Here is a 144,179-nt window from a genome sequence, read left to right as displayed (position 1 = left end):
AGGAAAATGTGTTTTTTTAGCCAAATTGTGAGGTTTGCAAAGGATTCTGGGTAACAGAACCTGGTCAGTGCCCCAAAGTCACCCCATCTTGGATTCCCCTGGGTTTCTAGTTTTCAAAAATGCGCTGGTTTGGTGGGCTTCCCCAGGTGCCGGCTGAGTTAGAGGCCAAACTCCACAGGTAGGTACTGTTTTCTATGAAAAAATGTGATGTGTCCACGTTGTGTTTTGGGCCATTTCCTGTCGCGGGCGCTATGCCTACCCCCACAAGTGAGGTATCATTTTCATCGGGAGACTTGGGGGAACGCTGGGTGGAAGGAAATTTGTGGCTCCTCTCAGATTCCAGAACTTTCTGTCACCGAAATGTGAGAAAATTTGTTTTTTTAGCCAAATTTTGAGGTTTGCAAAGGATTCTGGGTAACAGAACCTGGTCAGAGCCCCACAAGTCACCCCATCTTGGATTCCCCTAGGTCTCTAGTTTTCAAAAATGCACAAGTTTGGTAGGTTTCCCTAGGTGCCGGCTGAGCTAGAGGCCAAAATCTACAGGTAGGCAGTTTGTAAAAAATACCTCTGTTTTATTTAAAAAAATGTGATGTGTCCACGTTGTGTTTTGGGGCATTTCCTGTCACGGGCGCTACGCCTACCCCCACAAGTGAGGTATCATTTTTATCGGGAGACTTGGGGGAACGCTGGGTGGAAGGAAATTTGTGGCTCCTCTCAGATTCCAGAACTTTCTGTCATCGAAATGTGAGAAAATGAGTTTTTTTACCCAATTTTGAGGTTTGCAAAGGATTCTGGGTAACAGAACATGGTCAGAGCCCCACAAGTCACCCCATCTTGGATTCCCCTAGGTCTATAGTTTTAAAAAATGCACAGGTTTGGTAGGTTTCCCTAGGTGCCGGCTGAGCTAGAGGCCAAAATCTACAGGTAGGCACTTTGCAAAAAACACCTCTGTTTTCTTTAAAAAAATGTGATGTGTCCACGTTGCCTTTTGGGGCATTTCCTGTCACGGGCGCTAGGCCTACCCACACAAGTGAGGTATCATTTTTATCAGGAGACTTGGGGAACGCTGGGTGGAAGGAAATTTGTGGCTCCTCTCTGATTCCAGAACTTTCTGTCACCGAAATGTGAGGAAAACGTGTTTTCTAACCAAGTTTTGAGGTTTGCAAAGGATTCTGGGTAACAGAACCTGTTCAGAGCCCCACAAGTCACCAAATCTTGGATTCCCCTAGGTCTCTAGTTTTAAAAAATGCACAGGTTTGGTAGGTTTCCCTTGGTACCGGCTAAGCTAGAGGCCAAAATCTACAGGTAGGCACTTTGCAAAAAACACCTCTGTTTTCTTTAAAAAAATGTGATGTGTCTACGTTGCGTTTTGGGGCATTTCCTGTCGCGGGCGCTAGGCCTACCCACACAAGTGAGGTATAATTTTTATCAGGAGACTTGGGGGAACGCTGGGTGGAAGGAAATTCGTGGCTCCTCTCAGATTCCAAAACTTTCTGTCACCGAAATGTGAGGAAAATGTGTTTTTTTAGCCAAATTGTGAGGTTTGCAAAGGATTCTGGGTAACAGAACATGGTCAGAGCCCCACAAGTCACCCCATCTTGGATTCCCCTAGGTCTCTAGTTTTCAAAAATGCACAGGTTTTGTAAGTTTCCCTAGGTGCCGTCTGAGCTACAGGCCAAAATCTACAGGTAGGCACTTTGCAAAAAACACCTATGTTTTCTTTCAAAAAATTTGATGTGTCTACGTTGCATTTTGGGGCATTTCCTGTCGCGGGCGCTAGGCCTACCCCCACAAGTGAGGTATCATTTTTATGAGGAGACTTGGGGGAACGCTGGGTGGAAGGAAATTTGCGGCTCCTCTCTGATTCCAGAACTTTCTGTCAACGAAATGTGAGGAAAACGTGTTTTTTTTGGCCACATTTTGAGGTTTGCAAAGGATTCTGGGTAACAGAACCTGGTCAGAGCCCCACAAGTCACCCCATCTTGGATTCCCCTAGGTCTCTACTTTTAAAAAATGCACAGGTTTGGTAGGTTTCCCTAGGTGCCGGCTGAGCTAGAGGCCAAAATCTACAGGTAGGCACTTTGCAAAAAACACCTCTGTTTTCTTTCAAAAAATGTGATGTGTCCACGTTGCCTTTTGGGGCATTTCCTGTCACGGGCGCTAGGCCTACCCACACAAGTGAGGTATCATTTTTATCAGGAGACTTGGGGAACGCTGGGTGGAAGGAAATTTGTGGCTCTTCTCTGATTCCAGAACTTTCTGTCACCGAAATGTGAGGAAAACGTGTTTTCTAACCAAGTTTTGAGGTTTGCAAAGGATTCTGCGTAACAGAACCTGTTCAGAGCCCCACAAGTCACCAAATCTTGGATTCCCCTAGGTCTCTAGTTTTAAAAAATGCACAGGTTTGGTAGGTTTCCCTTGGTACCGGCTAAGCTAGAGGCCAAAATCTACAGGTAGGCACTTTGCAAAAAACACCTCTGTTTTCTTTCCAAAAATGTGATGTGTCTACGTTGAGTTTTGGGGCATTTCCTGTCGCGGGCGCTAGGCCTACCCACACAAGTGAGGTATCATTTTTATCAGGAGACTTGGGGGAACGCTGGGTGGAAGGAAATTCGTGGCTCCTCTCAGATTCCAAAACTTTCTGTCACCGAAATGTGAGGAAAATGTGTTTTTTTAGCCAAATTGTGAGGTTTGCAAAGGATTCTGGGTAACAGAACCTGGTCAGTGCCCCAAAGTCACCCCATCTTGGATTCCCCTGGGTTTCTAGTTTTCAAAAATGCGCTGGTTTGGTGGGCTTCCCCAGGTGCCGGCTGAGTTAGAGGCCAAACTCCACAGGTAGGTACTGTTTTCTATGAAAAAATGTGATGTGTCCACGTTGTGTTTTGGGCCATTTCCTGTCGCGGGCGCTATGCCTACCCCCACAAGTGAGGTATCATTTTCATCGGGAGACTTGGGGGAACGCTGGGTGGAAGGAAATTTGTGGCTCCTCTCAGATTCCAGAACTTTCTGTCACCGAAATGTGAGAAAATTTGTTTTTTTAGCCAAATTTTGAGGTTTGCAAAGGATTCTGGGTAACAGAACCTGGTCAGAGCCCCACAAGTCACCCCATCTTGGATTCCCCTAGGTCTCTAGTTTTCAAAAATGCACAAGTTTGGTAGGTTTCCCTAGGTGCCGGCTGAGCTAGAGGCCAAAATCTACAGGTAGGCAGTTTGTAAAAAATACCTCTGTTTTATTTAAAAAAATGTGATGTGTCCACATTGTGTTTTGGGGCATTTCCTGTCACGGGCGCTACGCCTACCCCCACAAGTGAGGTATCATTTTTATCGGGAGACTTGGGGGAACGCTGGGTGGAAGGAAATTTGTGGCTCCTCTCAGATTCCAGAACTTTCTGTCATCGAAATGTGAGAAAATGAGTTTTTTACCCAATTTTGAGGTTTGCAAAGGATTCTGGGTAACAGAACATGGTCAGAGCCCCACAAGTCACCCCATCTTGGATTCCCCTAGGTCTCTAGTTTTTAAAAATGCACAGGTTTGGTAGGTTTCCCTAGGTTCCGGCTGAGCTAGAGGCCAAAATCTACAGGTAGGCACTTTGCAAAAAACACCTCTGTTTTCTTTCAAAAAATGTGATGTGTCTACGTTGCGTTTTGGGGCATTTCCTGTCGCAGGCGCTAGGCCTACCCACACAAGTGAGGTATCATTTTTATGAGGAGACTTGGGGGAACGCTGGGTGGAAGGAAATTTGCGGCTCCTCTCTGATTCCAGAACTTTCTGTCAACGAAATGTGAGGAAAACGTGTTTTTTTAGCCACATTTTGAGGTTTGCAAAGGATTCTGGGTAACAGAACCTGGTCAGAGCCCCACAAGTCACCCCATCTTGGATTCCCCTAGGTCTCTAGTTTTAAAAAATGCACAGGTTTGGTAGGTTTCCCTAGGTGCCGGCTGAGCTAGAGGCCAAAATCTACAGGTAGGCACTTTGCAAAAAACACCTCTGTTTTCTTTAAAAAAATGTGATGTGTCCGCGTTGCGTTTTGGGGCATTTCCTGTCACGGGCGCTAGGCCTACCCACACAAGTGAGGTATCATTTTTATCAGGAGACTTGGGGGAACGCTGGGTGGAAGGAAATTTGTGGCTCCTCTCTGATTCCAGAACTTTCTGTCACCGAAATGTGAGGAAAACGTGTTTTCTAACCAAGTTTTGAGGTTTGCAAAGGATTCTGGGTAACAGAACCTGTTCAGAGCCCCACAAGTCACCAAATCTTGGATTCCCCTAGGTCTCTAGTGTTAAAAAATGCACAGGTTTGGTAGGTTTCCCTTGGTACCGGCTAAGCTAGAGGCCAAAATCTACAGGTAGGCACTTTGCAAAAAACACCTCTGTTTTCTTTCCAAAAATGTGATGTGTCTACGTTGAGTTTTGGGGCATTTCCTGTCGCGGGCGCTAGGCCTACCCACACAAGTGAGGTATCATTTTTATCAGGAGACTTGGGGGAACGCTGGGTGGAAGGAAATTCGTGGCTCCTCTCAGATTCCAAAACTTTCTGTCACCGAAATGTGAGGAAAATTAGTTTTTTTAGCCAAATTGTGTGGTTTGCAAAGGATTCTGGGTAACAGAACATGGTCAGAGCCCCACAAGTCACCCCATCTTGGATTCCCCTAGGTCTCTAGTTTTCAAAAATGCACAGGTTTTGTAAGTTTCCCTAGGTGCCGTCTGAGCTAGAGGCCAAAATCTACAGGTAGGCACTTTGCAAAAAACACCTCTGTTTTCTTTCAAAAAATTTGATGTGTCTACGTTGCGTTTTGGGGCATTTCCTGTCGCGGGCGCTAGGCCTACCCCCACAAGTGAGGTATCATTTTTATGAGGAGACTTGGGGGAACGCTGGGTGGAAGGAAATTTGCGGCTCCTCTCTGATTCCAGATCTTTCTGTCAACGAAATGTGAGGAAAACGTGTTTTTTTAGCCACATTTTGAGGTTTGCAAAGGATTCTGGGTAACAGTACCTGGTCAGAGCCCCACAAGTCACCCCATCTTGGATTCCCCTAGGTCTCTATTTTTAAAAAATGCACAGGTTTGGTAGGTTTCCCTAAGTGCCGGCTGAGCTAGAGGCCAAAATCTACAGGTAGGCACTTTGCAAAAAACACCTCTGTTTTCTTTCAAAAAATGTGATGTGTCCACGTTGCGTTTTGGGGCATTTCCTGTCACGGGCGCTAGGCCTACCCACACAAGTGAGGTATCATTTTTATCAGGAGACTTGGGGGAACGCTGGGTGGAAGGAAATTTGTGGCTCCTCTCTGATTCCAGAACTTTCTGTCACCGAAATGTGAGGAAAACGTGTTTTCTAACCAAGTTTTGAGGTTTGCAAAGGATTCTGGGTAACAGAACCTGTTCAGAGCCCCACAAGTCACCAAATCTTGGATTCCCCTAGGTCTCTAGTTTTAAAAAATGCACAGGTTTGGTAGGTTTCCCTTGGTACCGGCTAAGCTAGAGGCCAAAATCTACAGGTAGGCAGTTTGTAAAAAATACCTCTGTTTTATTTAAAAAAATGTGATGAGTCCACGTTGTGTTTTGGGGCATTTCCTGTCACGGGCGCTACGCCTACCCCCACAAGTGAGGTATCATTTTTATCGGGAGACTTGGGGGAACGCTGGGTGGAAGGAAATTTGTGGCTCCTCTCAGATTCCAGAACTTTCTGTCATCGAAATGTGAGAAAATGAGTTTTTTTACCCAATTTTGAGGTTTGCAAAGGATTCTGGGTAACAGAACATGGTCAGAGCCCCACAAGTCACCCCATCTTGGATTCCCCTAGGTCTCTAGTTTTTAAAAATGCACAGGTTTGGTAGGTTTCCCTAGGTTCCGGCTGAGCTAGAGGCCAAAATCTACAGGTAGGCACTTTGCAAAAAACACCTCTGTTTTCTTTAAAAAAATTTGATGTGTCTACGTTGCGTTTTGGGGCATTTCCTGTCGCGGGCGCTAGGCCTACCCCCACAAGTGAGGTATCATTTTTATGAGGAGACTTGGGGGAACGCTGGGTGGAAGGAAATTTGCGGCTCCTCTCTGATTCCAGAACTTTCTGTCAACGAAATGTGAGGAAAACGTGTTTTTTTAGCCACATTTTGAGGTTTGCAAAGGATTCTGGGTAACAGAACCTGGTCAGAGCCCCACAAGTCACCCCATCTTGGATTCCCCTAGGTCTATAGTTTTAAAAAATGCACAGGTTTGGTAGGTTTCCCTAGGTGCCGGCTGAGCTAGAGGCCAAAATCTACAGGTAGGCACTTTGCAAAAAACACCTCTGTTTTCTTTAAAAAAATGTGATGTGTCCACGTTGCCTTTTGGGGCATTTCCTGTCACGGGGGCTAGGCCTACCCACACAAGTGAGGTATCATTTTTATCAGGAGACTTGGGGAACGCTGGGTGGAAGGAAATTTGTGGCTCCTCTCTGATTCCAGAACTTTCTGTCACCGAAATGTGAGGAAAACGTGTTTTCTAACCAAGTTTTGAGGTTTGCAAAGGATTCTGGGTAACAGAACCTGTTCAGAGCCCCACAAGTCACCAAATCTTGGATTCCCCTAGGTCTCTAGTTTTAAAAAATGCACAGGTTTGGTAGGTTTCCCTTGGTACCGGCTAAGCTAGAGGCCAAAATCTACAGTTAGGCACTTTGCAAAAAACACCTCTGTTTTCTTTAAAAAAATGTGATGTGTCTACGTTGCGTTTTGGGGCATTTCCTGTCGCGGGCGCTAGGCCTACCCACACAAGTGAGGTATAATTTTTATCAGGAGACTTGGGGGAACGCTGGGTGGAAGGAAATTCGTGGCTCCTCTCAGATTCCAAAACTTTCTGTCACCGAAATGTGAGGAAAATGTGTTTTTTTAGCCAAATTGTGAGGTTTGCAAAGGATTCTGGGTAACAGAACATGGTCAGAGCCCCACAAGTCACCCCATCTTGGATTCCCCTAGGTCTCTAGTTTTCAAAAATGCACAGGTTTTGTAAGTTTCCCTAGGTGCCGTCTGAGCTACAGGCCAAAATCTACAGGTAGGCACTTTGCAAAAAACACCTATGTTTTCTTTCAAAAAATTTGATGTGTCTACGTTGCGTTTTGGGGCATTTCCTGTCGCGGGCGCTAGGCCTACCCCCACAAGTGAGGTATCATTTTTATGAGGAGACTTGGGGGAACGCTGGGTGGAAGGAAATTTGCGGCTCCTCTCTGATTCCAGAACTTTCTGTCAACGAAATGTGAGGAAAACGTGTTTTTTTTGGCCACATTTTGAGGTTTGCAAAGGATTCTGGGTAACAGAACCTGGTCAGAGCCCCACAAGTCACCCCATCTTGGATTCCCCTAGGTCTCTACTTTTAAAAAATGCACAGGTTTGGTAGGTTTCCCTAGGTGCCGGCTGAGCTAGAGGCCAAAATCTACAGGTAGGCACTTTGCAAAAAACACCTCTGTTTTCTTTCAAAAAATGTGATGTGTCCACGTTGCCTTTTGGGGCATTTCCTGTCACGGGCGCTAGGCCTACCCACACAAGTGAGGTATCATTTTTATCAGGAGACTTGGGGAACGCTGGGTGGAAGGAAATTTGTGGCTCTTCTCTGATTCCAGAACTTTCTGTCACCGAAATGTGAGGAAAACGTGTTTTCTAACCAAGTTTTGAGGTTTGCAAAGGATTCTGCGTAACAGAACCTGTTCAGAGCCCCACAAGTCACCAAATCTTGGATTCCCCTAGGTCTCTAGTTTTAAAAAATGCACAGGTTTGGTAGGTTTCCCTTGGTACCGGCTAAGCTAGAGGCCAAAATCTACAGGTAGGCACTTTGCAAAAAACACCTCTGTTTTCTTTCCAAAAATGTGATGTGTCTACGTTGAGTTTTGGGGCATTTCCTGTCGCGGGCGCTAGGCCTACCCACACAAGTGAGGTATCATTTTTATCAGGAGACTTGGGGGAACGCTGGGTGGAAGGAAATTCGTGGCTCCTCTCAGATTCCAAAACTTTCTGTCACCGAAATGTGAGGAAAATGTGTTTTTTTAGCCAAATTGTGAGGTTTGCAAAGGATTCTGGGTAACAGAACCTGGTCAGTGCCCCAAAGTCACCCCATCTTGGATTCCCCTGGGTTTCTAGTTTTCAAAAATGCGCTGGTTTGGTGGGCTTCCCCAGGTGCCGGCTGAGTTAGAGGCCAAACTCCACAGGTAGGTACTGTTTTCTATGAAAAAATGTGATGTGTCCACGTTGTGTTTTGGGCCATTTCCTGTCGCGGGCGCTATGCCTACCCCCACAAGTGAGGTATCATTTTCATCGGGAGACTTGGGGGAACGCTGGGTGGAAGGAAATTTGTGGCTCCTCTCAGATTCCAGAACTTTCTGTCACCGAAATGTGAGAAAATTTGTTTTTTTAGCCAAATTTTGAGGTTTGCAAAGGATTCTGGGTAACAGAACCTGGTCAGAGCCCCACAAGTCACCCCATCTTGGATTCCCCTAGGTCTCTAGTTTTCAAAAATGCACAAGTTTGGTAGGTTTCCCTAGGTGCCGGCTGAGCTAGAGGCCAAAATCTACAGGTAGGCAGTTTGTAAAAAATACCTCTGTTTTATTTAAAAAAATGTGATGTGTCCACGTTGTGTTTTGGGGCATTTCCTGTCACGGGCGCTACGCCTACCCCCACAAGTGAGGTATCATTTTTATCGGGAGACTTGGGGGAACGCTGGGTGGAAGGAAATTTGTGGCTCCTCTCAGATTCCAGAACTTTCTGTCATCGAAATGTGAGAAAATGAGTTTTTTACCCAATTTTGAGGTTTGCAAAGGATTCTGGGTAACAGAACATGGTCAGAGCCCCACAAGTCACCCCATCTTGGATTCCCCTAGGTCTCTAGTTTTTAAAAATGCACAGGTTTGGTAGGTTTCCCTAGGTTCCGGCTGAGCTAGAGGCCAAAATCTACAGGTAGGCACTTTGCAAAAAACACCTCTGTTTTCTTTCAAAAAATGTGATGTGTCTACGTTGCGTTTTGGGGCATTTCCTGTCGCGGGCGCTAGGCCTACCCCCACAAGTGAGGTATCATTTTTATGAGGAGACTTGGGGGAACGCTGGGTGGAAGGAAATTTGCGGCTCCTCTCTGATTCCAGAACTTTCTGTCAACGAAATGTGAGGAAAACGTGTTTTTTTAGCCACATTTTGAGGTTTGCAAAGGATTCTGGGTAACAGAACCTGGTCAGAGCCCCACAAGTCACCCCATCTTGGATTCCCCTAGGTCTCTAGTTTTAAAAAATGCACAGGTTTGGTAGGTTTCCCTAGGTGCCGGCTGAGCTAGAGGCCAAAATCTACAGGTAGGCACTTTGCAAAAAACACCTCTGTTTTCTTTAAAAAAATGTGATGTGTCCGCGTTGCGTTTTGGGGCATTTCCTGTCACGGGCGCTAGGCCTACCCACACAAGTGAGGTATCATTTTTATCAGGAGACTTGGGGGAACGCTGGGTGGAAGGAAATTTGTGGCTCCTCTCTGATTCCAGAACTTTCTGTCACCGAAATGTGAGGAAAACGTGTTTTCTAACCAAGTTTTGAGGTTTGCAAAGGATTCTGGGTAACAGAACCTGTTCAGAGCCCCACAAGTCACCAAATCTTGGATTCCCCTAGGTCTCTAGTGTTAAAAAATGCACAGGTTTGGTAGGTTTCCCTTGGTACCGGCTAAGCTAGAGGCCAAAATCTACAGGTAGGCACTTTGCAAAAAACACCTCTGTTTTCTTTCCAAAAATGTGATGTGTCTACGTTGAGTTTTGGGGCATTTCCTGTCGCGGGCGCTAGGCCTACCCACACAAGTGAGGTATCATTTTTATCAGGAGACTTGGGGGAACGCTGGGTGGAAGGAAATTCGTGGCTCCTCTCAGATTCCAAAACTTTCTGTCACCGAAATGTGAGGAAAATTAGTTTTTTTAGCCAAATTGTGTGGTTTGCAAAGGATTCTGGGTAACAGAACATGGTCAGAGCCCCACAAGTCACCCCATCTTGGATTCCCCTAGGTCTCTAGTTTTCAAAAATGCACAGGTTTTGTAAGTTTCCCTAGGTGCCGTCTGAGCTAGAGGCCAAAATCTACAGGTAGGCACTTTGCAAAAAACACCTCTGTTTTCTTTCAAAAAATTTGATGTGTCTACGTTGCGTTTTGGGGCATTTCCTGTCGCGGGCGCTAGGCCTACCCCCACAAGTGAGGTATCATTTTTATGAGGAGACTTGGGGGAACGCTGGGTGGAAGGAAATTTGCGGCTCCTCTCTGATTCCAGAACTTTCTGTCAACGAAATGTGAGGAAAACGTGTTTTTTTAGCCACATTTTGAGGTTTGCAAAGGATTCTGGGTAACAGTACCTGGTCAGAGCCCCACAAGTCACCCCATCTTGGATTCCCCTAGGTCTCTATTTTTAAAAAATGCACAGGTTTGGTAGGTTTCCCTAAGTGCCGGCTGAGCTAGAGGCCAAAATCTACAGGTAGGCACTTTGCAAAAAACACCTCTGTTTTCTTTCAAAAAATGTGATGTGTCCACGTTGCGTTTTGGGGCATTTCCTGTCACGGGCGCTAGGCCTACCCACACAAGTGAGGTATCATTTTTATCAGGAGACTTGGGGGAACGCTGGGTGGAAGGAAATTTGTGGCTCCTCTCTGATTCCAGAACTTTCTGTCACCGAAATGTGAGGAAAACGTGTTTTCTAACCAAGTTTTGAGGTTTGCAAAGGATTCTGGGTAACAGAACCTGTTCAGAGCCCCACAAGTCACCAAATCTTGGATTCCCCTAGGTCTCTAGTTTTAAAAAATGCACAGGTTTGGTAGGTTTCCCTTGGTACCGGCTAAGCTAGAGGCCAAAATCTACAGGTAGGCAGTTTGTAAAAAATACCTTTGTTTTATTTAAAAAAATGTGATGAGTCCACGTTGTGTTTTGGGGCATTTCCTGTCACGGGCGCTACGCCTACCCCCACAAGTGAGGTATCATTTTTATCGGGAGACTTGGGGGAACGCTGGGTGGAAGGAAATTTGTGGCTCCTCTCAGATTCCAGAACTTTCTGTCATCGAAATGTGAGAAAATGAGTTTTTTTACCCAATTTTGAGGTTTGCAAAGGATTCTGGGTAACAGAACATGGTCAGAGCCCCACAAGTCACCCCATCTTGGATTCCCCTAGGTCTCTAGTTTTTAAAAATGCACAGGTTTGGTAGGTTTCCCTAGGTTCCGGCTGAGCTAGAGGCCAAAATCTACAGGTAGGCACTTTGCAAAAAACACCTCTGTTTTCTTTCAAAAAATTTGATGTGTCTACGTTGCGTTTTGGGGCATTTCCTGTCGCGGGCGCTAGGCCTACCCCCACAAGTGAGGTATCATTTTTATGAGGAGACTTGGGGGAACGCTGGGTGGAAGGAAATTTGCGGCTCCTCTCTGATTCCAGAACTTTCTGTCAACGAAATGTGAGGAAAACGTGTTTTCTTAGCCACATTTGGAGGTTTGCAAAGGATTCTGGGTAACAGAACCTGGTCAGAGCCCCACAAGTCACCCCATCTTGGATTCCCCTAGGTCTCTAGTTTTAAAAAATGCACAGGTTTGGTAGGTTTCCCTAGGTGCCGGCTGAGCTAGAGGCCAAAATCTACAGGTAGGCACTTTGCAAAAAACACCTCTGTTTTCTTTCAAAAAATGTGATGTGTCCGCGTTGCGTTTTGGGGCATTTCCTGTCACGGGCGCTAGGCCTACCCACACAAGTGAGGTATCATTTTTATCAGGAGACTTGGGGGAACGCTGGGTGGAAGGAAATTTGTGGCTCCTCTCTGATTCCAGAACTTTCTGTCACCGAAATGTGAGGAAAACGTGTTTTCTAACCAAGTTTTGAGGTTTGCAAAGGATTCTGGGTAACAGAACCTGTTCAGAGCCCCACAAGTCACCAAATCTTGGATTCCCCTAGGTCTCTAGTTTTAAAAAATGCACAGGTTTGGTAGGTTTCCCTTGGTACCGGCTAAGCTAGAGGCCAAAATCTACAGGTAGGCACTTTGCAAAAAACACCTCTGTTTTCTTTCCAAAAATGTGATGTGTCTACGTTGAGTTTTGGGGCATTTCCTGTCGCGGGCGCTAGGCCTACCCACACAAGTGAGGTATCATTTTTTATCAGGAGACTTGGGGGAACGCTGGGTGGAAGGAAATTCGTGGCTCCTCTCAGATTCCAAAACTTTCTGTCACCGAAATGTGAGGAAAATTAGTTTTTTTAGCCAAATTGTGTGGTTTGCAAAGGATTCCGGGTAACAGAACATGGTCAGAGCCCCACAAGTCACCCCATCTTGGATTCCCCTAGGTCTCTAGTTTTCAAAAATGCACAGGTTTTGTAAGTTTCCCTAGGTGCCGTCTGAGCTAGAGGCCAAAATCTACAGGTAGGCACTTTGCAAAAAACACCTCTGTTTTCTTTAAAAAAATTTGATGTGTCTACGTTGCGTTTTGGGGCATTTCCTGTCGCGGGCGCTAGGCCTACCCCCACAAGTGAGGTATCATTTTTATGAGGAGACTTGGGGGAACGCTGGGTGGAAGGAAATTTGCGGCTCCTCTCTGATTCCAGAACTTTCTGTCAACGAAATGTGAGGAAAACGTGTTTTTTTAGCCACATTTTGAGGTTTGCAAAGGATTCTGGGTAACAGTACCTGGTCAGAGCCCCACAAGTCACCCCATCTTGGATTCCCCTAGGTCTCTATTTTTAAAAAATGCACAGGTTTGGTAGGTTTCCCTAAGTGCCGGCTGAGCTAGAGGCCAAAATCTACAGGTAGGCACTTTGCAAAAAACACCTCTGTTTTCTTTAAAAAAATGTGATGTGTCCACGTTGCGTTTTGGGGCATTTCCTGTCACGGGCGCTAGGCCTACCCACACAAGTGAGGTATCATTTTTATCAGGAGACTTGGGGGAACGCTGGGTGGAAGGAAATTTGTGGCTCCTCTCTGATTCCAGAACTTTCTGTCACCGAAATGTGAGGAAAACGTGTTTTCTAACCAAGTTTTGAGGTTTGCAAAGGATTCTGGGTAACAGAACCTGTTCAGAGCCCCACAAGTCACCAAATCTTGGATTCCCCTAGGTCTCTAGTTTTAAAAAATGCACAGGTTTGGTAGGTTTCCCTTGGTACCGGCTAAGCTAGAGGCCAAAATCTACAGGTAGGCACTTTGCAAAAAACACCTCTGTTTTCTTTCAAAAAATGTGATGTGTCTACGTTGCGTTTTGGGGCATTTCCTGTCGCGGGCGCTAGGCCTACCCACACAAGTGAGGTATCATTTTTATCAGTAGACTTGGGGGAACGCTGGGTGGAAGGAAATTTGTGGTTCCTCTCTGATTCCAGAACTTTCTGTCACCAAAATTTGATGAAAATTTGTTTTTTTAGCCAAATTTGAGGTTTGCAAAGGATTTTGGGTAACAGAACCTGGTCAGAGCCCCACAAGTCACCCCATCCTGGATTCCCCTAGGTCTCTAGTTTTTAAAAATGCACAGGTTTGGTAGGTATCCCTAGGTTCCGGCTGAGCTAGAGGCCAAAATCTACAGGTAGGCACTTTGCAAAAAACACCTCTGTTTTCTTTCCAAAAATGTGATGTGTCTACGTTGAGTTTTGGGGCATTTCCTGTCGCGGGCGCTAGGCCTACCCACACAAGTGAGGTATCATTTTTATCAGGAGACTTGGGGGAACGCTGGGTGGAAGGAAATTCGTGGCTCCTCTCAGATTCCAAAACTTTCTGTCACTCCTCTCAGATTCCAAAACTTTCTGTCACCGAAATGTGAGGAAAATGTGTTTTTTTAGCCACATTTTGAGGTTTGCAAAGGATTCTGGGTAACAGAACCTGGTCAGTGCCCCAAAAGTCACCCCATCTTGGATTCCCCTGGGTTTCTAGTTTTCAAAAATGCGCTGGTTTGGTGGGCTTCCCCAGGTGCCGGCTGAGCTAGAGGCCAAACTCCACAGGTAGGTACTGTTTTCTATGAAAAAATGTGATGTGTCCACGTTGTGTTTTGGGCCATTTCCTGTCGCGGGCGCTATGCCTACCCCCACAAGTGAGGTATCATTTTAATCGGGAGACTTGGGGGAACGCTGGGTGGAAGGAAATTTGTGGCTCCTCTCAGATTCCAGAACTTTCTGTCAACGAAATGTGAGAAAATGTGTTTTTTTAGCCAAATTTTGAGGTTTGCAAAGGATTCTGGGTAACAGAACCTGGTCACAGCCCCACAAGTCACCCCATCTTGGATTCCCCTAGGTCTCTAGTTTTAAAAAATGCACAGGTTTGGTAGGTTTCCCTAGGTGCCGGCTGAGCTAGAGGGCAAAATCTACAGGTAGGCACTTTGCAAAAAACACCTCTGTTTTCTTTCAAAAAATGTGATGTGTCCACGTTGCGTTTTGGGGCATTTCCTGTCACGGGCGCTAGGCCTACCCACACAAGTGAGGTATCATTTTTATCAGGAGACTTGGGGGAACGCTGGGTGGAAGGAAATTTGTGGCTCCTCTCTGATTCCAGAACTTTCTGTCACCGAAATGTGAGGAAAACGTGTTTTCTAACCAAGTTTTGAGGTTTGCAAAGGATTCTGGGTAACAGAACCTGTTCAGAGCCCCACAAGTCAACAAATCTTGGATTCCCCTAGGTCTCTAGTTTTAAAAAATGCACAGGTTTGGTAGGTTTCCCTTGGTACCGGCTAAGCTAGAGGCCAAAATCCACAGGTAGGCACTTTGCAAAAAACACCTCTGTTTTCTTTAAAAAAATGTAATGTGTCTACGTTGTGTTTTGGGGCATTTCCTGTCGCGGGCGCTAGGCCTACCCACACAAGTGAGGTATCATTTTTATCAGTAGACTTGGGGGAACGCTGGGTGGAAGGAAATTTGTGGTTCCTCTCTGATTCCAGAACTTTCTGTCACCAAAATTTGATGAAAATGTGTTTTTTTAGCCAAATTTGAGGTTTGCAAAGGATTTTGGGTAACAGAACCTGGTCAGAGCCCCACAAGTCACCCCATCCTGGATTCCCCTAGGTCTCTAGTTTTTAAAAATGCACAGGTTTGGTAGGTTTCCCTAGGTTCCGGCTGAGCTAGAGGCCAAAATCTACAGGTAGGCACTTTGCAAAAAACACCTCTGTTTTCTTTCCAAAAATGTGATGTGTCTACTTTGAGTTTTGGGGCATTTCCTGTCGCGGGCGCTAGGCCTACCCCCACAAGTGAGGTATCATTTTTATGAGGAGACTTGGGGGAACGCTGGGTGGAAGGAAATTCGTGGCTCCTCTCAGATTCCAAAACTTTCTGTCACCGAAATGTGAGGAAAATGTGTTTTTTTAGCCAAATTGTGAGGTTTGCAAAGGATTCTGGGTAACAGAACCTGGTCAGTGCCCCAAAAGTCACCCCATCTTGGATTCCCCTGGGTTTCTAGTTTTCAAAAATGCGCTGGTTTGGTGGGCTTCCCGAGGTGCCGGCTGAGCTAGAGGCCAAACTCCACAGGTAGGTACTGTTTTCTATGAAAAAATGTGATGTGTCCACGTTGTGTTACTGGCCATTTCCTGTCGCGGGCGCTATGCCTACCCCCACAAGTGAGGTATCATTTTCATCGGGAGACTTGGGGGAACGCTGGGTGGAAGGAAATTTGTGGCTCCTCTCAGATTCCAGAACTTTCTGTCACCGAAATGTGAGAAAATGTGTTTTTTTAGCCAAATTTTGAGGTTTGCAAAGGATTCTGGGTAACAGAACCTGGTCAGAGCCCCACAAGTCACCCCATCTTGGATTCCCCTTGGTCTCTAGTTTTCAAAAATGCACAAGTTTGGTAGGTTTCCCTAGGTGCCGGCTGAGCTAGAGGCCAAAATCTACAGGTAGGCAGTTTGTAAAAAATACCTCTGTTTTATTTAAAAAAATGTGATGTGTCCACGTTGTGTTTTGGGGCATTTCCTGTCACGGGCGCTACGCCTACCCCCACAAGTGAGGTATCATTTTTATCGGGAGACTTGGGGGAAAGCTGGGTGGAAGGAAATTTGTGGCTCCTCTCAGATTCCAGAACTTTCTGTCATCGAAATGTAAGAAAATGAGTTTTTTTACCCAATTTTGAGGTTTGCAAAGGATTCTGGGTAACAGAACATGGTCAGAGCCCCACAAGTCACCCCATCTTGGATTCCCCTAGGTCTCTAGTTTTCAAAAATGCACAGGTTTTGTAGGTTTCCCTAGGTGCCGTCTGAGCTAGAGGCCAAAATCTACAGGTAGGCACTTTGCAAAAAACACCTCTGTTTTCTTTAAAAAAAATTTGATGTGTCTACGTTGCGTTTTGGGGCATTTCCTGTCGCGGGCGCTAGGCCTACCCACACAAGTGAGGTATCATTTTTATCAGGAGACTTGGGGGAACGCTGGGTGGAAGGAAATTTGTGGCTCCTCTCTGATTCCAGAACTTTCTGTCACCGAAATGTGAGGAAAATGTGTTTTCTAACCAAGTTTTGAGGTTTGCAAAGGATTCTGGGTAACAGAACCTGTTCAGAGCCCCACAAGTCACCAAATCTTGGATTCCCCTAGGTCTCTAGTTTTAAAAAATGCACAGGTTTGGCAGGTTTCCCTAGGTGCCGGCTGAGCTAGAGGCCAAAATCTACAGGTAGGCACTTTGCAAAAAACACCTCTGTTTTCTTTCAAAAAATGTGATGTGTCCACGTTGCGTTTTGGGGCATTTCCTGTCACGGGCGCTAGGCCTACCCACACAAGTGAGGTATCATTTTTATCAGGAGACTTGGGGGAACGCTGGGTGGAAGGAAATTTGTGGCTCCTCTCAGATTCCAGAACTTTCTGTCACCGAAATGTGAGAAAATGTGTTTTTTTAGCCAAATTTTGAGGTTTGCAAAGGATTCTGGGTACCAGAACCTGGTCAGAGCCCCACAAGTCACCCCATCTTGGATTCCCCTAGGTCTCTAGTTTTCAAAAATGCACAAGTTTGGTAGGTTTCCCTAGGTGCCGGCTGAGCTAGAGGCCAAAATCTACAGGTAGGCAGTTTGTAAAAAATACCTCTATTTTATTTAAAAAAATGTGATGTGTGCACACTGTGTTTTGGGGCATTTCCTGTCACGGGCGCTACGCCTACCCCCACAAGTGAGGTATCATTTTTATCGGGAGACTTGGGGGAACGCTGGGTGGAAGGAAATTTGTGGCTCTTGTCAGATTCCAGAACTTTCTGTCATCGAAATGTATGAAAATGTGTTTTTTTACCCAATTTTGAGGTTTGCAAAGGATTCTGGGTAACAGAACATGGTCAGAGCCCCACAAGTCACCCCATCTTGGATTCCCCTAGGTCCCTAGTTTTCAAAAATGCACAGGTTTTGTAGGTTTCCCTAGGTGCCGTCTGAGCTAGAGGCCAAAATCTACAGGTAGGCACTTTGCAAAAAACACCTCGGTTTTCTTTCAAAAAATTTGATGTGTCTACGTTGAGTTTTGGGGCATTTCCTGTTGCGGGCGCTAGGCCTAACCTCACAAGTGAGGTATCATTTTTATCAGGAGACTTGGGGGAACGCTGGGTGGAAGGAAATTCGTGGCTCCTCTCTGATTTCAAAACTTTCTGTCACCGAAATGTGAGGAAAATGTGTTTTTTTATCTAAATTGTGAGGTCTGCAAAGGATTCTGGGTTACAGAACCTGGTCAGTGCCCCAAAAGTCACCCCATCTTGGATTCCCCTAGGTCTCTAGTTTTAAAAAATGCACAGGTTTGGTAGGTTTCCCTAGGTGCCGGCTGAGCTAGAGGCCAAAACCTACAGGTAGGCACTTTGCAAAAAACACCTCTGTTTTCTTTCAAAAAATGTGATGTGTCTACGTTGCGTTTTGGGGCATTTCCTGTCGCGGGCGCTAGGCCTACCCACACAAGTGAGGTATCATTTTTATCAGTAGACTTGGGGGAACGCTGGGTGGAAGGAAATTTGTGGTTCCTCTCTGATTCCAGAACTTTCTGTCACCAAAATTTGAGGAACATTTATTTTTTTAGCCAAATTTGAGGTTTGCAAAGGATTTTGGGTAACAGAACCTGGTCAGAGCCCCACAAGTCACCCCATCCTGGATTCCCCTAGGTCTCTAGTTTTTAAAAATGCACAGGTTTGGTAGGTTTCCCTAGGTTCCGGCTGAGCTAGAGGCCAAAATCTACAGGTAGGCACTTTGCAAAAAACACCTCTGTTTTCTTTCCAAAAATGTGATGTGTCTACGTTGAGTTTTGGGGCATTTCCTGTCGCGGGCGCTAGGCCTACCCACACAAGTGAGGTATCATTTTTATCAGGAGACTTGGGGGAACGCTGGGTGGAAGGAAATTCGTGGCTCCTCTCAGATTCCAAAACTTTCTGTCACCGGAATGTGAGGAAAATGTGTTTTTTTAGCCAAATTGAGAGGTTTGCAAAGGATTCTGGGTAACAGAACCTGGTCAGTGCCCCAAAAGTCACCCCATCTTGGATTCCCCTGGGTTTCTAGTTTTCAAAAATGCGCTGGTTTGGTGGGCTTTCCCCAGGTGCCGGCTGAGCTAGAGGCCAAACCCCACAGGTAGGTACAGTTTTCTATGAAAAAATGTGATGTGTCCACGTTGTGTTTTGGGCCATTTCCTGTCGCGGGCGCTACGCCTACCCCCACAAGTGAGGTATCATTTTCATCGGGAGACTTGGGGGAACGCTGGGTGGATGGAAATTTGTGGCTCCTCTCAGATTCCAGAACTTTCTGTCACCGAAATGTGAGAAAATGTGTTTTTTTTAGCCAAATTTTGAGGTTTGCAAAGGATTCTGGGTAACAGAACCTGGTCAGAGCCCCACAAGTCACCCCATCTTGGATTCCCCTAGGTCTCTAGTTTTCAAAAATGCACAAGTTTGGTAGGTTTCCCTAGGTGCCGGCTGAGCTAGAGGCCAAAATCTACAGGTAGGCAGTTTGTAAAAAATACCTCTGTTTTATTTAAAAAAATGTGATGTGTCCACGTTGTGTTTTGGGGGCATTTCCTGTCACGGGCGCTAGGCCTACCCGCACAAGTGAGGTATCATTTTTATGAGGAGACTTGGGGGAACGCTGGGTGGAAGGAAATTTGCGGCTCCTCTCTGATTCCAGATCTTCGTGTCAACGAAATGTGAGGAAAACGTGTTTTTTTAGCCACATTTTGAGGTTTGCAAAGAATTCTGGGGAACAGAACCTGGTCAGAGCCCCACAAGTCACCCCATCTTGGATTCCCCTAGGTCTCTAATTTTAAAAAATGCACAGGTTTGGTTAGTTTCCCTAGGTTCCGGCTGAGCTAGAGGCCAAAATCTACAGGTAGGCACTTTGCAAAAAACACCTCTGTTTTCTTTCAAAAATGTGATGTGTCCACGTTGCGTTTTGGGGCGTTTCCTCTCGCGGGAGCTAGGCCTACCCACACAAGTGAGGTATCATTTTTATTGGGAGACTTGGGGGAACGCTGGGTGGAAGGAAATGTGTGGCTCCTCTCTGATTCCAGAACTTTCTGTCACCAAAATTTGAGTAAAATTAAAATGTGTTTTTTTAGCCAAAGTTTGAGGTTTGCAAAGAATTCTGGGGAACAGAACCTGGTCAGAGCCCCACAAGTCACCCCATCTTGGATTCCCCTAGGGTCTCTAATTTTAAAAAATGCACAGGTTTGGTTAGTTTCCCTAGGTTCCGGCTGAGCTAGAGGCCAAAATCTACAGGTAGGCACTTTGCAAAAAACACCTCTGTTTTCTTTCAAAAAATGTGATGTGTCCACGTTGCGTTTTGGGGCATTTCCTGTCACGGGCGCTAGGCCTACCCACACAAGTGAGGTATCATTTTATCAGGAGACTTGGGGGAACGCTGGGTGGAAGGAAATTTGTGGCTCCCTCTCAGATTCCAGAACTTTATGTCACCGAAAATGTGAGAAAATGTGTTTTTTTAGCCAATTTTGAGGTTTGCAAAGGATTCTGGGGTAACAGAACCTGGTCAGAGCCCCACAAGGCACCCCATCTTGGATTCCCCTAGGTCTCTAGTTTTCAAAAATGCACAAGTTTGGTAGGTGTCCCTAGGTGCCGGCTGAGCTAGAGGCCAAAATCTACAGGTAGGCAGTTTGTAAAAAATACCTCTATTTTATTAAAAAAATGTGATGTGTCCCACATTGTGTTTTGGGGCATTTCCTGTCACGGGCGCTACGCCTACCCCCACAAGTGAGGTATCATTTTTATCGGGAGACTTGGGGGAACGCTGGGTGGAAGGAAAATTGTGGCTCCTGTCAGATTCCAGAACTTTCTGTCATCGAAATGTATGAAAATGTGTTTTTTTACCCATTTTGAGGTTTGCAAAGGATTCTGGGTAACAGAACATGGTCAGAGCCCCACAAGTCACCCCATCTTGGATTCCCCTAGGTCCCTAGTTTTCAAAAATGCACAGGTTTTGTAGGTTTCCCTAGGTGCCGTCTGAGCTAGAGGCCAAAATCTACAGGTAGGCACTTTGCAAAAAACACCTCGGTTTTCTTTCAAAAAATTTGATGTGTCTACGTTGAGTTTTGGGGCATTTCCTGTTGCGGGCGCTAGGCCTAACCTCACAAGTGAGGTATCATTTTTATCAGGAGACTTGGGGAACGCTGGGTGGAAGGAAATTCGTGGCTCCTCTCAGATTCCAGAACTTTCTGTCACCGAAATGTGAGAAAATGTGTTTTTTTAGCCAAATTTTGAGGTTTGCAAAGGATTCTGGGTAACAGAACCTGGTCAGAGCCCCACAAGGTCACCCCATCTTGGATTCCCCTAGGTCTCTAGTTTTTAAAAATGCACAAGTTTGGTAGGTTTCCCTAGGTGCCGGCTGAGCTAGAGGCCAAAATCTACAGGTAGGCACTTTGCAAAAAACACCTCTGTTTCTTTCCAAAAATGTGATGTGTCTACGTTGAGTTTTGGGGCATTTCCTGTCGCGGGCGCTAGGCCTACCCACACAAGTGAGGTATCATTTTTATCAGGAGACTTGGGGGAACGCTGGGTGGAAGGAAATTCGTGGCTCCTCTCAGATTCCAAAACTTTCTGTCACCGAAATGTGAGGAAAATGTGTTTTTTTAGCCAAATTGTGAGGTTTGCAAAGGATTCTGGGTAACAGAACCTGGTCAGTGCCCCAAAAGTCACCCCATCTTGGATTCCCCTGGGTTTCTAGTTTTCAAAAATGCGCTGGTTTGGTGGGCTTCCCCAGGTGCCGGCTGAGCTAGAGGCCAAACCCCACAGGTAGGTACAGTTTTCTATGAAAAAATGTGATGTGTCCACGTTGTGTTTGGGCCATTTCCTGTCGCGGGCGCTACGCCTACCCCCACAAGTGAGGTATCATTTTCATCGGGAGACTTGGGGGAACGCTGGGTGGAAGGAAATTTGTGGCTCCTCTCAGATTCCAGAACTTTCTGTCACCGAAATGTGAGAAAATGTGTTTTTTTAGCCAAATTTTGAGGTTTGCAAAGGATTCTGGGTAACAGAACCTCGTCAGAGCCCCACAAGTCACCCCATCTTGGATTCCCCTAGGTCTCTAGTTTTCAAAAATGCACAAGTTTGGTAGGTTTCCCTAGGTGCCGGCTGAGCTAGAGGCCAAAATCTACAGGTAGGCAGTTTGTAAAAAATACCTCTGTTTTATTTAAAAAAATGTGATGTGTCCACGTTGTGTTTTGGGGGCATTTCCTGTCACGAGCGCTAGGCCTACCCGCACAAGTGAGGTATCATTTTTATGAGGAGACTTGGGGGAACGCTGGGTGGAAGGAAATTTGCGGCTCCTCTCTGATTCCAGATCTTCGTGTCAACGAAATGTGAGGAAAACGTGTTTTTTTAGCCACATTTTGAGGTTTGCAAAGAATTCTGGGGAACAGAACCTGGTCAGAGCCCCACAAGTCACCCCATCTTGGATTCCCCTAGGTCTCTAATTTTAAAAAATGCACAGGTTTGGTTAGTTTCCCTAGGTTCCGGCTGAGCTAGAGGCCAAAATCTACAGGTAGGCACTTTGCAAAAAACACCTCTGTTTTCTTTCAAAAAATGTGATGTGTCCACGTTGCGTTTTGGGGCGTTTCCTCTCGCGGGAGCTAGGCCTACCCACACAAGTGAGGTATCATTTTTATTGGGAGACTTGGGGGAACGCTGGGTGGAAGGAAATGTGTGGCTCCTCTCTGATTCCAGAACTTTCTGTCACCAAAATTTGAGTAAAATTAAAATGTGTTTTTTTAGCCAAAGTTTGAGGTTTGCAAAGAATTCTGGGGAACAGAACCTGGTCAGAGCCCCACAAGTCACCCCATCTTGGATTCCCCTAGGTCTCTAATTTTAAAAAATGCACAGGTTTGGTTAGTTTCCCTAGGTTCCGGCTGAGCTAGAGGCCAAAATCTACAGGTAGGCACTTTGCAAAAAACACCTCTGTTTTCTTTCAAAAAATGTGATGTGTCCACGTTGCGTTTTGGGGCATTTCCTGTCACGGGCGCTAGGCCTACCCACACAAGTGAGGTATCATTTTTATCAGGAGACTTGGGGGAACGCTGGGTGGAAGGAAATTTGTGGCTCCTCTCAGATTCCTGAACTTTATGTCACCGAAATGTGAGAAAATGTGTTTTTTTAGCCAAATTTTGAGGTTTGCAAAGGATTCTGGGTAACAGAACCTGGTCAGAGCCCCACAAGGCACCCCATCTTGGATTCCCCTAGGTCTCTAGTTTTCAAAAATGCACAAGTTTGGTAGGTTTCCCTAGGTGCCGGCTGAGCTAGAGGCCAAAATCTACAGGTAGGCAGTTTGTAAAAAATACCTCTATTTTATTTTAAAAAATGTGATGTGTCCACATTGTGTTTTGGGGCATTTCCTGTCACGGGCGCTACGCCTACCCCCACAAGTGAGGTATCATTTTTATCGGGAGACTTGGGGGAACGCTGGGTGGAAGGAAATTTGTGGCTCCTGTCAGATTCCAGAACTTTCTGTCATCGAAATGTATGAAAATGTGTTTTTTTACCCAATTTTGAGGTTTGCAAAGGATTCTGGGTAACAGAACATGGTCAGAGCCCCACAAGTCACCCCATCTTGGATTCCCCTAGGTCCCTAGTTTTCAAAAATGCACAGGTTTTGTAGGTTTCCCTAGGTGCCGTCTGAGCTAGAGGCCAAAATCTACAGGTAGGCACTTTGCAAAAAACACCTCGGTTTTCTTTCAAAAAATTTGATGTGTCTACGTTGAGTTTTGGGGCATTTACTGTTGCGGGCGCTAGTCCTAACCTCACAAGTGAGGTATCATTTTTATCAGGAGACTTGGGGGAACGCTGGGTGGAAGGAAATTCGTGGCTCCTCTCAGATTCCAAAACTTTCTGTCACCGAAATGTGAGGAAAATGTGTTTTTTTAGCCAAATTGTGAGGTCTGCAAAGGATTCTGGGTTACAGAACCTGGCCAGTGCCCCAAAAGTCACCCCATCTTGGATTCCCCTAGGTCTCTAGTTTTAAAAAATGCACAGGTTTGGTAGGTTTCCCTAGGTGCCGGCTGAGCTAGAGGCCAAAATCTACAGGTAGGCACTTTGCAAAAAACACCTCTGTTTTCTTTCAAAAAATGTGATGTGTCCACGTTGCGTTTTGGGGCATTTCCTGTCACGGGCGCTAGGCCTACCCACACAAGTGAGGTATCATTTTTATCAGGAGACTTGGGGGAACGCTGGGTGGAAGGAAATTTGTGGCTCCTCTCTGATTCCAGAACTTTCTGTCACCGAAATGTGAGGTAAATGTGTTTTCTAACCAAGTTTTGAGGTTTGCAAAGGATTCTGGGTAACAGAACCTGTTCAGAGCCCCACAAGTCACCAAATCTTGGATTCCCCTAGGTCTCTAGTTTTAAAAAATGCACAGGTTTGGTAGGTTTCCCTTGGTACCGGCTAAGCTAGAGGCCAAAACCTACAGGTAGGCACTTTGCAAAAAACACCTCTGTTTTCTTTCAAAAAATGTGATGTGTCTACGTTGTGTTTTGGGGCATTTCCTGTCGCGGGCGCTAGGCCTACCCACACAAGTGAGGTATCATTTTTATCAGTAGACTTGGGGGAACGCTGGGTGGAAGGAAATTTGTGGTTCTCTGATTCCAGAACTTTCTGTCACCAAAATTTGAGGAACATTTATTTTTTTAGCCAATATTTGAGGTTTGCAAAGGATTTTGGGTAACAGAACCTGGACAGAGCCCCACAAGGCACCCCATCTTGGATTCCCCTAGGTCTCTAGTTTTCAAAAATGCACAAGTTTGGTAGGTTTCCCTAGGTGCCGGCTGAGCTAGAGGCCAAAATCTACAGGTAGGCAGTTTGTAAAAAATACCTCGGTTTTCTTTCAAAAAATTTGATGTGTCTACGTTGAGTTTTGGGGCATTTCCTGTTGCGGGCGCTAGGCCTAACCTCACAAGTGAGGTATCATTTTTATCAGGAGACTTGGGGGAACGCTGGGTGGAAGGAAATTCGTGGCTCCTCTCAGATTCCAAAACTTTCTGTCACCGAAATGTGAGGAAAATGTGTTTTTTTAGCCAAATTGTGAGGTCTGCAAAGGATTCTGGGTTACAGAACCTGGCCAGTGCCCCAAAAGTCACCCCATCTTGGATTCCCCTAGGTCTCTAGTTTTAAAAAATGCACAGGTTTGGTAGGTTTCCCTAGGTGCCGGCTGAGCTAGAGGCCAAAATCTACAGGTAGGCAGTTTGTAAAAAATACCTCTGTTTTATTTAAAAAAATGTGATGTGTCCACGTTGTGTTTTGGGGGCATTTCCTGTCACGAGCGCTAGGCCTACCCGCACAAGTGAGGTATCATTTTTATGAGGAGACTTGGGGGAACGCTGGGTGGAAGGAAATTTGCGGCTCCTCTCTGATTCCAGATCTTCGTGTCAACGAAATGTGAGGAAAACGTGTTTTTTTAGCCACATTTTGAGGTTTGCAAAGAATTCTGGGGAACAGAACCTGGTCAGAGCCCCACAAGTCACCCCATCTTGGATTCCCCTAGGTCTCTAATTTTAAAAAATGCACAGGTTTGGTTAGTTTCCCTAGGTTCCGGCTGAGCTAGAGGCCAAAATCTACAGGTAGGCACTTTGCAAAAAACACCTCTGTTTTCTTTCAAAAAATGTGATGTGTCCACGTTGCGTTTTGGGGCGTTTCCTCTCGCGGGAGCTAGGCCTACCCACACAAGTGAGGTATCATTTTTATTGGGAGACTTGGGGGAACGCTGGGTGGAAGGAAATGTGTGGCTCCTCTCTGATTCCAGAACTTTCTGTCACCAAAATTTGAGTAAAATTAAAATGTGTTTTTTTAGCCAAAGTTTGAGGTTTGCAAAGAATTCTGGGGAACAGAACCTGGTCAGAGCCCCACAAGTCACCCCATCTTGGATTCCCCTAGGTCTCTAATTTTAAAAAATGCACAGGTTTGGTTAGTTTCCCTAGGTTCCGGCTGAGCTAGAGGCCAAAATCTACAGGTAGGCACTTTGCAAAAAACACCTCTGTTTTCTTTCAAAAAATGTGATGTGTCCACGTTGCGTTTTGGGGCATTTCCTGTCACGGGCGCTAGGCCTACCCACACAAGTGAGGTATCATTTTTATCAGGAGACTTGGGGGAACGCTGGGTGGAAGGAAATTTGTGGCTCCTCTCAGATTCCTGAACTTTATGTCACCGAAATGTGAGAAAATGTGTTTTTTTAGCCAAATTTTGAGGTTTGCAAAGGATTCTGGGTAACAGAACCTGGTCAGAGCCCCACAAGGCACCCCATCTTGGATTCCCCTAGGTCTCTAGTTTTCAAAAATGCACAAGTTTGGTAGGTTTCCCTAGGTGCCGGCTGAGCTAGAGGCCAAAATCTACAGGTAGGCAGTTTGTAAAAAATACCTCTATTTTATTTTAAAAAATGTGATGTGTCCACATTGTGTTTTGGGGCATTTCCTGTCACGGGCGCTACGCCTACCCCCACAAGTGAGGTATCATTTTTATCGGGAGACTTGGGGGAACGCTGGGTGGAAGGAAATTTGTGGCTCCTGTCAGATTCCAGAACTTTCTGTCATCGAAATATATGAAAATGTGTTTTTTTACCCAATTTTGAGGTTTGCAAAGGATTCTGGGTAACAGAACATGGTCAGAGCCCCACAAGTCACCCCATCTTGGATTCCCCTAGGTCCCTAGTTTTCAAAAATGCACAGGTTTTGTAGGTTTCCCTAGGTGCCGTCTGAGCTAGAGGCCAAAATCTACAGGTAGGCACTTTGCAAAAAACACCTCGGTTTTCTTTCAAAAAATTTGATGTGTCTACGTTGAGTTTTGGGGCATTTACTGTTGCGGGCGCTAGTCCTAACCTCACAAGTGAGGTATCATTTTTATCAGGAGACTTGGGGGAACGCTGGGTGGAAGGAAATTCGTGGCTCCTCTCAGATTCCAAAACTTTCTGTCACCGAAATGTGAGGAAAATGTGTTTTTTTAGCCAAATTGTGAGGTCTGCAAAGGATTCTGGGTTACAGAACCTGGCCAGTGCCCCAAAAGTCACCCCATCTTGGATTCCCCTAGGTCTCTAGTTTTAAAAAATGCACAGGTTTGGTAGGTTTCCCTAGGTGCCGGCTGAGCTAGAGGCCAAAATCTACAGGTAGGCACTTTGCAAAAAACACCTCTGTTTTCTTTCAAAAAATGTGATGTGTCCACGTTGCGTTTTGGGGCATTTCCTGTCACGGGCGCTAGGCCTACCCACACAAGTGAGGTATCATTTTTATCAGGAGACTTGGGGGAACGCTGGGTGGAAGGAAATTTGTGGCTCCTCTCTGATTCCAGAACTTTCTGTCACCGAAATGTGAGGTAAATGTGTTTTCTAACCAAGTTTTGAGGTTTGCAAAGGATTCTGGGTAACAGAACCTGTTCAGAGCCCCACAAGTCACCAAATCTTGGATTCCCCTAGGTCTCTAGTTTTAAAAAATGCACAGGTTTGGTAGGTTTCCCTTGGTACCGGCTAAGCTAGAGGCCAAAACCTACAGGTAGGCACTTTGCAAAAAACACCTCTGTTTTCTTTCAAAAAATGTGATGTGTCTACGTTGCGTTTTGGGGCATTTCCTGTCGCGGGCGCTAGGCCTACCCACACAAGTGAGGTATCATTTTTATCAGTAGACTTGGGGGAACGCTGGGTGGAAGGAAATTTGTGGTTCCTCTCTGATTCCAGAACTTTCTGTCACCAAAATTTGAGGAACATTTATTTTTTTAGCCAAATTTGAGGTTTGCAAAGGATTTTGGGTAACAGAACCTGGACAGAGCCCCACAAGGCACCCCATCTTGGATTCCCCTAGGTCTCTAGTTTTCAAAAATGCACAAGTTTGGTAGGTTTCCCTAGGTGCCGGCTGAGCTAGAGGCCAAAATCTACAGGTAGGCAGTTTGTAAAAAATACCTCGGTTTTCTTTCAAAAAATTTGATGTGTCTACGTTGAGTTTTGGGGCATTTCCTGTTGCGGGCGCTAGGCCTAACCTCACAAGTGAGGTATCATTTTTATCAGGAGACTTGGGGGAACGCTGGGTGGAAGGAAATTCGTGGCTCCTCTCAGATTCCAAAACTTTCTGTCACCGAAATGTGAGGAAAATGTGTTTTTTTAGCCAAATTGTGAGGTCTGCAAAGGATTCTGGGTTACAGAACCTGGCCAGTGCCCCAAAAGTCACCCCATCTTGGATTCCCCTAGGTCTCTAGTTTTAAAAAATGCACAGGTTTGGTAGGTTTCCCTAGGTGCCGGCTGAGCTAGAGGCCAAAATCTACAGGTAGGCACTTTGCAAAAAACACCTCTGTTTTCTTTCAAAAAATGTGATGTGTCCACGTTGCGTTTTGGGGCATTTCCTGTCACGGGCGCTAGGCCTACCCACACAAGTGAGGTATCATTTTTATCAGGAGACTTGGGGGAACGCTGGGTGGAAGGAAATTTGTGGCTCCTCTCTGATTCCAGAACTTTCTGTCACCGAAATGTGAGGTAAATGTGTTTTCTAACCAAGTTTTGAGGTTTGCAAAGGATTCTGGGTAACAGAACCTGTTCAGAGCCCCACAAGTCACCAAATCTTGGATTCCCCTAGGTCTCTAGTTTTAAAAAATGCACAGGTTTGGTAGGTTTCCCTTGGTACCGGCTAAGCTAGAGGCCAAAACCTACAGGTAGGCACTTTGCAAAAAACACCTCTGTTTTCTTTCAAAAAATGTGATGTGTCTACGTTGCGTTTTGGGGCATTTCCTGTCGCGGGCGCTAGGCCTACCCACACAAGTGAGGTATCATTTTTATCAGTAGACTTGGGGGAACGCTGGGTGGAAGGAAATTTGTGGTTCCTCTCTGATTCCAGAACTTTCTGTCACAGAAATGTGAGGAAAATGTGTTTTCTAACCAAGTTTTGAGGTTTGCAAAGGATTCTGGGTAACAGAACCTGTTCAGAGCCCCACAAGTCACCAAATCTTGGATTCCCCTAGGTCTCTAGTTTTAAAAAATGCACAGGTTTGGTAGGTTTCCCTTGGTACCGGCTAAGCTAGAGGCCAAAACCTACAGGTAGGCACTTTGCAAAAAACACCTCTGTTTTCTTTCAAAAAATGTGATGTGTCTACGTTGCGTTTTGGGGCATTTTCTGTCGCGGGCGCTAGGCCTACCCACACAAGTGAGGTATCATTTTTATCAGTAGACTTGGGGGAACGCTGGGTGGAAGGAAATTTGTGGTTCCTCTCTGATTCCAGAACTTTCTGTCACCAAAATTTGAGGAACATTTATTTTTTTAGCCAAATTTGAGGTTTGCAAAGGATTTTGGGTAACAGAACCTGGTCAGAGCCCCACAAGTCACCCCATCCTGGATTCCCCTAGGTCTCTAGTTTTTAAAAATGCACAGGTTTGGTAGGTTTCCCTAGGTTCCGGCTGAGCTAGAGGCCAAAATCTACAGGTAGGCACTTTGCAAAAAACACCTCTGTTTTCTTTCCAAAAATGTGATGTGTCTACGTTGAGTTTTGGGGCATTTCCTGTCGCGGGCGCTAGGCCTACCCACACAAGTGAGGTATCATTTTTATCAGGAGACTTGGGGGAACGCTGGGTGGAAGGAAATTCGTGGCTCCTCTCAGATTCCAAAACTTTCTGTCACCGAAATGTGAGGAAAATGTGTTTTTTTAGCCAAATTGTGAGGTTTGCAAAGGATTCTGGGTAACAGAACCTGGTCAGTGCCCCAAAAGTCACCCCATCTTGGATTCCCCTGGGTTTCTAGTTTTCAAAAATGCGCTGGTTTGGTGGGCTTCCCCAGGTGCCGGCTGAGCTAGAGGCCAAACCCCACAGGTAGGTACAGTTTTCTATGAAAAAATGTGATGTGTCCACGTTGTGTTTTGGGCCATTTCCTGTCGCGGGCGCTACGCCTACCCCCACAAGTGAGGTATCATTTTCATCGGGAGACTTGGGGGAACGCTGGGTGGAAGGAAATTTGTGGCTCCTCTCAGATTCCAGAACTTTCTGTCACCGAAATGTGAGAAAATGTGTTTTTTTAGCCAAATTTTGAGGTTTGCAAAGGATTCTGGGTAACAGAACCTGGTCAGAGCCCCACAAGTCACCCCATCTTGGATTCCCCTAGGTCTCTAGTTTTCAAAAATGCACAAGTTTGGTAGGTTTCCCTAGGTGCCGGCTGAGCTAGAGGCCAAAATCTACAGGTAGGCAGTGTGTAAAAAATACCTCTGTTTTATTTAAAAAAATGTGATGTGTCCACGTTGTGTTTTGGGGGCATTTCCTGTCACGGGCGCTAGGCCTACCCGCACAAGTGAGGTATCATTTTTATGAGGAGACTTGGGGGAACGCTGGGTGGAAGGAAATTTGCGGCTCCTCTCTGATTCCAGATCTTCGTGTCAACGAAATGTGAGGAAAACGTGTTTTTTTAGCCACATTTTGAGGTTTGCAAAGAATTCTGGGGAACAGAACCTGGTCAGAGCCCCACAAGTCACCCCATCTTGGATTCCCCTAGGTCTCTAATTTTAAAAAATGCACAGGTTTGGTTAGTTTCCCTAGGTTCCGGCTGAGCTAGAGGCCAAAATCTACAGGTAGGCACTTTGCAAAAAACACCTCTGTTTTCTTTCAAAAAATGTGATGTGTCCACGTTGCGTTTTGGGGCGTTTCCTCTCACGGGAGCTAGGCCTACCCACACAAGTGAGGTATCATTTTTATTGGGAGACTTGGGGGAACGCTGGGTGGAAGGAAATGTGTGGCTCCTCTCTGATTCCAGAACTTTCTGTCACCAAAATTTGAGTAAAATTAAAATGTGTTTTTTTAGCCAAAGTTTGAGGTTTGCAAAGGATTCTGGGTAACAGAACCTGGTCAGAGCCCCACAAGTCACCCCATCTTGGATTCCCCTAGGTCTCTAGTTTTAAAAAATGCACAGGTTTGGTAGGTTTCCCTAGTTGCCGGCTGAGCTAGAGGCCAAAATCTACAGGTAGGCACTTTGCAAAAAACACCTCTGTTTTCTTTCAAAAAATGTGATGTGTCCACGTTGCGTTTTGGGGCGTTTCCTCTCACGGGAGCTAGGCCTACCCACACAAGTGAGGTATCATTTTTATTGGGAGACTTGGGGGAACGCTGGGTGGAAGGAAATGTGTGGCTCCTCTCTGATTCCAGAACTTTCTGTCACCAAAATTTGAGTAAAATTAAAATGTGTTTTTTTAGCCAAAGTTTGAGGTTTGCAAAGGATTCTGGGTAACAGAACCTGGTCAGAGCCCCACAAGTCACCCCATCTTGGATTCCCCTAGGTCTCTAGTTTTAAAAAATGCACAGGTTTGGTAGGTTTCCCTAGTTGCCGGCTGAGCTAGAGGCCAAAATCTACAGGTAGGCACTTTGCAAAAAACACCTCTGTTTTCTTTGAAAAAATTTGATGTGTCCACGTTGCGTTTTGGGGTGTTTTCTGTCGCGGGCGCTAGGCCTACCCACACAAGTGAGGTATCATTTTTATTGGGAGACTTGGGGGAACATAGATTAGCAAAACAAGTGTTATTGACCCTTGTCTTTCGCTACATTTTTTCCTTCCAAATAAAAGAGAGTGTGTAAAAAAGACATCTATTTGAGAAATGCCCTGTAATTCACATGCTAGTATGGTCACCCCGAAATTCAGAGATGTGCAAATAACCACTGCTCCTCAACACCTTATCTTGTGCCCTTTTTGGAAATACAAACGTTTTCTTGATAGCTATTTTTCACTCTTTATATTTCAGCAAATGAATTGCTGCATACCCGGTATAGAATGAAAACGTTCTGCAGGGTGCAGCTCATTTATTGGCTCTGGGTACCTAGGGTTCTTGATGAACCTACAAGCCTTATATATCCCCGCAACCACAGGAGTCCAGCAGACGTAACGGTATATTGCTTTCGAAAATCTGACATTGCAGGAAAAAGTTACAGAGTAAAACGTAGAGAACAATTTACGTTTTTTTCACCTCAATTTCAATATTTTTCTTTTTCAGTTGTTATTTTCTGTAGGAAACCCTTGTGGGATTTACACAAATGACCCCTTGCTGAATTCAGATTTATGTCTACTTTTCAGAAATGTTTAGGTTTCTGGGATCCAGCATTGGTTTCATGCCCATTTTTGTCACTGACTGGAAGGAGGCTGAAAGCACAAAAAATTGTAAAAATGGGGTATGTCCCAGTAAAATGCCAAATTTGTGTTGAAAAATAGGGTTTTCTGATTCAAGTCTGCCTGTTCCTGAAGGCTGGGAAGCTGGTGATTTTAGCACCACAAACTTTTTGTTGATGCCGTTTTCAGGGAAAAAACCACAAGCCTTCTTCTGCAGCCACTTTTTCTCATTTTTTTGAAAAAAAAAAGAATTTCACTGTATTTTGGCTAAATTCTTGGCCTCCTTCAAGGGAACCCGCAAAGTCTGGTTACCTCTAGAATCCCTAGATTGTTGGAAAATAAGGATGCAAATTTGGCTTGGCTAGCTTATGTGGACAAAAAGTTATGAGGGCCTAAGCGCCAACTGCCCCAAGTAGCCAAAAAAAGGCTAGGCACAGGAGGGGGAAAAGGCCTGGCAGCGTAGGGGTTAACAAACAATTGAAAACAATTGTACCGCTGCACTGCAGGAAAGTTCATATGCTTTTAATTGAATTGTGTAGACCACCAAACGTCACCTCCAATGCGTTTCGACCTCCCGGTCTTGCTCACAGTTTGTGAGTACTTTTTCAATGTCTCTTTCTTATAGTCTGTTGGCTCTACCATCCAAGTGCATTACGGGACATGTAGTGAAAATTAAAATTAATCCTAAGAAAAAAGTGAAACATCTGATACTACTAAATAAAACGAATAAAATATGAATCCAAAATTTGTGCATAAACTAATGGAATATATTCCTGCTAATAAATATAAATATAAATGAGAGTGGGAGGGGAATCCTCATGAAAGACGCCAATGTTAATATTCTTGGCAATTATGCTCATATGGGGAGTTCTTTCATTAACTTACATTTACTTATCATTGATATCGAAATTATATCACTGAATGTAGCTCTTATTGACATTCCCAATTGTCTTTTTTCAATATCAATTACACATAATGTGATATATTCTGAATATCAACCAACATATTAGTTGATATTCTTCTCTATTATACATCAACGTCTCATGTGATGACCTATAGACTTCTAATTGTCCTTTTATAAATGATAGTGAAGTTCCTCATCCCCATTAAGACTCCGCAGGGTCTTAGTTTTAAGCTGTATTATAGACTGTGATTCCAAACATCTTAATTTCATCTCTCGGTCTCCTCCTCTCTCAGTAGAGTCAATACATGTGATACCAAAGAATTTCATGTTTGTCCAGTTTTTTCCACCATGTATTTTCAAATGTTTCGCCATGGCATAGTTCAAATCCTTGTTTTGTACAGCTCTTATATGTTCTAAAATACTTTTCTTCAGGGGACAGATCGTACTCTTCACATAACGTAATCCACTCAATTATGTATACCACATAAGTGGTATTACAAGTGATCCTTTTGTTGATCGTCATCCTATTTCCTTCGTGGTCTGGATATTCTTTCGTGTTTATCACTATGCGGCATGCTTTGCATTTGCCACAACATACAAAGCCATTTGTTTGGGCTGTTAGCCAATTTGGCGATTTCTTCATCTGGAAGTGGCTTTTTACTAATAAATCTTGTAGAGATGGTACCTTTTTATACTTTGTCATCGGTCTTTCTCCAACCATTTTCCCAACATCTGGATCCTTCTTTATGACATCCCAATATTTATTGAGAGCATTCAGAATTAGATGATTCTCTTTGCTGTATGTCTTTATCAGTCTTATATTGGACTCGTTCTTTGTTATATTCATCATTGGTTTGTTTAATATCTCCACTCTTGTTCGAGACCTTGCTTTTTGTTCTCCAGATCTTATAACTTTATATTTGTATTATCTCTGAATGAATCTTTGCCTTTGTCTCATCTACCAGGAATACGAAAGGCAGCGACGACAACCAAGGTGAGTACTGCACCTAGTACACAGGGGAGGGGGGGAGTAAAAGAGAGTGACACACACACGCAACACCCCCACCCCCACCCTCACCCACAACACCATACACACAAACACATGCATCAACATTACATTTACACCCCATAACCCCCTGGAAGAACGCAAGGACAAAAGGAATTGAGTTAAACCAGTGATATTTGCGAAATAGGCAGATATACGTAACAATTTGAGAAACAGTAGTTAAAAAAATATACATTATGTACATAAGGCCATACATTGTCCATTCAAAATGCCCGTGGACCACTTGGCCAAAAATCATGGGCCAAGCCCACACTTGACTCCTGCTTCAATACGGAGAGAACACTGCAGGGCATCAGGTAGAAAACACACAGGCACCTCAGTGTGATGGGGAAGGGGGGGGGGCACCTCAGCCGGAAGATGGAATAACGCCACTGCTCCTCGAGGTGGCTCCATGCCCACAGCGATGTCCTGGAGAGTGCAAGGCCACAGTCTCTCAAGTAGGTGCTCTGCCGACTGCTTGGTACTGGGGAGTGCAAAGCCACAGTCTCTCAAGTCTCTCTAGTGGGTGCTCTGCCCACTGCTTAGTCCTTAGGAGTGCAAAGGCACAGTCTCTCAAGTCTCTAGTGGATGGCTTCTCCACTGGTTCTGGAAGGGGCCTTGTTCCCTAAGTGCTTCATCCTGTCAAGGATAGGGTGAGTGGATGCATATCTCCACTGGTTCTGGAGGGAGCCTTGTGCCCAGTGTGCTTCAACCTGCCAAGGATAGGGTGAGTGGATGCATATCTCCACTGGTTCTGGAGGGGGCCTTGTGCCCAGTGAAGCAACACTTGGGGTGTGGCAGTTCATATTCCCTCAAATGGGTGTCTGAGGCATGAGATTTGCAGGGCTAGACTCCATCCTGCGGCGGCTAAGACTGCAAACTGGTGGTAGTGCCGGTGCTGGTGGGGGTGCTGCCAGTGGTGGTGGGAGGCTCCAGCCTTTCTCCTGTAGCCTCGGATTGCTGCCCACTGAGGTTGCTGCTGGTGGTAGTGATCCTACTTTCAGCGGTACAGGTGGCGGTACTCGCAGCAGTGCATATGGCGGGGCTGGCCGTGGTGCAGGTGCCGGTGCTGCCAGTGGTGGAACAGCTGCCCACTGGGGCTGCTGTTGCTGGCAGTAGTGGTGCTAGCCCCGTGGCAGGTGGCGGTGCTTGCAGCGGTACAGGTGACGGGGCTTGCGGCAGTGCTTGCGGCAGGGCTGCTGGCGGTGCTGGCTGCAGTGCAGGTGGCAGGGATGGCTGTTGTGCTGTAGCCACCAGGCCTTCACCTGCGGCCTCTGACTGATGAAGTGCCTTGCCTGGTTTTTTCTGCCCCTTCCTCACCTTGGCAGATGGTGGTGTGACCTTGGGTCGGGCAGCTGGAGTTTTTAAGGAGTCCTTGCTGGGTGGTTTGTGCTCATTGCCCTTTCTGCATACTGTCCCGGTTTTGTCCTTTGCAGGGGTTGGTGGCACACTGGCTGGGCTGAAGGGTGCCCCCTTTGAGCCTCTGTGAGTTGCAGGTACCACACAGGATGGCGACTCAGTGGCTGATGTGCTGACCTGGGTTTGGGATGCCCCAGCCCAAAGGGAAGGACGGGGGGAGGGGTAGGGAAGAGGTCAATGTTTGCCAGGAAAATGTTCTTAGACACACTGGTACGGGAAGAGGGAGAGGGTTTGGGAGTGGAGGAGGAGGGAGTGGTTGTAGGAGGTGTCTGTCTGCTGACTGGGTGCTGTTGCATGGGATGGATGCTGTTGTGAGGTGGATGGCTGTTGGGTGGGAGGGTGCTCTGCGTTTGTGTACTTTGGGAGGAGGGGTCACAGACACAGTGGGAGAGGACACCGGGGATGTGTGCATGGATGTGTGGGTGGTGACTGCTCGTGAGGGGTGTGTTGTGATGGGCGTGCTGGTGATGGAGGTAGTGGATGAGGGTGTAGTGCATGCAGGTGTGAGTGGAGACGCACTGGGAGGGATGTGGACGAGGAGGAGGAGGGGGATACAGTGGAGGCAGTGGATGTTGGTGTGTCTGCATGGGGATGGTGCTTGTGTGAGTGCCTGTGAGATGAAGTGTGGTGCTTGTGTTTGCCTGAGCCACTTCTGCGTGGTGATTTGAGTGAATGCTGGTCTGAAGGTGTGCTTGGGATAGGCTGGGGTTGAGGGGATTGGGACTGAGTAGAGGAAATTGGAGGGGGGAGGCTAGAGACAGGGACAAGGGCTGCCATCAGTGTTGAGGGAAGAACCTGAAATGCTCTCTGTTGGGCCGCCTTGCCAGAGTGAATGCCCTCCAGGTATGCATTTGTTTGTTGCAAATGCCTCTTGACACCCTGGATGGCATTCAATATGGTTGACTGCCCAACAGTGTGGGATCTCAGGAGGTCAATAGCCTCCTCACTGAGGAGAGCAGGTAAGTCTGGGGCAGGGTCTGAGGTGCCTGGGGCGAAGGAGATGCCCACCCTTCTGGGTGAGCGGGCACGGGAAACACTCTGAGGGGCTTCTGGGAGGGAGGTGCTGGTAGGGGGGGGGGTGGCTTTACCTGTTGTTGGGGTGGGCACAGAGTTGTCCGCCACTGCCAGGGAGCTTCCATCGGAGGAGAAGTTGCTGTCTGTGGTCTCCCCTCCTGTCCCCGTCATGGTGCTCCCCTTGTCCTCCGCCTCCAGGCCCATGTGGGATGCAGCTCCCTCCGTCACCGGTGCCTCTGCTCCTTCGCCCAGAGGATGCTAATGCACACAAGGACAGGGTGACAAAACAAAAATGGAAGGGATAGACAGAGGATACACTTGGTCAATGCCAGCAACACCACCACCGTTGACGTACACAACACACAGGGAGCAGCCCTGTGCACTAGGCCATGCACTACCAGTTACTAAGATAGTCACCAACCCATGGAGTACAATGCCTCCTGCCATTAGCTGCACACCTGTAACCCATAGGACCCTGCCCAGTAGTAGATGCTGACGAACACTATTGGGGTGGGAGTGCTTCAGACCCTGCCCACCAAGGGACTTACCCTGCCATCTTCGCCCTGGCCTAGGGGCACCCATAGCCCACATCTCCCACCCAGGTACTCTTAATGCGCACAAAATCAGGATTTAGAACCTGTACTCCCCCCCTTGTGGCTGCTGTGATGCCTTCAAGCGCCCATCCAACTCCAGATAGGCCACCGCCAGGATGCAGAACATCAGGGGGGTCATAGTGCGACGAGCACCCCTTCCTCATTGGGAGGCCAGCCCCAGCTGGGCCTCCGCCGTCTTCTTTGCCCAGCGGCGCAGGTCCTCCCAACTTTTGTGGCAGTGGGTGCTCCACTTGTCAAAGACCCCCAGGGTCCGCACCTCCTTGGCGATGGCACACCAAATACCCTTTTTCTGGTGGGAGCTGACCTGCATGGAAAAGACAGCAGAAAATTGAATTAGTCAACCATTCGGACTGTCACACTCATGGCCCACCAGATCCCTCCCATCCCCTGACGTACATTTATTGACCACATTACATGTAGCACTCTGGCCACGACGCTTCTGTCCCCCCCACATGTGGCTTACACACACAGCACTCCATACATTCATGGCCCATGCACCATGCTCATAGTGTACTCACCTGTTTGTCCGGAGGACCGTAGAGTAACGTGTACTGGGGTAGGATCCCATCCACCAGTTTCTCCAACTCCTCCGCAGTGAAGGCAGGGGCCCTTTCCCCAGACACATTAGCCATTGTCGCTTCCAGACACAGGTCACAGCAGCACTTGCAGTATAGGTCCTCTCCTGTTGAAGGTCAGGTAGCAAGTGAGTGAACAGATAGAAAATGGTGGTCACGTCCATGGTGGTGCATACAGTCACCGCCGGCGTACATCACCATTGGTTCATGGACCCATAGGGCCCAATGATAACCAATGCAAAGTTGCGCGGCGGTCTTTGACCGGCTACCGCGATGGTGCACAACGCCAGCAGAATTACCTAATTTGTAAATTCTTCCTCCTCACAGGTCAGGCAGCCGCCATTTCAGGGGGGCACAGGCCATGGCACCTAACTGCATAACAGCAGACATTGGCACAGTGACTGATTGTCAGATTCACATCTTGGCTCTATAAAGGAAAAAAATCATAATTAGTGCAATATATGTGTGAATATGACCCTCTGCTCACCGTTTTCTTCCATAGGCTTCAACCGCTGAGGCTGAATATGAGATGGCGGCATCCTCCGGTGTACAGACCCCTGGTGGACCTTGCGACAATGGAGTACAGTCACATCATCATAATCTACAGACTTGATCGTGCCACAATCCAAGAGCTATGTGCCCAATTGGAGCCAGACGTGATTTCAGCTATCCGCCAGCCCACAGGTATCCCCCCTCTAGTGCAGGTCCTGTCGGTGCCCCATTTCCTGGCAAGTGGTTCCTTCCAAACAACAGTGGCCATGGCATCAGGGATGTCTCAGCCAATGTTCTCCAACGTGTTGACCAGAGTGTTGTCAGCCCTGCTGAAACACAAGCGCAGCTACATCGCATTCCCCAGGTGGAGGATTTGGCCACAGTGAAAGCAGACTTTTATGCCCTGGGACATATCCCCAACATCATTGGTACATATGTGGCATTTGTCCCCCCCATGAGAAATGAACAAGTTTTCAGGAATAGAAAAAGCTATCACTCTATGAATGTGCAGATGGTGTGTTTGGCGGACCAATACATCTCCCATGTGAATGCCAAGTATCCTGACTCTGTGCATGACACCATTATCTTGAGGAATAGCAGCATCCCATATATGATGGGCCAACTCCAGAGGCACCAGGTGTGGCTAATAGGTGAACCCAAGGTCCCGGCACAGTATAAGTAGGTGTCTGGGTATGGGGTTGTCCCTAAGGGTTAGTGTGTGTTCTAACAGTTGTCCCTCAATATTGCAGGCGACTCTGGTTACCCCAACTCTCATGGCTACTGACCCCAGTGAGGAATGCCAGGACCAGGGCAGCGGAATGTTACAATGAGGCACATGGACGTACCAAGAGGATTATTGAAAGGACCTTCAGCCTCCTGAAGGCCAGGTTCCTGTGCCTCCATATGACAGGTGGATCCCTGTACTACTCCCCCAAGAAGGTGCGCCAGATCATCGTTGCATGTTGCACAACCTGGCCTTGAGATGCCAGGTGCCTTTTCTGCAGGAGGATGTACCTGGAGATGGTCTTGTGGCAGCGGTGGAGTCTGTGGACAGTGAGGAAGAGAAGGCAGAGGAAGAAGATGTTGACAACAGAAGCAATATTATACAGCAGTACTTTCAGTGTCACACAGGGAAGACACTGTAACTTCACTTAACTTTTCACTTTTCTGTTGGACATTGTACATAGCAGCCTGTTTCCCTATGTCTATGGCCACTGACTGTACCCTTTGGCATCTCTATTTTCAGATCTTTGTGCCCCACTCTAGCTTCTGCTATGTGTGCTCCTGCCCACCAAAGGTCATTACAAAGTATATTTAACTGTACATTTGACTTGCAATGCTTTGATATTTGATAATGTTGAACTAATACATATTTAAATCATTTGCCAGCTTAGTATTTGTTCCAAGGGTGTTAATTTAGGTGCTCATAAGAAGAGGGGGATGTGCAATGGGCTGGGCTGATGGTGGAGGAAAGTCCAGAGTAGAACCCAGTCTCTTGGTATCCCAGGTGCATTTTCCAATGGGACATTGGAAGGGGAGTAATGGCAGTTCAAGGTGGACAGGGTGACAGAGTAGGACAGAAGGTTGACAATCAAGAGAGTCTTATTTCGTGCGGTGGCCTGTTGTTCCTATGGTGGGGCCTCCTGTCAACTAGCACTGGCGGAGGTGGAAGGCTGTTCATCAGTTTGGCTAGTGTGAGGGGCCCATTGTTGTGCCACTGCCTCACTCATGGTGTTGGCCATGTTAGCCAGCACCCCTGCACTGGTAACAAGGATGGTGTAGATGTGTTTGAGGTCCTCCCTGATCCTCAGGTGCTGTCCCTACTGCAGCCGCTTGGTCTCCTGCAACTTGGCCAGTATCTGGCACATGGGCTTCTGGGAATGGTGGTATGCTCCCAGGATGTTGGTGAGTGCCTCCTGGAGAGTGGGTTCCCTGGGCCGTCCTCCCCCTGTCGCACAGCAGTCCTCCCAGCTTCCCTGTTGTCCTGTGCCTCTGTCACCTGAACCGTGTGCCCACTGCCACTGACCCCAGGTCCCCGATCGTCCTGTGTTTGTGGGGTTGCCTGGGGTCCCTGTAGTGGTGGACACACTGCTGATTGACGTGTCCTGGGGACCAGTGGCATGGGCCCGCTGGGTGGGTGCTGTGCAGGTGTTTCCTGAGGAGGGGGGAGGCTCTTTGGTGGGTTGGGACTGTGGAAAGGGAACTGACTGACCAGAGGTCAGGGGATGGGCCAGGTTAGTCATCCTGATCCAGGCGTGCAGAGCTGATGTTGTCACTGTGGGCCTCTTATGGGGGGGACTGGATGTAGGTGGCACCTAATCTCCGGTGACTTTGTGTAGGGGTCCTGTGGGGATGCAAATGCAATATTAGTGTATCTGCGTGTGCCATCTTGTGCATGGGTATGTTTCCCTGTATGATTGTGATTTCCCTGTCAGCTTTGCCTTGTGTTCGTGGTGATTTTGTGGGCTGGGTGAGTCTCTCTACTAGGCATGCTGTGGTGATGGGTGTCCATCCAGGTCTGTGATGGGTGTCCATGCATTGGTATTACATGCAGGGCTTGGTTTTGGGATGGGTGGGTTGTGATGGTGGGGTATGTGTGAGGTGGTTGAGTAATGGGGTGAGGGTAGGAGTTTGTGATGGCATGCAGGTGGGGGGATAAAGTAGTAAAGATTTGGATTACCAGAATCCAGTCATCCTGCTAAACCTGCGTAGCCCTCAGGATGCATTATTGCCAACACTTGCTCCTCCCATGTTGTAAGTTGTGGGGGAGGAGGTGGGGGTCCACCACCAGGCCTCTGTACGGCTACCTGGTGTCTTGCAAACATGGAACACACCTTCCCTCGTAGGCCGTTCCACCTCTTCCTGATGTCATCCCTAGTTCTTGAGTGCTGTCCCACGGCGTTGACCCTGTCCACGATCCTCCACCATAGCTCCATCTACCATGCAATAAACGTCTGCTGCACCTGTGATCCAAATAGCTGTGACTCTACCCGGATGACTTCCTCCACCATGACCCTTAGCTCCTCCTCTGAAAACCTGGGGTGTCTTTAGGTTGCCATGGATGTGGTGTGAGTGATATGTGTGATTATGTGTGGGGTGATGTGTGGGATGATGTGTTGTGGTGTGTGGTGTGAGGTGCGTGGATGGTGTATGGGTGATGGTGTTCTGTGGCTCAGGTTGAGTGGGTGCTCCTTGCTTGGGTCTCTCTCGGTTGGCAATATTGTTTTCATTGGAAGGGTTGTGGGTAATGTGGGTGTGTGTTTTATAGTGGTGTGAGTGTGTGGGTGTGGTGTGTGTATGTGTGTCTGGTGTGTGTAGCTTGAATTGTCCAATGTGGTGGTGTTTTGTAAATGTGTGTGTATTTTGAGCGCAGCGGTGTGTACCGCCAATGGTTTACCATGGTTGAAAGACCGCCACGATGATTCGTGGGTCGTGATACTGTGGGTGTATTCATGTTGGCGTAACGGTGTGGGTTTCGCTATCGCCACTTTATCACTGACCTTTGGTCTGGCGGACTTTTGTGGGTGTCTGTATAGTGGCGGATTTCTCTATGTGGGTCATAATACCCGTATCGGAATACGGCCACGGCCACGGTATGTTGGTGGCCGTCAGCACGGCGGTAGGCGGCATTTACCACTTTGGTTGTAATGAGGTCCTATATGTCATCACATGAGACGTTGATGTATAATAGATCAGATAAGAATAGTAACGAATATGTTGGTTGATATTCAGAATATATCAAGATGTGTGTAATTGATATTGAAAAAAGACAATTGGGAATGTCAATAAGAGCTACATTCAGTCATATAATTTTGATATCAATCATAAGTAAATATAAGTTAATGAATGAACTCCCCATATAAGCATAATTGGCAAGAATCTTAACATTGGTGTCTTTCATGAGGATTCCCCACCCCCTCTCATTTATATTTATATTTATTAGCAGGAATATATTCCATTAGTTCATGCACAAATTTAGGATTAATATTTTAATCGTTTTTTTTTAGTAGTATTAGATCTTTCACTTTTTTCTTCTGATTAATTTTAATTTTGACTACATGTCCCATAATGCACTTGGATGGTAGAGCCAACAGACTACAAAATAGAGTCATTGAAAAAGTACTCACAAACTGTGAGCAAGACATAGAGGTCGAAACGCGTTGGTGGTGATGTTTGGTGGTGTACACGATTGAATTAAAAGCATATGAACTTTCCTGGAGTGCAGCTGTACAATTTTTTTCAATTGTTTGTTAAAAAAAAATGAAAGAGGAAAGGTCCATTCCTCACGCTTGCAACAGCATGGAATGCCGGCTGCAATGAGGACCGTTTTGTTGGAATATATATATATATATATATATATATATATATATATATATATATATATATATATATATATAGAGCGAGAGAGATAGATAGGTATATATATTATATATATTTCTTTTTTTAAACAGATATTACCCCAACATTACCCTCCATCCATCCACCCACAAAGTAACATGTAAAAAGTAGAAAACCCAACCCCAACCCACTTATCCTAACTAAACTACATACGTCCTCTAACCTAACACTAACCCCCTAAAACTCACTATAAAACCTTAATACAAATGAGGAGGGAGGGGACAAAACGGGGGTGTCAGAGTTTTGTCTTCTTGAGTTTTTTTTTAAAGTACTTTAGATTCTTCGTATTAGCTGCCACCTCCTTCTCCAAACTACCCAATCTTTTCAAGACCAGTGTCACATCCCTCTGCAGATCTTGCAGCATTTTTTGGTCCATGGCAGCAGGTGGTGTGGGTTGATGCACAAATGTGGAAGGTGTTGCAGTTGGGGCTGTAGTTGTGGTGACAGCTGTGCCCCTCTGCACAGCTGTGGAGCCTGGTCTCCTCTGAGGGGCCACTGCCAGTATGGGGCCCCTTTGGGTGAATGCCTGCCATTCCGAGGTTGATTTCCCTGTGTGATAACGGCGTGCCATCCTCCGGAACCCAGATTCCACTGCCAGGATATGTCTGTAGTGGACTGCCCTCTTCTGGAATGCTTGATGTTCCCCATTGGTCATATTGGAAGCTGTTAAACTGAGACAGGCAACCATCAGTGTCAGCATTGTGTGGAGTATGTACAGATTATTGGCTTACACATTACATCTAATTACACATGCACTCCAACTCACACTCCGTAAAAGACAATAGCCCTGGTAAATGCGACAACGCTGCCTTTGTATAATTTCTTTGACATAAAAGCAACGTACAACAAGTTTAGGAACCAAATCAAATGACGTGTGCATTACTTTTGTGCAAAATGAAATGATGCAAAGGCAGCATGAACTTCACATAGATCCGGACCAAATTTCCTCATCGCATGTGGCAATTTTCTACCATACATCAGCAGTTATTTGAATATGTTATTGGAAGTTTGGGATGTAGATAATAACCATAAGGGGTCAAAGGTGATAGGTACACATGCAACCCTGATCAATAAGACTGTCACCTACACTGTAAGCATCACATCTACCTGCAAATTTGGTATTCCTCTCCCCTTGTGCCTAAGTGGTGATGGCCATAAAATCCATCATCTCAACTGTTCTGGTCATCCACCAAGGCATGCCCACTCATATGTGGAGTCAGGGAGTGGACCATATGTTAGGAGTGCTGACAGCTAGGAAGCTGGTGTCCTAGGTCTTTCACATATACATTCATGTGTCCAGGTGTAGACACCCATCAATACCTGATCTGCCAATGCTATTCCTCACACACCCATATCCATGCCAGCACACATTTGACCTTGACCTGCATACACGCCTATTACATTCCACATAAGTGGTATGTACATGGAGTGTTAGATACGGAGTGCCATGGTTGGGGACAATTGCCAGCCCAGTCCTCCATATTAATTACAATATACAGGGATGTACCAAATTGGGTTCAAAATGGTGCATCCCTGTGTTGTGAGAATGAGGGAGTGCCCCAGTGCCAATATTCTCACAAATTTGCACTTCTTAGTCACATATGGCCCTGCATGTGGTTTGTCATCACTTTTGTTTACACAATGCTGCCCATTGAGCACCACAAGCTTCACAAGATATGACTCTCTGGTGGTGCATGGGGAACCTTTCAATGGGACACAATGTTACCATCCAGCCTTATCATTTGACAGCTAATCACATCTAGAATTGTGTGCAACACACATGACTCACTCACACCAAACCCTGGATTACTTCACAGGATATACATTATCATACTTACTGGATGAAGCTGGGTTCTTAAATCTCGTTACTTCACTGATTGTGTAGGGGGAAGATCCACCTGTAAGATATGAATGGAAAACCATGCTAAGTGTCATATCACTGTCACTACTAGTGGACAACAAATTACAGTGTGTCCTATTTTAGCGGAGTGAGCTAGTTGTCCTGGTGTAAAATAGTGCAACAGACACACACCACTAAAAACACTAATGACACTGACACTCAGGTGAGTGAGAGACACACATCTGCACACTTCCATTGGGCCGGAGACTCATGTAGTGAGTAATCTATAGAAGATGGAACTCCATGGAATAAGGAGGAGTTGTGTAACAAATACATGATACTACCCTGGTGCTTTGTAAGACAATTGACTCAGGTATTTAAGCTTGTCCTTCAAGGTACTCAGAGGCACTTTGTGAAAGACATGCAGCTCAATTGTTAGTTGCAATGATCATGCGTTGAGTAATCCATGACTGATGTGGCAGAGTTGTCTGATGATATCAAATGCCCTATTTACATCGGCATCTAAGGTGGGTAAGCCCCCTTTGCTAACACAATGGCTGGGATCATGTGTGTGAAATGATGACAAAGTAGCGCTATACATGCATTGCCCTACTTTATTTACACAGTCCAGGTAAATAGGGTGGGCTGGCGGTGTCTTGGCATATCATACATGACACTTTGCTGGGGCACAGGTTTCGCCATAGCCCCTGAAATGTGTGACTTAGTGATGGTTGTGCATGACTCACCAGACATCTGACCTGCATTGGTATAATGGTAGGACATGTGAACTCCATGTCTATACTGGTGCAGTTACACTTCATTCTGGTTGCATGCAACCTGTCCACACGCATTAGATGCAGCACTCCAACACATCTGTTACTGTTATTCAAGAGCGATGAACAGGAAATAGTATGCCAATGGGAGACTCACCAACAGGGCCACCGATCTCCACACCAAGATGATTGAGCAGATCCTGCTCTGTGGCCACCAGATCTGCCCAGCGAAGCATCAGCTGGTGCTCATTCCCGGTGCTCTGAAATACCCTCTTCAGGTGATGAGCACCTTGCCCCACCGCAGCCGCCTCGCTTCGGTCCGGTAACCATGTATGACCTGGCCCCCCATCTCCGACATCAACGGCAGGTAGTGGGCTACCAGCTACCAAAGCCACCCAACTCTTCCTCTCCCATCCTGGTCAACCTCCCCCTACCAGACAAATTATGACAGTAAAGGTTGACCACAACTACTTTGAAAAAATAAATGAAATGAATAAAGGAAACTTTATCCCAAATAACTAATCTCAACTATCTCAACTATCCCAACTTAACAGCTATTACTGACAAGCACCCCATAGTACAAATGCAATTATACACAAAAAAAACACACAAATTTACAAACAGTGGGACAAAATACAAACAATAATTATCAAAACACGACAGGAGGGACACTACAAGATAGAATATGCAGGGAAATCGCACCACCAACTCCAGAACACAACCACACAGTCAAAAGAGGAACAGACTGTAAAGAGAAAGTGAAATTACACCCATTGTACCATGCTTGTAAACAGGATTACCTATGATCAATTCCTGTCCCTGTGCATCACGTTTTCTGTCTGTGTGTATTTATTTGACGCATGTAATATTTGCTTGGGAATTAGGCGCATGCCGTACATGCATTGTTTTTATTGACACATTGGGGGTCATTCTGACCCTGGCGGTCGGTGATAAAGCGGCGGCCAACCCGCCAACAGGCAGGCGGTACAAAAAAAGGAATTCTGACCCTGGCGGGAACCGCCAACACAGACCGCCACTTTAACACTCCGACCGCCACGGCGGGACAGACAAACAGCGCGGCGGTCACCGCCAACAGGCAAGCGGCAGACAATGTACCGCCCACCGATAAGAACACGGCGGAAACAGACTACGAACGGGAAAACGCTCACCTATACACACTCCACGAGGAAGGAGGACAGCATGGAACCCGAACTACACATCCTACCAGCTATTGTCTACCTGCTCATCTACCTGGAGTACGAACGCCGGCGCAGACGACAACGGTGAGTACTGCACCTACGACACAGGCGAGGTGGGAGGAGGAAAGTTTACGCGCACACACATGCGCCATACACCCCCCCCCAAATACCTACACCCCAATGCCGAGCAACAAGTCAGAGTGACACCCCCCAATCCCACCGGAATAATGCAAAGACACAATTAAAATGATCGATAAAATATATGTAGAAATAGCTCCATTAAAGGTATGTGAAATATGCCATATAAAAGATACAAAAATAAGGAATGAACAGAGTCAACAATATATACATAGGCAATAAGTCCTGCACATACCCTCAAAGTTCCATTGTCCGTGGGCCAATGTGCACAAACACATGGGCAAAGCCCACACAGGAGACCTGATACTATTGGAGAGAACACTGCTGGGGCATCAGATGATAAAACTACAGGCACCTCAGGGTTAAGGGAAGGGGGGGCACCTCAGCCACATGAGTCCACGACGCCAGATTCACGAGGGGCCTCCATGCCCACTGTTCCATCCTGGGGAGTGTAAAGCCACAGTTTCACAAGTCTCTACAGTGGGTGGCTTGCCCACTGTTCCATCCTGGGGAGTGCAAAGCCACAGTTTCACAAGTCTCTACATTTGGTGGCTTGCTCACTGTTCCATCCTGGGGAGTGCAAAGCCACAGTTTCACAAGTCTCTACAGTGGGTGGCTTGCCCACTGTTCCATCCTGGGGAATGCAAAGCCACAGTCCATCAGATGGATTACCGACTCCACTGTTAATGGAGGAGGCATGGTGCCCAGAGTGCTTCCTGAAGCCCTGGTCGACACAGGACCGGCACTGTCAATGGGCCAGCGGTGCTTGAGAAGAAGGCCCACGCGGAGAGGTGCAGAGACGGCGGGACCCAGCGGAGCGGTGCATGAGATGAAGGCCCCAGCGGAGCGGTGCAGAGACGGCAGGACCCAGCGGAGCGGTGCTTGAGACGAAGGCCCCAGCGGAGCGGTGCTTGAGACGAAGGGCCCCAGCGGAGCGGTGCTTGACAGGAAGGGCCCAGCGGAGCGGTGCTTGAGACGGCGGGCCCCAGCGGAGCGGTGCTTGAGACGGTGGGCCCCAGCGGAGCGGTGCTTGAGACGAAGGCCCCAGCGGAGAGGTGCTTGAGACGAAGGGCCCAGCGGAGCGGTGCTTGAGACGAAAGCCCCAGCGGAGCGGTGCTTGAGACGAAGGGCCCAGCGGAGCGGTGCTTGAGACGAAGGCCCCAGCGGAGAGGTGCTTGAGACGAAGGGCCCAGCGGAGCGGTGCTTGAGACGAAGGCCCCAGCGGAGCGGTGCTTGAGACGAAGGGCCCAGCGGAGCGGTGCTTGAGATGAAGGGCCTAGCGGAGCGGTGCTTGAGACGAAGGCCCCAGCAGAGCGGTGCTTTAGACGAAGGGCCCAGCGGAACGGTGCTTGAGACGAAGGCCCCAGCGGAGCGGTGCTTGAGACGAAGGGCCCAGCGGAGCGGTGCTTGAGATGAAGGGCCCAGCGGAGCGGTGCTTGAGATGAAGGCCCCAGCGGAGCGATGCTTGAGACAAAGGGCCCAGCGGAGCGGTGCTTGAGATGAAGGGCCCAGCGGAGCGGTGCTTGAGACGGCGGGCCCCAGCGGAGCGGTGATTGAGACGAAGGCCCCAGCGGAGCGGTGCTTGAGACGAACGGCCCAGCGGAGCGGTTCTTGTCCCGGCGCGCCCCTGTTCAGCGGTGCTCCTAACGGCGGGCCCCTGTTCAGCGGTTCTTGTCCCGGCAGGCCCCTGTTCAGCGGTTCTTGTCCCGGTGGGCCCCTGTTCAGCGGTGCTCCTCCCGGCGTGCCCCTGTTCAGCGGTTCTTGTCCCGGCGGGCCCCTGTTCAGCGGTTCTTGTCCCGGCGGGCCCATGTTCAGCGGTGCTCCTCCCGGCGGGCCCCTGTTCAGCGGTGCTCCTCCTGGCGGGGCCCTGTTCAGCGGTGCTCCTCCTGGCGGGGCCCTGTTAAGCGGTGCTCCTCCCGGCGGGGCCCTATCCAGCGGTGCTCCTCCCGGCGGGGCCCTGTTCAGCGGTGCTCCTCCTGGCGGGGCCCTGTTCAGCGGTGCTCCTCCTGGCGGGGCCCTGTTCAGCGGTGCATGTCCTGTGTGTCTAGGGAGCCAGACCTGGGCAAGACTTCCCGCTCATTCACCATCCGAACTTGCGGTCGCGGCGCCCTCCTGTGATGGAGTCCTGGGCCCGTGGGTGTCGTCCCTCACACCCGGAATGGGGCTGGTGGGGCACTCCTGGGCAGCTCGCCTCCTGCCTGACATCTCCACCCTGCTGCCCTTGCCCTCCTTCGCTGAAGCTCTGTGGTCCTTGCCTCCCTTGGATGATGTGGCAGGTAACGGGGCAAGGCTACTGTCCTTGGTGGCAGCCGTCTCACTCTTGTCGCGCCGGGCCTTTTTTTATTTGGTCCTCTTCCCAGGAGGTGGGCTGGCTGTCCCCTTGCTGCTGGCCGATGTTCCTGCCCTAGGATCTGGTGGACTCCAATAGCCCTGCACTTTGGTGACAGTAGATGCAGGGCTGGTGGTGGCTGAGGTGCTTTTTTTACTCTTACCAGATGGAGGGGGTGGGTCAGTGATTGGAAGGAGCTCAAGGTTGGAAAGGAAAAGGATTTGGGATGGACAGGGACGGGTAGGTGTAGTGGGTTTTGGAGTGGAGGAAGAGGATGTGGTTGTAGGAGAGTCAGGTGTGCTGTCTTTGGGTGCAGGTGCCTGTGACGGAGGCTGTCGTGAGGTGGATGGCTGTTGGGTGGGTGGCTGCCTGCGTTTGTGTGGTTTGGAAGAGGGGGTGACAGACACACTGGGAGAGGACACAGGGGACGTGTAAATGGCAGTGGGGGTGGTGACTGCACGTGTGCGGACTGTAATGGAGGGTGTGCTGGTGAAGGAAGTACTGGCTGATGGTGGTGTGCATGCAGGTGTGAGTGGAGACGTCACAGGGAGGGAGGAGGGAGATGAGGAGGTGGGGGACACAGAGGTGGTAGTGACTGTTGGCATGTCTGCATCTGGATGTTGCTTGGGTGAATGCTTGTGGGATCTGTGGTGCTTATGTCTGGATGAGCTGCCCTTGGGTGTTGAGGTGTGTGCAGGCTGGTTTGATGGTGTGGATGGGATAGGCAGAGGAACAGGAGACTGGGACTGGCTGGAGGGAGTCAGAAGAGGGAGGCTGGAGACAGGGACAATGGCTGCCGTCAGTGCTGAGGCCAGAGCGTTGAACGATCGCTGATGGGCAGCCTGACCCCAATGAATGCCCTCCAGGTATGCATTGCTCTGATGCACCTCCCTTTCTACACCCTGGATGGCATTCAAAAGGGTAGACTGCCTAACAATGAGTGTCCTGAGGAGGTCAATGACCTCCTCACTGAGGGCAGCAGGGGTAACTGGGGCAGGGCCTGAGGTGCCTGGGGCGAAGAAGATGTCCGCCTTCCTGGGCGAGCGGGCACAGAGCGAAGGCTGAGGGGCTGCTGGGAGGGCGGGGCTGGTGCGCTGGGTGGCGGCTGTACCTGTTGTGGCGGTGGGCACGGATGTTGCCGCCACCGCCAGGGAGCTCCCTTCCGAGGACGTGTCGGTGTCGCTGACGTCTCCACGGGTCCCCGTTGTGGAGCTCCCCTCGCCCTCCGTCTCACTGGTGTACTCAGAGTCTGTTGTATGGCCCTCCGGGGCCATGTGAGATGCAGCTCCCTCGTGCACCGATGCCACTTCTCCTCCGCCTGATGATGCTAATGCACACATGAACAGGAAGACGAAGAAAATGGGGGGGTGGGGAGAAATGAAGACAGATTGAGTGCATGCATTGGCAACACCGTTGTCGGAGAGGACAGACACAGAAGCCCCCTGAACTAGGCCGCGCAATTGGGGTACACTACTCAGTTATTGTGACTAGGCCTACAGGTTTTTGGCCAACAAATGCACACATGGGTGAGGCCGGACCATGGATAGCTGTACATAGCACCCTACAGAGGTGGGGGGCAGGGGCACAGGGCCATGCCTAACGGAGGGGCCTAGCCTACAGAAACCGCCCTGGCCTGGAGATAGCCACAGCCCTCCTCCCCCACCCAGACACCTTCACTGCGCGCAAAGATAGCAGAATGTGCTGATACTCACCCCCTTGTGTCTGCTGTGATGTCCTCACGCGCCCATCCAAATCGGGGTAGGCCACCGCCAGGATCCGGGACATCAGGGGGGTCAATTGGCGGCTGGCACCCCTCCTACTTTGGGAGGCCATCCCCAGCAGAGACTCGGCGGTCTTTCTGGTCCCGCGGCGGATGTCCTCCCACCTCTTTCGGCAGTGGGTGCTCCGTCTGTTGTGGACCCCCAGGGCCCGGACGTCCTTGGCGATGGCACGCCAAATGTCGATCTTCTGATGGGTGCTGACCTATGTGACATGTACAGGGTGGTAAAGGAAATCGGATCAGTTTTCTGCCTGGACAATGTGAGTGGCCCCCCCCTCCCCAACCTTGCCATGTGGCACATGCTCTCATCTTTCGTGCGTTGCACTCCTCATTCGCTCCCCTCCCCACCATCTTTCATACACCCCACTCAACACAGGCATAGCCCATTCTACGTGCACCGTGTGTACTAACCTGTTGGTTTGGAGGACCGTAGAGTAGCGCATACTGGGGGAGGACCCCATCAACAAGTTTCTCCAATTCTTCGGAAGTGAAGGCAGGGGCCCTTTCCCCAGTCGCAGCAGCCATTGTATCTCCCAGACCGAGGTCACAGCAGCACTTACAGTATAGGTCCTCTCCTGTGGATGATCAGGTCTCGAGTGAATAAGCTGATAGAAAATGGCGGTCACGCCCGCGGCGGTGCGTACCGCGGCGGTGCGTGCCGCGACCGCCGGCGCACATCGTCATTGGCTCCTGAGACCCATAGGGTTCAATGGTAACCAATACTGCTTTGCGCCGCGGTCTTCGACCGCCTACCGCCACGGTGTACCACGCCAGCGCAGTGACCTCACATCCCACTGTCACACTTCACAGGTCAGGCAGCCGCCATTTCAAGGGCCCACATGGCATGATTTCTACTGCATCACACAGGCCTAGGCCTTGCATTGCCACTCATACAAGCCTTTCAATGCATAGCGATTCGTGTACTGTGCAAGCTGTGTATACAAACCTGTGGGTTGCTTGACTGTATGCTCCATGTTGTCCTTCCTAGGCACCGTCCGCTGGGACTTGCGAGGAGAAGGATGAATCCTCCCGTGTACCGACCGCTGGTGGACCTGTCGACAATGGAAGAACGACATATCATACTTACATACCGGCTTGACAGAGGAACTATACATGAACTGTGTGCCCAGCTGGAGCCAGACCTGATGTCCCCCATCCGCCAACCCACAGGGATTCCCCCTCTGGTGCAGGTTCTGTCAGTACTCCATTTTTTGGCAAGTGGGTCTTTTCAGACAACAGTGGCCATATCATCTGGGATGTCTCAGCCTATGTTTTCTAAGGTTTTGTCCAGAGTGTTGTCTGCCCTGATGAAATACATGCGGAGCTACATTATTTTCCCTGAGATGGGCGAATTGGCTACAGTGAAGGGTGATTTCTATGCCCTTGGACACATCCCCAACATCATTGGTGCCATTGATGGGACCCATGTGGCTTTGGTTCCCCCCAAAGAAAGTGAGCAGGTGTACAGAAACAGAAAAAGTTATCATTCGATGAATGTCCAGGTGGTCTGTTTGGCTGACCAGTACATCTCCCATGTAAATGCCAAGTTCCCTGGGTCAGTGCATGACGCGTATGTCATGCGTAATAGCAGCATCCCTTATGTGATGGAACAGCTACAGAGACACCGTGTATGGCTAATTGGTGACTCTGGTTACCCCAACCTGTCGTGGCTACTGACCCCAGTGAGGAATCCCCGGACCAGGGCAGAGGAACGGTACAATGAGGCCCATGGGCGCACTAGGAGGATCATAGAAAGGACCTTCGGCCTCCTGAAGGCCAGGTTTAGGTGCCTGCATATGACAGGGGGATCCCTCATGTACTCACCAAAGAAGGTGTGCCATATCATCGTGGCCTGCTGTATGCTTCACAATCTTGCATTGCGACGCCAGGTGCCTTTTCTGCAGGAGGATGGTCCAGATGGTGGTCTTGTAGCAGCTGTGGAGCCTGTGGAGAGTGAAGAGGAGGAAGACGACGGGGACAACACGGACAACAGGGAGACAGTCATACAACAATACTTTCAGTAGCACACAGGTAAGAATCAGCCACCCCATTTTACATTTACTTAAGGCCTCATTGCGTCTCCACTGTCTGTGTTTCCCCCCAGTTCCTGTTAACTGATTTGTGACTTTCCCTTCCCTTTCCAGAGCTGTATGACCCACTGCCTGACTTCAGCTTTGTTTGCCCATGGACTAAAGCTTATTGAAATTGGTATGTTGTCATCACAAAGTCACTGGACATTATAGCACCGTTATGTGTAATACATTTGTTAAGAATACAAGCAGACTCCTGATTTTTTAAGTGGAATAAGTGATTTATTTTAAGTGCTACATATAGGTACATGATTGTGAAACGGTGATGGGTGGGGGTGGAGTAATGTCCATGGCAGAGTCCAGTTCTCAGTCGCACAGGTGCATTGTCCATATGCCTGTGGAAGGATGGAGCAGGGGCAGTTCAAGGTTGGACAGGGTGACAATTTGGGACAGTGGGATGACATCAGGGGGTATCTTTGGCTCTCGGGGGTCTTGCAATCCTACTCTGTCTTCTTGTGAGATCTCAGGTTCCGCTTGCGGGGTGGTTCTTCTTCTGCAGGAGGTGGGGTTCTGGTGGCCTGTCGTTGTGTGGGGGCCTCCTGTCCACCAGCGCCGGCGGAGGTGGTAGGCTGTTCCTGGCCTGGGCTCGTGACAGGGGCCCTTTGGGGTGCCACATGGTCCCGCAATGTGGTGACGATCTGGGTAAGGGCCACGACGATGGTCCCCATTGCGGAACCGATGTTCCTCAGTTCCTCCCTGAACCCCATGTACCGTTCCTCCTGCAGTTCCTGGATCTCCTGGAACCGGGCCAGTACCGTCGCCATCGTCTCCTGGGAGCGGTGGTATGCTCCCATGATGGAGGAGAGGGCCTCTTGGAGAGTGGGTTCCCCAGGCCTGTCCCCCCCCTGTCGCACAGCAGCCCTCCCAGTTCCCCTGTGTCCCTGGGCCTCTGTCCCCTGGACGGTGTGCCCACTACCACTGCCCCCAGGTCCCTGTTGTTGTTGGGGTGGTGGGTCAACCTGGGTGCCCTGTAGTGGTGGACACACTGCTGATTGACGTGTCCTGGAGACAGAGGCATGGGCCCGCTGGGTGGGAGCTGTGCTGGTGTTCCCAGAGGGGGTTGCGTCTGATGTAGCCTGTGGCTGTCTGTGGGGAACCAACTGTCCAGAGGTCCCCGATGGGCCGGGCTGGTCGTCTGGCTCCAGGGAGACAGAGCTGCTGTCATCGCTGGGGGCCTCTTCTGGGGGTGGGATGGACATCTCTGGACCCTCCGTGGCGGTGTGGTGGCGTTCGGGTCCTGCAGGGGTATAAAGGTATGGTTATTGCTTCTGTGTGTGGCATTTCGTGTGATGGGTGGGTGTCCGTGTACCCAAGTGCAGGCATTCCCTTGTGGTGGCTTTTGTGAGGATGGCTTGTGGGGGTGATGTGTGTGTGCAGTGGGCATGCTTTGGTGATGGGTGTCCATGCTTTGTGGTCGCATGCAGGGCTTGGTGTTGAGATGGGTGGGTTGTGATGGTGAGCCATTTGCAAGGAGTTGGGGTGATGGGGGTGGGGGTGAGGGTGGGGGTATGTGCTGGCATGCAGGTGGGGTGGGGGTGGGAAGCAGTAGTGAAGATTTGACTTACCAGAATCCATTCCTCCGCCTACTCCTGTGAGGCCCTCAGGATGCAGGATGTGCAAGACTTCCTCCTCCCATGCGGTAAATTCTAGGGGAGTAGGTGGGGGTCCGCCGCCAGTCTTCTGCACCGCAATGTTGTGCCTTGATACCATGGAATGCACCTTCCCCCGTAGGTCGTTCCATCTCTTCCTGATGTCCTCCCGATTGCGTGGATGCTGTCCCACCGCGTTGACCCTGTCCACTATCCTTTGCCATAGCTCCATCTTCCTGGCAATTGTGGTGTGCTGCACCTGTGCCCCGAAGAGCTGGGGCTCGACGCAGACTATTTCCTCCACCCTTACCCTGAGTTCGGCGTCACTGAACCTGGGGTGTCTTTGGGGTGTCATGGGGTGGTGTGGTTGAGTTGTGGGGTGGCGTTTGTGGTGATGAGTGTGGTGCGTATGGTAGTGTGTGGTGTTTGGTGCGTGGATTCTGTGTGGGTGATGGTGTTGTGGGATTGTCTAATCTGTGCTCTCTCTATCCTTCGGTAATGATTTTGGGTCGTAGGGGCTTGTGGGTGATGTGGGTGTTTGTTTTATATTGTGTTGGGTGTGTGGGAGTGGTGTTAGTATGTGTATCAGGTGTGTGTATTTCAAACTGACCAATGTGGCTGAGTTTTCAATATGTGTGTGTGTATTTTGACCGCGGCGGGGTGTACCGCCAATGGAATACCGCGTTTGAAAGACCGCTGCGTGGATTTCTGGGTCGGAATGGTATGGGCGTATTTCTGTTGGCGTGACGGTGGAGGTTTGCTCATCGGCTTTTTTTCGCTGCCCTTTGGTGTGGTGGAGTTTTGTGGATGTCGGGTTTTTGGTGGTTTGCCAGTTGCGGGTCGGAATGACCGTGGCGGTTTACCGCGGCCGCGGCGGTGTTATGGCGGGCTTCTGACCGGCGGTAAGCGCCTTTTACCGCCGAGGTCAGAATGACCCCCATTATCTTTATGCGTTGATGTCACTGGAAATCAGCATTGAGAAAAGTGCGAAGATGGAATTCACACTAAGGACCCATGTGTTATATACTTTGTGTTTGCGGATTGTTTAGACGCATTTGCGTCAATTGTTTTGACTCAATTCCGGATACTGTGATTTTTGTTCCTTTGTCTATAGATGTACCCTATATCAACATACAGATGACATGGGCTGTGCTGCAGTGTGGCATATTGTGTAAGGTCACATGTGGTAATCAATGCAACAATGTGATGAGGGTGTGATTGTTCTGTTACACTGATGTGTGTGTTACAGAGTCAACAGCATGCAAATAGTTGCACATTTGGGTTGACAAATGGGGTCGTAATCCATGGTTGTATGCCATAACCCTGATTCGCTGCAAGAGATAAAAGGAGTTCCTTGTTTTTAAGGCTTCCAACAGGTTTGTCATGTAGCATGGCAGTTGATATTTTGAGTTGGTTGTGACTCATAGGTATTTGTGGTATGGTGTGAGTTCCTGCCCTTGTGCAATGTTTTCTCAGGTCTGTGTTATTGGACATGACAATCTTGAGTTTGGCTCAAGGACCTGGGACGTATGATTTGGGATCCTAACTGATGGTCAGTATATATGTACCATGTTTTGTGTAGTGCACCTTTGTTTCAGTGTGCTATTACTAGAGGGGACATGACACATCCTCACAACGCAATGAGGTCAGATGTGGTGGCACCATGGTAGCACTACAGAGCCTGGACATCCTACCCATTTGACATGTGTCATAACAGATGATGTGCAACACTTAGGCCCATTGAAATGGGTAAGTGACAATGCACAACATGTCTCCAACATTGGCAACACTGTCCTGCAACATTTTGACTATGCAAGAATGCCCCATGTGGGACATGTTACTAGGCAACCCTTTGTTGTTCCCTGTGCCAGTGGCCAATATGCAGCTGTGCACCCACACTACCAACCTTGCACCAGGGTGCTTGGCTAGCTACCCTGTGGAGGTGGATGTATCTGTGCAGGAAGGGAGACCACCCTATGCATATGCTGTTTTGTTGGACAGTTGGCTTTTTCTGTGTGTGCAGCAGTATGCAGCATGCATTGATGGCACATTCATATGAGTTCAAAGCACAGTCTACTCCCTTATTGCAAAATTCACCCCTGAGGTGGTGTTTGATGTTGTCACTGCCTCAGGGTTTAGGTGACACCTATATCTGAGTCAGCATCATCATGCTGAGTATCTTGTGGTGACTGGCCTGCAGCAACAAACATTGCACCCCCTTTCCACTTTACATACTGCATGGGAAGGTGGCCGATTTACAATGTGGCTTCAAGTCACCAAAGGGTGGTCACCTGTCAAGTTGTACATACAGTGCAGGCCATGAAAATGGCACTGGGGGCTTTTACATAGGTCCTTTGGAGATCCTGAGGGCAGCTAATGTTTGTGGCAGCCATCAGGTATCCAAGGGTGTGTATCCCATTGTTTCAGGAAAATCAACATTACTACCAGTGTCTCTCCTCTCTTCCAACACATGATTCAGCATTTATACTGTCAACACATGCACAGTGCAGGCTACGGGATGGAGCCCAGCTACTTGGCAAAAGTGTACCTTGGCACAGTGCATGTGAGGTCAGTGATGTCCTGTATTCTCCTACAGGGTCCCACTATGGCATCCATGATTTGGTGGGCCATTTGTTGTTCATGGTACTGACATGATGGTGTTGTGGGTCAGTAAGTGTTGCATGTGAGGTGGCACTAAAGTAGGTGTGGTGCTTCTTTTCACAAATCTGGTACATGGTATGTGATTGGCATTGATTTTGTATTCCTATGTGTGTGACCCAATGCATCAGGCAGATGTCTAGGCAATCTACTTGATTAGTCAGGTATTTGTTAATGAGATGTAGTTGGTATTGGCACCAGTTGTCTGGCATTTGATGTTTGTTCTGGCAGTGACTTGCACGGCATGATTAGAGTGATCTGTGCCTCTATGAGATTTATATGACATGAGCATGGTATATGCCATTGACATGGCTGTGCTATGCTATGTTTGGTGTACTGTGTGTGAAGTGCACGTAGTTGGCAACTTATGGGCACTTGTAGTGGCCTGTGTAGTTCTTCTGTTAACAAAGGGTACATATCTGCACCTGTCATTCATGTGGTGTGACTGTCAAATTGTGTGTGTGTTACATACATGTGGGTGTATGTGTTTGTGATGTGCACTGATTGTGCTGTACTGCAGCATGGTACATAATGTTGTTACCTGCACATCTGTGTTACCCAAGCCATGTGTTCATGTAGTGGTGTATGTCTTGTGTGTCCTACAGGGTTGGTGTGTTGTGTGTATATTGCTTGGTTTGTTGACTTACCGACAAGTAGGCCATTTCCATACTGTCCCTCCCGGAAGTGCTCATTGATCCTGCTGAGCCAGAAGATGAAGGCACCATGTCACTCCCAGGATACTTGGCCAAAATGTGTATGAATAGTCCCTGGTGTTCCACTAAGCCCTGCACATTAATGGAATCCATGTGCTTGCGATTCCGGAAAAAGTGCTCTGTTGCTGCAGGTAGAACGAGCCGGACATGGGTGCAGTCAATTGCACCAAGCACATGCGGGAAGACATGGCTTTGGTAGAACCTCTGTTTTGTCTCCTGCTGCTTTTGACGGGTTTTGGGGAAGCTGATGTGGTGGGGTGTCACGGAGATTACAGTGTTTAACACCTTTGGCAGGAACACAGAGAATGAGGGTTGTGAGACACCAGCAACCAGGGCACCCGTTGTTTGGAATGAGCCACTTGATAGCATGAGCAGGACAGCTAGCAGCTTTGTCACAGGTGGTATGTTGTGTGGGGTCTGCAGACTGGCTGTGATTGGTGGCTCAATGTGGTACAGCAGGTGTAGTATGGCTTGCTGGTTCAGTCTGTAGGTTCTTATGATGTCCTAGTCCCTGAAGCCAAGGAGGGTTTTCTAGGTTCTGAAGACCCTTTCCTGCCTTCTGCGTTGCCTTAATTGGCCGCATTGTGGTGGTGGTGATTGTTGTATTTGTTGCTGTCCACTGCTTCGTCTTGCAAGCTGGACCAGTATCCCCTTCATCTTCTCCTCTTGGTTGGTAATGTTGCTTCCGTTTGTTTTCCTTAAGTAGTGATAACTTTGCCTGATTTTAATTCCTGGTCTGACCAGGTGCTCAATTTTGAAGCTAATCGGAGTTAATGTAATTTTTTGGGTCTTCCTCCCACCTGTGTGTAATTTTAGCCCAGGTGGATAAATATCATTTAAGAGTCATTTTTTCGACAAGAATGCTTTTCTTGCATCTCATTGATGCAAGGAGGTTTCATGCATCCAAAAATGACGTTAACTCCAATATTTTGATGCTAGACAGGCCTAGCGTCAAAATATAAATATGGCGTTAAGTTTGTGCTGAATTAGCTTAAAAAATTATGTTAATTCAGCGCAAACAGAGTATAAATATGCCCCTAAGTTCCTCTTGATACTCAAGACCTGTTACAAAACTAATGCTCTACTACGGACACTCTCTACTTGTATCAAATGCCTGACAGTCACTGAACCAACACTGAGGAATGAAGTTCATTTCAGTAGAAAAGTGGGTACTGTTAGCAGTGTTTACTCTATGGAGAGAGTGTGCCCTATACTACAGTGTTTGCAGAAAGTGAAACTCTTATGAGAAATACAGCACAGTGAATTTTGAAGTATCTACTAAACACAGTGTACACACTATACAAAATGTGTACAAAGAGCAACTATTCACAGAAAAGAACCAATGTGTGAGAGTGCTAAGGAACATACTTCATGCAGTCTTCACACTGTGCTGAAAACTTTACAGATTGCTCATCTTCTGAAGCTAAAAAAGCACATCTACATAGGTTAGTAGCTGTGCACACAGCCTTCTATGTTAAGTACAAATTGGCATGTTGAAACAATTCTGTCTAAGAACTCAAGGCTGCTTACAAAACCTCTTATGTAGTATGTATTATCTTTCCCCTGCTAAAAACTTTTTCTGAAGTACAAAAAAAAGTATATGGAACATAATGAACACAAGTCAACCATCACCTGCACACAGAGTTAGTCTTCAAAACCAAGATTTATAATGTGTTCAGTTCCTCTACACACCTTTGGTGCAATAGGAGCACATGCATTTTGTAAACACTTACACTGATTAGCTGGACATAGACTGTACAGCACTGGATAGAAAAGTAATACTGTAGTTCCCCATGACTTTGTAAGCGATAAAACAAACTGTTGGAAAGTGGTTAATTAGCAAGGGCAGGTAGGTGACTCCACTTACTAATAAGGCCACAATTACAAATAAGGTCACGTCAAGGTCTTAATAAATTAATCCCTGCTCAATCCTTGGTAGCTTGGCCCATGAGCAATTAGGCTTAATTTAGGAGACAGGTGTGTAAAGCCTTTATTATCAACAAAATAGTAAATAAGTAAAACACAACACACAGTATAAATCCTACACCAATTTATGAAAATAGGAAATGTGACTATCTTTAAAATGACATCAAAATGACAAACAGGAGATATGAATTACTAAATAATAAATTACAAAATTGACTTTCTAGTGCATAAAAGAGAAAATCGCTAACTGTGCCTCTCTGGTCAATCTTGACTGTGCCAAAGTTGAAGTTTGATGCTGACGGTGATAAATCCCAAGACAGATATGCTGAGGGGTACGCCTCGGTCAAAATCTTACCTTTGCACTTAGTCATATTCTTTTTTCTTCAACATTGAGCGAGGCTACTCAACAGGCTGGCTTGCGGTTCAATAATGGTGCTTGCTTCAGCATAAGGCCTCAGTGAAAACCTGAAGGTCTTGGTCCTTGTTATAGATGAAGAAGAGACCTGGAGCTTCAGCTGGGTAAACCTGAAATTCAAGCCAGGTCGTGGTTTGATGTAGCCGGCTTGGCTCTCAACGAAGAGTTGGTCATTTTATGGAGCTTTTTATCAAAAATGCTTCAAATGCCTCCAGATGTCTAGATCTTCCTCCAGAAGGCCTTTTTGGTGTCTAGAAGGATCCACAACACCAGTCAAGGTTCCAGAAGCTTTGAGTTGCTACTTGGAGAGATGAGACTATACTCCCCACAATGCATTTGGTCAAATCCTTAAAAGGCCACAGAAGACTGGTCAGCTGAGCTCTTCTTGCAGGAGGTGATGAAGGGGACTCTTTGTAGTTTATTTGTACTTGTTGTTTATATGGCGTCCACTCTTCGATCTTTAGAAACAAGGCAAAGTTATTTTTGTTGTGAAGCCGAGAGTGTGCTGCAGGTGCAGTCCTTCATTGTGCAGTACTTATTGGTTCAGACCAGGGGTTCAGCAGGGCAGCCCTTCTTTTTCTTCCAGCATGGATCTGAGTTTCTGGGCAGTTATCTTACTTTTATTCAGGTTTCTGGACTGGCAATCAGGTGGGTACCTGACCTATGGGGTACTGGGTACCACCCTCTGTGATGACCACTTCTTGTGATGTGTAGCACATTTCCATCCCAGAAAGCACAGTTTCTCAAAAATTCAAGAAGGCGAAAATCTCTCCTGGAGGTTCAGGTCTGGCTAAGCCCAACCACAGGAGTGGATAACGTTTTCCTACACTCCCTTTCCAGCCTCTCTCCTAATGTAATTACATACACTCCCATCTGACTGGTGGTGCAGGAAATGGGGGTGGCGTGATTTCCGTCTCAACCATCTTTCCCCTTTTGAAGTCCGTTTTGGCCACCCAGCCCCCTTCCTGTGTTGGCATATATTGCTGCAGTTCTCTTTCCCCAAGATGGTGACTTTGTCCAGGCCAGGCAACTTCACACCTCATCAAGGCAGCCTGGCCAGCCTGGCCAGCCTGTCGAAGGCTGACCAATCAGGAGAGGATGCTACAGAGCTAATGTTAGGTAAATTGAGGAATGAGTTCTAAAACTATTTCCATGTAATACTTATGATAAATCTAACATTGACAAGTTGTTGGATTTATCTCGACTGTTATTTTGACAGCTTAAATGAAATTTTTCGCTCACACCTATGAAAAGATAGACTTCATTAGTTTTAAATAAAGCCTTCCCATGTTATCATATGTGTTAGACCTAACAGCCTTAAGGTGGTCACCCCTAACTTTTTGCCTGCCTCCCTCCACTTTTTGGACACTGTTTTTGCTGGTTATAGGACACTGCGCACTTTACCACTGCTAACCAGTGCTAAAGTGCATATGATTTTTCCCTTAAAACATGGTGACATTGGATGATACCCAATTGGCTTATATAATTGACTTATAAGTCCATAGTAAAGTGCACTATATATGCCTAGAGCTTGTAGATTAAATGCTACTTGTGGGCCTGCAGTATTGATTGTGCCACCCACTTAAGTAGCCCCTTAACCATGTGTCCGTCCTGCCATTGCAAGACCTGTGTGTGCAGTATCACTGCCAATTTGACTTGGCATTTAAAAGTACTTGCTAAGCCTAAAACTCCCCTTTTTCTACATACTAGTCACCCCTAAGGTAGGCCCTAGGTAACCCAAAGGGCAGGGTGCTGTGTAGTCAAAAGGCTGGACATGTACCTATGGGCAGGGTGCTGTGTAGACAAAAGGCAGGTACCTGTGTAGTTTACATGTCCTGGTAGTGTAAAACTCCCAAATTCGTTTTGCACTGCTGTGAGGCCTGCTCCTTTCATAGGCTAACATTAGGGCTACCCTCCTATACTGCTTGAGTGGTAGCTTCTGATCTGAAAGGAGTAACAAGGTCATATTTAGTATGACCAGAATGGTAATACGAAATCTTGCTGACTGGTGACGTTGGATTTAATATTACTATTTTAGAAATGCCGCTTTTAGAAAGTGAGCATTTCTCTGTACTTAAATCCTTCTGTGCCTTACAATCCACATCTGATAATGTTTAGTTGACAGCTCCCTTGTACATTCACTCAGACAACCCCAAACACAGTATGCTTAGCCACACTTGTATACGTCTGCAAATTTAACGGGTCTTCCTGGGCTTGGAGGATGGAGGCCCTGACACTTACATGTCAAAGAACAGTAGTCTCCCCTCACACAAAGGACTACCACACCCCTACTGGGACCCTGGCAGACAGGATGGAACTGAAAGGGGACCTTGTGCACTTCTAAGCCACTCTTTAAAGTCTCTCTCACTTCAAAGGCACATTTGGGTATTCAAACAGGGCCTCTGGCCCGACTAACTCAGACACTTCCTGGAGAAGAAAGCCTGAACCAGAACCTGCAACCTGCCAAGAAGAACTGCCTGGCTGCCTAAAGTTCTCATCTGACTGCTTTTCTGAGAAGGGCTGCTGCCTTGCTGTTGCCCTGCTGCCCTGCTGCTCTCTGGCTGTGCTGAGAAGTGCTCTCCAAGGGCTTGGATAGAGCTTGCCTCCTGTTCCCTGGAATCTCACAACCAAAAAGAGTTCATTCCTCCAAGAGACCACCCTGTGCGGTGGAAATTGACTCACAGCCTGCAAGAAACAGAGCACAGCCTGCATCGCGGTGAGAAAATCACTGCACGCCGAACCAGAACGACATAGCCTGACTGCGCAAGGAGAAGATTGACGCAGCGCCAGCAAGGCAACTGGAAATTTGACTCACGACCCACTGGATTGCCACAAAGCTAAGCCGGAACAACGCAGCCCGACTTTCTCGGAGGAATCGACGCAGCGCCTGCAGTGCAGTAGAAATTTCTATGCAACGGCCACCGGATTGATGCAGCCCCTGTGACTTCGCCCTGCACGCGCCCGATTTCAATGCATCGTTCCTGGTGTGTCCAAAAACCTGCAACCCAAAGCGGATCCCAGTCTACGTGCCGGAAAACTCAACGACGTATGATCTGTGTGCACCGGAAAAATCGACATACACCTTCCTGTTTTCCACGCATCTCCTCCACTGCACTCCCTTGCAGAGATATTGAATACAAACTAGGTACTTTGTGCTTGCAAGAGACACTTGTTGCTTTTTAAGAGACTAAAGACACTTTATATCATTTTTACAGTGATATTTCAACATATACTTATTGCATCTTAATCGTTTTGACCTGCATCTTATCAGATAAATATTATATATTTTTCTAAACCCTGTGTGGTGTATTTTTGTGGTGCTCTACTGTGTTATTGCAACATTCATTGCACAAATACTTTACACATTGCCTTCTAAGTTAAGCCTGACTGCTCAGTGCCAAGCTACGAGAGGGTGGACACAGGATAATTTGGATTGTGTGTGAGTCTTACCCTGACTAGCGTGTGGTTCCTTGCTTGGACAGGGGGTAACCTGACTACCAACCAAAGACCCCATTTCTAACACTATGGAGCTAATGTACTGCAGTGGGGAAAATGTATCTGACAGTTTTTCCCTCAACAGGGCATATAAAGCATCTTTCGTTATGTCTCTGCTTATAATTAAAATGTACCTTTATCTTGAGGCACCTAAGGCAGACCTTAGGGGTGACATATGTAGAAATAAGGTAGCTTGAGACTTTGGATGCACTTTTAATTGCAATGTCGACTTTGGGCTTAATTTTATTTTAAAAGCAGCCTGCAGCAGACACCACAGCAGTGCACCCATAAGTGCCTTAACTCCACTATGGTCTCTAAATCTACATGCCCGCCATGTACTAGAGACTTACAGGTAGGTTGTCAGAGCCAATTATGCCTAATTACCATATACCTTTTAAATAGAGCAGTGGCCCTGGGTCTGGCTAACAGAGCCTTGCGCACAGTCAGAGTCATTAACCATCAGTATCAGTCAAGAAATGGGGGTGATCAGGGCAAAAAGGATCACTTTCTTACACTGCCTCCACCAAATGAAAGGTGATGGGTAACTGACTTACACCCTGATAGTCCTCATTAGCTAAGAGGAGAAACCTGGAAAGTCCATCTGCATTAGCATGGGCACTCCCAGGCCTGTGTTCAGCTGTAAAGTCCATCCACTGTAGGGAAATTGACCACCTCGATAGCTTTGAATCCCCCCCCTCATCTGCAGGAGCCATCTGAGAGGTTTGTGATCACTTTGAACATGGATGTGAGTACCAAACAGGCATAGTCTCACCTTCTTCAGGGACCAGGCCGCAGCAAAGGCTTTCTTTTCAATGGCACTCAATCTCTCTTCTCTCAGAAGTAGTCACCCGCTAATGTAGGCAATTGGCTGATTCAGGCCCTCATCATTTACTTGAGCCAACACTTTCCAAATCCCTTGCTCTGTAGCATCTGTTTGTACAGTAAACTCGTTATTGTAGTCATGGGCCAGTAACTCTGGTGTTAAACACATGGGCCCTCATTACGACCCTGGCGGTATAGAACCGCCAGGGCCGCGGCACGCGGGAGCACCGCCGACAGGCCGGCGGTGCCCCGCGGGGCATTCTGACCGCGGCGGCTTAGCCGCGGTCAGAGAAGGGAAACCGGCGGTCTCCCGCCGGTTTCCCGTTGCCCCCAAGGAATCCTCCAAGCCGGCGCAGCTTGCTGCGCCGGCTTGGGGATTCCGACTCCCCCTCCCGCCATCCAGTTCCTGGCGGTTCTCACGCCGGGAACCGGATGGCGGGAGGGGGAGCCGCGGGGCCCCTGGGGCCAACGGCATGGGCACTGCAGGGGCCCCCGTAAGAGGGCCCCAAAATGTATTTCACTGTCTGCATAGCAGACAGTGAAATACGCGATGGGTGCAGTAGCACCCGTCGCACCTTCCCACTCCGCCGGCTCGATTACGAGCCGGCTTCATGGTGGGAAGGTCGTTTTCCCCTGGGCTGGCGGGCAGCCTTTCGGCGGCCGCCCGCCAGCCCAGGGGAAAACTCTGAATACCCGCCGCGGTCTTCCGACCGCGGTGCGGTACTCACGACGCGCAACTTTGGCGGGCGGCCTCCTCCGCCCGCCAAAGTTGTAATGAGGGCCATGGCCTCCTTTAGAGTGGCAAAGGTATTCTGACAGTTTTGGCCTGTTTCTTTGAAGGGAGTTCTGTCCACGGAGGGATAATGGTTCCATAATTCTTCACAAATCTTCGTTAATACTGAGGCAGACCAAGAAAGGCCCTGACCTGATCCTGGGTTTTAGGAGCCTACCAAACCAGGACGGTCTGGATTCTGAGCTAGAGAGCTGGTACATGCCCTCCACCCATAAGGTGGCCAAGATACACCGCTGAACTCTGCCCTATCTGGAATTTGTTTGCTTTGAAAGTCAGGCCTGCTTGTTGCAGGGCCTTAAACACTTCTTTCAGGTGGACCAGGTGATCCTCCTAGCCGGACCTCAATCCAGCCATATCGTAAGATAAACTGCACTAAAGGACTCTAACCCAGATAGGACTCAGTTCACCAACCTTTAGAAGGGTTCAGGGCCATTCTTCAAACCAAAGAGCATCACCTGGACTTGAAAAGTGGCCGTCTGGAGTGGAAATTGCTGACCTCTTCTTTGTTCCTGGGCTTCATGCAATCTGCCAGTAACCTGAGGTCAGATCAAATGTACTCAGGTTCTTAGCAGTCCCCAACCTATGAATGAGCTCATCAGCTCTAGGTAAGGGGTGAGCATCAGTCTTGGTCACAGCATTCAAACTTCTGTAGTACAAACGGAATCTTAACTCCTTCTTCCCCCCTTGGGGATTAGGCTTGGGTTCCAGTACCATTGGACAGATCCAGGGACTATCACAGGGCTCCATTTCCTCTAGCTCCAGCATCTTGGCTACTTCCACCTTGATGTTGGCTCTGACCTGGTCAGACAACCTGTACAGATTGGGCCCGATTCACAAAGGTAACCTTAAACCAGATGTCTAAGGGGCATATTTATAGGTCCCTAGTGCCACCTTGCGCTACATTAACTTAATTTATTTTGACGTTAATGAGGCCCAACGAGGCCAAAATCCCTGTGCCATATTTACAGAGTGGCGCAATGCATGCATTGCGCCACTCTGTAACCCTTTGTGCTACATTATGCCTGCGCCAGTCATAATGCATGCAAAGCGGGCATTCCCCCATTAGGGGAGCCGGAAAAATGGGTTAAGGAAATCTATGAGATTTCCTTACACCATTTTTTATGGCACTTTTAATGCCTGCTAAAGAGCAGGCATTAAAAGGGTCCTTCCATTCTTTATAAGGATGCCCTATGTACTCTGCAGGAGCAGCGCCAATATTTTGGCACTACTCTGGCAGAGTACGTCAATAGCGTCATGAAAGATTACGCTATTGCCCCCTACTCTGCGCCATGGTGCGCTGTATTTTAAATACGGTGCACACATGGTGGTGGTAGGGGGGTGCTAGGGGCGCAGTGAAAGTGGCGCGGCACTCGGTGCAACACCACTTTCCATAAATCTGCCCCTAAGTTTAGACCAAAAGTTTAAGTTTAGACTTGAAGTGTAACTTTACTTCTACTAAAGTTAGACTTTTAGTCTAAGTTTAGACATTTAGGGGGTCATTACAACATTGGCGGAAAAAGCTGCTTACCGCCGTGCAGAAGACCGCCAACACACCGCTGCGGCTGTGGAAATCCGCCACAGCTATTATGACACACAGCTCGGAATCCGCCAAAATTCAGACACCCACACAAGTCCACCACACCAAAGGTCAGTGATAAACTGGCGAAAACAAAACCTCCACTGCCAACAGAAATACGCCCACTCTATCACGACCCACGAATCCACGTGGCAGTCTTTCAACCGCGGTATTCCATTGGCGGTACACACCGCCGCGCTCAAAATACACACACTCTTACAAAACACAGCCACATTGGACAATTCCAAATACACACACCTGATACACATACAAACACCACTCCCACACACCCAATACAATATAAAACACACACCCACATCACCCGCAAACCCTTACGACCAGAATTGCGATAGAAGGCCAGAGAGAGACACCACAATCTATAACCAGGCATCCACAGGCAAACAACACCATCACCCACATAACATCCACGCACCCACACAACACACCACTAAATATCACCCCACATATCATAACACACACCACCCCACACATCACCCACACCACCCCATGGCACAGCAAAGACACCCCAGGTTCTCTGAGGAGGAGCTCAGGGTCATGGTGGAGGAAATCATCTGGGTAGAGCCACAGCTATTCGGATCACAGGTGCAGCACACCTCCATAGCTAGGAAGATGGAGCTATGGCGCAGAATAGTGGTCAGGTTCAACGCAGTTGGACAACACCCAAGAAATAGGGATGACATCAGGAAGAGGTGGAATGACATACGGGGGAAGGTGCGTTCAGTGGTATCCAGACACCACCTTGCGTTACAGAGGAATGGCGGCGGACCCCCACCTCCTCCCCCACAACTAACAACATGGGAGGAGCAAGTCTTAGCGATTCTGCATCCTGAGGGCCTCGAAGGAGTAGCTGGAGGAATGGACTCTGGTAAGTCAAACCTTAACTATTACAACCCCCACCCTACCTGCATGCCATCAAATACCCCCACCCTCGCCCTCACCCCCATCACTCCAATTCCTCACACATGCCCCACTATCACAAACCACACATCCCAACACTAAGCCCTGCATGCAACACCAAAGCATGGACACCCATCACCAATGCATGCTCACTGCACATACCCATACACCCCCCTAAACCATCATCACACAAGGTCCCACACAGGAATGCAAGCACTGGGGTACACGGTCACCCACCCATTGCACACCATGGTACACACAGATGCAATAATCATGCTTTTACACCCCAGCAGGACCCCTACCCAACGTCACCGCACAGGAGGGTCCACACATGTGCACACCACCAACAGAAGAGGCCCACAGTGATGACAGCAGCTCTGTCCAACTGGATCTAGACGACCAGCCCGGCCGATTTGGGACCTCAGGACAGTCGGTTCCCCTCACACAGTCACAGGCCACCACAGAGCTTCCCCCCTCTGGAAACACCAGCACAGCACCCACCCAGCAGGCCCATACCTCTATCCCCAGGACACGTCAATCAGCAGTGTGTCCACCACTACAGTGAACCCAGGCTAACCCACCACCCCAACAACAACAGGGACTTTGGAGCAGTGGCAGTGGGCACACCGTTCAGGGGACAGAGACCCAGGGAAAACTGGGAACTGGGAGGGCTGCTGTGCGACAGGGGGAGGACAGGCCCAGGGAACCCACTCTCCAGGAGGCCCTCTCCAACATCATGGGAGCATACCATCATTCCTAGGAGTTGATGGCATCGGTACTGGCCAAGTTTCAGGAGACCCAGCAGCTGCAGGAGGAACAGTATTTGGGCTTCAGGGAGGAACTCAGATCCATCAACTCCACCTTGGGCACCATCGTAGGGATGCTGAAGGGAGTCCTCAACACCAGGAGGGACACTGTGGCACAACAAGGGGCCCCTGACACTAGCCTGGACGATGAACTGCCCACCACCTCTGCCGGCGCTAGTGGACAAGAGGCACCGCCACAGGACCACCACACCAGCACCCCATCCCCTGCAGATAGAGAACCACCCTGCAAACGGTCCCTGAGATCCAGGACAAAAACAGAGAATGATGCCAAGACCCCCGCCACGAAATGAGACAGCCCTGAATGTCATCCTTTTGTGCCACCTTGTCACCCTGTCCATCCTCAAACTGCCCCAGCTCCACTTCCTATGCCCCTTTGGACAATGCACCTGTAAGACTGATAGACTGGACTCTGCCATGGACATTCCTCCACCATCACCCCTCCCCATTTTACAACACCCTCCAATATTGAGCACTTAAATAAACACCCTTAAGGCACAAAACAATCTGGAGTCTGTCTGTGATTTCGAAATAGTGTATTAGCAATTACAGTGACAAAATGCTCTTACAATTGCAATGTCAACATACCTATGTCACACAGCTCTAGTCCATGAGGAAACAAAGGAGATGTCACACAGTGGGACCCACATCTGTGAAATCGTAAGGGAAAGTGAAAACTCAGTGACCATACACTGGGTGAAAAGGACAGACAGCAGAGAGGTAGTAGTGTTACATTACATGTAGTAGACAGGTTTGTCTTCTTACCTGTGTCTCACTGGAAGTATTGCAGGATAACCGAGTTCCTGTTGTCGATGTCCTCTTCTTCTGCTTCCTCGTCTTCACTGTCCACAGGCTCCACAGCTGCCACAACACCCCCATCTGGACCATCCTCCTGCAGAAAAGGCACCTTTCATCGCAAAGCTAAGTTTTGAAGCATACAGCAGGCCACGATGATCTGGCACACCTTCTTTGGTGAGTAGAATAGGGAGCCATCTGTCATATGGAGGCACCTGAACCTGGCCATCAGGAGGCCGAAGGTCAGCTCTATAATCCTCCTAGTTCGCCCATGGGCCTCATTGTAGCGTTCCTCTGCCCTTGTCCTGGGATTCCTCACTGGGGTCAGTAGACATGACAGGTTGGGGTAACCAGAGTCACCTGAAAAAGGCGAGGGACAACTGTTAGACACACACTAACCTGTAGGGATATCCCCAGATCCAGACAACTATTCCCACTGATTTGGTTCCATGTACTCACCTAATAGCCACACCCGGTGCCTCTGGAGGTGCCCCATCACATAAGGGATGCTGCTATTCCGCAGGATGTAAGCGTCATGCACTGAGTCAGGGAATTTTGCATTAACATGGGAGAAGTACTGGTCGGCCAAACACACCATCTGCACATTCATCGAATGATAACTCTTCCGGGTTCTGTACACCTGTTCACTCCTGTGGGGGGGGGGACCAAGGCCACATGTGTCCCATCAATGGCACCTATGATGTTGGGGATATGTCCCAGGGCATAGAGGTCACCTTTCACTGTAGGCAAATCCTCCACCTGAGGGAAAACGATGTAGCTCTGCATGTGTTTCAGCAGGGCAGACAGCACTCTGGACAACACGTTGGAAAACATAGGCTGGGACATCCCTGATGCTATGGCCACTGTTGTTTGAAACGACCCACTTGCAAGGAAATGGAGTACTGACAGCACCTGCACTTGAGGGGGGATTCTTGTGGGATGGCGGATAGCTGACATCAGGTCTGGCTCCAACTGGGCACACAGTTCCAGGATTGTGGCACGATCTAGCCTGTATGTAATGATTACATGTCTTTCCTCCATTGTCGACAGGTCCACCAGTAGTCAGTACACAGGAGGATGCCGCCATCTCCTCACATGTCCCAGCGGACGGTGCCTATGAAGGACAACAGCGAGCACAGAGTCAACCAACTCAGAGGTACGTACACACAGCTTACACAGAACACGATTCATAATCCGAAATAAGCATGTACGAGTGTTGAGGCAAGGCCTAGTTATGTGTGATGCAGTTAAAAATAGAGCCAAGTGGGCCCCTGAAATGGCGGCTGCCAGACCTGTAAAGTGCGACAATGGGATATGAGGTAACTGCGCTGGCGTTGTACATCGTCGGGGTAGGCGGTCAAAGACCGCAGCGCAATTCTGCATTGGTTGATATTGGACCCTATGGGTCCCAGGAGCCAATGATGATGTACGCCGGCGGTGATGGTACGCACCGCCGTGGACATGGCAGCCATTTTCTATCTGTACAATAACTCGATACCTGATCTTCAAAAGGAGAGGACCTACACTGCAAGTGCTGCTGTGACCTCAGTCTGGAAGAGACAATGGATCGTGCGACTGGGGAAAAGGCCCCTGCCTTCACATCGGAGGAGTTGGAGAAACTCGTGGATGGGGTCCTTCCCCAGTACACGCTACTCTACGGTCCTCCAGACAAACAGGTAAGTACACTGTGAGCATGCTGTATGGGCTATGCCTGTGTGGAGTGGGGTGGATAAAAGATGGGGGGGAGAATGAGGCGAGCATGAAACGACAGTGAGTGCATTTGCCACATGGCAAGGGTAGGGATGCGGGCCAATGACTGTGACGGTGCAGTTGGAAATAACTTCTCTTTTTCCCCTGTACAATTCCTGTAGGTCAGCATCCACCAGAAGAAGGATATTTGGCGTGCCATCGCCAAAGACGTCCGGACCCTGGGTGTCTATCACAGATGGAGCACCCACTGCCGTAAGAGATGGGAGGACATTCGCCACTGGAGCAAGAAGACAGCGGAGGCCCAGCTGGGAATGGCCTCCCAACGTGGGAGGGGTGCCCGTCGCACCATGACCCCCCTAATGTTCAGGATCCTGGCGGTGGTGTACCTGAGTTGGATGGGCGCTTGAGGGCATCACAGCAGCAACAAGGGGGTGAGTACACTCTCATTCTGCTTATTCAGTATGCAGTGGAGGTGTCTATGTGGGGTAGGTGGGCTGTGGGTTCCCCTAGACCAGGGCGAGTGTGCTAGTTAGGTCTCCTTTTTCAGGCAGGCCCTGTGGCACCCCACTCCACCTGGATACAGTGCCAACTACACCTAGTCAGGCTCCTGTGACATCCATGTGTGCAGATGTTGGCCATAGCCTTGTAGGCCATGTCCCAGGGATTGAATAGTGGACCCCAAGTGCGTAGCGTGGTGCAGGGGGCTTCTGTGTCTGTCGTGTCCGCCAACGCTAGCCGTAATGCATGCACTGAACATGTCTTTCTTCTGTCGTCCCCCCTTTTTGTGTTCTCCCTGTTCTTGTGTGCATTAGCATCATCAGGTGGAGGAGCAGTGGCACCGGAGCAGGAGGGAGCTGCATCCCACATGGCCCTGGAGGGCGACACTACGGCGGGAACATGAGCTGAGACCAGTGATACGGACTCCTCCTCTGATGGGCGCTCACTTGTGGTGGCGGGCCCATCTGTGCCCGCCCCATCTACAGGTACAGCCGTCACCCCCCCTTCCAGCACCGCCCTCCCAGCAGCCCCTCAGCCTTTGCCCCGTGCCCGCTCACCCAGGACGGTGGGTATCACCTTCGTCCCAGGCACCTCAGGCCCTGCCCCAGTCACCCCTGCTGCCCTCAGTGAGGAGGCCATTGACCTCCTCAGGTCCCTCACTGTTGGCCAGTCTATCATTTTGAATGCCATCCAGGGTGTAGAGAGGCAGTTGCAACAGACTAATGCATTCCTGGAGGGCATTAATTCTGGTCATTCAGCCCTTCAGCGAGCTTTTCAGATTCTGGCCTCAGCACTGATGGCAGCCATTGTCCCTGTCTCTAGCCTCCCGCCTCCAACTTCCTCTACCCAGACCCACACCCCTGTACCTCATCAAACCAGCATGCACACACCCCAACACACAAAGGAAGCTCAGGCAAACATAAGCACCACAAATCCCACAGGCCCTCATGCAAACATCACACACATGCAGACATAGCAACATTCACTGCCTCCACTGTGTCCTCCTCCTCCTCGTCTCTCTCCTCCCTCCCAGTCTCATCTCCATTCACACCTGCATGCTCTACATCTACAGCCACTACTAACATCACCACCACACCCCGCTCACGTGCAGTCACCACCCCCATTACAATTCACACATCCCCTGTGTCCTCTCCCAGTGTGTCTCTGTCACCACCTCCCAAGTTTCACAAACGCAGGCACACACCCACCCAACAGCCATCCACCTCACGACAGCCTCCAGCACATGCACCTTCACCCAAAGTCACCAAATGTACACCTCCTACAACCACAACCTCTTCCTCCACTCCCAAACCCCCTCCAGCTACCCGTCCCAGTGTTCCTAAGAAACTTTTCCTGTCCACCCATGACCTCTTTCCCTCACCTCCCCCATCCCGTCAGTCCCCTAGGGTCCGACTCTCCAGGTCCCAACCTAGCACCTCAGCCACAATATCGGCAGGATCAGTGGTGCTAGTAGTCATCGGATTCTGGAGTGCACCAGGCAGCAGGCCAGCCAGTGTGGCAAGGAGCCACAGCACGGACAGTCCCCCACCTGCCAAGCATCAAAAGTTGGGCAGTGCCCGGCAGGAGAGGGGGAAGACACCAGCCACCAAAGCCGCACCCAGGGGTACAGGTGGGAGTGTGGAGTCAGCTGCAACACCTTCCAAGGTGGGGAAGGGGCACAAGAAACCCAGCAAGTCCAGGAAAATCCGCACCGCGGAGAAGACTGCCATCAGCCCCACTGCCCAGGAGGCGACCGCCAGCACCAGCCCCGCTGCCCTGGAGGCGACCGCCATCAGTCCCGCTGAGTCGCTGCCAAGGACACCGCCGCCACAGGCACCGCTGCTAAGGACACCGCCGCCACAAGCACCGCTGCCAAGGACACTGTCGCCAGCAGCTGAGTCGCTGCCAAGGACGCCGCCGCCACAAGCACCGCTGCCAAGGACACCGCCGCCACAAGCACCGCTGCCAAGGACACCGCCGCCACAAGCACCGCTGCAATGGAAACCGCTGCAATGGACACCACCGCCACAAACACCACTGCCAAGGACACCGTCGCCACAAGCACCGCTGCAATGGACACCGCCGCCACAAGCACCGCTGGCCCATGAGCGCCAAGAGCACTGACGCTACTGAGTCCACCACGAGCAGGATGAAGCACTCTGGGCACCAAGCCCCCTGCAGAACCAGTGGAGAAAGGCATCCACTACCTCTGTCCTTGGTAGGATGAAGCACTCTGAGCACAAAGCCCCCTCCAGAACCAGTGGAGATTTACATCCACTACCTCTGTCCTTGGCAGGATGAAGCACTCTGGGCACCAAGCCCCCTCCAGCACCAGTGGAGATTTACATCCACTACCTCTGTCCTTGGCAGGATGAAGCACTCTGGGCACAAAGCCCCCTCCAGAACCAGTGGAGACAGGCATCCACTTGAGAGACTGGGGCTTTGCACTCCCCAGGATTAAACAGTGGGCAACCCACCCACTGTAGAGACTTGAGAGACTGTGGCTTCGCACTCCCCAGGATTGAACAGTGGGAAAACCACCCACTATAGAGACTTGAGAGACTGTGGCTTTGCACTCCCCATGATTGAACAGTGGGCAACCCACCCACTGTAGAGACTTGAGAGACTGTGGCTTTGCACTCCCCAGGATTGAACAGTGGGCAAACCACCCACTGTAGCGACTGGAGAGACTGTGGCTTTGCACTCCCCAGGACTGAAGAGTGGGCAGACCACCCACTGTAGAGACTTGAGAGACTGTGGCTTTGCACTCCCCAGGATTAAACAGTAAGCAAACCACCCTCTGTAGAGACTTGAGAGACTGTGGCTTTGCACTCCCCAGGATTGAACAGTGGGCATGTGGCCCCCTCGTGGATTTGGCGTTGTGCACTCATCCGGCTGAGGTGCCCCCCCTTTCCCTTCCTCCTGAGGTGCCTGTTTTATTTCTATCTGATGCCCCTGCAGTGTTCTCTCCATCATGTTCGGGTACCTTGTGTGGGCCTCACCCATGCAGTGTGGGCCCAGTGTTCCACCGACTTAAATGGAGCAATACCTGGACTTCTATTCTTGGTGTATATATTTGTTAATGGTGTTTATATATTTTTGCGTACTGGATTTTAATAGATTACAATGGTTACACTCATTTCCTTTTGTCTTTTTCTTCTGGGGCGGTTGGGGGGGTGTAACTGTGATGTATCAATATGTATTAGTGTGTATGTTGTTGTGGGTGAGGGTGGGGGTGGGGGTGTTGCGTGTTGCATGTGTGTGTCCCTGTTTTTTCCCTCCCCCCTCCCCTGTGTCGTAGGTGCAGTACTCACCATGGTCTTCGCCGCCGGCGTTCGTGCTCCTGGTAGAGGAGCAAGAAGATGAAAACTGGGAAAACGTGAAGCTCTGGTTCCATGGCGTCCTGGTTCCTAGTGGGGTGTGTAGAGGTGAGTGTTTTCCCTTCGAAGTCCTGTTTCCGCCGTGTTTTTGTTTGCGGTGAATCCGCCCCGGAAAAGGTGGCGGATTGGTAGGTTGTGATACTGTGGGCGGTACATTGTCTTCCGCCTGTCTGTTGGCGGTGACCGCCGCGCTGTTTGTTTGTACCGCCGTGGCGGTCTGAGTGTTAAAGTGGCTGTCTATGTTGGTGGTTTCCGCCACGGTCGTAATTCCATTGTTTTTCCCGCCGGCCTGTTGGTGGTCTTACCGCCGCTTTAACACCGACCTCCAGGGTTGTAATGACCACCTTGGTCTACTGTTAGACCAAAAGTCTAACTTCACTTGTAAGCATGGTAAGAGAACATCCAAGCTCCTCCTGAGTTTGTCAGACAAACACATGATCCTGTCCTTCCGGGTCTTATTAAATATTTCCACCACACCATTGGTCTGAGGATGATATGGAGTGGTAAACTTGTATGTAACACCACATTCATACCACATCACCTCCAGATAGGCAGAAATAAAGTTTATGCCCATATCTGAGTCCACCTCCTTTGGGAAACCCACTCTGGTGAACACACCAAATAGGGTCCTAGCCACTGTGAGGGCTATGACTGTCCTAATGGGTAATGGTGCTAGATATGTGGTGGCATGGTCCACTACCAACAAGATATATCCATTGCCTTAGGCAGTTGGTGGGTCTAGGAACTCACCCACTTACATGAAGCCCCAACCACTGGCAGTGGTATTAAGGGCACCTCTGGCTTGCCCCCTATAATGATGCTGGTCTGACAGGTGACACAAGATCTACTGAACCACTTCACTTTGGCAGACATGTTGGGCCGATAGAAATGGTTGACCAGCCTATTCCAGATCTTAGTCTGGCCCAAATATCCTGCCAAGGGCGTGTCATGGATCAAAGTGAGGAGGAATTTTTTATAGCCCCGAGGAAACCCCACTTTCCAGGTTGCCCCTGGATTATGGTCCCTGCTGTCAGTATAGCGGACTCCATTGTGAAGATTTGTCAAACGGTGCCAAAGATAAAGCAAGTCAAAAAACACTTTTTCTATGGAAACATGGTCCTAACTATAACTACTTAGTGTTGGTACCATATGGGTTTTTGTAGAAGATGAAACATGCATTGGGAGGATGTAGCCACGTGTGCGTCGTATCTGGAATATTTTTCTTCAAATTATGAATTCTAACTAGCATGGCCATTCAACTATTTTTTTTCTATGGCCTATGTATTATACTAACATACTAAAATTAAAAACAATAAAAATTATGATACCACGTGCACATACTCACAGGCCCCGTACGTTAAAAAATGTTGCACAGTCAAAGCACCAAATTATATGACATTTCTGCTTAAGCGTTTGCATGTGATCTATTACACAGGCTGTACTTGATTAAAAGTAAAATCTATGCTGTGCTACAGCAAAAAAACATGCGAAACTGCACACATGGTAGAAGTCTAAAAAAATACCACAGAAAAATAGAAGAAATCCATGGAGACATGTAATGTATTTTATATGTTCTATTTTCTTTCCCTCAATCCTTTTCAAAGATGTCTAATGTTTCACAGAGGCTAATGGATTTAACACCGCCGCATGGTCAGATTCCTAATGTCTCCTCCAATCTGGCCGCAAAGCCATTCAATTGCATGAAACTGAAGCCACCCTCTTGACGTGTACCCTGGAGAAGGAAATATGTTACGCCCCCGCTTTGAAAAGCATCTATAATATTATGGGAAAAAGTGCAACAATTCAGGAATTGTGGCGGGTCAGAGACTCTTGTACACTTCCCCAGAGTGCCACAAAGATCAAGTCTCTGAGATGAGCGTAATTTCCTTTACAAACCTCAATAGTCATATTGAATTCCAGTTCTATTGTAGCTGAATTCATGAACATATCGTTTATTTAGCCATTCTCTGCGCCTTTCCTTCTTGTTTTGGAATCACAACCATTTTGCCTTGCTCTACTATTAGGTCCATTGTAATTTTTCAGCAATTTGGGAATGATCAGAGTTGACAACCAACTATGATCCTGATTTAATAAAAGTGACACTGCACTGGAGCCACTTATCTTGCGTCCCTTAGTGTCCCCCTAATGCCACCCTGTGAGCTCTGTATCTAAGATATGGCGCACCATGGTGGATTGTTAGGGGAACTAGCAACAAAGTGCAGCGACACTTTCCCTGCGCCCCTTAGCACTGCCCTACCGCCACTATGTGTGCGCCATATTTAAAATACGGCACACCATGGCACAGGGTAGGGGGCAATAGTGTCATTTTACATGACACTATTGATGTACTCTGCAGGAGTAGCGCCAAAATATTGGTGCTGCTCCTGCAGAGTACTTAGGGGCCCATTCTAATGAATGGAAGCCCCTTTTTAACACCTGTTCTTGAGCAGGCGTTAGAAGTGCCATAATAAATGGCACAAGAAAATCCCATAGATCTCCTTGAACCATTTTACCGCCTCCCCTAACGGGGGAACACCACCTTTGCATACATTATGCCTAGTGCAGGCCTAATGTAGCGCAAAGGGTTACAGCATGGCGCAATGCATGCAGGCGCAGGGATATAGACCTCATTGGGCCACTTAACGTCAAAATAGATGACATTAATGTGGCGTAAGGTGGTACTAGGGGCCTATAAACATGCCTTACATCGTGCAAAGCCCATTTAGGCCCATTGTAAACAATGGTGTGCCCCCTTTTAATGCCTGCTCTGAGCAGGAATTAAAAGCGCAGAAAAATGACGCAAACAATTCTTTTAGATTTCTTTGAACCATTTTTTCAGCCCCCTATCCAAGGAATGCCCCCTTTGGATGCATTATGCTTGGTGCAGGCATAACGATGCACAAAGAGTTGCAAAGTGGTACAATGTATGCATTGCACCAATTTGTAAATTTGGCACGGCGATTTCCGGCTTCACTGGGCCACATTAGAATAAAGAAATTATGCTAATATGGCGCAAGAAGGCGCCACGGGCTTAAATTAGCCCCTAAATGCCTTGGGCAGTTCTGACATACTTTATTGCTTACCAATTAATAATTTACCACAAAAACATCACAAGACGTACGCATGATCATAGAGTCAACTGATGTGTCAGGGTATCCAAAACGATGTAGCATGTGCAGGCCCAAATCCAACACGTTCTGTGGCTTTATCTCAATCAGTTATTTAGCAGACCTTAGCATTTCCACAAAATGAGAACTGAAAATGTATAACATATAGAGACCTGTAAAAAATAACACTATTAATAGTAATCATCTATCAGATATTATTTACATTAATATTCACCACAAATTAATAATTTTGTCTCCTCACAAGAACTTAATTATTTAAAACTGTTATGTCCACATTCCACAGTATAATAGTTTGGCTAAACATTTGCAAAGGTTTATACTCTGTTTGCACCAACTTAGCGTATTTTTTTTTTGTTCTCTAATTCGTAGCACAACTTTCTCCATATTTATACTTTGGCTCTAGACCCGTCGGGCACCAAATTTATGGAGTTAAAGTCATTTCTTTGACGTGGAAACCTACCTTGCCTCAATGAGATGCAAGGTAGGTGTTCCAGTGCAAAAAAGGACTCTTTGGCCTTAACGCCATATTTATACTCTCATGCAAAAATGGTGCACAGGAGGGAGGAGGTGTTTAACACCTGGGCCAGGGCAGGCGTTAAGGGACCTGTGGGCCTATTTCCATGGTTCCCACAGGTGCCCTTCCCAGGCCCCAGAGTCACACCCACCCACACCAGAGGGACTACAGAGGATGAGGGACCCCATCCCAGGTAAGTATAGGTAAGTACAGGTAGGTATTTAATTTTATTTTTTAAAGTGCCATGGGGGGGCCTGTAATGGGCCCCCATACATGGCACATGGTGCAATGGCCATGCCCAGGGGACCCTTGTCCCCAGTGCTGGCCAATGGGGTGGTGAGCATGACTCCTGTCTTTTCTAATACAGGCGCCATATGGAATGGATGGTTTTGTGTCAGAAAATGACTCTAGGCAGGTTAGAATCATTTGTTTTACTCTAACCTGCCTAACGTCATTTTTGGGTGCAAAACCCTCTTTTTCCATATCGCCAGCCCCACCAGACTAACGTCATTTTTCTTTTACGCTAGCCTGCCCTTTGCACAGGCTTGCACCATTCCATAAATATGGTGCCCGGCTGGAGCACAGAAATGGTGTAAGCTGGTGCTAAACCTTTTGGTGCAAAACTGCGTTAGTGCAGTTTTGCACCAAAAAGTATAAATCAGGGCCTAAGGACTTATTGAACCAAGAGTAAATCTCATGAACCGTAAGAGGAGAAAGGCAGAAAAGAAAACAAAAATACAATGAAACTCTTGTGTATGAGTAGAAATGTTTTACTGCATGTGCATGTGGGCTCTGGCCCAGTATCCCAGCCTTTTAGGGGGACCCTGATAAATACAGCTGTGTTCTTCACACAGCCCTGCCCTGATGACCTTGAATCATTCTTAAACATAGAGAGCCATATCTACAAAAACTGATGCATCGCTGCATTCACCAGCGATGCATCAAAATAATTTGTGCTTCAGTATGTCAGAATCCTACACCATGGATATATCGTATTTACAAAACTGCGCACCTTGACTTAAGAATTCTGGCTGCATAAAAAAATGACGCTCCTGTGTGCGCCATGTCAAAGCAAAATCTGACATTACTGCTGTAAAAGTGATGCAGGGCTGACATGGGGCACGTAAAGCTCTGCTAAAAAAAAACCTGCATCACTTTTCAGTGCAGATTTCATAAAAAACAAATACAAAATGATGCTTCATAGACAAAATGCAACAACAACAGATGATGGACAGAATGCAGAGCAAATCAAACATTCACCCCAATCACAGATCTGAGTTTAATCCGTCAGTTTTTTTTTTGCTTGCCAGGCTAAAACTGAATATTTCTCCAGTAGAATTAGGAAAGCAGAGAATGGAGCTAAGGAACTTTTCAAAGTGGTTTATACTCTGACCCACCCGCTGATCTCCTCCTTGCTTGAGAACTCTCCCACTTTTTGTCAAAGAGTCGCAGACTTCTTTGAGAACAAAATTCTTCAGCTGCGCTCGTATTTCTTCCGTCCGTCTTCCTCCGGAAGGAGACAGAGGTGATGTGGAGGGCACTCTACCCTCTGATTCCAGTACGATATCCCTATCAGCCAATAGAATCTCTGAATTATTGGAAGGGGTTAAGTCAGGCTCGCCGAATGATCCTTGTTCTCCTAGGATATTAAAATTAGTGTCTAACATGGTTTCTGCTACCCTGGAACCGGTCTATTCAGATATTTTAAGGGAAGGGTGCTTCCCTCCCACTTGGAAGGAGTCCATTGTGATCCCTCTTATTAAAAAATCCAATGGTGAACCCAATTACCAGAAAAATTTACACCCTATATCCTTGTTACTAACCATTGCAAAGATATTAGAAAAACACCTTAATACCAAATTACCCGCTTTTCTCCAGGCAAGTGGTGCACTTGACCCATCACTAAATGGGTTTCGCCAAGCCCATAGCACAGAATCTGCCCTGATATCTTCTGTTGACATCATTCGGAGAAGAGAGGATTTTGGAGAAGGAGCCATCCTTGTTCTATTGGATCTCTCTGTGGCGTTTGACACCATATCCCCCAACTCCTGCTCCAGCGGCTTTATCAAGATAGAGTTAGAGGCAAGGCGCTTGACATTCTGAAATCTTTCCTGATGGATAGATCTATCACGGTGAGTTGTGGTGACTTCAAGGATACGCCATCTCAACTCCCTTGTGGTGTTCCACAAGGGTCGTCGCTCAGCCCTACTATGTTCAATCTTTATGTCACTCCATTGGCTAAATTAGCTCGCTCTTTTGGTTTCCAAGTGGTATCATACGCAGACGATACTCAGTTAATCATTTCGGTGAATCAGAATCGGGAGGAGGTGGCAGACAGATTCCAAGATTGCATGTGGAGGATCAATAGCTGGATGAGCCATAATTGGCTCAAAATGAATGGAGACAAGACTGATTTTTTTTTGGCATGGACACTAGTCCATGGAGGTCACACTGGTGGCCTACATCTTGCAATGATTGCCCAGCCCTGGTTCGGTGGTCAGGATCTGAGTATTACATTCAACAGAACATTATTGTTTGACCAACAAGTTAACCTGACGATTAAATCATGTTATTGGTCTATGAAAATGCTAAAGAAAATTTTGAGTTTTCTTCAGGAGGAACTTAAATCGACTGTTATTTTAGCCCTGGTCATTTCTAAACTGGATTATTGCAACGGTCTCATGTTGAACATCAGCAAGGCCACCTTACATAGACTACAGCTCATTCAGAATGCAGTGGTTCGCCTGGTTTTAGACCTTCCTCGCGCAGCTTCTGCCAGTGGGCGCCTTAGACAGCTCCACTGGCTACCTATTGAAAAACAGATCAAGTTTAAAACACTATGCCTTATGTATAAGGCCTATCACCAGGAGGGCTGCTCTTATTTGAGCTCTGTTCTACAACCCTTTCTGCCGTGCCGTCAGCTTAGATCAGCTAACCTGCAGCTGATCTTGGTACCCCACTGCCACCGGGCTCGATGGGGGCACAAAGCCTTTTCTGTAGTGGCTGCAAGACCATGGAACACTCTCCCATCCTCTATTAGGCTGGAGGAGACATACCTCAGTTTTTGGAAAAAACTCAAAACCTGGTTGTTTTCGCGTTAGGCAGTAGGTTTCCCCTCATGCTCGCTGTGATTTTTTGCCTTGATCTGGCCCCCCTTGACTTACGGCCTTTCTTCCCTAGCGCTTCGATGCTACGGCCTGAGTGCGCTGTACAAATACTACAATACAATACAATTCCAGTTTAGACCCAGCCATATGCAAATCAGTCTTGACCCTGTTCCCCATAGGAATAGTCCAGCCTGAACTGCAGGCCAGGTCTTCCTCGGACCAAAAAGAAGCACCCTGGAACTGGTTTCAGGGTATCACCCATCATCAGCCAGACTAATTTGAATCTGGTGACATAACAAGCATAGAACCCACATCTGGGCATACCTTTCCCACTTGGGGCAACAAACGAAAAAGCAACAGACAATAGAGAGAATGCAGAGCAAATCAAACATTCACTCCCAATCACAGATCTGGGTTTAATCCATCTGTTATTTTGCTTGCCATGCCATTCCAGTTTGGACCCAGTCATATGCAAATTCGTCTTGACGCTGTTCCCCACAGGAACACTCTAGCCTGAACTGCCAGACCAGCTCTTCGCTGAACCAGAAACAAGCATTCTAAGACCAGTTTCAGAATATTACCCTTTATTAGCCAAGCTAGCTTGAATCTGGTGGCTTAGCAAGCACGGGACCCACATCTGGGCATACCCTTCCCACTTAAGGTGACAAATTCAAAAACAACAGATGATGGATGGAATGCGGCTCAAAAAAAAATTCACCACCAGTCACAGATCTGTGTTTAATACATCATTTTTTTTGCTTGCCAGTCCATTCCAGTTTGAACTCAGCAATATGCAAATCAGTCTTGCCCCTATTCCCCATGGGAACAGTCCAGCCCAAACTGCCAGCCCAGGTCTTCCCTGGACCAGAAACAAGCATCCTGGGACCGGTTTCAGAGTATCGCCCTTCATAAGCCAGGCTAGCTTGAATGGATTAAACCCAGATCTTTGTGACCAGGTGTGAACGTTTGCATTGTTCAGCATTGGGAATGCCTGCATTGCGCCACTTTGTAACCTCTTGCACCACATTATCCTGAGCCAGACTTAATGTATGCAAGGGGGGACACAAAAATGGCACCAATGAATCTATGAGATTCCTTTGCACCATTTTTATAAGCATTTTTAATGCTTCTAAGTGCAGGCATTAAACAGAGGATCCCATTGATTACTATGGGCCTCTGGGTGCTTTGCAGGATTAGCGTAAAAAATTACGATGCTAGTCACCCTAACTACCGCCATGGTGCGCCGTATTTTAAATACCATGGTGGTGTTGTGGGGTGCTAAGGGGTGCAAGAAAAGTGGCATTGCACTTTCAGAAATCTGCCCCCATGTGTGTTGAAACCAAAGATGATCTGTGGCCCTGGTGGGCCCATGGTTGTGCAGTGCATTGTAAGGGGTGGCCCATTAGGTGACCTTTGCAATACACATGCACTGCTGTGTCTGACTGTGTCACACTTGTGTTGCAGCTAGGAAGGGATGTCATGTGGTCCTGGGTGAAGATGTAGCATTTGGCAGGAGAGAGTCTGAAGGGAAATTGAATCACCTTGCCACATATATCTCGGTTGGAGGATGTGAAAAAGGGATCTGTCAAGGGGCATGAAAACTACTCTGCCATCACTAAGGGCAGGAGTCAGTGATCAATGGAGACTGAGGTGGATGTTATCAGTCATGTTGCAAAACTGGGTAGATACAGGTCGCAAATTCCACCACTACTATGATGTACAGCTTGACCCATATCTCATAATAATAGCCAGACATCCCATTAGATGTGTACATGGTCACACATGTTGTTGGTGTAGTAGGAACATGAGAGTCAATGTATGACCTGGGTTACATCACTGTGTGTCAGTACGCTGTGTCTCTGGGCCTTAATGTGGAGTGGAAGATGAGGGATGTGCATGTACAAGTGAGGGAATTGAGTGGAGGGATGTGTTATCCTGTGCAGATACTCAAATCTCACAAGTATCGACTGGGGTGAGTATCAGTGCTAGCAAGCTGCCTAGCATGACACTGACCAAAGCCTCAGATATGGTACATAGTGGCCACTGTCCACAATGATGGTCCCACAAGTGCACTTAATCATTACAAATGAGAAGACTGAAATATTAACTACATGGGAATTAAATGCCCTCATAGATTCCTGCAGTCTATCATTTTTTTCTGTGTGTAGAGTTAAGCAGGATAAGCCTAACAAACTCAACCACTGAACACATGAATGCACAATGTGCATGGTAAGCAGCATAACAAGGCAGATTGCCATGGTGTACAGTGTGGAACCCAAATGACAGGGCCAGAACAGAATTGTTAGCAGAGCCACATCACATGCAAAGGAGCAGTGGGCTGAATACTGGAACAGGGAATGAAGCCACACTGGGAATTAGGTGCAATCTGATCAGTAGTGGGCAAATATTTTAAAACACAATCAATATAGGTATCATGACAACCATTGCAAATCCCCTTGACAGATGTTGACACAATTTATTTTCATATGTCCAGGAATGGTAGGCCCAGTGACCTGTGTAACAGTGCTGCAATATGTGCCATGAGTCCAAAAGTCTGCCTGGTCACACAGTGGTTGTAGTGATAATGCAGAGATACTGGCATATGAAAAGCGACCAAAGTGGACTCAAAGACTCCTTGTAACAGACTTCCTATGCATTAATGTTGTATTGAAAGTCAAAAATTAGCAACTTAGATTGTTGAACAGTGTACCCACATCACAAAGGACAGCCTTAAAATTGTTCTCTCTCATTGCAGAGGATGTACCTATACCTCTTTAGCAGCTGCCTGTCACGGATGATGATCTGGCTCAGGATGACAGCCTACCAACCCTTGAAAAAGACTCCCTCTGGGGAATCCTGGGCACCTTTGACTCACCATCTCCAGTTGAAGGAAGGGCCAACAGTGTTGAGGGGTCTCCAAGGGATCCACCCAGCACACAACAAATACCTCCTGCCACCACCACCCCAAGCCCTGGACTCTGAGGACTCCCAAGTAGGATTCCAAAGCCGGGCAGTAGGACTCCACAGGACCTGCTAGATGTTGTGCTGATGGGGAAAGAGACCAGGACAGGCACCCTAGAAGCACTCCATAGGTGCCTCAGTCCAAATAAGGACACCTTGTACGCTATACAAGACAACTACACTCAGCTCCGTAGACTGCAACAGTCCTTGATTGATATCGTTGGAGTCATGAGGCAGAGGCATGAACAACTGCCCTGCCAAACTAGCACCAGTGAGGTTGCCACACAGCTGGGGGATATGCACAAGATCCTGGAGTTCATGGAGTGGAAACAGGACACATAGATCACCACTATATGTGCCTACCACTGCAACTTTGGAACTGTGTTGGCAAACCAGCAGGCCCTTCTCAGTTGTGCCTTACTTGTTGACATAGAGAAATGCTGCTGTGGACTGGGGATCCACATCTTCAGACCCTGAAATATTTGTGCATTCTTAGCCATCACCTTCAGTATCTACAACATCCTCTTCACGGGAAGCACCACACACATAAGAGGAGGAAGATATAGAATTCACCTCTTTCCAATGTAAAACTGCCCATTAGCATTTCTCTGTGCCAGAATGCCAGTTCCTCCTTTGCCCAGTGCTAAAGACTATACCAGTAAATTTCACAACTGGTAATGTCCTCAGTTTTGCACATGTAAATATATGCAAATCTTTGTGTTGAATGTCTTTAGGAGTATGGACTAAATAGAACATGGAGGATTGTGTGAGTCAAAAAATCATACTCCCCAAAGGGACACGTGTAATGGTGGCATGGACAAGCTGCACAGGCTGAGGGAATTAGATCTTGTGAACCCTATGTGTATGTAGACTAGCAAGTACTCACTCAAAGCCCCAAGCATGAAGTGCAACATGTAGCATGCAGTTAGCGTTGAGAGTGAAAAAAGTCACAGCACTGGTAGGGAGTATATCCATGGATACTAGCCAACAAACCACACTGCTGTGACAAGAAAATGATGGAAGGCTCAGTACATATGAACATGCCAATCAAAGAATCAAGATGGGAATACCTGTTCTCACAGCCTCCCCTTTCACATTAAGAGTGCCAATTACAGAGCACAACTGTTTGTCGATCCCAATGTCATTCCATGACCAAGTGGATAGAATACTCTCCATAGGCCTTTCACTGAGTCACACATTTCCAAAACGAATGCAAGCAAAGACAAATGCATGTAGTTACATGCTAACACCTAAACAGTAAACTGGAGGTAGACTTTTATGTAGTATTCAAAGATATGAAGTGTAAATATAAAACTTAGCCTTCATAAAACTTCCTAATCTACACTACCTTAACCTATATTAACTAAACTACACCTAATCTGAACTACGCTATATAAAATACACTATCTTATCATAAAACATCTAGAACTACCTTATCTTAGCCTAGTGTACTCTAAACATATTACACAACAGCTTAAACATGAACCCCACCCACTTAACACACATACAGAAACTACATACACTTCACCTATACAAAACTACCTACACATATAACCATAAACAAATATTTTTGTTTGTATTTTTTAAAATGATTAATTTTTCTGTAAAATACATATCTAACATATCAACTCCCCACCCACAACAAATCCTCAACACCCCGAACCCCAATACAATTACCCACCCCCTAAGATGTTAAAACTACTCTAACTACACTAGATCTACACTAACTTACCCTGAACTAAACTATAAAAAACAATGGCCCATATTTATACTCTCTTTGCGCTGTATGTGCGTCAACATTTTTGACGCACAATCGGCGCAAACACTGCCCCATATTTATACTTTGACGTCCGACCCCGCGGGCGTCAAAGTTCCACCATGTGCGTCATTTTTTAGAAGGGGGAACCAGCCTTGCGTTAATTATATGCAAGGTAGGCGTTCCCTTCCAAAAAATGACTTTAAGGCCTGTGCGCCTTATTTATACTGTGACGTCATTTTGACGCACAGGAGGGGGCAGGCCTTAAAAAACGGCACCCAGCCTGATGGGTGCAGTTTTTTTAACGCCTGGGTCAGGGCAGGCGTTAAGGGACCTGTGGGCTCACAAGGAGCCCAGAGGTGCCCTCCCATGACCCCAGGGACACCCCCTGCCACCCTTGCCCACCCCAGGAGGACACCCAAGGATGGAGTGACCCATCCCAGGGAAGTTAAGGTAAGTTCAGGTAAGTATTTTTTTCGTATTTTTTTTGTGGCATAGGGGGGCCTGATTTGTGCCCCCCTACATGCCACTATGCCCAATGACCATGCCCAGGGGACATAAGTCCCCTGGGCATGGCCATTGGGCAAGAGGGCATGACTCCTGTCTTTGCTAAGACAGGAGTCATTTCAATGGGGGTTGGGCGTAAAAAAAAATGGTGCAAATCGGGTTGAGGCCAAAATTGTGCCTCAGACCTGACTTGCCCCATTTTTTGACGCCCAAGCTCCATTTTCCCCTACGGCGCCGCTGCCTGGTGTGAGTAATTTTTTTTTACGCACACCAGTCAGCTGCGCCGGCTAACGTCATTCAATAAATAAGGCGCCCGCATGGCGCTTTGGAATGGCGTTAGCCGTCGTTAAAATTTTTGACGCACAACTGCGTTGGCGCAGTTGTGCGTCAAAGAGTATAAATATGGGCCAATATCTCTTAAAACAACTATAAACACAGGGAAGTTCAGAAAGGGACCCTGTGGCTCATTGAGTGGGGGGGTGGAATTAGTCTACAGCCTGCTGCAGATTCTGGAGTAGTTGAATGGCTGTGTCCATCTCGTACTTCAGCCCTCCCATCTGCAATTTGAGAATAGATATGTCCTTCATCATCATCTGCTCTAATTGACTAACCGGTCCTGAAGTCTGTGCCTGGGGTGATGATGGTCCTGTGGCTGAATGGTAGAGGTACTAGCAATAGGTTCGACAGAACCTCCCTGGTATGCTGCTACAACATGGGTTTTACTTGATTGTCAGGTTTGGATGGTCCCTGGGATGTGATGTGCCGTTTTCTGGCTTCCCTCTCCTACAAAAAGGATTTTTCCAACCCCTTATATGCCTTGGCAACTTGACAGATGTGGCAATACCATTTGCGTGCGTGAGGTGGGCCCTCTTCGGTTCTGGGGCCATGTTGCCTGTTTAAGCAGAATAACAATCTGTCAGACAAAGGGTAAATAGGAACTGGTTTAATCATTGTGTTATTGATATTTAATTTAGTATTAAACATCACATGTGGCATTGCCAAAAGCCTAAAATTATTTGTAAGGATGAAGTGAGCATCCATCTATATAATACTCCTCATCTCCAAATTTACTTCGGGCCAAAGTATGAAGGCTTAGCAAATATTGGCCACATAATTGCATAATCTTGGCACAGCTAAGTATAACCATGTCAATACAGATTTTGCTTATGAAAAAGGCTGTTGTGTACACATTATATGGTACATTTATCATCAGTACTGATCATTAGTGTTTCTTCTGCAACTTGCAGTTGACTTGAGTCCCTTGGCATTAGCCAAAGTAAGATGAGCAATCACTGCAAAGGACATGTGTTGTGTTACAACATTGGGTACCTGAAATGACAAGTACATTTCTCTGAATACATTGCTGCAAAGACTGACCATGTCCCATGTATTAGAACTAAGAATGGAGGGTGGATAGCTAACTCTCATCAAACAGATGTACAAAACATCTCCAATATGAACTGATGGAGTTACATGGTTACCCATGCCAGGGCCCATTACAAGCAGCCAATGTAATAGCATATATCCCTCTATACAACATAGGGTAGGTCCGTATGTGTAAGATTAATATGATCTTGCTTCTCATCAGCATTCAGCACATCTATGTGATGGGTGTGTGCATGCATGCTCAACATCTCATCCAGGTATCTTGTTATGTAATTATCAAAATTAGCAATTGTTGTTCAAGGTGTAAACCTGGTTGGCAAAAATTTGACTATCATGGGTAACACAACCAGAAGGTGTATTGGACAATGGCCTCTGGCAAAATACACCTTGGCATAACTGTCAAGAACAAAAGGCAAAGGTATGTTTATGTATCCACAATTGAATATGGGGCATTAGACAACATGGATGATGCCTTCAAATGAATTACCATGTGTGCAATGGTGACATCTGGGTCTGCTACACTTATGGGCCTATTTACAAGTCCCGTTGCCCTGATGGAATGTCACTTTTAGTGATGGTTTTGCAATGCACACTGCAGGGCCATATTTACAAGGGCAAGTGAAGCCACCCTGCGTGGTTTTCATTGTGTTGTAACTATGGACTAAGGCAACATAATGCATAACACTGCCCTGCCTCACCATGCAGCAGGGAGATTGACCATGTGCGTTATGGTGGGTGTTCCCACATAACACCCAAAGCATTTGACACATTGCGAGAATTACAAGATTTTGTAAAGCTGGGAATGTGTCAAAAGCATACACTTCTCCAGGGGAGGCATAAGGGAGGCACCCTGAGAAGAAATACCTTTATTTATCCTTGGTTTACTTAATTCTATGTGTCCTGCATTCTGCAGCACACAAAGAAAGAGTAAAACATGTCTCATGATTATTTTTGTGCTGGAAGGTGCTCTTTCCTGCACATAAACAATTGTCCCTGCAACACAGACACCTTTGCACCATGGTGCAAGTGTGCCTGCCTTGCTGAATGGCAGCCATTGTGCACCAGCACAGGGGAAAAGGACAGAAACATGCTGAAACGTATAGATATGGCACATTTCTGCCCTTTTCTTTTGACTCAAGTTACTGCAGCAAGGCCTGCCCTGCGCCAACAACCTGTGACTATGCCACTTATTCTGTCTTCACTGTGGTGTGAATCCACAAATCCTGTGCGGACTAGCCATTCATATTTGACAGAGAATGCAATGTGAGATACGTTCTGATGTGTTTCAATCAAACTGTCACACAGTTGGTGATAGTTACATGTGTATGGGATCACCTGTAACATACATTGAGCCTCATTTACTAGAGGCTTGAACAACATGAGTGTCATTTATAATTACTGTTTCAGTGGCTCAGCACTCTCAATCATATCTATGAGGACATGCAAAGCCAACCTGTGTGGTTTGGTTTGCATTCATAGGTATGGAGTAAGGCAAGCCAGTGCAAATCATAGCATAGCCATCCTCAACGTCAAGGAGGCATTTCATGTGCATTGTGATTACTGTTCAAAAACATCCAAAGTGTATTTTGAAACCTTGCCATATTTGCAAGACTATTTAAACTAGGGAAGGCATAATTACTGTGTGCCTACCCAGGGGAGGCATAACGAGGAGGATCATCAGCAAGTACCTTTGTGTTTTTCAGTATTGTATGTGTGTTGCATTCCAATGCACACATTTAATAAGGAGACACCTCGATTGAATGTTTACATGCTGGAAAGTGTCACTTCCAGTACATAAACAATTGAGCCAACAACACGCACAACCCTGCGCAATGATGCAAGGGTGGCTGTGTTTGCTAAAGACACCAATTAGGGCACCTGTGCAGGCAGAAAGGAATGGAATGCCTCATATTTCATAACTGTGGGCCAATCATGCACTTTCAGTTTGATGCTGGCTAGCACAGCCAGAAGCCTTGCTGAACTGCCCTACATCATAAACTGTGATTTGAGCTGCCACATATTTTTTTTTTTTTTAAAGTGTGTTTCAGTTATGATCTGCAATGCCCGGTGACAACACTACCTGCCAAATGCTTGTGGTGCAATCAGCACCTCTGGGACTGCCCTGCACTGCCTGGGTCGATATCATAGAAGTGGTCTAGGGCGCGACCAGCATCTGCGTCTGCTTTGTGCACCCCGGGACACTGTTGTATTACAGAAAGGGCAACAGACACTTGTGCGGCCCCTTCTGTAATACAGATAGTGCTGGTGCACAAATAGCACCAGCACTATCAGCAGAGCACTTTCCCTCATTTGTATGTGGGAGTAGCCGTGTGCAAATGAGGGAATCCCTTTGCTTCTGCCCCAGTAATGTTTTTTCAATGCAGTTGCAGAGGCAAACAAACTGTCAGGAGGTGCACTGACTCTGTATTCCCTAAAATGGGGGCAAGGTCAGTGCACCACCTGATGGCAGCCCACTGGAGGGTAGAAAGAGTGTCCTCTGGACCCCCCAAAACATTACCTTTGTAGGGGGGTGAAGTTGCTCACTGCACCTACCTGCAAGGGTATCTCAAAACCCCCTTAACCCCTTCGCTGCCAGGCCTTTTCCCCCCTCAGGTGGCAGGCTTTTTTTGGGCTATTTGGGGCAGTTAGCGCTTAGGCCCCCATAACGTTTTGTCCACATGAGCTACCCACGCCAAATTTGCGTCCTTTTTTTCCAACATCATAGGGATTCTAGAGGTACCCAGAGTTTGTGAGTTCTCCTGGAGGAGACAAAGAAATTAGCCAAAATACAGCAAAAATGTCAATAAAAACAAAAAATTGAAAAAAGGGATGCAGAAGAAGGCATGTGTTTTTTCCCTGAAACTTGCATCATCAAAGGGGTAGTGGTGCTAAAATCACCATCGTGCCAGCTTTCAGGAACAGGCAGACTTGAATCAGAAAACCACATTTTTTCAACAAAATATTGGCATTTTACTGGCATATACTCCATTTTTACTATTTTGTGTGCTTTTAGCACCCTTCCAGTTAGTGACAAAACTACGTGTGAAACCAATGCTTTATCCCAGAAAGCTAAACAGTTCTGAAAAGTAGAAAAAAAATGTAATCCACCAAGGGGTAATTTGTGTAGATCCTACAAGGTTTTCCAACAGAACATAACAGCTGAAATAAACAAATATTGAAATTGAGGTGAAAAAAACTGCCATTTCTCTCCACGTTTTACTCTGTTACTTTTTCCAGCGATGTCAGAATTTTGAAAGCAATATACAGTTACGTCTGATGGACTCTTCTTGTTGCGGGGATATATAGGGCTTGTAGGTTCATCAAGAACCCTAGGTACGCAGAGCCAATAAATGAGCTGCACCTTGCAATGGGTTTTCATTGTATACCGAGTTTACAACAATTCATTTGCTGAAATATATAGATTTAAAAATAGGTATCAAGGTGAGCAGGGTGGTGGTCGGTGGATGTTGGTGGTTAGCTGGCGTGGAGCAGCGCAGGGTGCAGGGTTCGCGCGCTGGGGGGCTCGAGTGTGTCCAGAGCATGTTTGGAGATTGGTGGTATAGGCTGTGTGGCCTTACTGCATCGGCGGTGCGCTATGAGAGCCAGCTTTCTTGCACCTCCGCATCGCGCCCCTGGTCCCTGTCCCTGTGTTTCTCTGCCTGGTGCCCCCTTGCGACCGCCGCCACTGATCACTACTGATCCACCCCATCACCCCTGGCGCTGGTCTCCTCCATTTCACCCTCCTGAGCACTATGCCCCATTTCTCTTGAGCCTCGCCCCGCCCAGACCCCGCCCTAGGTCCCGACCAGGCCCTGTCCCCCCCTCCCCTGGCCGTCATCCAGCCGATCACCTACTCACTGCTTCATCATTCCACTCTCCATTAATCCAGCAGGAGGCCCTGCGCTTAGGGCCTCGCCAATTGTCTATCAGCCAAGGTGAGCGCAGCTGTTTTAATCAACAGCTGCAGAGTGAGTGCACCGGGGCCACTCTGAAGCGGCCCAGCCAGGTCTGGGTGCGGCTTGTGAGTATCCTGGGTTCCCTGCTCACCGATTTTTCCTGTCTTTAAGATCAACTCATCAACTCATCAGGCATAAACAGACCGTGATTCCCCTGAAGGAATCTGGGACAAGAGATAGCCGTCATGAGATCGGGTCGTGTCAGGGTCCCAACAGAGGACAAACCAGGCCTCAAAGACCCCAAAGCGCGCAAAAGAAAGAAAAATGCCCTGCACAGGGTCCACAAAGCAGTGGTCTTGATCAACTGGTGTTGCTTTTCACTCCTCTTCAGGTCTACCTTAAGAAGTCAGGAGTCACCAACAAGTTTGCATTTCTAAAAGATCCAGCTGCAGCATTCTTCTCAAATCCCGATACTGACGAGGGCCTTCCAACCCCACTGGTACCACAAACACTGGGTATTGATGCATCGACAAACTCGATTCAGTATTTGGGGCTGGATCTCCCCCTCCTGGAAGTTCCAAAGAAGCAAGCTTCTAAAGAGTATTACGCAAGCTTAGTCCATGAACGTCAGAACAACCTCAGGGTTACAAGCAGCCCAATAGCGCACAAAAACTTGCAGGTGGGAAGTACCCTGATCATGGCTCAGGATCATGCCCAGGAAGGGAAAACTCTTCAAGGTGATCAACAACAGGGCACGTCTGTCAACTCAAGTAACACTGTGCCTCCAGTCATCAGTGGCAACTTGACGGAGGCATACAACAACACTGTGCATGCTGGAATTCGACAACAGTCGGCCCCCATCCCTTGGTCAAATTTTGAGTCCCAGGGGATCAAAGAGAGATTGGACATCGGCTTTGATGCATCTACAGGAAATATAGAGGATTCTTGGTTGCAGTCACTCTCTATAACAAATAACAAAGCTCTGGGTGAGGCACTGGACTTAAAAACCTTTGACTTAACAAATCCTAAGGAACAGTATCTGAACCAACCATCATTGCCGGAAAACGCCAAACACATTTCGGCCATACTGCAACAAGAAAGAACTTCTAACTCGATCATTGAAGTTTCCAGTGGCATGAACAAACTACTACCAGATGTTGGAGCAACGGAAAGTAGTAATCTGGCAACTCTAATTACCAACAATACCGCCCCAGCGGCCACCAACGGAAAAAGCTTTTTTTTTTTCAAAAGTCCCCCTCCAGTTGGAATTACTAGTTGTGAGTTGGAGGGCCTCACTCGACTACACACCTCACTTCTAAACGCTCTATATACTTCAACGACAGTTCTTAATATGCAATCGGAAAAACTAGATTTATAAATTGATCTAACGAATGTTATGGCCACGCACATCTCTGATATCAATCGTAAATTGGATCTGCTGGCCATCTGGCCAACTGAGCAAAAGTGCAATACCGATCAACAGCAAGATTTTTGCAACTGTGGCCCAATCATCAATAAATTGAGCATGGTACCAAATATTTTAACAGAGATACTGGAAAAAGTCAAAACAAATGCTATTGCTTAGAATCCTAAGCACGATCCATCTCACACTATCACACTCCAAAAGATACTAGGAGCTGTGACAAGTTGTCCTGCAAAAGAGGAGGCAAATATTCAGGGTACATCCTTGCATGGCTACACCGCTTCAAAAGCCCAAAGTAAGCCTTTTGCACTCTTAAACATTTCAGATGTTGATCCCGCCTCTGCAATGGGGATACAGAAGGAAAAATTAATATCAATAAACTCAATTTGTACAGACAAATCAGCACAGTCAGAAAAAACAGAGCCTGCAAATTCAGAGTGTACAATTGAGCATTTATCCTCTAACACCTAAATGTCTATCTCAGAGACAAAAGAAGCAAGCCAGAAAGGCGAAGAAAAAAACATATACCAAAGCTGCTAGTGGCAATTTCTACCCCATATTTTCAGTGCATCAGAAACCACAAACCCGGGTCTTTGGGTCTTTAGGAAATCCAAAGGCCCCAAATCACGTGAAAGTTACAAGGGTAGGGGCAGCCAATGGCTCAGTCCAGTTAACAATCGGCGGCATTCAACCTGCTGCCTTGCCGCCATCAGTAGAACACAAAATGCACCGGCCGACTGAACAATCTTAATCTAAGCTGTACTGTTCGGAGACGAGGGTGGAGGTGCTCATGGACCTGGTTTCACGCCTGGGGTGTCCAATGGCAGAAACACACATGGGTAGTGAAAAATCTGCGATCCAATCAGACGCACATTCACCTGAGAAGGACCCACCGGGGACAACAATAGCAGGAATCCTAAAACCAAAATATGTTCCACAGGCAGTGGCATTGGGTACCAATTTGTCCGGTAGGCATAAGAAGCAATCGGTGCTCAAAGATCATCCACCCAAGTTGGTGCCTTGCAATTTACAGCGACTCGCCCGGACACCACATCGTTCAACCTGTTGAGACTCAAATTACAGCCACTGAACAATAGTGATGAGGTTCAAGCACAGCCTATTAGCCAGTGTAATAAACTAACCCCCTCAGCATATGGCACACAGTCCGGCATTAACATCATTAGCAGGGAAACGACCTCTGTAACAAGCCAAAGTTATAACCATCCTTTTAGGGTGGTCACAATCACTAACAATCACAGGCTTACAACTACAAAAGTTACGTTTCAAAACGTACAAACGTTTGCAACCGAACACCAAAAGAAGACTTCTTCAACTAAACAAACAGACACATCAGAAATGGTCCCAAATAGTAGCCAGTGGGAGGGCGATCAGCCGAGAAGGCAAAAGTTATACAGGATTACAGATCACCCTCACCTATCACAATACATCCATCCTACCGAGAACGACTGGGAATCAAGGCAGGTCCTTCTTACCCCTCAATATATATATCACGGGGCTAACAAAATAGCTTAAATAAGGGCAACATCCTGAGGCTCCTGGCTGAGGTGGCATCAACTCAGAAGATTGTATCTGCAGTCCTAATGTCAGTGAAATTCCTCTCCAGTAGCTCTCAAAATGGGCCAGAGCAAACATCAACAACTTGGAGGACAAGAGAAGTTGCTACATCAATTATGGCTGTAAAACAGCAGTTTGAAACTTGGGGCATACTGCTGTCAGAACCATCCAGATTATGCTATCCTCTACCCCTGCTGTCAAGCACTAGAGAAAAATTAAATTATAAAATGGAGTCAAAGGCCTATGATTCTGTATGGGGCCCGAATTCAGGGGAGTTTGAACAGTGGCAGTTTAACTGGGGGGAACTTAATTCAAAAACTTCCATTGACCTCCCAACTGCACGGAATGGAGTTCAGGATGAACGGAGGTGGATGGCTCACACTTCAAATTTGAGAAGGAATAATTGACCTAGCATTTGCAATGCAGAAAATGCAGATCAGAGGTTGCAGTCACCATCATGTCTTGGAATATCGCTGGAGCAAAAACTATCATTATAGATGGGTTCTCAGAAGTAACCACCTGCAACTATTCTATAATCATACTGCAAGAAACCTGGCTAGTAGACCAGATCCAATTAGCAGGCTACTTATTATACCACATTAGGGCCGAAAAATTAAACAAATTGGGCAGGCCAAGCGGTGGTCTAGCCACGTATATCTCCACTGCACTTCATGCCACAACAGAGCAGGTGGCATTCTCAAAAAGCGACTTGCAGGCCATTAAAATAAATTTTAGCAATAATCAACATGCCCCATTAGTAATTTTTAATGTTTATGCACACCCGAAGAAACATAGGAAAACACTCCTTTTTGAGAAACTATTGAACAAGGTATAAGAGATAAGATGCGCCCACCCAACATGGGACATTTTAGTGATGGGTGATTTTAATGCCAACTTAATACACACTCCCGAACCGGATGAGTAACTGGCAGCGGAAAATGCTATATGGTCAGTGCTGCCGCAAGTTCCACCAGTACAGAGGAGATTGGATGCAATGGGTAAACAACTGGTAGAGGCACTAGAGCATCTGAGCATGAGGGTTCTAAATGGCAGGATCAAAGATGACGTGCCGCCAAGCTTCACTCATCACAGCACAAAGTCTGCGACCATAATAGATTATACGGCCATGTCTCTTCCATTGCTATCTCATGTAAGCAAGTTCAAAATTAAACCTACTCTCCACAGTGACCACTCATATCACCATATAGAACTGGACTTGAATTCCCTACACGTTTCTCCCAGCTTCTATCGAACTAAGAACAATTACATCCATCAACTTAAACTGCCTGATTTGTTTGGAGTCCTCATTAACATTTTTGTGTGAAAATATAAAAACTCTGTTTCAATCGACAACGTGCCAGGACTTGCCAGCTGTGGAAGTATGGGCCGTCTTTCTACTTTCGTTATCTTCACTTGGCTCTGCCAGGAGTCAATCTGCAAAGTATAATCGGATGATGTCATCAAGCCTATCAGTAAAAATCCTAAAATTAAGAAAGGAACTGAGGTAAAAACTCAGACTAATAAAAGACAGACCTTTCACAGATCTTTCATGTGCCCAAATAAAGGCCCTTCGAAAAAACTTATAAAAATCAGGTATGGTATAAACGCACTAAAAAGGAGGATAACTTCTGGCTTAAATTACTTCACAACTCAAGAAAGGCCAATTCTAGAGCCTTTTGGGCAACAGTCAATGGTATTGACCGGCAGGTAAGAGTAATAAACTGTTCATCAATTCCTGAGGACAAATGGGTGGACTACCTGGCCAACATCTTTTTCAAACCGCTCTCATCTGAAGGACTCTGTAAACCCTAAAGCCGTCTCTCAGAGTGATGCTGGATTCATTGCCAAGGCAGCCTCCCTAGTAATCAGGAGGGGCCGCAGGGATGGGGCTCCCGGCCCAAATGGTCTTCCACAAGCTTCCTGAGTACTGGTCAACCACACTGTCAACCTTACATACTGAAGTTGAATGTATTAGAGCCATCCCTGACAGTTGGAGAGGATCCATCATCAATTCAACATTTAAAGGGGGTAATAGAACAAACCCAGCCAACTACAGACTGATTGCGCTAATCGACAGTGAGGCCAAATATTTCGCCACCTTAATTTTGGACGACCTGCTCAATTGGTCTAACTCAAATAACCTTGTTGCCCTGAATAAAACTGGTTTCCGGAAGGCTTATGGCACAGTGATTAATATCCTCATGTTAAGTGACATCGTCGACAAAAGCAAAATGCTTTAAAAAAAGTTACATTTATGCTTTGTGGACTTCAAAAGTGCCTTTGATCGGGTGGACAGAGCATCTCTCTGATGTAAACTGCGAAGTTGGGGCTTGCAAGAACGGATTCTTAGGAGTATCGAAATGTTATATGACAAAACTTGGGTGCAGATCAAGGTAGCAGATGGCTCGAAAATGTCATGGAGGATACCAACAAATATAGGTTTTAAACAAGGCTGCGTTCTGGCCCTGCACCTCTTTAACCTCTTCATGGTGGATCTCTCCCCAAAGCTGGACATGACCAACTCACACTCTCCAAGGATGGGAAGTTTGTCTATATTGCACCTTTCGTATGCTGATGACATTGTTTTATTGAGCCATATGAAAATATGGCTGCAGCGGCTGGTCAGCACCCTGGGCGACTTTGCAACGACAAACAAATTAGAAATCAACACTACAAAGACTAAAACTATGTCTATAGGATGCCCTTCTAATTTTGTAAACAAAATAAAGTTGAGCGGCATTACCCTTTAAATGACTCGCTGCTACAAATACTTGGGTTTTACTATAGACAACAAGACTAACCTCGTGCCACAACAGCAGTACATTGTGCAGAAGTGTAAAGCCCTGGCAGTCGCCTTCTGTGCTCTAGCCAAAAGGCTAAAAGGGCCTTCGTACAAACCATTACTGTCTGTCATGTTGGCCAAATTCCTCCACAGCTATTAAATACGGAAGCGCAGCCCATAGGGGAAAGACGCCTTGCTTCTGGATCAGCAACAAATAAAAACTTACAAGCAAGTCTTTAATCTTCCTAGTACTGCTTCCCCTGCACAGGTCAGGTTAGAATTTGGCCTCAAACAACAGCAGCTGGACAGGAAAGCTCATACAATAAAGACCTGGTATAAAAGACGCAGAAACACTGCTAGCCCTTTAGTTGTGGCTTTATGGAATTCAGTGAATAATAATCCAAAGTCAGTATACAATAGGTATTTGCAAAATTCCCTGCAAGAGACACAAATGATGCACCTATGGGACTCTAATATCTCATTTCCCCTCTTGTGTTGTGTGTTAAAAAAGGAAATAGGTCTGAAATCCTTTCTAGATGACAAATCTAAATTTGCACAACGCTCGCACGCCTAGTTTCTTATGCACTCTTACACTACCTGGCACCATTGCAATACCTGATTTCAACTTTTGCAGTTCACATCAAACATCGCCTGTTTGCACTTCGTTTATGAGCTCTACCATCTAGAGCGGATCAACCATTGTGGAATAATAGAGGTGAGACGTCTAGCAGGCTATGCAATGGTGCCAAGGAGGATATAGTCCACATGATCTGTATTTGTCCGGCCTTAAAAGAAGCACGTCGACAACTGCTAAAGCCAATGGGATTCGTTTGTGTCAGCCAGCAGTGATGAAAATGTTTGACTCAACCGATCCGTAGACAATCTGCAGACTCGTCAAATTCTTGACTGCGCACACCAGAAGCGTAAACGAGCTATCTGGGACGCACATTTAATTGATAAGATCGAAGAGTTTTGCATTTTACAAGTGTTCAGTTACTTTTATTAATTGCTTTTATTAATGTTTTAAGTCTGAATCTTTTTGTTTTTCTAATACTATTTTATTATTGTTCTTGTTGGTAATATTTTAAATAATCATGCAAATAAATTAATAAATTCTAGAGTATTAAAGAAACCTTTGTATTTCCAAAATGAGCACAAGATAAGGTGTTGAGAAGCAGTGGTTATTTGCACATCTCTGAATTCTGGGGTCCCCATATTAGCATGTGAATTACAATGTATTTCTCAAATAGATGTCTTATTTACTCACTGGCTTACATTTGGAAGGAAATAATGTATAGAAAGACAAAGGGCAATAACACTTGTACTTCCATTCTGTGTTCCCCCAAATCTCCCGATAAAAATGGTACCTCACTTGTGTGGTAGGCCTAGTGCCTGCGACAGGAAATGCAACATGGACACATCACATTTTGTTATTGAAATCTGACATGTTTTTTGCAAAGTGCCGAGCTGTGGATTTTGGCTTCTAGCTCAGCCGGCACCTAGGGAACCCTATCAAACCTGTGCATTTTTTAAAACTAGACACCTAAGTAAATCCAGAATGGACTTGTGGGTCTCTCACCAGGTTCTGTTACCCAAAATCCTTTGCAAAGCTCATAATTTGGCAAAAAAACACTTTCATCTAACATTTTGGTGACAGAAAGTTCTGAAATCTGAGGGGAGCCACAAATGTCCTTCCACCCAGCATTCCTCCAAGTCTCCCAATAAAAATGGTACCTTACTAGTGTGGGTCAGCTAAGTACCCTCGACAGGAAGTGCCCCAAAACTCAACGTGGACACATCACATTTTCCTAAAGAAAACATAGCTGTTTTTTGCAAAGTGCCTAGCAGCGGATTGTGGCCTCTAGCTCAGATGGCACCTTGGGAAACCTACCAAACCTGTGCATTTTTTAACACTAGACACCTAGGGAAATCTAAGATGAGGTGACTTGTGGGGCTCTCACCAGGTTCTGTTACCCAGAATCCTTTTCAAACCTCAAAATGTGGCCCAAAAAACACTTTTTCCTCACATTTCGGTGACCAAAGGTTCTGGAATCTAAGGGGAGCCTCACATTTCCTTCCACACAGCATTTCCCCAAGTCTCCCGATAAAAATGGTACCTCACTTGTGTGGGTAGGCCTCGTGCCTGCAAAAGGAAGTGCCCCAAAAAACTATGTGGACACATCAAAATGATCAAATACAAAACTACCTATTTTTGCGGGAGGAACCTGCATTTTTGGCTCAGCAGCCATATAGGGAAACCTACAAAACCCAAACATTTCTGAAAACTAGACACCCGAGGGAGTCCAGGGAGGTCTGACATGTGTGGATCCCCTGTGTTTATTTACCCAGAATCCTCAGCAAACCTCAAATTTAGCTTAAATAAATCACATTTTTCCCACATTTCTGTGTGCAATCGCTGCACCGGGACATATTTCCTACTACCCAACATTCCCCTTGGTCTCCCGGTAAAAAAGATACATCACTTATATAGGTGGGCCAAGTGCCTTATCGGTATGGACGCAACAATGTTGGGCAGGAGGAATTTTATGGATTCCTGCAGATTCCGGAAGGTTCCATCACAAAAATGTGGGGAAAATGTTTGATTTCCAGCAAAGTTGGAGGTTTGAAGGGCATTGTAAAGGACACCACCCTGGACTCACCCAGATGTTTAATTTTCAGATGTGTCTAGTTCTTGCGGATTTTTCTACATGGCAGCATCCCAAAGTCCAAAAAGTGCAGCCCCCACCATTCCAAGTGGGATGATTTCAGAGTTAGACAAGCCCAAATGCAAAACCAAAACCCAAAATAATCAAATGTCCTCTTGCTTGCCGTGGAATAAAATGTTTTAGTGTGCTGGTGAGAGCTGAAAGATTGTTACCACCCTTCAGTTGGGGTGGGGGCATAACTATGCCCATACTGGTTGGTAGCCACCACCCCACTATTTTTTTTTTAATTCCCTGGCATCTAGTAGGCTTTCTGCCCCCCCTGAGGAGTGGATTTGGGGGTAATTGCCCCATCTGCCTACCGGTGGGCAGAACATCTTTGTCCCCATTTATTTGGGGTGGGGGTATGGCCATACCCCCACCCTCTTTTTAAAAAAAAATATTCCTTGGTCTCTGGTGGGCTTTCTGCCCCCCTTGTGGGCAGATGGGCCTTCCAGAAAAGGGGGGCAGAAATTGCCTAAAATAAAATTGCCCCCAGAGGGGAGCGAACCTTACCTAAGGGGCCCTCCCCTTGTGTGAAATTGGTGCAAAAGAAACCTCCCTGGTTGGCCGATCGGCCTCCAAGGGGGAAGAAATGGACTAAAATAAATTTGCCTTCCAGGGGAATGACCCTTGCCTAAGGGGTCGCTCTTCTTGCGTGAACTTGACACAAAAGAAATCCCTGATGTCTAATGGTTTCTGCCCCCTTTTGGGACAGATCGGCCTAATAAAAATAAGCTGATCTGCCCCCAAGGGAGGTAGAAATGGCCTGAAATAAAATTGTCGACCAGGGGAGCGACCCTTGCATAAGGGGCTGCTCCCACGTCTAAAAAAGTTTGAAAAAAATTAAAATATGATCCCTGGTGCCTAGAGGATTCTGCCCCCTCTGGGGGCAGATCGGCCTAATCACAAAAGTCCGATCTGCCCCCAAGAGGTTCAGAAATGGCCTAAAAAAAATCCCTTAATTGCTTAAGGGGGTCACTCCCCTTGCGTGAAATTGACCAAAAACAAAATCTCTGGTGTCTAGTGGTTTATTGGCCTAATAAAAATAGGCCTATCTGCCCTCAAGGGGAGCAACTCTTGCCTAAGGGGTCGCTCCCCATATCTAAAAATACATAAAACAAAAAAAAGTAATAACCCCTGGTTTTTAGCAGTTTCTGCTCCCCCAGGGGGCAGATCGAGGTCTCCCTTTATGCATACATACAAATCAAAAAGAAATTCCCAGGTATCTAGTGGGCATTTCTGCTGCCCGATCGCATTGCTTTCAGGCAGCAGAAATGCAGAGAGAGACATTAAAGGAAAGAAAAGGCCTTTCCTTTCCTTTGATGCCGCTCTCACCCCCTCCATGTGATCGGAGGAGAAATGCTTTTGCATTTCTCTTCCGATCTGCGCTGGAAGCACAGAGAGGGCAGCCTCTGATGAGATCAGCGTGCAATTGCGCGCTGACGTCATCAGATACCACGGAGGGGTTAGAGGGGGCGGGGGTGGAAGGGGAAGCAATTCCCCTTCCATCGCTGCCCAGGGAAGGGGAGTGCCAGGCCCTCGGGGTGAGCGTTAGTGTTTCCCCGAGGGCCGGTAGCAGGACATAATGGTTACGTCCTGGGCACTTGAGCGGTGCTACCCAGGATGGAATCGTTACGTTCAAGGCACCCGAGGGGTTAAAATTGTATGCGGCTTGATGCCTGCACAGTGAAACACAGAGTAGCTGCTTTAAAGCTGTCCCATTTTCCTCTTAAAAGGACAGGGCAGCATAAGTTTGCGGATGCCCCGGGGGCAGCGCATAGCATGTATTAGGGCAAACTCTATCTGTTTGAGCATGGAGTACCTATTTTCACGTGTGCTGTGGTGCAAATAGGGAAAGTGCACCCTTTTTATAATAGGGCCACTGGTCCGTGTGGTCTAATGACAGCACAGTGTTTTAAAGCCTCTTTGGAATGCTTTGTTATTTATACATAGTTTGGTAGGGGCAAGGCAGTTTGTTTCTAAAACATAGGTGAGCCACAGAAGCATTGAAGACAACTCATCTATAGGCAAATGAGACACAGGGAAGAACTCACAGAAAATGTGTACTTAACAACATTTCCACCAACTATGACTCAAATGTAACTCAGGAGTTCTCCCGGCTGACCACATCCACCCAGCAATGGCTCAGTTGGTGCATTTTCAAAGCCACACCTTCTCCCATCTGGTTTTCCTCTCCTACAATGGTTAGCCCTGTATGACTCGTCTATCACTGGCTATAATGTTCAGGAGGTAGTGTGTGATGAGCCACAAGAACCCACAAAATTCCTGCTCATTCATGTTTCTTGCCTTGTCCTTCCTGGCATGTCTCTTCCCAAACACAATCTTGCCCTTAAAATTATCCACAAATATCAAACAAACCCACAACTACCACTAACAATAATAAGATAGACACCTGATAAAACACAGGACAAAACAATACAATAAACTATTAAAAAACACAATTTCACCTTTCGGGATATAACAGAGATAACACACACTACAGTTCCAAAATACACAAACACACTCCCCAACAAACACAGGAGTGAGCTGTCAGTGCACCGCATGACATCTTCTTTGGCTCTCTGCCAATATTTTTGATACAGACACAGTGGTAAAGTTAATCACTGATTTGCGTGGGGCCACACCCCCCTGCAAAAGCATAACCACCCTCTGTTGATAGTAATGCCATCATAAGCGGCTCATGGCTGTTGATCCTTCTTGAAGGGCTGAATTAATGTTTGCTGTAGCTTCTGGCATTGCCAAGTGCCCTGGGGGAGAGCAAAGCAGGGACTAATGCCTATTATGCCCCCTTAGCACTTCTCTGATACAGCCCCTGGTGTTAATAATGGAACACACATGGTAGCATTTTCTGATTTGCTGGCATAAGAAGGGACCTATTGAATAATCAATGATGCTATGCAGTGAAGCAAGGCAAGCTGATACACTGCAATGCAACAAAAGGAGAGGCCATAAGTCCACACTGAACCTAGGGATGTAGAAGTTTTCTTGTGGCTCCTTACAGTAATGCAGTGCAGGCAGACTAGCACCAACACAGGCACCCTTGCAGCATGGTGCAAGGGTTTCTTTGCCATTTACATGATTTTTTGAGTGGAGGAAGGGACCCCTTCCTGCACAGAAGACAAGAAAGTAAGTTGTTATTGTTTCATTATGTGTGCTGCAAAATACAGTTCTCATGGAAATAGTCAATGACTATGTCACAGACATATTTCTCTCATGGTCACAACATCCTCCGTGATGTGTTGGAAACATTTCAGGCCCTGGGGTACATACCTTGTCTCATCTGTTATTGCATGAAATCTGTAATGCATTATAGTAAATGCTTTTAGGCATACACGAGGTGTCTCATATTGCCCCTTCCCTCGCTTTAGGACTGTGTTCGGACATTTTATATGTTGGATGTGTTAGAACAGTGGATGAAATGATGACACAAAACGATAGGTGATCTAGCCAGGAATGTTCTCCATTGTTGATATTATGCTGTTCATATACAATGATCCTGTCCCATAGGAAACTCCCTATCATTAATGTTGGGGTGTGCAGGACTTTCACTGCAAATCAAAGCCAGCATGCATAGCTTTGTATGACCTCATGGTCTTTGGGTAAGGCAAGGAAGCATGAAGCATAGCATAGATTGAGTTGGCATCAAGGAGGTGTGGCAGGTGCATTGTAGTGGATGTTCACATTCAAGACTCATGAAGTTTGACACTGACCCAGGCTCTTATATTCCCATGAACCTAGTGAAGGGCCAAACCTTTACATATCCCCAGGCAAGGCTCAACAAGGTGACTGTTTAGAAAACATCCTTGTCTTTCATTTTCCCATGAGTGCTGCAAAATGAATTTTAGAATTTGAATCTCCAGGTGGCAGAGGTATGCAGCGTGTCCAGGTAGGGCCCACCATTTTAGTAGTCAGGGTAAATCAGATACTCAACCTAATTTAACCTGTGCTCACCCTCTGGTAGCTTGGCACAGAGCAAGCAGGCTTAACTTAGAAGGCAATGTGTAAAGTATTTGTGCAACAGTTATTTACAATAACACAGTGAAAAACACCTAAAAAAGACTCAACACCAGTTAAGAAAAATAGATACTATTTATCTGAGTAAAACAAGACAAAACCTTTCATTAGAAGTTGAGATATGATTTTTTTAAAATTAAGGCCCTCATTATGACATTGGTGGTAAATCCTGCTTACTGCTGTGCTGACAGCGACCAACATACCGTCGCAAAGGGGAACATCCATTTGCCATACTAAGACACACACACACACTAAACTGACAGAATACTGCCAGAAACACATGTCTGGCAGACTAAAGGTTAGTGGTAAACTGTCAGTACGAACATCCATAACGTTACGCCAACAAAACAACACCCTCCACATTATGACTCACGAATCACCACTGTGGACATTCAACAGCGGTAAACCATTGTTCGTACACAACGGCACGGTCAGAATGGTCACCCAAATATATAGCAACACAACATTGACCAAAACTAAATCACACACTTGAAACTGATACACAAACCACACCCACCCACCCACAGCACTAAACACACCCACATTACCTACAACCCTTTACGAACTGAAATATCCAAGAAATAGCACGCAAATCAGAGACACAACTACACACCCCACACCCCTCCACATTACTCAGCACCCACTGCACAACACACACCACACAACACCCATGTCCCCGTAAAGGCACCCCCGTTTCACTGATGAGGAGTTGCAGGTCATGGTGGAGGAAATAGTCAGGGTAGGGCCACAGCTGTTTGGAGCACAGGTACAGCAAATCTCCATTACCAGGAAGATGGAGCTATGGCAGAGAATCGTGGACAGGGTGAACGCCATGGGACAGCATCCAAGAACAAGGGACGACATTAGGAAGAGGTGGAACAACCTATGGTGGAAGATATATTGCATGGCAGCAATGCACCAGCTCACCATCCAGAGTACTGGTGGAGGACTTCCGCCTTCTCCCCCACAGCTGACAGCATGGGAGGAGCAAATCTTGGCAATACTGCATCCTGAGGGATTCAGTGGAGTTGCTGGAGGACTGGCCCCTGGTGAGTCAATATTTACTACCTATCCCCCCACATACCTGCATGCCACCACCACCCGTCACCCTGACAGCCATCACCTCACTCCATCCCACACAGTGCACCACAACAACTGACTAACCTAAATGCCAAGGCCTTCCTGCCATACCCACTGCATGAACATCCCTCCCAGCCCAGCATGTACACCCACCACCAATGCATGCACAGCATGGAGAACTAGCAATCCCACAAGACATCACCATACACAAACAAAGGTGGCAGGGCAACAGCAATGATATAGGGGAAGCTAGGGATGTAGAAAATGTCACCGACATGTAGCATAATACAACACTTACATTCCCACAGGTACCCCAGCCAATCTTAGTGGCGAGGAGGTCCCATCAGAAGATGCCCCCAATGATGACAGTAACTCTGGATGAACTTCCAGGCCCATCAGGGGCCACTGGTCAGTCGGCTACCCCAGCCCACACCCACTCCACTACAGAGTTTTCCTCTCAGTATCCAACACCACAGCAGCCAATCAAAGTCCCCACATCACTGTTCCCAGGACACGTCAATCAGCAGTGAGCCCAGCTGTACAGGGACTCCAGTCCACACCTCACAGCCAAGACAATCAGGGTCTTGGGGTCAGTGGCAGTGGGCACACCATTCATGGGACACAGGCACTGGGGAACAGGGACAAACGGGGGACAGCTGTGTGCCAGGGGGAGGACAGGCCCAGGGAACCGACTGTCCAAGAGGCACTCACCAATGTCCTGGTAACTTACCAACAATCCCAGGACAAGATGGATCAGATGTTAAACATCATGCAGGAGAACCAGTGGCTGCAGGAGGAACACCACCAGGAGATAAGGAAAGATTTGCAGGCCCTCAACATCTCCAGTGCCCAGAGCTCCTCCAGTGTGTCTCAGACCTCTTCCATCTTGTTTTCAGAGGTGTGGGGGCACTCTGGATGCCTCTGAGTGGCCAGTACTAGCAGGTGATGTCAGAGACCCCTCTTGATAGGTGCATACCTGACTAGGTGGCCAATCCTCCTCTGAGGGCTATTTAGGGTCTCTCCAGTGGGCTTTTCCTCAGATTACTACTTGCAAGAATTCATCAGGGTTCCTCTGCACTTCTCTCTACAACTTCTGCCAAGGATCGACCACTGACTGATCCAGGATGCCTGCAAAACAGAAACAAAGTAGCCAGAAGACTACCAGCAACATTGTAGCGACTAATCCGGACGGCTTTCTCAACTGTTTCCTGGTAGTGTATGCTTTGGGGGCTGTCTGCCTTCACCCTGCACTGGAAGCCACAAAGAAATCTCCTGTGGGTCAATGGAATTTTCCCCCTGCTCCAGCAGGCACCAAACTTCAGCCTCACTGGTACTCTGGGTCCCCTCTCATCCTGATGAGCATGGTGCCTGGAACACAGGTGGTAAACCCCAGTGACCCTGACTGTCTAGTGGTCCAACTGTCCGAATTTGGAGGCGGTAAGTCCTTGCCTCCCCTCCCCAGACAGTAATCCTGTGCACTCTGTGACCTGCAGCTACAAGGGCTTCTGTGTACATTTCCAAGAAATCCTGCATGCACAGCCAAGCCTAGGTCCCCAGCACTCCATCCTGCGATGCTCAGCTCCCTGAGTTGACCTTCGGTGTCGTGGGACCTCTCTTTTCAGTGTTGAGATGACTGCCATGTTCAGTATTCTTGAACCCATGTTCAAGGACTTCTGTGGGTGCTTCCGTCCTGTCCATGGGCTCTCTATGTTGCTGAGGGCCCCCTCTGTCCCCTCGCCTGAGTGGTGACATCCTTGTCCTTCCTGGGCCCGGGCAGCACCCTTTTTCTCCAGCCGCGACTCTTGGAGGTAGCAAGGCGTATTTGCCGAATTTTGCCAAGGAAACAACTCTGCATCCTAAAAGCACACCGTGGGACATCTTCTTCACAAGGCAGAACCTCCTACCTCCTTTTGTTGCTGCAAAACCTGCAGCTTCTTTCAACCAGAGGCAGCCATTTTGCACCTTCATCCAGGGTTTAGTGGGCTCCGCCCCCCCGGACACTTTAGCGACTCTTGGACTTGTTCTCCTTCCTTTGCAGGTCTTCAGGTATCACGACTTTAGTGTGTTTTGGGGGAAATAGTAGTACTTTACTCCCACTTTCCAGGGTCTTGGGGTGGCGCTTCCTTTACACCCTTAGTGTTTTCTCACACTCCCAGTGATCCTCTACACACTACACTTGCCTAGGTGTTCATTCGTGGTTCGCATTCCACTTTCTTAGTATATGGTTTGTGTTGCCCCTAAGCCTATTGCATCCAATTGTGTTTTACCGTGTTTGCACTACTTTCTGACTGTTTTACTTACTTGATTTGGTTAGTTGTGTATATTTTGTGTATGTTACTTACCTCCTAAGGGAGTATATCCTCAGAGATATTTTTGGCACATTGTCACTAAAATAAAGTAACTTTATTTTTAGTAACTATGAGCATTGTCTTTCTTATGATTTAGTACCTTTATGATACAAGTGGGATTGCATGAGCTTTGCATGTCTCCTAATCCAGCCTTGGCTGCTCTGCTATAGCTACCTCTATCAGCCTAAGCTGCCAGAACACTACTACACTCTACTAATAAGGGATAACTGGACCTGGCATAAGGTGTAATTACCATTGGTACCCACTACAAGCCAGGCCAGCCTCCTACATTGGTGGTGCAGCGGTGGGATAAGTTCTTGTAATTGCTTTACCACTTTGTCTTTGGTGCTTTTCATAAGAAAACCATATTCCTAATACTAAGAAGTATACACAAGTAAACTTAACAGTCTTACTTTCACTCTAAAAACTTTCTAAAAAGTTTCTAAAAAGTTTGAAAAAGTTTGTTCTCTCTCTTCTTGAAAGCTCAAAACTTTTTCTCTTACCCCTAACCTCTTTCTCTTCACCATGTCTAAGACCGAGGCCACTCCCAAAGTTGTGAAAACAACTTATGATAATCTAAACTTTGGAAGTTTGAGGGGTCTCTGCTCTGTATAGAAAGAAGTTTGGGGATTGGTAAGAACCCTACCAAGGATCTCCTTCTTAACCTTCTCCTTGAAAGTGACCAGAGTAGGACTGGTCAAACCCAGGAGCAGGAGGTAGAGGAGGGGGATACCCAGATAGATTCAGGGGTAGATCCTGAGAACTGTGGGGAGGGTACTCCCAAAGACCTTTCACTTAACAGGCCATCTAGTGAAGCTGGTAGTGGGAGGGTGCCACACAGCAGTAGGACACCTTTCACTCCTAAAGGCCAGGTCACTAGGTTTCAGGTAGTCAGAGAAAGGTCCACTTCTGCACATTCTCACATTATCTCTGTATCAGAGACTTCCCATCTCCCCTCTGAGGATAACACCCTTGACAGGGAATTCAGAAAGCTGAGGTTGGAAGAGGCCAGACTGAGGCTAAAGCAGCAACAGTTGGCCTTAGACAGGGAATTCCTAGATGTAGAGAGAGAAAGACAGAATTTGGGGTTAGTTCCCCATGGTGGCATCAACAGCAGCAATCTCGATAGTCATCCTGTTAGAGAAACAGATTCAAGAAACCTGCATAAGATTGTCCCCTCTTACAAGTAAGGGGATGACATTAAAAAGTGGTTTTCTGTACTTGAGAGGACCTGTATGGTACAGTTGGTCCCTCAAAGGCAGTGGGCTGCTATATTGTGGCTATCTTTCACTGGCAAAGGTAGGGACAGACTCCTTACTGTCGGGGAGAGTGATGCCAACAAATACAAAGTTTTGAAAGATGCACTCTTAGATGGATTTGGCTTAACCACTGAACAATACAGGATAAAGTTCGGAGATACCAGAACTCAAGATTGGACAGACTTTGTAGACTGTTCAGTAAAGGCCTTGGAGGGATGGTTACATGGCAGTAAGGTGACTGATTATGAAAGCCTATACAATCTAATTTTGTGCGAGCATATCTTGAATAATTGTGTATCAGACTTGTTGCATCAGTACTTTGTAGACTCAGATCTGACCACTCTTCAAGAATTGGGAAAGAAGGCAGACAAATGGGTCATAACAAGAGTGAGGAGAAAAGCTCATACAGGGGTGACAAGGATGGCAAGAAGAAGGATGGTACATCTCATGACAAGGGTGGGGACAAAGACAAAAATAATTCTGAGTCTTCATCAGGCCCACAAAAATCCTCTGGGAGAGGTGGCTGCAAATCCTCTTCACACAATCAAAAGAAGCCATGGTGTTATTTATGTAAAAGTAAAGGCCATTGGGCAAGTGATCCCACTTGTCCAAAGAAAAACACCAAGGCTCCCACCACCACAACCCTAACTGCGCCCACTATTGCCCCTAGTAATAGCAGTGGTGGTGGGAAGAACACAAGAAATAGCCAGACAAAGGGTGTAGCTGGGCTCACTATTGGTAATGTAGTGGGGCTAGGCCTAGTTAGGGAGACCACAGAGGCTGTTTTAGTCTCTGATGGTGGTGTTGATTTTGCCACCTTAGTTGCTTGTCCCCTTAATATGGGTAAGTACAAGCAACTATCCCTAATAAATGGTGTTGAGATTGAGGCCTACAGGGATACAGGAGCCAGTGTCACCATGGTGATAGAGAAACTGGTTGCCCCTGAACAACACTTACTTGGTCAGCAGTACCAAGTGACTGATGATCATAACATGATGCTCATGTTTTACTTACTTGATTTGATTAGTTGTATTTATTTGGTGTATGTTACTTACCTCCTAAGGGATTATATCCTCTGAGATATTTTTGGCACATTGTCACTAAAATAAAGGGCCATATTTATACTTTTTGACGCAAAACTGCGCTAACGCAGTTTTGCGTCAAAAATATTTGCGCCGGCTAACGCCATTCTGAAGCGCCATGCGGGCTCCGTATTTAATCAATGACGTTAGCCGGCGTTAGCCGCCGGCGCTGCCTGGTGTGCGTGGAAAAAAACGACGTACACCAGGCAGCGCCGGCGTAGGGGGATATGGAGCTTAGACGCCAAAAAACGGGGCAAGTCAGGCTGAGGCAAATTTTTCGCCTCAACCCGATTTACGTCATTGTTTTTCACTCCCAACCCCCATTGAAATGACTCCTGTCTTAGCAAAGACAGGAGTCATGCCCCCTTGCCCAATGGCCATGCCCAGGGGACTTATGTCCACTGGGCATGGTCATTGGGCATAGTGGCATGTAGGGGGGCACAAATCAGGCCCCCCTATGCCACCAAAAAAAAATAAAAAAATACCTACCTGAACTTACCTTAAGTTTCCAGGGATGGGTCTCTCCAGCCTTGGGTGTCCTCCTGGGGTGGGCAAGGGTGACAGGGGATGTCCCTGGGGGCATGGGAGGGCACCTCTGGGCTCCTTCCGAGCCCACAGGTCCCTTAACGCCTGCCTTTTCCAGGCGCTAAAAAACGGCGCAAAAGCGGCCGTACATAATTTTTTTTGACCCGCCCACTCCCGGGCGTGAATTTTGCCCGGGAGTGTAAATACGGCGCACATGCCTCAGAGTCAATTTTTTAGATGGGAACGCCTACCTTGCATCTCATTAACGCAAAGTAGGTGTCCACGCTAAAAAATGACGCAAACTCCATGGACTTTGGCGCTAGACGCGTCTAACGCCAAAGTATAAATATGGAGTTAGTTTTGCGTCGGAATTGCGTAAAAAAAAAACGATGCAATTCCGGCGCAAACAGAGTATAAATATGCCCCAAAGTACCTTCATTTTTAGTAACTATGAGTACTGTCTTTCTTATGATAAAATACCTATATGATACAATTGGTATTGCATGAGCTTTGTGTCTCCTAGTCCAGCCTTGGCTGCTCTGCTATAGCTACCTCTATCAGCCTAAGCTGCTAGAACACTACTACACTCTACTAATAAGAGATAACTGGACCTGGCATAAGGTGTACGTACCATTGGTACCCACTACAAGCCAGGCCAGCCTCCTACAGTGCTCCATCAATCGCCCCAATATTATTTGGAATTTGTCCCATTGCATAGAATCCAGCCTTCACAGTGGCCAAATCTCCCACTTGGGAGAAAATGATGTAGCTGCACATGTGTTTAAAGAAGGCAGACAAAACCCTTGCCAGCACTATTCCTTCTGCCAAGCCTACTGTCACTTGGAGAGAGCCAGTTGCCAGGAAATGGAGCACAGATAGAACCTGCACAAGAGGGAGAGATCCCAGTGTGATGACGGATATCAGATATCAGATCAGGGTCCAATTGAGCACACAGCTCTGTGATTGTGGCCCTGTCTAGTCTATAGGTGAGTTTTATGTGCCTGCCCTCCAGTGTAGCCAAGTCCACAAGGGGTCTGTACATGGGGGCTTTCCTCCTCCTCTATTCCTCCACAGTGGTAGGTACCTAAGGGACACAAGAGTGAGAAGGGAGTGACAAACTGAACAATGGAACCACCACCTCACTGTACATTGAGCTTGTATGTAATTGGACTATGTAAATGGCAATGTATGGACAATTGACAGCAAATACGCAGTTTTCAATTTCAGAATGCTGACCAGCACCATAAAATGGCGACCACCAGTCCTGTATGTTGGGATAGGTGGAAGTGATGTAAGTCCGCTGGCGTTAAGTGTCATGGAAGAAGGTGGTCTTGCACCTCCGTGCTATTCCTCATTGGCTTAAATGGGGCTCTATGGAGTACAGTGACCAATGAGGATCACCGGCGGTGGTGATAGTGTCCACCATTTTCTGTCTACTTCCTCACTTGATTTCTGTTTTTCCACAGGATAACACATCCACTGCATGTGCTGCTGTGATCTGAGTCTGGCACCTGCCATGGCCCATGTGACAGGGGAAAGGGCACCTGCCTTTACTTCAGAGGAGTTAGAGCACCTGGGGGATGGGGTCCTACCCCTGTATGGATAGCTGTATGGGCCTCCAGACCAACAGGTGAGTACACCATGGGGACGATGCATGTGACAAGGTTGCATGGAGATGTGTGTGTGCTGGCCGTGTGTAATTTGGGTGGGGGTATGGCAGGTGGTAGTGGACATGCAGGGCTCCGGGTGATGTGTGTGCCATTTGAGTGGAAATGGTTTTTGTGGGCCATATGTGTGACAAGCTGGATTTTATGGTTAATGGTGTCCTCCTGTCTGTATTTCCTCTGCAGGTCAGCGCCCATCAGAAGAAGGGATAGTGGCGTGCCATCGCCAAGGACCTGCAGACTCTGGGGGTCTATAGCAAGCAGAGCACCCACTGCGGGAAACGGTGCGGGGACCTGAAACTCTGGGCCCGGAAGACCACAGAGGACTAGCTGGGGATGGGCTCCCAACGAAGGAGGGGTGCCCATCAGAACCTGACTCCCCTGATGGCCCACATTCTGGCGGTGGCCTACCCGGAGCTAGATGGGCGCTTGAGGGCATCACAGCAGCCGCAAAGGGGTGAGTACAGTGTGTGTAACAACCATCTCTGTTGCCTGGCATGGGATCCTTGTGGTGGGTTTCAGTTAGCGGGTGCCCCTTAATGCCAGCTCAAACATTGCTGCGTGGTACAACTCAGGGTAAATAGGTGAATGGCAAAATCTTGTTAACTAGCTAGGTGGCATTCCATGTCAGACAGGGCTTAGTAGGTTCAAGGAGGGGTGCGGATGGCGGTGGTTGGCTCTTATCTTGCTGTGGTACCTAGTAAATAGAATACCAGTGTGGTGCATAGTGCTCAATCTTGATCCCTGTGTGTGATGGTAATGTGTATGCCATCTGTGGTGTTGGTGCTGTTATTGACCCAGTGCTCCCTATCTCTCTCTCTCCCCCTATTTTCTTCTGTCATCCAGTCCATGGGCCTGATTCTAACTTTGGAGGACGGTGTTAAACCGTCCCAAAAGTGGCGGATATACCACCTACTGTATTACGAGTTCCATAGGATATAATGGACTCGTAATACGGTAGGTGGTATATCCGCCACTTTTGGGACGGTTTAACACCGTCCTCCAAAGTTAGAATCAGGCCCCATGTGTGCATTAGCATCATCTGGCAGAGAAACAAGGGCACCAGATACTGAGGGAGCTGCATCCCATTGGTCCCAGGAGGCAGAGTCCACCGATGCCGAGGGGACAAGTGGGATGGAGGGTGAGGGGAGCACCATGGCAGGGACAGGAGGTGACAACACTGAATCTGATTCCTCCTCCTATGGAAGCTTCCTGGTGGTGGAAGACACATCTGGAGCCACCCCGGCTACAGGTACAGCCACCACTCCCCGTACCAGCACCACCCTCTCAGTAGCCCCCCACAGACTTGCCTGTGCCCGCTCACCCAGGAGGGTGGGCATCTCCTTCACCCCAGGCAAGGCAGGGCCTGCCCCAGTCAGCCCTGCTGCCCTCAGTGAGGAGGCTATTGACCTCCTGAGATCCATCTCTGTAGGGCAGTCTACCATAGTGAATGCCACCCAGGGGCTGGCATCCCAGATGCAGCAATGCAATGCCCATCTGAAGGGCATCCACGGTGGGTTGGTGGCCCTACAGAGATAGTTTAAGGCTCTGGCCTCCTCTCTGATGGCAGCCAGTGTCCATGGTCCTACCGTTGCCCCTCCGACTACCACTTCCCAGTCTCCTTAACACCAACCCATCCCATGCACACATACAGACAAGCATGCACACAAAACATCACACAAGAGTGGCACAGACAAACACAGGCAGCACACTTCAAGCCACAAGCACTCAGACATACAACAGACAGTTGCACACACAACAACTTCCAATGCCTCCACTGCATCCCCCTCCTCCTCCTCCTCCCTCACAGTCACATCCGCACTCACACCTGCATGCATTGCATCAACAGCCACCACCACCGTCACCACATCATGCAGCAAACACACCTTACTTGCAGACACCTCCACAACATCCATCCACACATCCTGTTTGTCCTCTCCCACCGTGTCTGCCCCCCTCCTAGGAGACACAAAAGCTCCCGCTCAGACACCCAACAGCCATCCACCTCACACACGGACACTGTCCATGCACCTGCACCCAAATCCAGCATATGTAGACCTCCTACAACCACTCCCTCTACCTCTACTCCCATCCATCCTTCCACATCCCACCCTAAAGTCACTAAAAAGCTTTTCCTTGCCCAACTTGACTTGTTCCCTCACCCTCCACCCCTGTCCTGCCGTAAGAGCAAGGTCCCAACGACCCAGCCCAGCACCTCAGCCAACCAGTCTGCCACTATTCCCACCAAAAGATTAGCTGCTAGCACAAAGGGGCCCCTGAGTGTGACGGCAGCCACTCCTAGTACATGCACACCTCCGCCTCTGCAAGAGAGATCTAGGGTGGCAAAACCCAAGGGACAGAGGACGGGGTCAGTGGAGGCACCTTCTAGACCTGGAGGCAAGGACACAAGTCACATGTCAAAGGCCAAGGGGGCTTGTCACAAGAGGGAACACATGGATCCCCTCTACCACCAAAGAAAGCAAAGGTTCCCCCTCCACCACCAAAGAAAGCCAAGAAGCCCCCTTCACCACCAAAGAAAGCCAAGGAGCCCCCTCCACCAGCAGTGGGCAAGGAGCCCTCGCCACCAGCAGAGGCACCCAAGGAGCCCCCTCCACCAGCAGAGAGCAAGGAGCCCTCTCCACCAGCAGAGGCACCCAAAGAGCCCCCTTCACCAGCAGAGGCCAAAGAGCCCTCTCCACCAGCAGAGGCAACCAAGGAGCCCCCAAGAAGCCCCCTCCACCAGCAGAGAGCAAGGAGCCCTCCCCACCAGCAGAGGCACCCAAGGACCCCCCTTCACCAGCTGAGGGCATGTAGCCCACCCTCCAGAGACTGCTGGGCGAGGTGCCCTTTCCACCAGCAGAGGGCAAGGAGTCCTCTAAACCAGCACAGGGTGAGGAGCCCTCTCCACCAGCGGAGGAACCCAAAGAGCCCTCTCTACCAGCAGAGGACAAGTAGCCCTCTCCACCAGCAGAGGCATCCGAGGAGCCCCCTTAAGCAGCTGAGGGCATGTAGCCCACCCTCCAGAGACTGTTGGGCAAGGAGCCCCCTCCAGAACCAGGCATGTTACCCACTCCAAAGACTGTGGCCTTTTACTCCCCTCCAGAGACAGTTGGGCAAGGAGTACCCTCCAGAACCAGGCATGTTACCCACTCAAAAGACTGTGGCCTTTCATTCCCCTCCGGCGAGAGTTGTGCAAGGAGCCCCCTCCAGAACCAGTGGCCATGTTACCCACTCCAGAGACCGTGGCCTTTCACTCCCCTCCTGAGACTGTTGGGGAAGGAGCCCCCTCCAGAACCAGTGAGCATGTTACCCACTTCAGCTGAGGTGTCTGCCAATTTCCAACATGATGACGCTGAACAGTGGAGTCCGGATTATGTCAGGAGTCAAGTTGGGCCTTGGACTGTGCCCTGTGGCCATGTGGCCTTTTGGTACTTTGTACTGGTCATTGACCCAATCTGGACATTGACACCTGCATTTACATTTCATGTTTTATTATGGTAGCTGTTGGCACCAAATTACAGTGTTCGTACATCAGAATTATTGTCCTTGCATTATTTTCACATGGGTACTGTGACATACGTTTTACTCTGCAGCTGGTTCTGTGTATGGTGTGTGTGAATGGTGTGTGTTGTGCATGTCACTCTCCTTTTCCTCCCTCCCTCCCTTATGTGCTAGGCAGCTTTACTCCAGTCATCATCTTCGTCGATGTTGGTGTTCCAGGATGGCCATGGAGTGGTAGATCATTGGGAAGACTTGGAGTTCTGGTTCCATGGAGGCCGCGGAGTCCTCTGTGTCCGTGATGGTGAGTCTTTTGTTTTCTGTACTGTGTTTCTGCCAGGCTTTTGATGGCTACCGAGGTGTTAACCCCCTGGTGGTTGGAGTGGTACATTGGCTGTCTATGGTAGGTATCACTGCCATGGTCATAATTTGCCAGCAATTACCGACAGGCGGTTGACGGTATTACCATCACTTTAACAGTCAACGCCAATGTCATAATGAGGGACATTATCATGAGCTGAGCAAACTTTGCCACATTGCAACCATTGCTTGTGGTCTATATTTCCAACAGACCTGCATTTGCCACAGGTCATTGGTATGGGCACAATTTTTGGATTACATGATGTTGTTCAGCCCTGTTTGTTACACATTGCTACATACCTTTGCTGTGTACCAATGACTAGTAGATATGAATTGATGTCATCGACCACCAGCTCTCTAACTCACATAACACCTGGAGATCAACACTCTTCTGGACCCCCCATTCCACATTCCACACCAACCAAAGCACCAAAACCGTTCTGATTGCTCCCACTATCAACATCATAACCCTCCTCGACCAGGTTGGATTCCCCTCAACCTCTCAACATTCAACACCATATCCTACTGAACCCTTATCAGGAGGCTTCAGCACATTGAAATCTAAGGAGACACCCTCAAATGGATTGCATCCTTCCTCACCGGAAGAACCCAGAGAATCTGCCTACCACCTTTCACCTCAGAACACAAGAACATCATATGCAGCATCCCTCAGCCCTTTACTGCTCAACATATACATGATCTCCTTTGCCAACATTGCAGAATTGATGGAATGAACATTATATTCTATACAGATGATACCCAGCTCATCCTCTCAGTGTCAGTAGACACCGCCACACGAAGGCCAGCTTCCACAGATGCATGACAGGCATCGCCGACTGGATGATAACAACTGCCTAAAACTCACAACAGACAAAATGAAAGTGCTGATCTTTGGAAACAATATCTCCGTGTGAAACGACTCCTGGTGGCCTACCGAACTAGGACCAGCATCCATTCTGACAAACCACGCTCTCAACCTTGGTATCAGCGTGGACAGAAGGCTCAGCATGAAAAACCAGATCAACGCATTCCCTTCCTCCTGCTGCCTCACCATTCACATGCTCAGTAAGGTCTTCAAATGGCTCCTTGCCAAGACAAGATGAACCGTCAGTCAAACTCCAGTTACCAACCTGCTGGACTATGGCAATGCACTTTAAGTAGGAATCACCACTCACCTCCTGAGAAGACTACAGACCATGTGGACATCAGTGGCCAGACACATCCTTAACCTCCCCAAATGGAAACACAACACCCCCTATCTCAAGAAGCTCCACTGGCTCTCCATCCTGAAGAGGTGTTAATTTAAGATGCTGATCAATACATACAAGGCCTTACACAATCAAGGACCAGCATACACCAATCACTGCCTGAACTTCCACCAATCCTCCGTACATGTGCACTCCACTTCTAGAAAGTGGGCGTCTAGCAGCCTTTTTAATCCTTGTAGCTTAACAGAAGGCCAGCATACAGGCCCTTGTAGTCAACTTCTTAGTCCTAGGTACAAGTGAGAGCAAGTCTAGGCCTCAGGGATCTCCTCATAGGCATCAACAGAAAGTGCAGTCAATCTTCTATATTCCACAAGTCCAGTAATATTTTGAAGAGAGTGTGCAGTGCTGGCCCATTTATGTCTGGCACTAGCCTGTGGGTGGGTGTGACTTCTGGACTTTCCCCGACAATTAGGGGAAACATTCCCATGGGTCCCCCTATCCACTTTTTCTGTAGCATCTGAGTGCCCTACTGCAAAGAATCTCAAAGTGCCTCTTGCTACCTAAATGCAACGTAGCAGAAACTTCCCTTCATTGTGCAGATCTTCTGTGCTCACCCTCGAGGTGTGGCCTGGGAAATGAGCAAACTCTCCCCTGCAGTCACTCATAACTGTTTCTGGAAGAAGCTTCTCTCCCACTTGGATTAGCACCTGGCTGGCTAGAATGATAATAGAGGTGGCGGGCCCAGGTGTAAACTAAATCCTCTTCACAGGGCAGGCCGCTTTGATGATATTAAATTCTTGGTAACTGTCCAAATAGTCATCTTGTCAGAGGAACATGGCAGTTCGCCACACTGAAGCACTTTGTATCAGCTCTTGGAGCCAAATCCCTCCTATATCAAGGAGTTATGGTGCTCCTGCGTGATAGCTAGAAGTTCAGGCAAGTAGGCTTTAAAAGGTTTTAGGCGAGGTAAAAGTAACATTCCAAAAGTAACTTTTGTCAAATATTAGTTAGGAACCCAACTTTCTTATCTGGTTCCTAGGAATAGATAACTATTAACTTTTAACAAAATATCCCAAATGCTGTCCTAAGGAACTGGTGACCCTGTTACCGTGAGAATAGCTTTTAGGACATTGACACTGTAAGGGCATGTTTATCAATAAACGTTTTCATGGCCTACAATTAAATACCATGCACCTCGTTTTTTAAGCATTTAAGACCTCATTAGAGGTGAATTAATAATATTTAAAAGGAGGTTGTAGGCCTTTCAAAAGGAGTTATTGTGAGAGGTCAGATTTGCAGTTTAAACCTACACAGCCAAGTTACTGGTGGCAGGCCTGCAATCATGATTTGCATTCTCACTTTAGTTATGGCACAATATGTGCTGCAGTCCGCTAGTGACAATTAACTTATAGGCCCTGGGTACAATTTATAACATGGTCTAGGGACTGATAGGTGAGTTAAATATGGCACTTACTAGTATAGCCAGACATATTTTAGGGGTCAGGGTGGTTGTATACGATTCCAGAGAAAAAACATGAATTGAATTCCATTACTGAGAAACCATTTCATCTAAACAGTTTAATGGAAATTTTAAGGATAAATAGCATTTACCATTTCAAAGAAACAAATTCATATAAAGTCATTTTTCAAAAAAATTACTTCTGCGTGTGTATTTTTAGGATGTAGATGACATTTTTGTAGGTATTACTTTCAGAAACATTTTTGTGAAGGTATTCATTTCAATCCTTTACATCAGGAGACATTGGCCCTCATTCTAAGTCTGGCGGGCGGCGGAGGCCGCCCGCCAGACTTCCCCCCTCCAAAATACCGCTCCGCGGTCCAGAGACCGCGGAGGGTATTCCAAGTTTTCCCCTGGGCTGGCGGGCGGTCGCCAAAAGGCCAGGGGAAAACAACCTTCCCACGATGAAGCCGGCTCGTAATCGAGCCGGCGGAGTGGGAAGGTGCGACGGGTGCTACTGCACCCGTCGCGTATTTCACTGTCTGCTATGCAGACAGTGAAATACTAGCGGGGCCCTCTTACGGGGGCCCCTGCAGTGCCCATGCCATTGGCATGGGCACTGCAGGGGCCCCCAGGGGCCCCGCGACACCCCCTACTGCCATCCTGTTCCTGGCGGGCGAACCGGCAGGAACAGGATGGCGGTAGGGGGTGTCAGAATCCCCAAGGCGGCGCAGCATGCTGCGCCGCCTTGGAGGATTCATTTGGGCAGCGGGAAACTGGCGGGAGACCGCCAGTTGTCCCGGTCCGACCGCGGCGTTACCGCCGCGGTCGGAATGCCCAAGGGAGCACCGCCGGCCTGTCGGCGGTGCTCCCGCCCCCGTTGACCCTGGCGGTTCTGTACCGCCAGGGTCATAATGAGGCCCATTATTTCTAATTTATGTACTTTATACTGTCAAGCACTTGCCTTGGATGTTTTTAATTAGCTGAACCCTGACCACCATAAACACCATCCATTTCTGCACCCTAAAAATGCCACCCTTCTCATAAACTACACCCATGTCTGACGTTTCATTTGTACCCTTCTCTAAACCTAAAAGCCCGTTCCACTCATAAGCTCTCCCTATCTCTAAATCTAAAACTCCCCCACCACCACCAAACTCCACCCATTCTTGGACTTTAAAACCTTTTTCTTGGCTAAACCCCACCCATCCCTGATCCCTTAAAATCCCACCCACTGCTAAACTCCACTCATCCCAGAACACTGAAAAAAGCGTCAACACCCCATCAAACCCACCCATTCATGACTCCTAAAAACCTGCACCACCCCTAAACTCTCACATCCTTGAACCATAAAAACACTTTGTACATATAAATTACACCTACTCCTGAATCCTTAAAACACTGCACCACCCTAAACTCCACCCATTCCGAACACTAAAAACCATTCACCACTCTGAAACTCTAACCATCACTGAACCTTAAAAACACACTCCATTCCTAATGATCCGTAAAAGCCTAAAACACCTACATACCTCCCATCCCTGAACCTTAAAAACCCCTTACCACCCCTAAACTTCACTCATCCATGAACCCTAAAATCCCCATCATGACCCTAAACGCCACCCATGCCTAATCCCTAAAAAACCTCACAACCCCTAAACTCCAGCCACCGCTAGCTTTAAACTGTAAACACCCCTCATCACCCCCAAACATCACCTATCCCTGAACAAAAAATAGAAACCTCACTATCCCTCATCTTCATGTTTCCATTAAATTATCTTTCCTGTACATTGTTTTTGTTTAATTTGTAATTTATTTGTGTTTCATTAATATTGTCTTTCCTTAAAATTGGTGTTCCATTATTTGATTTCCTTCAATATAGATTCCCAGTTTTCATTTTTCCATTAATTCACACACATCAGTCAGGGCACATGAACTGGGGTTTGGTTAGCAATTCTCCAGTGCATAGATTCAAAAATCCAGCAGCATCAGACCAAACAAAATAGGGATGATCATGCAAAAAGAGGCATTCAATACAATGAATAATTCGGAATATAGGTGTAGCTATTTATATTTCTTTTTTATTTATCATTGCTATTGCTGATATAATTGTAGCAATTCCAATGTTAAATGTATTTTTTAATAACAAAAACTGTGTTTTACAAATTCAAATGCTCCAAAGTCAAATCTTAATGATTAGGATTGTACAAGGCCTGTGTAATAGGCTGTTTGATTGCGAGTCTGTAGCATAAACAAACGTGGCTGCAATGAAAGGTACAAAATGCAAAAACAACAAGGTGATGGATAGAATACTTGAACTAATCTCAGATACTAACAATTGCTTGGGCTGCATTCCAATCCATCATTTTTCGCTCACCATGCCACCTCAGTTTGGACCCAGCCATATGCTAATCAGTCTTGACCCTGTTCTTCAGGAGGACAGTCCAGTCAGAACTGCCAGACCAGCTCCTCCCCAAACAAGAACACAACAAACCCAGATCAGGTTTTGCCCTTGCAGTGGGCTCTTCAGGCAGGTATAGCTAAGTTCCAATGGCAATGTAAGCCTGGGATCCATGTCCTTACATACCTGGCGCACTTAGGGCATTTAAAGCAAAAGCAACAAGGTGATGGATGGAGAGCTTTAATTAATCTCAGCTACTGGCAATCGCTCGGGCCGCATCTCAATCCATCAATTTTCACCCACCATAGATTAGAACGCACAGTTGCTTGCATACGAAATTTACTTCAGTGGCCAGAAATATTTAAGCATCAATGTATTATTATTGACAGTAATCTGGAATGTTGACTTGCTTCCTGATGTCTGTGAAGGAAGCACCCATGGACCAGGTGGCTGAACTTTGATAATAATGTCAGCAATTATGACAGCCTTCACATTGTCACTTATTTTCCAGTACTCTATTCTGTCGTGCATAATGGGATCAAATGGGAATCTCATCTGGCAGAGAAAACAGCAGCATTAATCCAAAAAGATTGCCTGCTTGTGTATAGATCTAAAATTATTTCAGGATTGATAAGGTGTGTTCAGTTCAGTCTGCTGATCAATGTAAGAACGCAGAAGGCATTCTTATATTTAGTGATGGGGCACCCTCATTCATCTCACAGGGCACAAGGACTTATCACTGTCATTTTCATAAGCTTCGTTTAATTGATTACCCAACAGATGCCTTCATTACCAACAGTTCAGATGATCGAACCTCACTAGCTTGATCATGAATTCTACACTTTCACTTCTTTGAGTGCTAGAAAAGAATTGTTGCATCAATCAAGGAATTTTGCTGAACTTTACTGATTTTCCCTTGTGGTGACCTATTGTGATCCTTGAGTGTATATCTTTAAATACATTTGTCTGTATCATGGCTGAAAGTACATAGCCCGCCGGAACAGAAACATGGACGCCCCCTTTGGAATTAAATCATCCTGCGCTAGAAATATTTATGTTTTGCATATGATATTGGTGGATATACAGATACACTAATTTCATGGCAAGTCAACTTACCAGGTGTGTTTTTTTACTGAACTCAAGTCATTTACAAATGTTTTCTTCCTCTATTTCCTGGCCTTTATTTTATTCGTGTTAATCATTCGTCTTGAACATATAAATAAAAATGTTATATATCACACAATAAAATGTTTTGTATTAACTTTACCGTTTTTTTATTAACACACTTTACTAGAAATTAAATAATGAGATATTTATCCATACCTATTTATAGAACTAAATTTAAACTTTATATCAGACTGTGAGAACTGTGAATAAATGACTAACCAAATATTTTCCCTCAGGAATTATTTGAATTGATGTCCTAATACACACATGAAGCAAAAAATTGAAATAAAATTGATATATGTATTTGCCACAAGCTATAGCATAGAAAACAGACTATCTGCTCAATTCCAGGACGGCGTCTGTTCCTTTTAGAGTGCTGCAGTTTTCATTACAGTTGTATTGTGAGTCATTGCTTTCTACATTATTTCAGCACATCCTGTGAAGCATCTTCCACATTTTATATTTATATATTAAGAAAAAGAAAGCATGTCCAAGTGTGTAAGTGTGAATGAGGTCACATGAAGTAATACTTAATAATACGATTTCGTCTTTTCTCCTGAGTTGCGGGCTTTGGGGAGAACATTATTTGCTACTTCCTCTTTGTTTACTCTTTATTGCTTTACTGCAAGATCAAGTGTCAGTAAATGCTTGTGGCAGAGCGAGAACGGCAGGAAACATAATGAACCTTGAGACCTAGAAAGAATCCATAGATGTTCTCAAGCTATGAAAAGGTAGTGGTAGACTAATAAAGCTGTACATTACATTCTAAATGGCTCATAAGATTGTGTACCTGTAAGATTTTCAGCTATCACTTTACTTGTTCTTTCCTGTTATTGTAATGGGAGTCTCTCGTGCTTATGCCTATGGTCTTACATATGGCTTAATACTTTGAAACAAGGTGTATGACTATTTTGCTCTATATATAAGCTTATATATATATATATATATACATATATATATGTTTGTCTTGTGTAGGCTTCTAGAACTTCAAGGTGTCTAGGCGCTCACACCTGTATCGCTCTATCTTAAGGGTTCGATACTAATCACTGCAGATTGAAAGACACTGAGAAGAAGTGGCTGCCCGCATCAAGAGACGGTTTCTTCAAAATGCAGGTTTCAACAGATATAACTAAGTGCCTGATTTAGAGTTTGATGCACAAGTTCTCCTACACCAACCTGTGGGTGTGATTTGTCCACCAAATCCTTACTCTACCCGCTCAATTATGATACAGGCTGTAGGAGGCTGGCCTGGTTTGTAGTGGGTTCCCTAGGTACTTACACCTTCTACCTGGTACAGTTATCCCTTATTAGTGAAATGTAGTCAGTGTTCTAGAAGCTCAGGCTGTTAGAAGTAGCTGTAGTAGAGCCGCTTAGGCTGAACTAGGAGACATGCAAAGCTCCTGCCATACCACTATAGTTACATAGTACTTATACACAATAAAAGACAATGTTCAGTGATGCCAAAAATAAAGGCACTTTATTTTAGTGGCACAAGGCCAAAAATATCTTAGAGACAATACTCCTTCTGGAGGTAAGTATTATACACAATATATACACTAAAGACCAAAATCAGGTAAGTAAATAGTCACACAAGCGTGCAAACAGTAGGACATACAATAGAATGCAATAGGATGCAATAGGCCTAGGGGCACCACAAACCATATACTAAGAAAGTGGAATGCAAATCACGAATTCCTCCCTATGCAAGTGTAGTGTCTAGAGGGGCACTGGGAGTGTAAGAAAACCACGAAGGTGAGTCAAATACCCCAGATCCCAGGCAAGTTTCCTCAGGACACACTACAGGTTGTGATAAGAGTTGTTACAAGAACCAAGCAAGACTGCAAGCAACAAATGGTGGATTCCTGGACCTGAAGACCTGTGAAGAGAGGAGACCAAGTCCAGAAGTAGCAGATGATTCCAGGAAGGACAGGAGCCCCTGCCAACCTAGAAGATGGTGCAAAAGAGGATTATCCGGTTAGAAGAAGTCTGCAGAAGAGTACAAAAGAAGATAGCTGCAGGTTCCTGCATGATGCAAGAGATGTCGCAAATCGAGATTTTGGATGCAGGCAAGATGCAGCACTGGATTCATCCAACAAGCCTTGGTTCAAGCAATGTTGCAGTTTGCATAAAAATGGCGCTTCCCGGACCCACGTGGGACCTGGGGTCCTCAACTCAGAATGAGGAAGCAGAAGAGGCTCCCAGCACTGGGAGGAACCCACAGATGACCAAGCAGTACCCATGAGAGTCCCAGGACAATGGGACAAAGAAGGTGCAAATTGCGGTTGCTGCAGCACTACAAAAGAAGGTCCCACGGCACCGGAGAACAACTCAGCGAGTTGTGCATCGCACAATGGAGTGCTGGGTACTTGGACCACGCTGTGCATGAAAGAGTCTTGCAAATAGTGCACAGAGGCCTCAGGAGCTAGAGATTACGCAGTGCATGGGGTAATGTCGATAACGTGGAAGGCAAGCTCTTACCTCCACCAAATTTGGACAGCTAAACATTAGAACAGTCTTGGTCGAAGGGGTCCACCACCAGTGTTCCAGGGAGCACCCTCATCGCCATGAGAGGAGTCCCAGAAAACCGGTTGTCGTCTTAGAAGGTGCCTGCTGGAGCAGGGAAGTGATTCTGTCACTCCACAGGGGATTCCTTCGGTTCTTCTGGTGCAGGATGAAGCCAGGGAGTCCTCAGAGCATTCACACCTTGGAAACTGTTGCAGTTGCTAGCTGGAGCTGAAGTTGCAGGGTCACAGTAGCCTTTCTGGATACTTTGTTGCAGTTATAGCAGTTCCTGGAGCAGTCTGCGGTTGATCCGGCATTCAGAAGCAGAAGCTTCAGAGGATTCCTGGTGGTAACTTCAAGCTGAATCTGAAGAGGATTCCACAGTAGAGATCCTAAATAGCCCTGAGAGGGGGATTGGCTACCCAGGAATGCACCTATCAGGATGAGTCTCTGATTTCACCTGCTGACACTGGCCACTCAGAGATCTCCATGCCAGGGATACACTGGAGGAGCTCTGGGCACCACCCCTGGGGTGGTGATAGATAGGGGAGTGGTCACTCCCCTTTACTTTGTCCAGTTTTGTGCCAGAGCAGGGACTGGTGGTCCCTGAAACATTGTAGACAGGCTTATGCAAGGAGGGCACCATCTGTGCCCTTCAAAGCATTTCCAGAGGCTCTGGGAGGCTACCCCTCCTAAGCCTGTAACACCTTTCTCCAAAGGGAGAGGGTGTAACACCCTCCTCCCAAAGGAAATGCTTTGTTCTACCTTCCTGAGACTGAGCTGCTCAGAACCCAGTAGTGCAAAACCCTGTCTGTGAACTGGCAGCACCTGCAGCGGCAGTGTAAGCCTCCGAGAGCTGGTTTGGCAGTACTGGGGGTCCATGGTGGAACCCCCAGGAAGCATGGGGTTGGCTCCCCAATACCAGATTTGGAATGGGGGACAATTCCATGATCTTAGGCACCTTACATGGCCATATTTGGAGTTGCCATTGTAAAGCTATATAGAGGTATTGACCTATATGTAGTGCACGTGTGTAATGGAATCCCTGCACTCACGAAATCCAGGGAATTAGCCCTAGACAGCGTGGGGACACTTTTGCTAGTACAAGGGTGCCCTCACACTCAGTAACTTTGCACCTAGCCTTCAGTAAATGAAGGCTGGACATATAGGTGACTTATAAGTTACTTAAGCGCAATGAAAATGGCTGTGAAATAGTGTGTACAGTGGCAGTCCTGTTGAAGGGTTTGTCTGAGCTCCTTATGGGTGGCAAAAGAAATGCTGCAGCCCATAAGGGTCTCCTGGAGCCCCAGTGCCCTAGGTACCTAGATACCGTATACTAGGGACTAATAAGGGGGGTCAAGTGTGCCAATTGGAATGGGAATATGAAGTCACTAAACTATAGTGACTAACTTGGAAGCAGAGAGAGCATAAGGGGGTAACCATGCTAGGAGAGGCAGACTTTCAGTTTTCTTACAGAGGTGCCTATACTGATTCCACTATCAGAAAACCTACTCCGATGGACCAACAGAGTAAAGACCGTCAAATTAAGGACATCAAACTGCCCACACTATAAAGGTCGAATGGTTAGTTATACTTTTTTATCTGTCCATTTTCAGTCCAGTCAGAAACAGAAAAAAATGAATGACGCCCTCCTGCCCCCAAACATCTTAGGAGAAATCTACCATGTCAGGACGTTTTTTGTTTTTTTTACTCCTGCTTTGAGAGCTTGTTACTGAAAAACAAAAATGTTTGGTATGCTGCCATAAAGAATCATGCACACCAACATTTTGTTCATTCACAGGAGCTGTCATGGTGAAAGCTCCACAGAAGGTTACAGAGATCACTGCAGGGCAAGTCGTGATCTCTTAATTTGGCTGGTGCACTCTGGCTGGGGTGACTGAGGAGTTCTGCATCAGCACCTATGTCTTCATCTAATAATAAATTAATAAAGGTTTTCACGACCGTGGTTAACTTCAATTTGTATGATCTGGGCACAATGTATGCTTGCTTTAGTCAACTTGATAAATAAAGCTGGGACCGCTGTGATAATATAGCTGCCTGCTGTGAAGTATATTACCACATTACTAATAGATGACTGTGATAAAATTGTTTTTTTCAATAGATTGTGCGCAGGTGGTAGTTAGACGTATGATGTTATCAATAAGGGCAAAATTACCATGCAGGGCACAAAGAAATCCGCAAGTAGGTTGGAAGACAGTATGCTGCTTCAATGGTTGGATTTTCTGATTGATATATGATCAGTCTGTGCTTAATTTGAGCTGGTGGTTTCGGGTGCTCAGCATCGTCACTTAATTGTCAGCACTGGCACTTATGACAGTCTGTAACATGTGCAGCTGTTTGTTACCTTTAGAGCCTAGAACAACAACAATTATTAAATAATTAAATATTCACTGTGAATAACTAATACCTGCTGCAAAGACATTCATTTAGCTTTGGGAGCCTGCAATTCTCAGAATTGTCACACTTGTAAAAGTTTGACGGTTAACACTTCTGTTTCTACTGTGGAACTGCAGCACTGACAGCAGCAGTTTGAGGTGCAAGCGGAAGTGGCCTCCTGACTAGGGTCCCTGCCATTTTTTTTTTACAAACTAAGAACTGGGCTCAGTTACCTGTTAACAACCCCCTGTAACGGCTGAGGTCACACCAGTGCCTATGCAATGCAAGTAATATTGTAATTACATTTTCTTATTTTCAGCTGGGGGATGCAGGCCAGGAGTGTATCATGGAAATTAGTTGGATATTCATTAGCTGTACCTGGTAAATTTTAGAGTGCAGCAGCATAGTATAAGATAATAATAAGTGGAAAAAATAGAATGAGGAGACCTATTTGATAGTGTCCACTATTCTCCCAGTGACACTTGGTGAGATGTTGCAACCTCAAGTTAAACTGTTACACACTTAAAAATAATGCAAGCATGTATAGATATTGAAGCTACATTGTGTTTAAACTAGATGGACCCAAATCTCACATTATTACCTATCTACATTACAGCATACATTAGCTTTACATAGGACTTTCTAAGGCACTTACTCAAATTAATTGAACTAGTCCCCCAGAATATGTCATTATACAGACAACAAGCATTGGTGAAGCCAATACGTGGCCTACTGAATAGCATTTCTTCAAGAACAGGGATGGGGTAGGTTTGATTTTGTGGATGGGTGAGTCTATAAATAAGAGTCAACAGTTGGTGAATGGATGGATAGTTAATGCATTTATGAATAGATAAGAAAAAAAAATCCATACTTTGGATAGAAAACACTACTGTATGGTGGTTAATTCTTTGTAGGATGCCAAGTCACCTTGCTGCGCTTCCCTACACCAAAGTGAAAGGGCAGGAATGCACCGTATTTATGCAATACGGTGCATACCTGTCATTTACCCCTGTGTTAATGTTGTTTCAGCAGCTTAGCATCAAAGCAGTTACCCTTGCACCATGGTGCAAGGGTGCCTCTATTGTCTTCAGGATTGTTTGTGTGCAGGAAGGGCCACCTTCCTGCACAAAGCAATGCTGGGGGACTTATCCCCTTTCTATGTGTGCTGCAGAACGATTTTGTAGTCTGCGCTGCCTGAGCGTAACTGAAAAGTGATACTCCGGCACTGCATGAGGATCATACATATGCCCCTTGGTTTCTATGTTTCTGCATATCTATGTGTTTGTGTGTGTCTGTAAAAAACATGGGATATATATTGAGGATGGTGAGCATCCACCTCAAGTAATAACTGCAACTCTTGTCAGGGTGAACCCTTAAAGTCACTAAATTAACCTGAGCTCAACCTTTGATAGCTATGGCACAAAGCAGACAGACTTAACTTCAATGCAATGTGTGAAGTATTTGTGCAGTACCAAAACAGCAATAAAGGCAAAACACAAATCAAGAAAAATCCCAAACAAATTTAGAAAACATAAAGTAAATTTTAATAAATAGAATGACATAAAAATAACAAAAATCCAAAGAAGGAAACTCGACTTTATTAAATGTAATGTAATTGTAAAAACAACAGCAACAAACGTTAAGTGTCAGCTGTGATCATCTGTTTACACTTGACTGGTACTTACGCAGAAGTTATAGTTAACTGTGATGAAGCATAGATCGGATTTAGAAACTAGGTATGACCTGCTCAAAAATATTCAGTGGGGTATGACAGTAGGATGTGGCTGAAGAGGGCTCCATGTCATCAGACAGCCACTGGTTTTGGTAAAGCCAATGACTTTTGGTGGAGGAAGCTCAGATTGAGAGAAATTGGAAGTTCACTCCCAGAGGAGGTCCCTCACTGGACAAATACATTTTGTGCCTTCTCACAGTGGAGAATTCTACCTCCATATTTAGTCACTTTTTGGGAGCTTGGACTCCTTCAGTGAGGCAAGGCTGCAGGCTGTAGCCAAAAAGGACTCCACAAGACCACATACTTTCTCTGAGAGGTCCAGTTGAACCAGATTTGCTGCTGCAGAAAAGGGCCAGGGAGGGAGCAACATGAATCTTTGGCCCAGTGGCAACACATCTTCATCGGATTTGCCTGGTAGGTTGGTGTTGGGCTCCCAAAGGTCTTGGAAGCTGAAAGATTTCTAAGCATTAGATTTCAGGAAAGGTTGGATGGAGTACACTTTTTCACCAGAAAGGACACTTGGAGTCCAATTCTATGTCCAGGGTACAAGAGACAAAGCAGGACCAGCCCTTCCAAGGTCACAGTCTGCAAACAGTCCCACAGTACCTTTCTCTGCCTAAATCCAAGATAAGAGTACCAGTCTCCCCTTGTACAGATCCTGTGTGCCCATTCCAAAGGGGTAGCCAAGAAAATGAGCAACCCTTCTCTGTGGTTACTGTAAATCAGTACTGGGGGTAATCTCACGCCACTTAGAATGGAGTCTGCCTAGCTAGAGGGGATGAAAGAGGATCCTGCCCAGTTGTCAGATAACATTTGCCCGTGATGGGTAGGCCTCTTAGACGTTAATTAAGTTCCTGTGTGCATATAAAAATGTTAGCCTGCCAAAGAAATAGAACACATCCTGACACTCAAAGCCTTCGTCTCAGCTCTAGAACCAAGTTCACACCTCATCAAGGGGCCTACTGAGCTGCCAGGTGAAAGTTGGGCTCCTCCGTATGTACATATAGAGGCTTTAGGCAGGGATAAGGTACCATTCTAAAAGTAGCTATGTAATACAAATATGAATTCACTATTTAGCTGCCCTTGTAATAAATATTTTTAAAATGATCTACGTTTAAATACTATGCACTCTGCCTTAGGGGCAGTAATGACTTCCTCGGAGTAACTAATATTAAAAAATAAAGTTTAGGCCAGTCAAACTGGTCTATTTTGACAGGTCAAATTTGCAATTTGAACTTGCCCAATCAGGCTACACCTGGCAAGCTTGCAGACATGCTTACACTGACACTATAGTTGATGGCACAATAGGTGCTGCAGTCTACTTGTAAAATTTAACTTATAAGCCTAGGTTACCTGTGCATACCATGTACTAGGGATATATAGGTAAGTTAAATATACGTCTTATGGGTATGCCCATTTCATCATGTTGGAAGGCAGAGCACAGACACCTTACCACTGGTTAACATGATGTCATTTCCAACAGTGTCCATATTTGTGAACTATTAGCCTTGCACAGACTTCTAGATAGCATGCAAAATCAATAGGACATGAGGAGAATAAATAAGGTTCCAGACTGAGACATGCTCCTGCAGGCCGACAAATTTGAGGTAGATGATACCTCACCAGAAAGAGCAAAAGGACTGCTATTAGTAGTTCTGAAAGAGGGTGTTCCTCACTCTGGAAGGATATAACTAAATAGAATTAGGGGCATATTTATACTCCGTTTGCGCCGATTGTGCGTCAAACAATTTGACGCACAATCAGCGCAAACATTGCCCCATATTTAAACTCTGACGCCCGAGCCCGCAGACTAAAAAAATCCGCTGTGTGCGTCATTTTTGGGATGCGGCAACCCGCCCTGCGTTAATGATATGCAGGGTAGGCGTTCCCGTCCAAAAAACGACGCAAACGACTGTGCGTCATATTTATGCTTCCGGGCAAAAATGACTCTCGGCCGGGAGGCGGAGCAAAAACAATTACGCACAGCCCGATTTGCGTCAAAACTTAACGCCTGGGTCAGGGCAGGCGTTGAAATGGGGCAAACACACCTGTATTTAATCAGAACACACAGAACAAACAGCAGAGCAGCAGAGCAGCAGAGCAGCAACAGGGAGACATGGAGGTGATTTTTATCCAGCGTCCATGTAGACGCAGAGCCCTGCAGCAACAACAGCAGCCATAGCAACACCAGCAGGGACCCCAAAGGCAGCGCAGAAGGCAGGAGAGGATATTCCACCCAAGAACAACCCTGCATGGCCTCAGGGAACACGACATCATACAGAGGTACCGGTTGAACTGGCAGGCCATTCAGCAGCTGCTGCGCAACATTGAACAGCAGTTGGCCCCCACTTTAGTGACACCCCGCACCATCCCAACAGAAACAAAGCTGCTTGCCGTACTTCACCTGCTGGCAAGTGGCTCGTTTCAAACAAATGGTGCCCTGGTTGGGGGAATATCACAACCATCATTCTCCGCATTTCTGCCAAAAGTACTGGATGCCATCATCCGCTTCCCTAACACACTGCAGAAGCAGCAGGAAACTAAACATGGGTTCTATGCCATCAGTGGCTTCCCACACGTCCTTGGTGCAATCGACTGCACACACGTACGCCTTGTGCCACCTGCTGCAACAGAACACCTCTACCGCAACAGGAAGCACACACATTCAATCAACTTGCAGGCCATAGTCGATCACCAGGGATTGATCAGCAACATCGTGGCTAAATATCCTGGGAGTGTACATGACTCATTCATCTTCCGTCATTGCACCATCAACCAACACTTCCAGGATGGACGGTATGGCAATGGACTACTTGTTGGTAAGTACAGAAACCTACTTATATACACACTGCACAGCAACCCTCTAGGACACACAACACATACACCACAACAGCAACATCTAGACAGGAACACACTGAGGTCCTTACATCACTAGCCATGTTTCTTAAGTCACCATTGAACCTGTCACACATTGGAATTTACTGTACAGCCTAATGTGAAGACATTAATGAGTGTGGTTGCCTAAATGACACCTTGCAAATTGTAGGTGTCACAATGACCTTTACATTAATACATTGCATAGGTTTCAAGGTATGGGATGTACAGGGTACTTTGATATGAACGTGTTAACAACACTTCCAAATTTAAACGTGCATGGAACTATCATCTCACCCTCAGTGAAGACACACGGACACCTGTATCACAAGTCACAATGCTAGGGAGGGCACACTGTACTGCAAATCCCAAAACATATTGATGACAAACGGTTAGCAGACAAATACTTGCTCAGCCAAGGAAACAACACAATGCAGATGGTATAGCCTACAAGTATAGGATGTCACATCAGTAAACAAAAGAGTCACAGACAACACAAGACAACTACTGCCATTAAAAGTCTTTTCAATAGTGCCAGCTACATCTACATGATCCCATTCTGTGTTTTTCTTTCAGCTGATCAGGGGTATGGCATCCAGCCATGGCTAATGACACCATTTGGGAACCCGAGTACTGCTGCAGAGCGGGCATACAACGACGCCCATAAGAGGACATGCAGCATTGTCGAGCGCACCTTTGGGATCCTAAAGTCAAAGTTCCGCTGCCTTGACATCACTGGCGGTAGCCTACTATATTCCCCCGAGATGGTCTGTAGGATCATACTCACATGTGCAATTTTGCACAACATTTGTGTAAAAAGGAACATTCCCCTCCTCGAACCAGACCCATACATGCCTGAAGACGACGAAGAGGAGGATGCTGGCCTGCAACAGGAGGGGGAACAACCAAACATGGCTGCTGGAGTGCGTAGGCGCCAACACATTGTAAATAATTTCTTTTCATAATTATCACCATCACCACTTAATGCACTATTGTAAATAAACACTGATAACAAACACCACATCATGGTTTGGCCTATTCATTTCTGCCCACCTTTAGCTTGGAATATCTGAAGAAGAATGTCGTCTCATTGAGCAATAATTATATAACAATCATGACACAAAAATATACACCACAAATGTAATGGCCACCATACAATGGTCAAATACACACACAATTTAAATGACAGACATCCTGTACAGTTCACCTTTGAAGGGCAATAGCTGAGGACCACACATATGACTCACATACATGTAGAAAACATGGATCATCGCGGCAGATGGCACACAACTAAAACACCATCACTCAACTAGGGGAAAACAGGCCTCATACATCAGCCAGTTCACATGCTAATGCTTCACGAACAGGAATGTAGGACTAGACTCTTGCCAACAGTAATTCAAACTACTTACTATCATTGCAATGACTATCTGTCACTAGAGTTACACATAAGCAGAACATACACAGCACAAGTGCTACACCTATGACAAGCATCCAGCACATCACATCCCATCTACATGTCAGCCCTTTTCTAAAAACATTACACACACTTGCAGCTGCTTACACCCCACCTGTCTGAAGAGGTCCCTGGAATGCTGATTTGTGTACACTGAGATTCCCTCATCTACACACACACTCTCACAAGAGTCATCCACTGTGCCACACCCTTTACTATGCCTACCATTGTCATACTACCATCTCAATGCATGGAACTTAGCTCATATAATACACTGGCTTTGAGTTTATAAGGCCTGGTATCACCTGTAGATTGATTCTTCTGTGAAAGGTAACACAACATCATACAGAGGTACCGGTTGAACTGGCAGGCCATTCAGCAGCTGCTGCGCAACATTGAACAGCAGTTGGCCCCCACTTTAGTGACACCCCGCACCATCCCAACAGAAACAAAGCTGCTTGCCGTACTTCACCTGCTGGCAAGTGGCTCGTTTCAAACAACTGGTGCCCTGGTTGGGGGAATATCACAACCATCATTCTCCGCATTTCTGCCAAAAGTACTGGATGCCATCATCCGCTTCCCTAACACACTGCAGAAGCAGCAGGAAACTAAACATGGGTTCTACGCCATCAGTGGCTTCCCACACGTCCTTGGTGCAATCGACTGCACACACGTACGCCTTGTGCCACCTGCTGCAACAGAACACCTCTACCGCAACAGGAAGCACACACATTCAATCAACGTGCAGGCCATAGTCGATCACCAGGGATTGATCAGCAACATCGTGGCTAAATATCCTGGGAGTGTACATGACTCATTCATCTTCCGTCACTGCACCATCAACCAACACTTCCAGGATGGACGGTATGGCAATGGACTACTTGTTGGTAAGTACAGAAACCTACTTATATACACACTGCACAGCAACCCTCTAGGACACACAACACATACACCACAACAGCAACATCTAGACAGGAACACACTGAGGTCCTTACATCACTAGCCATGTTTCTTAAGTCACCATTGAACCTGTCACACATTGGAATTTACTGTACAGCCTAATGTGAAGACATTAATGAGTGTGGTTGCCTAAATGACACCTTGCAATTGTAGGTGTCACAATGACCTTTACATTAATACATTGCATAGGTTTCAAGGTATGGGATGTACAGGGTACTTTGATATGAACGTGTTAACAACACTTCCAAATTTAAACGTGCATGGAACTATCATCTCACCCTCAGTGAAGACACACGGACACCTGTATCACAAGTCACAATGCTAGGGAGGGCACACTGTACTGCAAATCCCAAAACATATTGATGACAAACGGTTAGCAGACAAATACTTGCTCAGCCAAGGAAACAACACAATGCAGATGGTATAGCCTACAAGTATAGGATGTCACATCAGTACACAAAAGAGTCACAAACAACACAAGACAACTACTGCCATTAAAGGTCTTTTCAATAGTGCCAGCTACATCTACATGATCCCATTCTGTGTTTTTCTTTCAGCTGATCAGGGGTATGGCATCCAGCCATGGCTAATGACACCATTTGGGAACCCGAGTACTGCTGCAGAGCGGACATACAACGACGCCCATAAGAGGACAAGCAGCATTGTCGAGCGCACCTTTGGGATCCTAAAGTCAAGGTTCCACTGCCTTGACATCACTGGCGGTAGCCTACTATATTCCCCCGAGATGGTCTGTAGGATCATACTCAGATGTGCAATATTGCACAACATTTGTGTAAAAAGGAACATTCCCCTCCTCGAACCAGACCCATACATGCCTGAAGACGACGAAGAGGAGGATGCTGGCCTGCAACAGGAGGGGGAACAACCAAACACGGCTGCTGGAGTGCGTAGGCGCCAACACATTGTAAATAATTTCTTTTCATAATTATCACCATCACCACTTAATGCACTATTGTAAATAAACACTGATAACAAACACCACATCATGGTTTGGCCTATTCATTTCTGCCCACCTTTAGCTTGGAATATCTGAAGAAGAATGTCGTCTCATTGAGCAATAATTACATAACAATCATGACACAAAAATATACACCACAAATGTAATGGCCACCATACAATGGTCAAATACACACACAATGTAAATGACAGACATCCTGTACAGTTCACCTTTGAAGGGCAATAGCTGAGGACCACACATATGACTCACATACATGTAGGAAACATGGATCATCACAGCAGATGGCACACAACTAAAACACCATCACTCAACTAGGGGAAAACAGGCCTCATACATCAGGCAGTTCACATGCTAATGCTTCAGGAACAGGAATGTAGTACTAGACTCTTGCCAACAGTAATTCCAACTACTTACTATCATTGCAATGACTATCTGTCACTAGAGTTACACATAAGCAGAACATACACAGCACAAGTGCTACACCTATGACAAGCATCCAGCACATCACATCCCATCTACATGTCAGCCCTTTTCTAAAAACATTACACACACTTGCAGCTGCTTACACCCCACCTGTCTGAAGAGGTCCCTGGAATGCTGATTTGTGTACACTGAGATTCCCTCATCTACACACACACTCTCACAAGAGTCATCCACTGTGCCACACCCTTTACTATGCCTACCATTGTCATACTACCATCTCAATGCATGGAACTTAGCTCATATAATACACTGGCTTTGAGTTTATAAGGCCTGGTATCACCTGTAGATTGATTCTTCTGTGAAAGGTACTGTAGGCTATTTATCAGCAAATCCCATCTGACAGGACTAGTGAGACACAGATGGAGGCCACACCAGTGATCCCCTCCATGCACACCACCCAAATGTACATGCCCCGTCCCTGCTGATGCCTCCTACTGCATACATGTTGGAATTTGAGCTATTACATCATTAAGCTTTGACACTAATGTTGCCGTAGAAAACTTTATCAGGGTTCATGTGTCATCTTCAAAACAACACAGGACATACACAGTGTGACATCTCAACTGTCTACTGCTCCCTCTGACCAGTCCTAGTCAGAACACGTGATCATGTAATTACTGAAAGAACTTGCTCCTGATTGATCCTGTCAGCCTGACTGGCACCTGTCCGTGGGTCACTCTACAGATACCTGGGGTCCACCTATGGACCACACGTGCTGGCCAAAACTTCTTGTACCTCAGACACTAATTTGTAAATAGCCTCATCAATGTATACTCAAATACATAGTATTGCATGATCTGACTGTTAATTGCATCCGATTTGTGACAGTGCCCTTGAATAGCCAAATCTTGGCCCTTCCGTTGTCTGGCCCTCATTAATGCCTAAACTACAAAGTGGGACAGTGGACCAGGACCATAGTGTATGATGGTGTAAATGGCCTCCATCAAAACCAGCAACCTCAGATAATGTCAATGAAAAGTAACACGTGAGGACCCTGACTGTTCAAACGCTGAGTAACATTTTTCAAATGATAAAGATGAGTCGTGTGTTGAATACCAGCCATTTACTTCTACACAGAGGCTATGATGTTTCCTGATACATTACCATCCACAGAGGCCTCCTGGAGTAGAAATGTTGCAATGACACATGCTGGATCCAGACACCTGAGACATTCTCTCACTCAGCACACCAAGGTTGGCCAGTTGAAAGTCTCATTACACGTTTTCAGTGACAGGGTGGGACCATCCACGTGTAGGTGACCATGTCCTCAATGGCTTCTCTCAAATTTTGCTACAAACAATACCCAATTGAAACAAGATTAGCTGCCACTAACTCATGCGGAGACCTGGAAGTTACAGTGACAACATACACCCTGACAGTTGACACTGGATCAATATTTGACCACACACATACACATGTACCATCCAATCCACAAATTATTTGCAAGCAGCCGATCACAGTAGTGTCCCAGTTGTAACCTAGCAGGACGAATGAAACATGCCACTAAACCAGGTAATGCATAAAGGGCCACATACATCAACAACCTATTTGCCCTCAGGAAATGAGGAATGTTGAGATTTAGCCAAATATATCAATGCAAAATGGTATGTCAGATTTCTCCTAAGAATCAATAGGGCAAACGTCAAATGGGCAAATGGGATTACAGAATGGCAAACAGTGAATCATACCCTATTTGCTTCCATGAGCCTGCTGCTGCAGGTTTAGCATTACTGAATTTGGGAAACCCTTGGATAAATTTGCAAGTCTGGAAGAGCAAACCCTAGGGTGCTGGGGGCCTAAGTCCACCTCTACTGCCCCCCAAATAGACATTATGGGGGTCATTCCGACGGGCCGGGGTTGGCGGGAGCACCGCCAACAGGCTGGCGGTGCCCCGCAGGGCATTCTGACCGCGGCGGTTTGGCCGCGGTCAGAACAGGAAAACCAGCGGTGTCCCGCCGGTTTTCCGATGCCCTGAGGAATCCCCCATGGCGGCGCAGCTTGCTGCGCCGCCATGGGGGATTCCGACCCCCTCACCGCCATCCTGTTCCTGGCGGTTCCGACCACCAGGAACAGGATGGCGGTGAGGGGTGTCGTGGGGCACTGCAGGGGCCCCCGTAAGCGGGCCCCACATAGAATTTCAGTGTCTGCATTGCAGACACTGAAATTCGCGACGGGTGCAACTGCACCCGTCGCACCCTTCCCACTACGCCGGCTCCATTCGGAGCCGGCGTCCTCGTGGGAAGGGGTTTACCGCTGGGCTGGCGGGCGGCCTTCTGGCGGTCGCCCGCCAGCCCAGCGGGAAACACAGAATGGCCGCCGCGGTCTTTTGACCGCGGTGCGGTCATTCGGCGGTTCCCGCCAGGCGGGCGGCTCCCGCCGCCCGCCGGGGTCTGAATGACCCCCAATATATGGGCATGTGAATCACACACATGCATAAGGCGCATGTGTGCCCTACATGTCAAAAGGAAAACACATTTAAGATACATTAATTCGTAATTAGGACATGGTTACCCCCTTAAAAAGTTTAGGCGACAATTGCACTACCTATTTGGCCTTTACATAAGTTTGATTACCGTGATAAATGTGGACACATTTTTGCTAAGGTATACATCCTGGTATACCATTCATATTTTGAAATTAGCCATCAGCAATTACCCACATATGTGTACAATTATGAGTAATATCCATTCTGACCAATCATTACTATTGCACTGTGAATACCTTCTATACATCCTATAAGGGACATTTGCCATAGCTAACCCCAAATGTGTATTACTTAGCACCGTTTGGTCATGACAAAATTATTTTCACAATTTGACAAATGAAAGACATATTTGTCATAATGCGTCATATTTCCACGCATAAAGCTTGTGCGTCATAATTTTTGACGCATAGGAGTGCAGATAATGCTGAGTCAAAAAAATATCCGAAAAATAGATTTAATACTATCCATCATTACATGGCCACCATTTTTTCCATAATGTGTCATATTTCCACGCATACAGCTTGTGCGTCATAATTTTTGACGCACAGGAGTGCAGATAATGCAGAGTCAAAATTAATTTTCATATTTAGATATCATAATTGCCAGCGGCTTCATTTCCAACTCTAGAACTGTAAAATAAGCCTCAAACAAATATAATGGACCAATGATGAAAAAAAATTTGACTCTGCATTATGTGCACTCCTATGCGTCAAAAAATATGACGCACAATCTGTATGCGTGAAAAAATGACGCATAGCGGGAAAAAACGGCGGCCATTTTATGCAGGATGTAATGTAATAGGATATCCTGTTTACAGAATCTGTACAGTGGGTGTACTTTCACTTTCACTTTGCAGTCTCAGATTATTCTAGACTGTGTGGCTGTGTGGAAAGTGTTGTCCTGTGTATTAGTGCTTTTGTGTCCAGTGTAGCTTCTCAATTGTGCTTTTGGCATCATTGTCTTGTTGTTGAATACTGTCTGAGTCTGTGTTGTATTATTTTGTCAAGTCCAGTGTTTCATTTATTGTCTGTGGGAGTCTGTTGTGGGTAGTGTAATATAGGGGTTAGTTGGGCTCTTCTTCTTAAGTTTTATTTGTTTTTCACTACTCTACCTTTCCCCATTTCCTCCTTTTCCTTTTTCTCCAACTTTTTCCCCTTTGTCAGTGCTGACATGTCTGGTAGGCCACGGCTTGCCAGGATGGGTGAGGAGGAATTGGAGGGATTTATATGGCATGTTGCCATTTCCTCCCACTCATGGTGGAGGCTGGGGGTAGGGTGATACAGGGGTATCACACGGAGGCCCGTAAAGTCCGGTGGGGGAAGGTGCGCCATCACTTGGTCCGTGTCTATGGTAGCCTAAGGAATGACCATCAACTTAAGCACCGCTGGGCTGATCTGATATCCAGGGAGCAAGATCTGCTGGACCACCTGGGAATCAGGATTGGTGGCCATGTGGTGAGTACACATCAATTACATGTGCACAATTTAAAGCTGTGTGGCGACATGTGATGATTGTTACCCAATCTGCCAGATAAGTAGCTGACTGTGTGTAATGCTAGGGAAACCTACTGGGTAATTGATGCACAATGTGAAGGAAGACAAATGCTAGCAGTCAGGTAGCGCATGTTTTCTACACATACCGGTTGCTTGTAGCAGTATGTAATGTAGTGCTGCCTTTGTGTCAGACAAGCAACACGTTAATGACTCAATTAGAACTCTACAGTTCACAATAGCCAGTGAAAAATGGATGTTGAAACATCCAACCTACATATGTAGACACCATAGCTAGACTGACATTTGTAAACCCAATATGATGCTATAAATGAGTGCTGCCTTCACGTCAATTGAAGTTAGCAATGTTGTCCACACATATGTCACATGTGTGTCTGGTTGGTGTGTGGAGAAAATGACCACATAGGCTGTTTGAGTTTGAGAGGTCATGCAGTCCTCAAGTAACCAGCTTTTGGATGTCTCTCTTGGATGCACATGATGAGATGAATGCACCCCTATATTGTTGGGGCATACTAATGGAGGTGCATCTTTGACACCACATGACTGTCCAGGCCACTGCATGTGTGTAGTAGGGTGTGTAACTGTAGCAGGACACTCCTCCAATGTAAATGTTGCTCAAGAACAATTCCATGCAGTATGAGCATGTGTGAAAGTGTTTCATTACGCATGTCATATTCTCACATTGTCTTTGTAATTGCAATTGTTTGTCAGTGCACGGATTCTGAGTATATTCTTCCTTCCATGCTTTACAGGTGGACCTGCACCGTACACTGTGGGAGAGGTGGCTCATTTTGCGGACCCCGACACCTACAGTGAGTGTTGCATGTGTGCTATTTTTAATGTTTGCTGGTGATGCATGATGGACTACTGTGTGTTCAACAGAATTCAAGGTTTGATGCGCTGCCCATTCATTAGTATTGTTCCATTAGTGGGATTTCAAATATCATTTCAGTTTGAGTAGACCTATGCTTATCCATTTCTCAGATTTTGGGTCTGTAGGCCATTCCAGTAGGGCCCGCTATGGGGAATGGGGTGAGTCATGTGGATTACACTGGTTAATGTAAGAGTTGCTCTGGGACTTGTCTCGGACTGAGTCTGCATTTCAGACTGACATTCTCCCAGATAGCTTCTGCAAAAGGCTTGTCTGAAATATGCTGCTTCCCTAGTTAACGATGGACTGAGTACACTGTAGGTTGGATCTTCCAGGGGCATGTACTTCCACAAGTTCAACTAGAAGTGTGTGGGACTAGAGTGCAATGGCCTAGGTGTACATTCTACTCATGATCATGGGTGTTCTTGCTCCTCTGTGTGTGTGGTAAAATATGCCTCACTGGTAGTATGTGATGTTGGCCTAAGTCAGTACATTTTGACATGTGTGGACCTTGGATAGGATAAGGGTTAGCTGACTCCAATTTGTTGCTAGTCCTTCACTGGTGTTGTGTGTGTGGAGGCAAGAACTTGTTGACCTTTCTAGACACTCCTGGGTGTGCATTGATTATGGGATTGTTGGTTGTTCTCCCCACCCCACCCTCAAAGACTGCCATGTGTTTGGGAATAGGGTACCTAGGACTGTAGCAACCAGTATGTTACACATACTTGTGACCATTTGCAACTTCGTTTTGAACCTAGTGTACACACTCGGTTATGGCACATGAGTTCTATACTAGCAAAAACAATTACAAATGGCAGATATTGAGGGTTGTAATTGTTATCACATAGACTGACATATGTAGTGAAGGCAGTAGGCGGAGGAGGTGCAGCCATAATGTCAGCTGCATTACCAATTATTTGGATGAGAAGTTTAGGCTGATGTTACCCATCATGTAGAGACATGTATATGCTAGGTGTGAGATGCCCTTTTGTATGCAGGCTTCCCGTGTACTTCCTCTGAGACTTCCAATGATCTATGAAGTGAAATAAGCTGTTACAACTACAGTAAAAGTAATTTCCAATTGACCCATTGTGCTATTCCAACCAATGCATTTCCTATGGTAAATAGTTGCCCTTTCTCTTCACAGCTGCAAACATGAGTGCCGCACAGAGGCATGATTTTGAAAGGCGGGCAATGAGATACCGGCACATCCTGCAGGTGCAGTCGGGGTTCCGACGGATGGCCCGAAAATACCAGGCGGATCGGGCCTCCGGAGCATGGTGGGCCTCACCACAGGGTGGCCCAACGTTGCCCACTACAGCCACCACCACCACATCCACCAGTTCTCCCCAAGTCGCCCCAGCAACGGCGGGGACAGTTGTCCCTGCCTCTGCAGCACGACCTGGACCCAACAATTTCAGAGCTGCAGGACAGTCCAGTGGGCTACCAACAACTCCCACACCGAGCACCTCTGCCAGCACACATCAGCAGCAGCACCTCCTATTGACCCTGCGGCATTCCAGGCTTTAGACAGGAAAATGGACAAGTTCATTCGTAAGGTGGACAAGCTGAGCCAGGATGTGGCGTACATTAAGAAGCGGGTTAGGTCCATCAGGCGGTCCCTACGGAGGGCCAACCTCTAGGACTTATTTGATTCATTTAAATTTATCCCTCCCCTCTCTCCTCTTTCCTTTTTATCATGATAGCTGAGTTTTGGGGATTAGTGTTAGGTTAGTATAGGTTGTTAGCTTAGTTAGTGTTAGGGAGGAGGGTGGGGGGTCCTTATTCTTTCTATTTTTCATTTTTGAGTGTGTGGGTGGGTGGGTGGTGGTCAATGTTGGGATTCTTGTCTGTTTAGATGAAAAAATTAAAATTAAAAATAAAAATTATTAAAAAAAATTACAAAAAAATATATGATTGTTTAGGATAGTATAGTATGTGTGTAGGTTAGTATGTGTTGTCCTGCATGTGTCCTGTCTCATAATGGTGGGTGGGGGGTTGATGTTTAGATCGATTCGTTATATGTGTAGAGTAAGTTTAGATTAGGTTAGTTAGGGACAGTTGTGGGTTAGGAGTAGTCAGGTTAGATTAGTGTAGGTATGACTTTTCCCTTAGTTGCCTCTGGTGTGAATACATATGAATAAATATTTAGTTAACCCTTTGCATTATGTGTTAACTACTACTTGATCATGGCCTTGACATCAGTGTAGGTGATTGTTTTTCTATGACATTTGGGTCCTATGCGACACACCGAAGAAAATACAGGCTTAAAATGGCAGCTACCCCTGTGCTAACTTGGTAAGTATCCACCATTTGATAGAACCACCATTAGTAGTTTACATGGATCACCAAGGAATTGTGTTGATGAGTATGTATTCTACATCACAAAGTGTGCTTCCAGACTTGGTATTGTGGGTACTTTATTAGGTCGGACTGCAGTGTGATGTTCAGGGACATCTTTGTAGATGAGGTGTTGTTAACACTCTTGTCTTGTCTTCATTGCTGACATAGATCATGTGTGCAAAAATTCAGCATGACTTGCCTTCATGGAAGTATACTCAGAAAGGGTGATTGATGCTGTGTTTAGTTGTGTTTGCTTAGATTATACTGCATAATTTCATGTTTTAGTATTGCATGGTGCCTACATTTATCAGCCACCATTAGTTGACTTTGATTGCTATAGATGGAGCATTATTCTGTCCAACACAGCATGATTGTGTGTGGTTTGTCCCTTCATCAGTTATTCTCCTCAGGATGGTCAGGCTATGATGCAATCCTGGACACTGCACAGATGTATCAGACTACATGATGTCATGACAGTTGTATTGACAAGCTACATGGTTGTCACACAGGCACTTTAGAGTTATCTACTGCACAGTTGATGTGTCAAATAACACAGAGACATATTAGGTGTGCAAGTGCTATTAATTGATAGGTGCTGTAGTGCAAAATGTACATTGTCCATGTTTGCTGAGTCCGTTCTGGTGCATTCTTACATGGTGATCCTACAGAAGGGGTGTGGATGATGCTCCTGACATGCTGGGGTGATGTAACAGACAGTGCAGAGGGACAGGATTTGGCAATTAGTAGGAGAGAGACATTCACTGGCAATGCTGACAAGTCATACAGTGGTTAGCAGAACAGTCATTGAGTATAGTTGTAGTGAGACTGGCATTTGACAAAACGTAGGACATTGGTCAAAGTAGGCCATGGTGCAGGGACTAGTGCTTCCGGGTACTCTTCCGTGTGAATGTCATCTGTTCCATGTCTTCTTCTTCTGATGTGTGTGTTGCCTGCTTTGTCCTTGTTGTTTTTGGTTGTGAAGGGGCAACACACACCTCAGTGTTAGAAGACGTGGAGTCAGACATCACGGTGTCTGCTCCCTGTGAAGGTCTTAAGGGCAGTACTGCAGCAAGGAGGGCCTGCTGTTTTTTGAGAATAGCAGCTACATCACGATGGTAGGCAGCCAGGTCGGCCCTGAGGGAGTCATGATTGCATTCGTGCATGCAGTGGAAAGTTTGAGGTGCGAGGTGTTGTGGCAACTCCCTTACTGTAGTGGTGAATTCCTTTATAGTTTCTTGTAGTCCATGCAGTATGGATGTTAGGGCTTGCATAGCTGCTGCCTGATCTGCCGATGACATCATGCACGAGCGCACCCCCTCAAGGCTGGCTGCCATATTTTGCATCCCCACTCGCACCTCCTTGGCCAGCTCCCGCTGTACTCCAACTACAGTTCTTTCAAAGCTGATGCCAGTGTTGTCAGAGTCCTCAGCAGTATAGGAGCTGGCAGGTATTGCAATTGGGGTGGTGGGTGGTTCTTCTGTGATGGCTGCTTGATCTGTGCTCTTCCTTGTGACTGAAGGTGGGGTCTGGAGGGTTTCAAGGACCTTTTGGATGGTCTCCTGGGGAATGTTTATGGGCTCGTCATCCATGTCATCAGGGAAATCAGGGA

This window comes from Pleurodeles waltl, chromosome 9, assembly GCF_031143425.1.
Source record: "Pleurodeles waltl isolate 20211129_DDA chromosome 9, aPleWal1.hap1.20221129, whole genome shotgun sequence".
Classification (NCBI taxonomy): Eukaryota; Metazoa; Chordata; class Amphibia; order Caudata; family Salamandridae; genus Pleurodeles; species Pleurodeles waltl.
Note: the sequence above shows the minus strand (reverse complement) of the source record.